Source organism: Oncorhynchus tshawytscha, linkage group LG09 (assembly GCF_018296145.1).
Source record: "Oncorhynchus tshawytscha isolate Ot180627B linkage group LG09, Otsh_v2.0, whole genome shotgun sequence".
In the NCBI taxonomy this organism is placed as follows: Eukaryota; Metazoa; Chordata; class Actinopteri; order Salmoniformes; family Salmonidae; genus Oncorhynchus; species Oncorhynchus tshawytscha.
Window position 1 is genome coordinate 62,184,464 of NC_056437.1, and position 129,914 is coordinate 62,314,377.

The 129,914-nt window shown below is 41.9% G+C and overlaps 3 protein-coding genes and 1 long non-coding RNA gene across 5 annotated transcripts; 3 read left to right on the plus strand and 1 right to left on the minus strand.

Annotated features, from left to right (window-relative positions):
* Positions 1-7,499: 7,499 nt before the first annotated feature.
* Positions 7,500-13,432, minus strand: LOC112246463 (protein shisa-3 homolog). The gene is made up of 2 exons (XM_024414779.2): positions 12,656-13,432; positions 7,500-10,497 (listed from the first exon to the last, which is right to left on the minus strand). The coding sequence occupies exons 1-2, from the start codon at positions 12,924-12,926 to the stop codon at positions 9,911-9,913; spliced, it is 858 nt and encodes a 285-aa protein (XP_024270547.1). The 5' UTR covers positions 12,927-13,432; the 3' UTR covers positions 7,500-9,910.
* Positions 13,433-24,171: 10,739 nt separating this feature from the next.
* On the plus strand, positions 24,172-56,611 carry LOC112246396 (BEN domain-containing protein 4-like). The gene is given in 6 exon segments (XM_042327862.1): positions 24,172-24,223; positions 33,497-34,084; positions 34,465-34,556; positions 52,889-53,129; positions 55,956-55,983; positions 55,985-56,611. Coding segments are annotated over 6 exon segments (1,119 nt in total). The 3' UTR covers positions 56,103-56,611.
* LOC112246452 lies at positions 43,627-49,770 on the plus strand. Its single transcript, XR_002952924.2, has 4 exons — positions 43,627-43,949; positions 44,468-44,539; positions 48,100-48,220; positions 49,306-49,770. It is a non-coding gene; the product is annotated as an uncharacterized LOC112246452 (long non-coding RNA).
* Positions 56,612-60,951: 4,340 nt separating the features above from the next.
* LOC112246434 (rab11 family-interacting protein 5) lies at positions 60,952-102,772 on the plus strand. 2 transcript variants are annotated; one of them, XM_042327184.1, is made up of 5 exons: positions 60,952-62,308; positions 85,039-85,574; positions 85,836-86,457; positions 87,407-90,083; positions 91,088-91,214. In XM_042327184.1, the coding sequence occupies exons 1-4, from the start codon at positions 61,929-61,931 to the stop codon at positions 90,039-90,041; spliced, it is 4,173 nt and encodes a 1,390-aa protein (XP_042183118.1). In that variant the 5' UTR covers positions 60,952-61,928; the 3' UTR covers positions 90,042-90,083; positions 91,088-91,214. The 2 variants fall into 2 exon arrangements, with proteins under 2 accessions (XP_042183118.1, XP_024270516.1); XM_024414748.2 differs by lacking the exon at positions 87,407-90,083 and adding an exon at positions 101,111-102,772 and having other exon boundaries at positions 60,970-62,308; positions 91,088-91,238.
* Positions 102,773-129,914: the final 27,142 nt, after the last annotated feature.

Below are 129,914 nucleotides of genomic sequence, written 5' to 3' on the forward strand. Positions count from 1 at the left end.
TTAGTAGCTACATTTTACAACATATACATGGTTTCCGGATACTCCCGTAAATCCCAGCTCATTGGCTATCTAGCTAGCTTTGTTTGACCCCGATTGGTGCTTATTTGACAAAGATACAGTCGTTCAAGTGATGGCCGCCCGCATCATCGGTGTGGCTTGAAGGTGTCGCTCTCTGACCAAATATGGTGTCCTATAGGATATTCTACACCCCTAATGAAATAGTGAAGTCTTATTACCTTCTAGGATCTATGAGGAATAGACACGAATTTGATTTGACTCGTTGAAACAATGTTTAGGGTGAGATTTTCACAGATTCCTTTCTTTGCAAATTGAACGAGTGGAAATACAAAATTGATCGTGCATGCTATATGGACCTTTTTAGGATATGAAAAATAATTTTATCTAACAAAACGACACTTCATGTCATCTCTGGGACCTTTTGGATGATAAATCAGGATTTCAGCAGGATTTCAGAAAGTAAGTACACATTTCACCTTCAGAGGTGAATTTATCAAACCTATCGCATTGAAAAAAAGTATTTTGTTGTTAGGAGCTCCCTTCAAACAACAGCATGACATTTTTTCACAGTAATAGCTACTGTAAATTGGACAGTGCAGTTATATTAACAAGAATTTAAGCTTTCAGTCTACAATAGACACTTATATGTTTCCTGAGATTTGTTGTTTCTCTAAAATCTGCGATTTTGACATAACGCGCTGCATGATTTACTGGTGGTAAATCGGAACGCCGATCCTTAATTAAGTATTCAAACCCTCATTTTATTTTATTTTTTTAGCAAATATTTTAGCAAATATTTCCAAATTTCAGTCCTGCCACAAAAAGACCAGCTGACATCATGTCAGGGATTCTCTCGTTAACACAGGTGTGAGTGTTGACGAGGACAAGACTGGATGGCCTGGTGTCAAGAAGGGCAGCAAAGAAGCCACTTCTCTCCAGGAAAAACATCAGGGACAGACTGATATTCTGCAAAAGGTACAGGGATTGGACTGCTGAGGACTGGGGTAAAAATCCCCTTTCCGATTATTTGGGGCATCCGGAAAAAAGCTTGTCCGGAGAAGACAAGGTGAGCGCTACCATCAGTCCTGTGTCATGCCAACAGTAAAGCATCCTGAGACCATTCATGTGTGGGGTTACTTCTCAGCCAAGGGAGTGGGCTCACTCACAATTTTGCCTTCAGTATTCCATAGTAACATCTGACAAAATTATCTAAAGACACTGAAGCGGCAAACTTTGTGGAAGTTAATAATTGTGTCATTCTCAAAACTTTTGGCCACGACTGTAGATTGATAAGGGGGGAAAACAATTTAATCCATTTTGGAATAGGCTGTAACTTAACAAAATTTTGAAAAAGTGAAGGGCTCTGAATACTTTACGATGGCACTGTATTGGCATCTACTTTACTTTGCCTCTGTATATAGTCTTATGCAGAACGTTTGAGAAAAGCCTCATGGATTTGGGATGTTGGGTACATAGACGTAATAATACTAATAATAATAATACTGTATAATAATATTAAATAGTGTTGTATTCAGTTGTGGTTGTGAATCAAATCAAATCAAATTTTATTTGTCACATACACATGGTTAGCAGATGTTAATGCGAGTGTAGCGAAATGCTTGTGCTTCTAGTTCCGACAATGCAGTAATAACGAACAAGTAATCTAACTAACAATTCCAAAAAAAACTACTGTCTTATACACAGTGTAAGGGGATAAAGAATATGTACATAAGGATATATGAATGAGTGATGGTACAGAGCAGCATAGGCAAGATACAGTAGATGATATCGAGTACAGTATATACATATGAGATGAGTATGTAAACCAAGTGGCATAGTTAAAGTGGCTAGTGATACATGTATTACATAAGGATGCAGTCGATGATATAGAGTACAGTATCTACGTATGCATATGAGATGAATAATGTAGGGTAAGTAACATTATATAAGGTAGCATTGTTTAAAGTGGCTAGTGATATATTTACATCATTTCCCATCAATTCCCATGATTAAAGTGGCTGGAGTAGAGTCAGTGTCATTGACAGTGTGTTGGCAGTAGCCACTCAATGTTAGTGGTGGCTGTTTAACAGTCTGATGGCCTTGAGATAGAAGCTGTTTTTCAGTCTCTCGGTCCCAGCTTTGATGCAGCTGTACTGACCTCGCCTTCTGGATGACAGCGGGGTGAACAGGCAGTGGCTCGGGTGGTTGATGTCCTTGATGATCTTTATGGCCTTCCTGTAGCATCGGGTGGTGTAGGTGTCCTGGAGGGCAGGTAGTTTGCCCCCGGTGATGCGTTGTGCAGACCTGCCTGTTGGTGACGTCTGCTCCTTTTGACCAACAGTCTGAAGAAGGTGTTCTTTAAGACCTTAAGACCCTGGTGGATGAGGTAAAGGAGCTGGAAGCCTTGTCCAAGGACCTCGGAGCCGTGGTGCACGGGACGAGGTACTGTACCATCTCAGACACTTTTCTCATCTTCCTTCTTTTCCTAGGTGTGTGTCCTAAATGGCACCCCTTTCCCTTATATAGTGCACTACTTTTGACCAGAGCCCTATTGGTCTTGGTCAAAAGTACTGCATTAAATAGGAAATATGGTGTTATTTAGGACTCATGCTATGTTTTATTCTTCACAATGCCTCATAACTCTAGGATATCTGAATTACTTTTCTTAATATCCTACAATCCTGAATACTCTTTGTATTTCCTCTTACACAGCAGGTACAACACATGATTTACAGTGTCATACAGTTTATAACTTCTAAACGTATACAGTGTATAGCTTATATTTGCTCCTTGAGGATTCACAAATATTTATCCTGGCTTCCCTATTGTTAGTATTTTGGCATAATTACTGTCTGCCTACTGTACACATACAGTACAGTTCACCCTGCACCGAAATGGCTGATTTTGGCGTACAGAGGCCCGTTTTCAGCAACCATCACTCCTGTGTTCCAATGGCACGTTGTGTTAGCTAATCCAAGTTTATCATTTTAAAAGGCTAGTTGATCATTAGAAAACCCTTTTGCAATTATGTTAGCACAGCTGACAACTGTTGTGCAGATTAAAGAAGCAATAAAACTGGCCTTCTTGGATTTCTATTTGCCATATATTATTTTGCTTGGAACATTATTCTTTCCCTCTGAAAGTGTGTGGCGAGAGGCTGTACTGTACTGTACCGTAGCACCTTCAGTATATTCAAGACATGCATCTTGAGCTGAGCTCCCGGAGATGGGGGTTGTCCCAAATGGCACCGTATTCCCTATATTGTGCACTACTTTTGACCAGGGCTCGTATCAGTAAGCTGGGGCCGGACCCCATCGAAGGCCCGTGGAGTTCATTAGCATGGATCAGATCAGTGTGAAATCTCCTGCCGGCTGAAAGTCTTCCCCCATTGGCCACAGTCCAGGGCCCAGCAGGCTTGGAACCCTGGAGCTGAAGACACATACACTCAGTTCCTTTCTCACATGAACACACAACTATATAAACACACATACATACATGCACGCAAACCACACATGCCATCTCTCTCTCTTTCTCCCTCGCTCTCTTTTTCTCACACACACACACACACACACATGTTTTACTATGCTTCTGGGGACCTAACATTTATTTCCATTCAAAATCATGTTTTTCCTAACCCCTAAACCTTACCTTAACCTTAACCCCTAATCTTAAAATAGCCTTTGTCCTCTGGGGGTGTGGGGAGAAGGGATCATTTTCCTTGTTTTACTATCCTTGTGGGGACTTTGGGGATTTCTGGTACCCACGAGGATGGTACTACAAGCACACACAAACAAACACAGAATCCTCCCCTTTCCTCCTCTCCCTTACATGGCCTCTCCTCTCCTCAGCAGGAAGGGCAGTCTCTCTTCTCTGGTCGATAGGGCTTGATGTATGGGTGGTTAAGTCTAACTGAAGGGCTCTGTGTGGCGATTACACCCTCTCTCTCTCTCTCTCTCTCTTTCTCTCTTGTGTGAGTGTGTCTCTTTGCAGTCTGACGGAGAGGGCACAGCTCCTGAAGAACGTCTTCAAGAAGAGCACCGTGAGTCTGTACCGATCAGACTCCATGCAGCAGAACCTACGTAAGTCACACACACTATTAATAGAACACACGCACATGCCTCACACACTGACCTGGAGGCAAGCCCTCATGTTGTTTTCTTAGAGAGAGAGAAACATTTTCTCTCAGCACTGGTCCACTGACCCAAGACAGGCATTTTGTATTGACTATAGTTCCTGTATCTTAAATGGCACCCTATTCCCTATATAGTACACTACTTTTGACCAGAGCCCTATGGGCCCTGTTCCAAAGTAGTGCACTGCATAGGGACATTGGGGATGTGCTAATACTCTGCTGATCCCAACGCTCTTTAGAATTCGATATGCATGTTCCACGTTAGCCAGATGCAGGAAATCCACATACATAATCCTGTCGTTAACCCCATTAAGTAACACAAAAGTGCCCCACTGTTCCCTGTTGGTGTTCCTCCGCCTGTTAGTACAACCCCCCTAACACTATGTGTGTCCCAAATAGCACCTTTTTCCTTTTATAGTGGACTACTTTTGAAAAGGGCCCATAGGGCTCTTGTCTATAAGGGCCCATAGGGCTCTTGTCTTGCACTATATATGGAATAGGGTACTATTGGGGATGCACCCTAATGGACAGTCTCGTCCCATCTAGTACAAATTTCGTATGCCTAGTGGTCGAGATAGAAGCTTTAAGACAATACAGATGGAATGGGTTTGTTGGATTTGATTTATTTCTGTTATTTTTGCTGACCTTTTTTTTTTTTTTGTCTCGTAGGTGGGGATGGGATCGGTTTTGTGTGATCCCTTTTATTTTTGCCTCCTTACCTGTAGAGAAACCATACCCTCGATCCCTATTAGAAACCCCACCTATGCCCTTTTCACAGTATCGCGCTGACCCGGAACACATTGTCCTTTACAGCAGGCTTTCAGCAACTATGATGGATGTGTAACCAGGCCATCTCGGTACAGCTTGGTTTGGTTCGGCTCAGCTCGGTTCGGCTCAATACTGTGAAAAGCCCTCTATGTACCCACCTCTCCTTCCCTGTGTGCTGTTCCCTGTGTGAGGGGTGGTTAGAGCGAAAACTATTCAATAAACGTGTGCGATATTATTCCCACAATGCACTCCTCTCACTGGGCCTTCTGAACTCATCTGCTGGCCTGCAGGTAGTGACAAAGTCATTTGAGACCTAAAGGTGAGCTAGGGGGTCAAAGGTTAAGGTTGCGATAGGAACTCCCATAGTTGAAGTTAGTGGCTGTAGAGCTAAGTAAAGATGGTAGGTGTCAGGTAACATGACCCTCCCTCGCTTAGCACTGGTCAAACTTCTTAGGGAGCATGTTATTATTTTTCAATAATATTGTTTTAATTCAATTGAAACTTATGTTGATTCTTGGTTTATTTTGAAAGTCATTCTTTAATTTATTTTTATTTAGTTAAAATCATTTTTACAAGTTTTTGTTTTGAAATGTTTTACTTTAAATTAAGTTAGTTTCTTTCTAATCATGGTTAGAATTTGAACGTGTCACAGCCATCGTTTCTCACTGTTCATCTGTCCTGCTTGCAGACGGATACGCCTTCTCTCAAGACGAGAACGGAGTGGTCTCCCAGTCTGAGGTCATCCGGGCGTACGACACCACCAAATAGCGGACCAGCGAATGGTGAAACCACGCCGCTCTCGGCCAGGACAGCCTATCACGATTCACAGTCGTTTTCCGACAGCGATTTGAATCTGAAGGGGGCAGCCTCTGGATAACCCTAGCCCGAGCCTCTCGGGAATTTGGACATGACAGAGGGATGTCTTGTACATCAAAAATGGAAAATAACTAGAAACAAAAAAGCATTCAAAAAGTATTCACTGTGCTGTAGTTGTGTGTCCAGCAGACATAAGCACTGTGCTTGCATTTTTAACAGTCTGTGGTTTGAAATTCCTTACTGTTCCTGCTCAGTTAAATGTGTTTAAGTATAACCAACTTAATGTCTCCTCCTTTCATATTAATAGAAAAAATATGAGCATTGAGCCAAAACAATCTATCATTTTGTCAAAAACTGTCAACATTTTTAGTAGGTATGTGTACTCCAATTGGTGACAGAATAATACAGATTCGTTTTTGATAAAATAAAAATGTAAATGTAGATTGTAAAAATATCCACCCAGCATATTAATAATTGACCACTTCAGAACAGACATTTTGTTGTTTTGTTGTTCTTTTGCGCTTTGTAAAGTAATGATCTACTGTATAATAAGGCCTTACATTTGTTCATGCCTTCAGCCATCCATGTTTCTTTTTGTCTTCAAAATTTGTATTTTTTATTTAAGAAGTATGTAGTTATCGTGCCTAAATTGCCTTGTCTTTTTAATGATAGAGTCCTGCAACTTAGTCCAATTTCCAAAAATGTTGTACAGCAGTTTGATTGCTTTTAAACAAGTAATTGCATTCCACACATTACTCAGCTGTAACAATCACTGTCGTCTGCATGTGCATCTTCTACTCTGGATAACTTCATACGTACGCATATGTCTGTGTCCTTAATGTGAGACTGGGAGCCCTTGGAACCTCAGGTCTTACTTTGCATTATTTGAGTGTGTGTTTGAGGATCTGTATGGGTGGGTGACTGACTGAATGACTGAGTGTGCAATACATGGTTGTCCGTGTGTGTGGATGGTGCTGCTTGCTCCTCTTGTCTGTCTGCACGACTCCAGGTATAATGATGGTGTACTGTCTACAGCTGCATGGCTCTCTGTGTGGCCAGACCTCAGCCGCGGTGGACCTGGGCCCTGACGCTAAGTCTCTCGCTTGACAGGAGATGTTGAACAATGCACAATGTTACCTTTCCAATAGTGGATATTTTGGTATTATCTGGTTATTGTAATTTCTCTGGGTGTACATGTTTGTAACTTTTTGTTTATCTGGTGCATTGTACCTCTTCTTTACAATAAGTTTTTTGTGTTTTTTCCTGGTTTTAGTGAGGGTATCAGTAAAAATGTATTTGTTATGCTATACTTTCGTGCTTCGATTGATTAGTTATGAACTGCTGTCATAATTCCAAAATGCTGAATGTGGTTCTTCTGATGTGAAATTTGTCGTGGAAAGCTTGGACTGTTGCTTTTTCCAAAACGGTTGTCTGTGATAGTTGTGGGCTGCATAAATGTAAAAAATAAAACGTTCTTTGGTTTATTGTACTACTTTGATTCTCCCTCAAGTGTTGGTCACTTACAGGGAAAAAAATGCACTTTTCAATTTGTTTGATTATTGTTTATTTTTACGTCTTTCATTTAATGATTGTTCTGCATGTTGGGACTGCAAACTTAAGTGTTATGTCTTGGATGTCGATTAAGGTTGGGGTTAAATGCAAAGACACATTTCAGTTGAATACATTCAGTTGGACAACTGATTAGGTCTCCCTCATTTCCCTTTCCCTGCCATGAAGGACTTCTACTAAAATAAACTTTACAAACAAGGAAACCAACCTTTGTCATCATCTCTGACCTACCGTCATAGAAATGGAATATTCCACCATCACATTATCTATGCTGCATCTCAAACGGCACCCTGTATACAGTGTACTACTATGGTCGGAAGTAGGGCACAAGGTGCCATCCCTCATTTCGGACTTTGTAAACGTCCAAAATTAGGGGAGGCAGCTAGTTGTTTTCCCCATCGAATAATATGCCTGTGTGTGTGGTAGCAAACAGGACCTGCAGAGCAATGAGAACCTAAACAGGAAAAGGCAGGGAAGACGGAAAACATAGTTCCCTTCCATGCGTGACAAACAAAGAAATGTCGTCATTATGGTGACGTTGTACTCCCTGGTGACTGGTGATCTGAGGTTTACTGTGGTAGAATATCCTTTTCGTTATAATTACAATAATTTGTCTCTGATTGACGCAATGTCACAAAACCAACCTAGATGGTTTCTCTTTAGTCGTTAGTTCATGAAATACATATTTTCCTGACTAGGTGTACCCTTGCTAGAGTATTCATACAAGAGTCCTTGGATTACTGTCAATATAACTTCAAAAACAATTCAATCTGTGAGGTATTTTCTTTGCGTTCTAAATAGATTTAGAGCAGTATTATACAGAACCATCTAGAAGACAGTATCTGAAAGACGATGACTTTTTCATGTGTTTTTAAAAACCAGAAGTGTCCAAGCATAACCAAATGTATAGAAAATCAATTGTGTTGACATCTGTGCAACTTTAGCACAAAGAGCTCCAAGGAGTAGTATGCATGTGCTACCAAAGGTTTCTATTGGAACAGGATGCTTGTCTGGGTAAACATTGTAGATTTTGAGCCTTCCAAAAAAGAAAAAAGGACAGCAATACCCAAAGATTGTCGTGGCAGTCATCTCTGGGAATTGCTGTAATTTTTCCTTTGTTCGGAAGACTCCGTCTAGCGCCAAACATGATCCACTATATGATCTATTGTATCTAATCTGCCATAATAGGTCAGTGATTGCCAAGTTTATTTCACACTTAAATGACTAGGGTACAGAGAAGTCTTTGGATTCTTGCCAGACCTGCTCATCCAACCCAAAACTTTTCCCTATTTCTGGGACCAGTTGTTTTGAACACTGTGGCCATGACAGGCTCATTGAGCATTGACAATGACTGATCTCGTTGCCACATTCCTCATGTGAAGATTGTTTGACAGGTAGCCTTTATGAACAGTTTCAGTTGCCTATATGTCTGAGGCTGGAGAAAAAGGGGGACTCCGCTATCTGTAAAGACAACATTTTGGCTTGTAGAGTCTCTGTCACATGTATTCAATGTGTCATCCATGTTTGTGAATATCTTTGCATCCCCTCTCTTCAGTATAATAAGTAGTACATTAATAAACCAAATATGGAGGCTAAAAGGTGAAACACAAACTCAGGATTGTGACTCTAACAGCATAAAGGAAACCGTTGCCATTTTCACAAGTTAGTACAAAATGTATCCGTAAGTGAGCAATTAAGCAATTCTCAACCATTCAATCTTGGATTATTAAAGAGTAGGTTTAATTTTCGAAAATACTGACCAACTATTGAGTGTTTTATATTTTTTAAATGTACTTCTAGTTGTAGCATTGCATGACAAGTACTCACAATCATAGAATTAGTCATTAGAATACTAATTAGATACTGGTGTTGACTAATATCATTAAATAAAAACAAACCAGCCAGTGAGCACTGTACACACAGTACATCCTTTGGCTTTGTTCACCCTACTGCACAACTTGGTGTCAGTCCTTCCCCTCTTTTAGGGATTTGCAATTGTCAAAATGATAATTTGATTAAATGTCCTGCAGCTCGCAACAAAATGTCAAGAACACTTCTTAATAATGTTGCTGCCACAAAAGTTAGTGACAATTTAACATCACCATTTAACCAAATTGTGTATAAAAGAAAGGGAAGACGGAGTAGTGTTTACAATAGAAATGTATATATAAAAAAAGTGCATAACATTGAAAACAATATTGACCAATAAACAGTCCTGTCTGTTCTGAGCAGAAGTCCATTCCTGTAATTTAGAGAGACAATACTCTCATGTACTCTGCTCGACTAGGAAGCTTTCTTGTGGTTTATCTTGAACACAGCCTCCTGTCTCCCAGTCTCCATTCAACAGGCCTACTGCAGTGCATGTCAGGGCAGTCCTCCCGGTAGCCGATGACTGTGTGTCTGTCCACAAAACACACCAAGGTCATGTTCAGTACAGTTCACTGATTTAAAACAAAGTCATACTGGGCAGGTTCAGGTAGTCCCTTCCTGTTGTTTCAGTCTGTTTTCTTCTGTTTAGTGCTTAATGAACATGACCCTACTCACGTCCCACAGTGTGTCCCACAGTGTGCTCCTGTAATCCACCTACTCGTTGCCAAGGAAGCCCCGTCAGCTCTGTCCAAAGTCTGCAAAGCCCTTAGCCCCGGAGAAGGGCTCCGGCTGTAGGGGGAAGAAGTACTGCTGGGGCAGCAGGAAGCCCGTGCCCTGGGCCAGGTGAGGCTGTTGGTGTGGGTGCATGGGCTGGTGCAGCTGCAGCTGGGCATGGGAGTGAGGGTGCTGGTGCCCGTCTGGCATGCAGGCTGCAGGGGAGGTGTAGGGGGGTGGAGGGAGTAGCGGCTGGGGTGTGGAGGGGGAGGTGAAGACACGGGTGCTTGGTGCAGACGCTGACACCAAGCACCCGTGCTGCTGCCCCTGACCTCCGAGGGAAAAGCGGCGCACCGAGCTGCTCCCGCCAGCTGAGCTGGAACTGGTGGCCGTGCTGGACTGGCGCGAGGGGGTGCGCAGGCTGGCTGGCGCAGTGGTCAGGATCATGGGGATGGTCTCGCCCTGGCAGTTGCGCAGTGTGAAGCGGAGAGCCTGCTGGGTAGGCTGTTTGGGCCGCAGGCAGGTGCAACAGTAGACGGCAACCAGGGAGCCCACCACCACGAAGGCCACAAAGATGGAGCCCACCATCAGGAAGGGCACGTAGATAGGCTCTGCAAGGAGGAACAGGTGTTTGAATACTTGTACACTTGATAACTTGAATACCTGTTTGAAAACTTGAAAAAGCATCCCTTTACCTTCCTTGAAGTAATCACATATCTGAATACTGGTTTTATTGGTTAAAGCAATAGGGTGGTAGCATTGCTTCCACCTAACAAATCATTTACATACCTGTGCTCACCTCAAGGAAACTAGGAAGGATGTATTCATAAAGTAACAGGGCCAATGAGAAGTGGAGTTTATACTCAACTCTATTTAGATTCAGTGAAAATATGTGTGCGTAATAAACTGTATTGCAAACATGCACAGACATATGGGAACATCTTGATTGAATAAGATATGCATCTGTGAAATAATTGATTTTTCTACAGAATTATACCTTTTTTTATGGAAAGGGATTCAGGAGAAAATACATATTTGAAGACAAAAGTCAAATGTTGCTCTTTACCTTCCTAAATCCCCTCAATTCAGCATGTATTCACATTAACTCACAAGACATAATTTTGTATTGTTGCAAAAATATTTTCAATAGCTCATTTTAATATCAGACTGGTAGTACAAGTTTCTGGATCACAATACAATATAAGAAGACTACTGGTGTGTAATTAGGCAAACAGTGCGGCAAAAAAAACTATTTTGCTACTATAAAAATAACCAACTACATTTAGGCTGTCTTAATACAATGTATTCAAAGTGTTAAAAGGCATTATATATTTTATTATTCCATATAACCCACATGCACCTACAAAACCAGGTGTTTTGTAGTTATTAATAGGCCTATCATTTAGCTACATTTTATTTATTGGTTCTTGGTTAGTCATTGTCTCTATATTTATTTGCGTAAGGCCTGAATTGGACTTTTTCAGCGTTTTTTCTGAAGACAATGTATTTTTCCAAAATGTAGATTAAACGTTCAGATTACACCTTAAATTAGCAATTGGCACCAGGGGAGGAAATTATTTTAAGTTGAATTATTATCAGAAAAAAATAGGGAAATTGTATTAGTTTAGCAACTTGGGAGACCATTAAATTGAGCGATTTGGTGAAATGAGTTTTTTAAATATATATTTTTTATATGTTTCAGTTTTATTCCATAAATGGTACACATTGGAACTAATGCTGATGAATAATTCCATGTGAATGAACACTCTTCTTTTTAAATTAGAAATTAATTCTGAGATAATAACCCCTGCAACACAGGCATATCGAATACACACCTGAAGGTGATTTGATGTCACCTTTGGATACAGTAAGGCATAGGCTATTCTGCCATTGGTGTGCAAAGTTATTATTTAGATTGCAGGATTATTACAAAGTTGCATGGTTTATATAGGGGTCAAAATCAATCCACTTCTTTTCACAGCCTACTACTTTCCAGTCCTGGTCTCTATAAAAATAAAAACCTATGATTGGATCTATGATTTCTAGATTCAGCCTTGATTGTGACACTCCAGGTGTATCGCATGGCCCACTTTTCCTTTCCTTGTTTTGGGGACCGATAGCAATATACCTAACCTGTTGTCACATGAAGCCCAAGCCCCCCCAAAACGGGTGCCCCACATATGCGTACAATCGGAGGTGCTTAGTGCTTACACCTCACAAAGTTCCTTTGTAAATCAAGATGGGCTGTCATTTCTGCATCTTGATAGAGCTATTACATTGTTATAACTAAATGAAAAGTTAGTTTTAGTGCTGATGTTAGGTTTCAAAATGACAACATACATTTTAAGGAGATTCTTAGGACAATGTACATATGAAAACAAAACATAGGCTGTGATAGATATAGATAATTGCATGATCCCCCTTGTATTATATGGATGTCATTTTTGGCATCTAAATCATTTAAAAATAGGCACCAAAAAAATGGATTTATAGGTTATATTTTATCTTAATAATATAGACTATAAGACTAATTGAAAACAAAAACACTTTTATAATGAAACATGTAGGCTATTGCATGCCTGACACGGACCTGAAAAGGCTGAATGGTGAAACAAAATTGACTCTCATTTGAGTGACATGCATGGTTCATTAAAAGCGTTGTTGAACTCTTTCACTATATTGAATCTTTGGAAATCCCACGTTTTGAAGTTTTGAAGTGCATTAACTTGTCCACTCCTGCCAGGCTCTGCATTGGTAGTCTAAACTTACGCGCTGCAAACTCCGTGTTATTCAGTTCTCGGTCGTTGGTACAGCTTCCCTGGTCCAGCCGTGCGTCCACAGCCGCGCAACAGTACCGCAGGGAGCAAGACCCGCAGCACACGGTCGCGTCCATGGAGTCAAAGTCCTCCGGACATTGAAAGCCTTCGTGGTAATTTCCATTACTGTCCAGCCACCCATGGCAGTACTCCCCTTGTGCGTCTGATATCCGTAGATTCCAGGTCAGGTAGCCCAGCAAGAGGTAGTTTAGCAGTCGCATCATCCCGACAAAACCCTTATTATAAGCCTAGTAGCCGATACAGTATTCCTTAACTCCTACCTTGTCTTTAAAATATTCGCATGATGAATTCGGTTTGAAACAGTTCCACGGTTTTAATTGTCATCGTTCGTTTGATTTTAATTATATCAATTTGGCATATACTCTCCTCATCCAAAATCGGACCAGTATCAGGTCACAGGTGTAAAATAAGCTTGAATTGAACTCAGGTTTGTCCAGGTGAATGATTGTTTCAGTCTCTTCTCAAAGTGTAATTATTGCGCAGGCAAAGACAATCATATATATAACCGAGTGTATCTGAACTTTACCCAGACATTTCTTCTCTTCAGAGCGTTCCCTTGGAAACAATTAAAATAAGCAATTCATCCATAGTTGTTCAGTTCCGTGAAGATGTGATACGGATGGCTACGGTCGTATGGTGTCCAACCTAATTTGAAATCTGTAGTTTTTTGTTACCGATTCTGTTTAGGCGCGCACGCATCCCTTTGACCATCCGGCGTGCGCATCCATGATGGCGCGGGGTTTTTGCGTCACCACGCGGACGGTAGATTGCAGTGATGCTGAGAGCTGCTCGGTTTCCTTAAACATAATAAGGATAAAGAAAAAAATACCTCATAAATCTAATTGTGCTAATGGAAAAATGTCATATTCATAAATGTAAATTCAGTAATAACAAAAAACTTCCGAATTCGAGCAGGACATTAAGACCTTTCTACATTCTTCTAATAAGAAAGCTGTTAAAATCAAATCAAACTGTATTTGCCACATGCGCCGAATACAACAAGTGTCGACTTTACCGTGAAATACTTACTTACAAGCCCTTAACCAACAGTGCAGTTCAAGAAAAATAAAATGTTTACCAAGTAGGCTAAAAAATAAAAAGTAGCACAAAAAGAATAACAATGACGAGGCTATATACAGGGGGCACCGGTACCAAGACAGTGTGCAGGGGTACAGGCTAGTTGAACAATCAATATGTGTGTTTCTTTTAAGTTATTTATATAATCTGTCATTTGTTATACCCCCTAGCATATGTTATCATTGTCTGCTTGTATACCTCTTGTATGCATACTGGTTTTTCTGCAACAAAAAATAATAAAAAATAAAAAGCATGCTGAGAGGTCATAGGCTACAGTAGTCATGCGTGCCCTTCACTTTCCGTATCAATATGACAAGGAATATTAATACAGAGCCAACCATTTCAATAGTCTTATTTCATATTTGCACAATTAGTCTATAATTTCCAATAGCCTATGCCTACTGACCCTTATTTTGCATCCTGTTTGAAAAACACACATATACACATTGTTTGCAGCGTATTTTCACCTCTCCCACTGGGCACGGACGTCAATTCAACGTCTACTGCACGTTGGTTCAACGTAATGTCATTGAAATAACAGCGAAACAGCCTCGATTCAACCAGTGGGCTGTATCTTTCTCTCAAATTGCCAAACTTATATTGTTGTGTCGCCCTCTGGTGGCCTTAACGTTGACTGTCACCGTATTTTTTTGCCATTGTACTTTATATGGGTTAGATTTATTACCTTATTCGATTAATGGAGTGTTTTTCCTTTCTAGATGCCAATTGATATTCTTCTATAGGCCAACATGAGCATGTGCCAGCTAAATGTAAGTTAGCTAAAGGAAATTGTAGTCTACTCAGATGGCGTCTGAGTGTATAGCCTACCTATACGGACTATTCCGTTTTTGTAAAGTAGAAAATCTAACAAAAAACAACAACAAATGACACCTTTATTTTGTATAATTTACCCCCTTTATTTGTTTTCTCTAATTCAATAACTTGGAATGTATGAGAAACTGTTGATTAGTGAATTCTTAAACATTTTATGGATTGGCATAATGAGCAAATGAATGTCATCAGTCAGTAGGCTAGATGTGACAATCATGCCATGTTTGGTCTCTTGTAGCATTATTTCAAACATTCCCCAAAAGCCAAATAACAAAATTATCCAATTCATTTTAGGTGTCATTTTGAGTGGCATGCTTATTTGAGGCCATTGTCAAGGGGTGGCATATTCTCTATTTACCTGGCTTGTCAGATGTAAAATTACCACTATAGTTTCATCGATTTAGCTTCCATACTTGAAGTTACGTTTCTTGGACCAGGTTAGAAATTACGCAGCATGTTAGGATAATTAAAATAGCAGGTTATGAAACAGTGATCCTGAGTGGCGCAGTGGTCTAAGATGCTACATTGCAGTGCTAAAGGTGTCACTAAATCAAATCAAATTTTATTTGTCACATACACATGGTTAGCAGATGTTAATGCGAGTGTAGCGAAGTGCTTGTGCTTCTAGTTCCGACAATGCAGTAATAACCAACAAGTAATCTAGCTAACAATTCCAAAACTACTACCTTATAGACACAAGTGTAAGGGGATAAAGAATATGTACATAAAGGTATATGAATGAGTGATGGTACAGAGCGGCATAGGCAAGATACAGTAGATGGTATCGAGTACAGTATATACATATGAGATGAGTATGTAAACAAAGTGGCATAGTTAAAGTGGCTAGTGATACATGTATTACATAAGGATGCAGTAGATGATATAAAGTACAGTATATACGTATACATATGAGATGAATAATGTAGGGTATGTAAACATTATATTAGGTAGCATTGTTTAAAGTGGCTAGTGATATATTTTACATCATTTCCCATCAATTCCCATTATTAAAGTGGCTGGAGTTGAGTCAGTGTCAGTGTGTTGGCAGCAGCCACTCAATGTTAGGGGTGGCTGTTTAACAGTCTGATGGCCTTGAGATAGAAGCTGTTTTTCAGTCTCTCGGTCCCAGCTTTGATGCACCTGTACTGACCTCGCCTTCTGGATGATAGCGGGGTGAACAGGCAGTGGCTCGGGTGGTTGTTGTCCTTGATGATCTTTATGGCCTTCCTGTGACATCGGGCGGTGTAGGTGTCCTGGAGGGCAGGTAGTTTGCCCCCGGTGATGCGTTGTGCAGACCTCACTACCCTCTGGAGAGCCTTACGGTTGTGGGCGGAGCAGTTGCCGTACCAGGCGGTGATACAGCCCGACAGGATGCTCTCGATTGTGCATCTGTAGAAGTTTGTGAGTGCTTTTGGTGACAAGCCAAATTTCTTCAGCCTCCTGAGGTTGAAGAGGCGCTGCTGCGCCTTCTTCACGATGCGGTCTGTGTGGGTGGACTAATTCAGTTTGTCTGGGATGTGTACGCCGAGGAACTTAAAACTTACCACCCTCTCCACTACTGTTCCATCGATGTGGATAGGTGGGTGTTCCATCTGCTGTTGAAGTCCACAATCATCTCCTTAGTTTTGTTGACGTTGAGTGTGAGGTTATTTTCCTGACACCACACTCCGAGGGCCCTCACCTCCTCCCTGTAGGCCGTGTCGTTGTTGGTAATCAAGCCTACCACTGTTGTGTCATCCGCAAACTTGATGATTGAGTTGGAGGCGTGCGTGGCCACGCAGTCGTGGGTGAACAGGGAGTACAGGAGAGGGCTCAGAACGCAACCTTGTGGGGCCCCAGTGTTGAGGATCAGCGGGGTGGAAATGTTGTTGCCTACCCTCACCACCTGGGGGCGGCCCGTCAGGAAGTCCAGTACCCAGTTGCACAGGGCGGGGTCGAGACCCAGGGTCTCGAGCTTGATGACGAGCTTGGAGGGCACTATGGTGTTAAATGCCGAGCTGTAGTCGATGAACAGCATTCTCACATAGGTATTCCTCTTGTCCAGATGGGTTAGGGCAGTGTGCAGTGTGGTTGAGATTGCATCGTCTGTGGACCTATTTGGGCGGTAAGCAAACTGGAGTGGGTCTAGGGTGTCAGGTAGGATGGAGGTGATATGGTCCTTGACTAGTCTCTCAAAGCACTTTATGATGACGGAAGTGAGTGCTACGGGGCGGTAGTCGTTTAGCTCAGTTACCTTAGCTTTCTTGGGAACAGGAACAATGGTGGCCCTCTTGAGGCATGTGGGAACAACAGACTGGGATAGGGATTGATTGAATATGTCCGTAAACACACCAGCCAGCTGGTCTGCGCATGCTCTGAGGGCACGGCTGGGGATGCCGTCTGGGCCTGCAGCCTTGCGAGGGTTGACACGTTTAAATGTTTTCCTCACGTCGGCTGCAGTGAAGGAGAGTCCGCATGTTTTAGTTGCGGGCCGTATCAGTGGCTCTGTATTGTCCTCAAAGCGGGCAAAAAAGCTATTTAGTCTGCCTGGGAGCAAGACATCCTGGTCCGTGACAGGGCTGGTTTTCTTTTTGTAATCCGTGATTGACTGTAGACCCTGCCACATACCTCTTGTGTCTGAGCCATTGAATTGAGATTCTACTTTGTCTCTATACTGACGCTTAGTTTGCTTGATTGCCTTGCGGAGGGAATAGCTGCACTGTTTGTATTTGGTCATGTTTCCGGTCACCTTGCCCTGATTAAAAGCAGTGGTTCGGGCTTTCAGTTTCACGCGAATGCTGCCATCAATCCACGGTTTCTGGTTTGGGAATGTTTTAATCGTTGCTATGGGAACGACATCTTCAACGCATGTTCTAATGAACTCGCTCACCGAATCAGCGTATTCGTCAATGTTGTCTGACGCAATACGAAACATATCCCAGTCCACGTGATGGAGGCAGTCTTGGAGTGTGGAATCAGATTGGTCGGACCAGCGTTGAACAGACCCAGGTTCGATCCCAGGCTGTATCACAAGCAGCCTGTGATCAAGAGTCCCACAGGGGGGGCGCACAATTGGCCCAGCGTTGTCCGGGTTAGGGGAGTGTTTGGCTGGGGTCATTGGAAATAAGAATTTGTTCTTAACGGACTACTCAAATATAACAAAAGCAGGAAAGAGTTAGGGTGAGCGAAAGAGTTAGGGTGAGCAAAAATTATCTCCTAACCTGCTAGAGACAGTGTACTGTCAGCAGGGTGTGCAGTTCCCGTCTGCGTTTCCCTCTTGGCACAACCACTTTTTTTATACGGCGGCACCATCTGGGGATTGGCGATGTGGCCTGTCAGTGAATTAGCCCACTCTAAATATTAAGCTAATGTAGCCTAGTATTCAGAGGGTGTTCTAATTTACTGACAAGCCAGTGCCAATCCCCAGACAGGGGCGATGCGTAAAAAAAGTGATTGTGCCAAGAGGGGAAAACTGAGCAAGACAACGAGACAGTGAGGAAGACCAGTCACTAGACTGTCACACAAGAACGCGCCAGGATCTGATCGAGGCAAACAGCGCCCCTGTGTCTAAGTATCTGTAGCCCATGTATCTGATGCTGTCTGCCCAGAAATAATATGACATGACACATATTAAGACAGAAGGGTGCTGTTTTGCTTGCTCGGATGCTTGCTTTGGTGAGGTTGATTAGTCTTGCTATCAGTGGGTGTCTTTGTCAAAATTATCAATATATGCCGAGACGACCCCTTTAAGGGGGGATATTTGTATTTGCTGCCAAGGCAGCATCTACTCTTTCTTGGGTCCAGCAAAATTAAGGCAGTTATGAATATATTGTAATGTTTTTAAAATTGTGTAACAGATTAATTGTGTGCCCTCAGGCCACTACTCCACTACCACATATCTACAACACAAAATCCGTGTGTATAGTGCGTATGTTATCGTGTGTCACGTCGGTATGAATGATACGGGAGACAGGTGCAGGAATGCGTAATCGTTTTTTTTTTATTAAGCCCCAAATTACGGCGTGCCTTGTAAAGGCGCAGGACGAAGACCAAACCAAAACTATACAAAAACACAGGGTTGAAACCCAAACAAAAGAGTGAGGAGTACCTCGAATAAATAACACACTCACAATGATTAACACACAGGAGACCCGTAATCATCTGCGCAATCCACAAGGGCAGGAAAGCCCAAAACACACAGCACAGGTACTCACACGCACCGTGTGGGAATGGGGGCCAGGTGTGCGTAATGAATGTTCTGGAGGGATCCGTGACATTGTGTGTGTGTATGCATGTTTCTGTGCCTGTGTTTGTGTCTCTTCACAGTCCCCGCTATTCCAGAAGGTGTGTTTTATAAATAAATAAAAATCTGATTCTACTTGCATCAGTTACTTGATGTGGAATGGAGTTCCATCAAATCAAATCAAATCAAATTTATTTATATAGCCCTTCGTACATCAGCTGATATCTCAAAGTGCTGTACAGAAACCCAGCCTAAAACCCCAAACAGCAAGCAATGCAGGTGTAGAAGCACGGTGGCTAGGAAAAACTCCCTAGAAAGGCCGAAACCTAGAGAGGAACCAGGCTATGTGGGGTGGCCAGTCCTCTTCTGGCTGTGCCGGGTGGAGATTATAACAGAACATGGCCAAGATGTTCAAATGTTCATAAATGACCAGCATGGTCGAATAATAATAAGGCAGAACAGTTGAAACTGGAGCAGCAGCACAGTCAGGTGGAAGTTGAAACTGGAGCAGCAGCATGGCCAGGTGGACTGGGGACAGCAAGGAGTCATCATGTCAGGTAGTCCTGGGGCATGGTCCTAGGGCTCAGGTCAGTTGAAACTGGAACAGCAGCATGGCCAGGAGTTCCATGTAGTCATGGCTCTATGTAGTACTGTGCTCCTCCCATAGTCTGTTCTGGACTTAGGGAATGTGAATTGACCTCTGGTGCCATTTCTTGTGGGGTATGCATGGGTGTCCGAGTTGTGTGCCATTAGTTCAAACAGACAGCTCGGTGCATTCAACATGTCAATACCTCTCATAAATACAAGTATTGATGAAGTCAATCTCTCCTCTGCTTTGAGGCAGGAGAGATTGACATGCATTGTTAGAGCTCTGTGTACATCCGGCTGGCCCTGTTCTGAGCCAATTGCATGTCCCGCTTTGTGGCACCTGACCATACGACTGAACAGTAGTCCAGGTGCTACAAAACTAGGCCTTGTAGGACCTACCTTGTTGATAGTGATGTGAAGGCAGAGCTGCACTTTATTATGGACAGACTTCTCCCCATCTTATAGCTACTGTTGTGTCTAGTGATGCTCCGATATGACATTTTGGGCCGATAGCGATATTTTCCTTGCAAAAAAAAGCGATACCGAAAACCGAAATTTAAGATTTAAGTTGCCTTTTAAACATTCAAATACAATTCAATTAGAGGCACTGAATTTCAGTGCAAAAGACGTCCCTACAGTCTCTGGATCAAATCCAGGCTGTATTTCATCTGGCCGTGTTTGGGAGTCCCATAGGGTGGCACACAATTGGCCCGGCGTGGTCCGGGTTTGGCCAGGATAGGCCGTCATTGTAAATAAGAATTTGTTCTTAACTGACTTGCCTGGTTAAATAAAGGTTAAACACACACACCAAAAAGTTATCTTGTTTGCATTCAGGTATTAGAGGTCAACCGATTATGATTTTTCAACGCCGATACCGATTTTTGGAGGATTAAAAAAAGAAGAAAAAAGCCGATGCCGATTAATCGGCCATTTTTAAAAATGTATTTGTAATAATGACAATTACAACAATACTGAATGAACACTTATTTTAACTTAATATAATACATCAATAAAATCAATTTAGCCTCAAATAAATAATGAAACATGTTCAATTTGGTTTAAATAATGCAAAAACAGTGTTGAAGAAGAAAGTAAAAGTGCAATATGTGCCATGTAAGAAAGCTAACGTTTAAGTTCCTTGCTCAGAACATGAGAACATATGAAAGCTGGTGGTTCCTTTCAACATGAGTCTTCAATATTCCCAGGTAAGAAGTTTTAGGTTGTAGTTATTATAGGAATTATAGGACTATTTCACTCTATACCATTTGTATTTCATTAACCTTTGACTATTGGATGTTCTTATAGGCACTTTAGTATTGCCAGTGTAACAGTATAGCTTCCGTTCCTCTCCTCGCTGCTCCCTGGGCTCGAACCAGGAACACAACGACAACAGCCACCCTCGAAGAAGCGTTACCCATGCAGAGCAAGGGAAACAACCATTCCAAGTCTCAGAGCGAGTGACGTTTGAAACGCTATTAACGCGCACCCCGCTAACTAGCTAGCCATTTCACATCGGTTACACCAGCCTCATCTTGGGAGTTGATAGGCTTGAAGTCATAAACAGCGCAATGCTTGACGCACAACGAAGAGCTGCTGGCAAAACGCACGAAAGTGCTGTTTGAATGAATGCTTACGAGCCTGCTGCTGCCTACCACCGCTCAGTCAGATACTTGTATGATTGAATGCTCAGTCAGATTATATGCAACGCAGGACACGCTAGATAAACTAGTAATATCAACCATGTGTAGTTAACTAGTGATTATGATTGATTGGTTTTTATAAGTTTAATGCTAGCTAGCAACTTACCTTGTCTTACTGCATTCGCATAACAGGCAGTCCTTGTGGAGTGCAACGAGAGGCAGGTAATTTATAGCGTTGGACTAGTTAACTGTAAGGTTGCAATATTGGATCCCCCGAGCTGACAAGGTGAGAATCTGTCGTTCTGTCCCTGAACGAGGCAGTCGTCATTGAAAATAAGAATGTGTTAACTGACTTGCCTAGTTAAATAAAGATTAAATAAAGGTGTACTTAAAAAAAAAATAATTAATCGGCCAAATCGGTGTCCAAAAATACAGATTTCCGATTGTTCTGAAAACTTGAAATCGGCCCTAATTAATCGGCCATTCCGATTAATCGGTCGACCTCTATTACGTATGTCCCCATTACCAGTAAAACATAATCATAACCTATTTCTTTCACTTACAGTTGAAGTCGGAAGTTTACATACACCTTAGCCAAATACATTTAAACACAGTTTCACAATTCCTGACATTTAATCCTATTAAAAATTCCCTGTCTTAGGTTAGTCAGGATCACCACTTCATTTTAAGAATGTGAAATGTCAGAATAATGGTAGAGAGAATGATTTATTTCAGCTTTTATTTCTTTCATCACATTCCCAGTGGGTCAGAAGTTTACATACACTCAATTAGTATTTGGTAGCATTGCCTTTAAATTCTTTAACTTGGGTCAAACGTTTTGGGTAGCCTTCCACAAGCTTCCCACAATTAGTTGGGTGAATTTTGGCCACTTCCTCCTGACAAAGCTGGTGTAACTGAGTCTGGTTTGTAGGCCTCCTTGCTCGCACACGCTTTTTCAGTTTTGCCCACACATTTTCAATAGGATTGAGGTCAGGGCTGGACTTTGTTGTCCTTAAACCATTTTGCTACAACTTTGGAAGTGTGCTTGGGGTCATTGTCCATTTGGAAGACCCGTTTGCGACCAAGCTTTAACGGATGTCTTAAGATGTTGCTTCAATATATCCACTTAATTTTCCTACCTCATGATGCCATCTATTTTGTGAAGTGCACCAGTCCTTCCTGCAGCAAAGCACCCCCACAACATCATGCTGCCACCCCCGTGCTTCACGGTCCCCCATTTTCCTCCAAACACAACAATGGTCATTACGACCAAACAGTTCTATTTTTTTTTTCATCAGACCAGAGGACATGTCTTCAGAAAGTGCGATCTTTGTACCCATGTGCAGTTGCAAACCGTAGTCTGGCTTTTTTATGGCGGTTTTGGAGCAGTGGCTTCTTCCTTGCTGAGTGGCCTTTCAGGTTATGTCGATGTAGGACTCATTTTACTGTGGATATAGATATTTTTGTACCTGTTTTATCCAGCATCTTCACAAGGTCCTTTGCTGTTGTTCTGGGATTGATTTGCACTTTTCGCACAAAAGTACATTCATCTCTAGGAGACAGAACACGTCTCCTTCCTGAGCGGCATGATGGCTGTGTGGTCCCATGGTGTTTATACTTGCGTACTATTGTTTGTACAGATGAACGTGGTACCTTCAGGCATTTGGAAATTGCTCCCAAGGATGAACCAGACTTGTGGAGGTCTACAATTATTTTTCTGAGGTCTTGGCTGATTTCTTTTGATTTTCCCATGATGTCATGCAAAGAGGAACTGAGTTTGAAGGTAGGCCTTGAAATACATCCACAGGTACACCTCGAATTTACTAAAATTGTGTAAATTGTGAAATATAATGAATTGAATTGTGATACAGTGAAATAAGTGACATAATCTGTCTGTAACAATTGTTGGAAAAATGACTTGTGTCATGCACAAAGTAGATGTCTTAACCAACTTGCCAAAACTATAGTTTGTTAACAAGAAATTGGTGGAGTAGTTGAAAATGAGTTTTAATGACTCCAACCTAAGTGTATGTAAACTTCCGACATCAACTGTACTTGCTGTGCTGTTTCGTTGTTCATTTGTTCAGTCGTTTCATTTTCAATCGGGACTTCTATAGAACGTTTGGGTCTTTGCTATGGAACGGCGTTTGGGTCTTTGTGTGTCAAAAAATATTTAACACTATTTGATGTATCAAATAACATTTGATGTGTCAATTAAGCTTGTTGACCAATTAGGACCTGAATATGACGGCACATCACGTAATAATTTTACGTGGTCATACATTTTTTACATAAATATGTCCTTTCTAACCAAAGAGCTGAAGGCGGTCTAGAAGTGTTGGACTTTGTTGACAAAGACTTTCAAGATAAACTGGTTGAAAAAATGTTTACTCAATACTGATTCAATATGGTATTTCATTCCAAATAATGTGTTTAATAAATTGGGAGGTCTTCAATTTTTACTGAAATGTAATTATATTCCTGAAAGATTACCTGCTAAATTGGCTAAGTTTCACCAACAAGCTTTACTGGCCTGGAAAATATGTTTCCTGCACAATTTTTCCCCTCATAAAGCTCTTTTGTGGAATAATTCAGACATAACTGTAAGGAATAAGTCATTGTTCTACCCCAGAGAGGATGAGAGCATGAGAGGAATATTGACTTTGTCCTTGATATTTTTCCTTGATATTTTCAACAAAACGGGTAATATTCTCACATATGAACAATTTATAACATTGAAAGAGTTTCCAATACCTTTCAGAGAGTTTATTTTTGTGATCAAAGCCGTTCCCAGTAGTCTAACTACACTTATGAAAAGTCATCTTAATTTTGGGAATGATCACAAAGTATCCAGAACTCAGATTGGAAGGCGTGGGCTTACTTGAGAAATCTTGTTGTAATAAATATATAAGACAAATTCTTCATTCACAAAACCAACTTACACCGAGAGGAAAGTTTTTCTGGAACATGCTTATTCCTGACATTGTCTGGAAAAATGCATGGTTAAGGCCTTACGAATACTGTATACCAAACAAAGTTAAGGAAGTGCACTTCAACATTTTGCATAAGATATATCCATGTCATTCTATGATGTCCAAATTTGTGGCTATTGATGATATCTGCGTTTTCTGTGAAAAAGAAGGTGAGAATCTGTCTCACTTGTTCTTTGAATGTAAATTTGTGTCCGAATTTAGGAAAACCTTGCAAAGTACTTAATTTACCATTATGAACACTGCCTATAACTTTAACATAAAAAATATAATATGTTACTATTGCAATGATAACAAAACCACTGAAATGATTGTTCATTTTTTTATTCTTGTTGCCAAATACTTTATACACAAACAAAAATTTCAAAATTCTATACCAAAATTACCAATTTTTCTGATTGAATTATTTTATTAAAACACTAACCCTAGTGAATAACAAAAAGAATAACATCTTCATGAATCATTATAATAAAATATTTTCAGAGTGAATATAATTGCACTTAAATTGTTTCTTTTTTGTATTTTATTTATATTTTTGTATGTTTGAGCATTGTTAATACCTGTGTTTGGTATGCTAGACTTGTTTGATGTAGCAATGTAAGTTGATTTTTGTATTATGAATAATAAAAAATAAAATTAAAATAAAACATTTTTTACGTAGTTATTACACATTGATTAACACTATCACTCGTATTTCATATGTCACAATGATTCATCGATACGTATGCTACGATGCTGGTAAAGTTGTCTCACGCACCTACAGTGCTGGTCATTTTTTTTAAAGCTAGCTAGCTCATGGATGCAAACAGTGTTCTTCCCCAAAAACATAGCAAAACGACATAATCTGTTTCAGTAGCTAAAGGTAGTTAGCTAACTACATAGCTATATATATAGGTGTCATCATCTAAAATAACCCTCATTTGTAAGACAGTTCTTATTTTGTTAATGGTGGTCGGACCCATCTATGTGAAGCTAGGCCACAATAAGGTTTAGCCACAACAGTGAACTTTGCAGTCAGCCTTCAAATTAAAAGTATGGCATAATTCTACTATTTGTATTCATTTGCATCAGTCAATGACATACTTTTATTTTGAAGGCAAACCGCAAATTCCACTATTGTGCCTAATCATTATTGTGGCTAGCTTCACAACACAGAACCTGATCCGGTTACGGCTCACTAGCCAGATGAAGCTAGCTGGCTGCTTATAACGTTAGCTTTGGGCAACAGGGTTAAGTAGCTGGTTAGCTATTTATTTTCATGAAATGATGTTCAATTTCAATAGGCGAGCAACAAGTGGCAACCCAGCTAATACTTACTCACAAGGATTCCTAAATCATTGCTAAGAATAATGAAAAGAACTGCAGTTTCTACTAGTCATTGTTTTCAGGCAGGTTGTATTGGTGCTAGCTAGGTACCAAGCTAAAGCTAGCTACCCAAGAAGTTGTGGTTGAACAAATTATGGTTTATTACCAACGCGGTATTGAAAACACATCGTTCATGGCCGGTGTTTGCAGACTTTTTTGTACATCTTTGACAGTGCTACTGTATCTTTTTAGACACGCAAAGACCCAAACGGCGTTCCAAAGTATGCATGTCGTGAATCTAACTGTAACTCCGGTAGGGCAACTGAAAAATAGCACACTTGGTAGTGTGTACCAGTGCTCGACCAGTCGGCGACAGCCAACATCACCCACGACAGAGAACGGTTGATTGTCAAGGGCAATGAATTCCATTATCTTGGCTTTAATGGATTTCGCTTTTGAGTTCTCTGAAATTCTTACTGTTTCAAATGACTGCTCGAATTGTTGACTGCTCGATCCACACAGCAGACATTGTGGGCAAGTTATTAATGCTGTGTGCACGTGTAGCGACAAATTTTACGTGGCGTCATTACATCATATACCTACGTTAAATAGGTATACACTTCAGCTTTGACATTGGTTTTGCAAATTGACCTATACCGATGTTGGCATTTTTAGCGAATATCGTCCAATTCATATATGTTCACCGATATATCGTGCATCCCTAGTTGTATCAATATGTTTGACCGTGACAGTTTCAATCCAGGGTTACTCCAAGCAGTTTAGTCACCTTAACTTGCTCAATTTCCACATTATTCATTACAAGATTTAGTTGACGAATGAATTGTCCCAAATACAATGCTTTTAGTTTTAGAAATATTTAGGACTAATTCCTTGCCACCCATTATTCTGAAAATCACTGCAGCTCATTGTTAAGTGTTGCAGTCATTTCAGTCGCTGTGGTAGTTGACGTGTATAGTGTTGAGTCATTGGCCATAGGCCATTGGCATGTCATTAGTAAAGATTGCCACTGCTTTTGAGCAAAAGCAGGCAGACTGGTTTCTCAAATAAAGAGTAGGCATAGAAAATACCAAATTATATATTTCTATAGGAACCAGGGTAAGGGTCATTTTCATTCCAGTCGATTCAGAAAGTAAACCTAATTCCAAAACAGTGAATTTCAGTGTACTTCCTGAACTGAATGCAATTAAAATGGAATTGACCCCAACCCTGATAGGAACCTTGATCTGCATCCCAAATGGCACCAAATCCCCTATAGTTAATTTTTTAAACTTTTATTTAACCAGGTAGGCCAGTTGAGAACAAGTTCTCATTTACAACTGCAACCTGGCCAAGATAAAGCAAAGCAGTGCGACCAAAACAATGCAGAGTTACACAAACAAATGTACAGTCAATAACACAATAGAAAAATGTACAGTGTGTGCAAATGTAGAATAGTAGGGATGTAAGACAATAGAGGTGAAATAATTACAATTTAGCATTAACACTGGAGTGATTGATGTGCAGATGATGATGTGCAAGTAGAGATAATGGGGTGCAAAAGAGCAAGTGGATAAGTAACAATATAGGGACGAGGTAGTTGGGTGTGATATTTACAGATTGGCTGTGTACAGGTACAGTAATTTGTAAGCTGCTCTGACAGCTGATGCTTAAATTTAGAGGGGGAAATAAGACTCCAGCTTCAGTGATTTTTGCAATTCATTCCAGTCATTGGCAGCAGAGAAGTGGAAGGAAAGGTGGACAAAGGAAGTGTTGGCTTTGGGGATGACCAGTGAAATATACCTGCTGGAGCGAGTGCTACGGGTGGGTGTTGCTATGGTGACCACTGAGCTGAGATGAGGCGGGGCTTTACCTAGCATAGACTTAGATGACCTGGAGCCAGTGGGTTTGGCGACGACGAGAGCATACAGTTCGCAGTGGTGGGTAGTATATAGGGCTATATAAAGATTTTAGAAAGGCAGGGCAGGATGGATATAGGTCTATAACAGTTTGGGTCTAGAGTGTCTCCCCCTTTGAAGAGGGGGATGACTGGCAGCTTTCCAATCTTTGGGGATCTCAGACAATACAAAAGAGAGGTTGAATAGGCTAGTAGGGTTTCACCAATTTCGGCAGATAATTTTAGAAAGAGAGGGTCCAGATTGTCTAGCCCAGCTGATTTGTAGGGATCCAGATTGCAGCTCTTTCAGAACATCAGCTGTCTAGATTTGGGTGTAGGAGAAGCGGGGGGCTTGGGCAAGTTGCTGCAGGGGGTGCTGAGGTGTTGGCCCGGGTAGGGGTAGCCAAGTGGAAGGCATGGCCAGCCATAGAAAATTGCTTATTGAAATGATTGATTATCTTAGATATATCGGTGGTTACAATGTTTCCTATCCTCGGTGCAGTAGGCAGCTGGGAGGAGGTGCTCTTATTCTCCATGGACTTTACAGTGTCCCAAAACCTTTTGGAATTAGTGCTACAGGATGCAAATTTCTGTTTGAAAAAGCTAACCTTAGCTTTCCTAACTGACTGAGTATATTGGTTCCTGACTTCCCTGAAAAGTTGCATATCGCAATGGCTATTCAATGCTTATTTATTTATTTAACTAGGCAAGTCAGTTAAAAAACATTCTTATTTTCAATGACAGCCTAGGAACAGTCCCTGTCCCTGCCTTGTTCAGGGACGGAACAACAGTTTTTTACCTCGTCATCTCAGGATTCGATCTTGCAAACTTTCGGTTACAAATCCAACTCTCTAACCACTAGGCTACCTGCCACTCTAATGCAGAACGCCACAGGGTGTTTCAGTGCTCTTCAAGGGCAGTCATGTCTGGGGTGAACCAAGGGCTATATCTGTTCTTAGTTCAACATTTTTTGAATGGGGCATGCTTATTTAAGATGGTGAGGAAATTTCTTTTAAAGAGCAACCAGGCATCCTCTACTGATGGGATGAGGTCAATATCCTTCCAGGGTACCCGTGCAGGTCGATTAGAAAGGCCTGCTTGCTGAAGTGTTTTATGGAGCATTTGAATGCGGACCCTTTACGCAGGCAATGAGGCAATGATCACTGAGATCCTGGTTGAAGACAGCAGAGGTGTATTTAGAGAGCAAGTTGGTCAGGATGATATCTAAGAGGGTGCCCAATGTTACGGATTTAGGGTTGTACATTGTAGATTCCTTGATAATATGTGTGAGATTGAGGGCATCTAGCTTAGATTGTAGGACGGCCGGGGTGTTAAGCATGTCCCAGTTTAGGTCACCTAACAGTACGAATTCTGAAGATTGATAGGGTGCAATCAATTCACATATGGTGTCTAGGGCACAGCTGGTGGCAACGGTGAGAGACTTGTTTCTGGTAAGGTGGATTTTTAAAAGTAGAAGCTCGAATTGTTTGGGCACAGATCTGAATAGTATGACAGGACTCTGCAGGCTAACTCCGGCCCATTTGGCAGTTCTATCTTGTCAGAAAATGTTATAGTTAATGGATGGAAATTTCAGGATTTTTGGTGGCCTTCCTAAGCCAGGATTCAGACACGGCTAGGACATCCGGGTTGGCGGAGTATGTTAAAAGCAGTGAATATAACAAATTTAGGGAGGAGGCTTCTAATGTTACCGTGCATGAAACCAAGACTTTTACGGTTACAGAAGTCAACAAATTAGAGCGCCTGGGGAATGGGAGTAGAGCTAGCAGCTGCAGGGCCTGGGTTAACCTCTACATCACCAGAGGAACAGAGGAGGAGTAGGATAAGGGTACGGCTAAAGGCTATAAGAACTGGTCGTCTAGTGCTTTCGGAACAGAGTTTCGTAAGAAGCATTTCAAGGTCCTGGAGTGGCCTAAGCCAGTCTCCAGATCTCAAGCCCATAGAAAATCTTTGGAGGGAGTGAAAGTCCGTGTTGCCCTGCAACAGCCCCGAAACATCACTGTTCTAGAGGAGATCTGCATGGAGGAATGGGCCAAAATACCAGCAACAGTGTGTGAAAACCTTGTGAAGACTTACATCTGTCGCTGCCAACAAAGGGTATCTAACAAAGTATTGAGATAAACTTTTGTTATTGACCACCATAATCCACCATAATTTGCAAATAAATTCATTAAAAATCCTACAATGTGATTTTCTGGATTTTTTTCTTCTCATTTTGTCTGTCATAGTTGAAGTGAACCTATGATGAAAATTACAGGCCTCTCTCATCTTTAAGTGGGAGAACGTGCACAATTGATGGCTGACTAAATAGTTTTTTGCCCCACTGTATGTGTTATTACTGTCACTGAAGGTTTGTCTTTACTACCTTTTATTCTCTAGAGATAATTTCTCATCCCATTTTCTTACTTCGGCTAAAACAGTTAAAGACACAGAGTCTTTGTCAAGGAATTAGACATTCTCTGTATTTTTCCCCAAGCTTTTTATACAAAAAGACAGACAGATTCCATATTCCATCTTTGTCAACAATGACAATATTTCTTTATTATCCCTTGCCTATACTTTGAAATGGTTCTTCATATCACTAGACAGTGAATTTAAAATATCTTTCATGCTCACAACCAGAGGAGCTGTTCCACCCTTTCCCAGAGTGGTTTTCCCACTTAACAATGGCATTATATTAACTAAAAAGTTGTATATTATATATCCATGTTTATATATTTATTTAACCCCAAAATATATCCCTTTTGAGGACTCAAACCTCTTCTAGAACACAATTGTTTATGTAGAGCCTGGTTACCAATAAAAATGTATGTTCACTTCAAAAAGCTTGTTGAAGGCATACATTAACCACACGTGTAAAGATTGCTACTCAATTAGCAACTCCCTTCTATGCAACAAGAAGGTTTCACAAAAAGAAAGGACTCTAACCTTTTAATAGAGGACTTAAATCCCTATAATAGAGAACAATGGACTTGAACCTTATACATCACAGATACATATCACTCATTGCATGCACAAATTTTACCCTGATTTGGTTCTTTTAAAATGATATTGGGTCTACACTCACCCAGCACTTCTGCCATCAATTAGGAGATTAAGAGTTGACTCCCAAAGTGGTTTGCGCTCAGCCTTCTCTCTTCCTTCTGGATCAACAGATTTGATTTGTTTTTTCTTGTTGTTGTTCAGACCAATTTACCCAGGTCACGGCACCAAATGTTAGCAGTTGATGTTATTCTTCAATAACACAGACCCCAAAGCAAATCAGGGGGAGGAAAATAGGTAAATTCAAAGATAACACATCATGCGGTGAGGTAGATGTTCATGCTCCCCTGTCCTCAGTGATTCTCTCCACAGAACAAAGGGACAGGATGTAGTTTTGTAACCCAGCCCTAGCCTGTGGATGACCAATTATAATTCCTTGCAATAAAACTGGACCAATAGCCAAATAACAAGTATCCTATTTCAGATTCAATGCATAAACAATTTGGTCCAATGAGAACTTGCCATGTAGCTATGAGTCCCGGACTGAAATTCCTCCCATGTCTCTGACCCATTGATATTACAGAAAAAACACTATTTCCATTGATCATTTATTCTAGTCCTCTCGTCCTCTGCATTGTGCTTATCTTTAAAATATTCTTACAAACCTCAGGAGGAGGAGGGGGAGGACATCAGCTTACATAAAATCAAATGCATTTGTCAAAAGTTCTCAACAGCAACCCAACACTAAAAAGGTCCAATGTAGCCGTTTTTATCTCAATATCAAATCATTTCTGGGTAACAATTAAGTGATTGCTTTCAATTAAAATGGTGAAAAAGAAATAAAAATAGCTTCTTAGCAAGAGCAATTTCTCTAGCAATAGTTTTGCGAGGACGGTCTGGGAGTGGGGAGGGGAAAATTGACATCTAGCTGTTGTTGGCAGAGAGGTTTGGAACGCTCTTTCTTATTGGTCTATTAAAGGCACAATGTAGCCATTTTATCTCTGTCAAATCACTTCTGGGTAACAAATATACCTTACAGAGACTTGGGTCATACTTACAAACATAAGCATGCATTTAAAGTGAAATGGGTTCTCACGCACAAAATGCGTATCAGCCAATGGAAAGCATCGATTTACTTGCATGTGACCGAACGCTAAATTGTAGCTCGTCCCATGGGATAACATGGCACAAGTTAGCCCTATTCTAACTTCAACAGTAAGCACTGATTATATCCTGGCACAAGTGCATCAGCCATTTAAAGTCGTTGAGGTAGTTGGGAGTGTTCCAAAACTTGTTCATCAAGGGAAGTGTCCTTAACATACAGAAGTCGAACAGCATGTTCTGATGATCATTTGACTGACTGGGCAAAATGATCTCTGTTTAAAGTGATTAGTACACGTAATGGTCACATATTGTGGAAGGGTTTGAATCCCCCCCTTTGAAATGTTGATTTACAGTTGAAGTCGGAAGTTTACCTTAGCCAAATACATTTAAACTCAGTTTTTCACAATTCCTGACATTTAATCCAAGTAAAAATTTGGGCTAATTGAGTTGGGCTAATTGAGGTAGTATGTACATGTAGGTATGGTTAAAGTGACTATGCATATATGTGCATATATGGGGGGGTCCGGGTAGCCAGGTAGACTTGAACCCACGTTTTATTTGTATTTATTTTTCACCTTTATTTAACCAGGTAGGCTAGTTGAGAACAAGTTCTCATTTACAATTGCGACCTGGCCAAGATAAAGCAAAGCAGTTCGACACATACAACATCACAGAATTACACATGGAGTAAAACAAACATACAGTCAATAATACAGTAGAAAAATAAGTCTATATACAATGTGAGCAAATGAGGTGAGATAAGGGAGGTAGGCAACCAAAAAAAAGAAGAAAAAAAAAGGTTAGTGTTAAAAGGTTAAAGTGCAGTATCAGCTGTGAGTCATCTGCTTTAGCAGGTTGACAATGATAGTCTACATGACTGCTATTTGCCAAATCTATAAGGTCCTCCTTTTCTTTTCTTTTTTTTTACAATATACAATAAACTTATTTTTCCCCATAAAAGCACATGGATGCGTGTGAAGCTAATAAACAAAAATCCTTGGGATTGACCTATTTTAAGAAATGCCATTGGTTGGCAGATATAAAGTCGAAGATCTTTTATAGGCCAATGAAGAAGTTGTGCCTGGATATAATCAGTACCATCTGTTGAGGTTAGCATAGGGCTCACGTGTGCCATGTTATCTGATGAGACCAGCTACAATTTAGCGTTCTCTCACATGAATTTTAATCTACGCTTTTCATTGGCATTTTGTGCATGAGAACCCATTGGACTTTCAATGCTTGCTTATGTTCTCAAGTATGGCCCGAGTATTTTCAAATAAAAAAGAAACAACAAATATCTTCTTAGCAAGACCAATTTTGTCAAGCAACAATTTCTCTAGGACTGTCAGGGAGTGGTCTGAGGGGAGAGGAGAAAATTGAAAACTAACTGTTATTGGCATAGAGGTTTGGAACTTTCTTATTGGTCTATCAACTAATTCCAACCGCATAGTGTGGAAATATATATAAAACACAGAAAAAAAGATATGTTTTTGACTGCACTAGGCCTTTAAGCCGCAAATAGGAACCAGAGGCAGCAATGGCAAGAAATAGACAAGTACAGGCCTAGACATTGAGGTCTGACTCATCTTCCTTTACAAGAGTGCAATTGAATAGAGGGACCCTGTACTTTTGTAAAATATGGTAGAACATTTGAAAGAGGAAAAGCCAGATAGAGAGTGGGAGAACGTGGGTGATGAGGAAGCCAGAGCAGCGATGCAGAAACCAGTGTAGCACAGCTCAAATGGTTGACAGAACCATTTAGTAATGATGCCCCCACGGCCGGAAACAGACAGGCTTCAACAGGATGTTGCACTGTGACACCTTTATACAGAATCTGAGAGTCAAGTAGAGGTGCCTGAGAAAGGGATAAAACTCAAGCAATCCTACAGTAGTATGACAAACAACCGATCTAGTCGATGCTGATCTTAGTTTTTTGATCCATCAATTCAATGCCAAGTTAAACAGGACAAGTAATTCAGGACAAGTAAAATCAGGACAAGTAATTCAGGACAGCGGAAATGTAGAAATGTGCTCAAAAAGTTGATGCCAAAATATACTAATTGACTTGAATGTCATATTGAATGCCTTGGGTATCATTGTGTCTTGACTCCTCTGCTTCTAGAAAACCGTCTCATCTTGGATGCTTTCGCACAGTAGTGTAGCCGTGTACTCACTCTCCTCAATGGTGGCCGGTTCGTGGAGCCCCAAGATCCTCTGCCCTCCTTCGTTACCTCCCACATCAAGCAGGAGGAAAGCTGCCTCTCTAGGCCTGGGGGGGAGTCAAAGCCAGACGCGGGTCAAGTGGGTCACTGCCCCAACCTGGGCAAGCCACAGCCCAGGGAGAGCTACACCGTTGATCCTGATGATGAAGCACAGCACAGTCACTGGAGCCAAAAACAAACATACGCATTCCTGCACATCTTCACAAAGTCCCTCCAGAGCTACCTGTTCACCGGGCCCCAGCAGCCCCACCCGGACCTGGGCCTCGAGGGAGAGCGAGTCCCATCGGCCGAGTTTAGGGTGTCACCCAGCAATAACCTTGGGGGCTGGAGCTCCCCAGCCCCTTCGGAGTCCTATGGCCACCCCTCGTCCACCCTGCCGGAGGAGGAAGAGGAGAGCTGCTGCCCTCGCTGTGGGGAGCTGGAGCAGGAGATGCTGTGTCTGCAGAAGGAGAATGAAGAGCTGCGCAACAAGCTGGACAACATACCAGGTACAGTCCAGGGCTTTCGGGATAATAGAGCACAGTAATGGCAATTTCTACAGTTTATGCAGATTCATGTGAGATGGTGACTTGGTATGTGGATACGAAATAAGCACCACGTCAGTCTTAACTTAAGTGAGACAATGTGCTCAATTTGCTGCCCAAGACAAAACACTCAATGGATTTGAGCTTTTACCCTGTGACTCAGCATACATGTGGCTAATAATTACACAATAATGACACAGCACCAACACAATGTGGTGTTGTACATTACTTTTCATGTCAAGATTAAGTAAATCACATTGTTGCTGTGACTTTTGTCAGACGCACAATTTACAATGAAATATTTTTGATGGGTTTTATAAATGAAGCCCTTGATCTCCTTCCAGCTCCCTGCCAGACTGTGCTGGACTTCTTCAAGACTGTTCTCCAGCACCATAACCAGTTTATACAGCCCATGTCACAGGAGCAACAAACCGAGGTAAGCAAGCAGTTTGTCAGAAAACACGCGTTTTTATAAAAATAAATACTCTTGGTCTGTTCCAGTTCTGTCAGATACTGTACTCTACTGTTTGATACTGTATGTTTCAGTGGTCATAATGTGTATAGATGTTACATAACAAATGCAAAATAAGACACCAGGGTGAACCTCTATATCTAAATAGCGCTCTCTCTCTCTCTCTACAGGAAGAAGAACAGACAACATATGAGGTTTGTGTTTTCAAGATGTGTTTTATGTAACTTAATGACCCCTCAATTATTTACTGTTCTGCGCTATAGTTTGAATCAGAGTTCAGTTATTTGTGACATTGTATATTTGTCATTTGGGCTAGTTGGTTTCACATTGCCAAATGTCAAACTAACTAAAATGCCTAAACAAAACCACGTGTCCTTTGTTTATTGGAGAAAAATGCTTAAATATCTATCTATGATTCTCAAGAAGCATATCTTGTCCCAAACTTCGTATTACTTTTTTTGGTCTTCCAACATGCGTGAGGAAACAGAGTAATAGCCGCTCTGAGACATGAATAAGCTATAGTCAGTAACCTGTATCTCCAGTATAGCTCCCTAATCTGCATCATATGCACTGCTACTCAATGTTTCAGAGAAAGTTATGGTACTGCGTGCATTTCATAAAATGCTGGCAGTCAAACCAGCAATACTGCCCATCTCTGGTTCTTTTCTTGTGTTTGGTCCAGACTGCGTTCAAACCTGCAGCGAACCGCACCATGGTCTGAATGGAATCAGACCAAACCCCCCCCCCCTTTTTTAGCAAACCACGGTTCATTGTTTAGTGCGCTCCCAAGTGCCGATAGTGTTCACACCAGTCTAAACTAAGGGGGAGTTCAGAAAATCCGCACAAAACCACTTTGGTGTGAAAGCCCCTTAGTTTTTGTCTTTAAGGAATTGGCCTTAATCAAATATCACCTAAACACCTGTGTTACTTTCTCAGCATGAGAATTATGAAAATATATTTTTTTATGGAGCTGATAGTTTTGCTTCTCATTGTAAACATAAGAGTACATTAACTAATAATTAGCATTTATGCAACATCAGAATAATGTTGTTTTTGACATTCCAGAAACCCGGTGACTGGTTTTGATTGGACTGCTCCCATACTGCCACAGGCTTTAGGGTTAGGGAGAAACAAAACCCTGCAGAGGAAAATGACAGAGTAATCTACGTTCAGGACTGTTGTTGCCACCATGGAGCATCAGTCAGAATGCAAATGAGGAGATTGCACAGGAATCCAGGTTTAGGAGTATCACACACACAGTGGGGAGGGTTTGGAATGGTGATTTTGTAGGGCTAGTAAGGCCGGTGGCAAGGTTACCAAGGATGTCTTAGGAGTTGTGGCTTGTAAGGCCTTGAAGATAGGATGTGGATAACAAGGCTGTGGTAGTCTGGTAGGGAGATACAAAAAAGGACACATTAGGAACATAACATTTAAATGTACAGACATTACAAAGTAGTGCCAGGTGACTATAGGGAATAGGCTTAACATACAGTGGTTGCTCCACTAAAAGTTTTGCGATTATGCTGTGCGACTTTGAGGTCATTTGTGGTTTAGTACGGTACCCTGCGTCACCACTTCATTGCTCCAGACCAGCGCAAGGGGGGAGTTAGAGGACTGATTTTGCTTTTGGGTCCTACTGTGTCTCTAACTAACAATGAATGGGCGACATAAACCTAAATAGGAACTGATAATTGTGCACGACTTCAGTATTACTTACTAAAACTGTTGTTACACTAAGATTTGTATTATTTTATTTTGTTAGGATTATTTTTCTCTTACTGTAGTACTGTAGCCCTCTCCCGACCACTCATGTTATACAGTGCCTGAGTGGCGCAATGGTTTAAGACACTGCATAGCAGTACAAGCTGTGTTGTTACAGATGCTGGTTCAATACCTGTGCTGGCCTTAACTGGGAGACCCATGAGATGACTGTAGGTTTTTGGTTTCTCTCCCTCTAAAAACAGAAAGAAATGATTCTAAATAACAAACTGGCTTTATTTACAAATTAGTAACAATGTCTCACCACATGTTCAAGAATGGCTTTTTTCACGCTCGTTTTACGTTATTTGAAAATATATATATATTTTTAAACAAAGCGATTATTATTATTATTATTATTAATTTAGAATTATATAAAAGCCCTTGGATATTCTCACAGATATATTATTCACAAAAAGTTTTGAGAATGACACAAATATTCACTTCTTGGTGACAGGGGGCAGTATTTTCACGTCCGTATGAAATGCATGCCCATATTCAACTGCCTGCTACTCATTCCCAGAAGATAAGATATACATATCATGAGTAGATTTGGATAGAAAACACTCTGAAGTTTCTAAAACTGTTTGAATCATGTCTGTGAGTATAACAGAACTTATGTAGCAGGCGAAACCCTGAGGAAAATGTAAAAAAAATTGAGGTCACTCTCTTTTCAATGAGTTTTCATTGGGAATCCAGAATTCTAAGGGACCTTTTTGCAGTTTCTACCGCTTCCAGTGCATGTCACCAGTCTTTAGAAATTGGTTGAAGTTTTTCCTTTGTGTAATGAAGAAGTAGCCCTGTTGAAAACGAGGGTCACTTCAAGTGTATTGTTTGTTAGAAGCGCATGACCAGAAAGGTAGCGTCAGTTTGTTTTCTTCCTGTATTGAACACAGATCATCCCGTCTTCAATTTGATCAATTATTTACTTTAAAACATACCTAAAGTTGTATTACAAAAGTAGTTTGAAATGTTTTGGCAAAGTTTACAGGTAACTTTTGAGATATTTTGTAGTCACAAGTTGGAACAGTGTTTTTCTGGATCAAACGCGCCAGATAAATGGACATTTTGGATATATATCGACAGAATTAATCGAACAAAAGGACCATTTGTAATGTTTATGGGACATATTGGAGTGCCAACAGAAGAAGCTTGTCAAAGGAAAGGCATGATTTATATTTTTATTTCTGCGTTTTGTGTCACGCCTGCAGGGTTGAAATATGTTTTCTCTCTTTGTTTACGGATGTGCTACTCTCAGATTATAGCATCGTTTGCTTTCGCCGAAAAGCCTTTTTGAAATCGGACATGTTGGCTGGATTCACAACATGTGTAGCTTTAATTTGGTATCTTACATGTGTGATTTCATGAAAGTCTTGAGTTTTATAGTAATTTATTTGAATTTGACGCTCTGCATTTTCACTGGCTTTTGGCCAGGTGGGACGCTTGCATCCCACATATCCCAGGTAATTTTCACAAAGTCTGCTGCCTCAGTTTGTATGATGGCAATTTGCATATACTCAAGAATGTTATGAAGAGTGATCAGATTAATTGAAAAGTCCTTCTTTGCCATGTAAATGAACTGAATCCCCCAAAAACATTTCCACTGCATTTCAGCCCTGCCACAAAAGGACCAGCTGACATCATGTCAGTGATTCTCTCTTAAGTGTTGACGAGGACAAGGCTGGAGATCACTCTGTCATGCTGAATGGGTTGGAATAACAGACTGGAAGCTTCAAAAGGAGGGTGTTTGTAATCATTGTTCTTCCTCTGTCAAATATGGTTACCTGCAAGGAAACATGTGCCGTCATCATTAATTTGCACAAAAGGGCTTCACAGGAAAATTGCTGCCAGTAAGATTGCACATAAATCAACCATTTATCGGATCATCAAGAACTTCAAGGAGAGCGGTTAAATTGTTGTGAAGAAGGCTTCTACCGTCTCCTAAAGTTGATTCAGCTGCGGGATCAGGGCACCACCAGTACAGAGCTTGCTCAGGAATGGCAGCAGGCAGGTGTGAGTGCATCTGCACACACAGTTGAGGCGAAGACTTTTGGAGGATGGCCTGGTGTCAAGAAGGGCAGCAAAGAAGCCACTTCTCTCTAGGAAAAACATCAGGGACAGACTGATATTCTGCAAAAGGTACAGGTATTGGACTGCTGAGGACTGGGATAAAGTCATTTTCTCTGATGAATCCCCTTTCCGATTGTTTGGGGCATCCGGAAAAAAGCTTGTCCGGAGAAGACAAGGTGAGCACTACCATCAATCCTGTGTCATGCCAACAGTAAAGCATCCTGAGATCATTCATGTGTGGGGTTGCTTCTCAGCCAAGGGAGTGGGCTCACTCACAATTTTGCCTAAGAACACAGCAATGAATAAAGAATGGTACCAACACATCCTCCGAGAGCATCTTCTCCCAACCATCCAGGAACAGTTTGATGACAAACAATGCCTTTTCCAGCATGATGGAGCACCTTGCCATGAGGCAAAAGTGATAACTAAGTGGCTCAGGGAACAAAACATTGATATTTTGGGTCCATGGCCAGGAAACTCCCCAGACCTTAATCCCATTGAGAACTTGTGGTCAATCTTCAAGATGCGGGTGGACAAACAAAAACCCACAAATTCTGACAAACTCCAAGCATTGATTATGCAAGAATGGGCTGCCATCAGTCAGGATGTGGCCCATAAGTTAATTGACAGCATGCCAGGGCGGATTGCAGAGGTCTTGAAAAAGAAGGGTACACACTGCAAATATTGACTCTTTGCATCAACTTTATGTAATTGTCAATAAAAGCCTTTGACACTTGTGAAATGCTTGTAATTATACTTCAGTATTCCATAGTAACATCTGACAAAAATATCTAAAGACACTGAGGCAGCAGACTTCATGGAAATGAATATTTCTGTCATTTTCAAAACTTTTGGCCACGACTGTACAGCGCCATTATGGCTTTTAGCAGGTAGCTGGATAATAGACTTGCCTGGAAGGAGGGTAGGGGGAGAATTCTATCGTCAAATGTATTTCTAAGTTAGGTTGGCTGTATCACAACCGGCCATGATTGTGGTTGCAATTTCAGTTTATCCCCTAGGGGAAAAAAGTAATAATTCCACATTAAGTATTATTATGTATCACATCAAATCAAATCATCAAATCAAATTTTATTTGTCACATACACATGGTTAGCAGATGTTAATGCGAGTGTAGCGAAATGCTTGTGCTTCTAGTTCCGACAATGCAGTAATAATCCAACAAGTAATCTAACTAACAATTTTAAAAAAAAACTACTGTCTTATACTCAGTGTAAGGGGATAAAGAATATGTACATAAAGATATATGAATGAGTGATGGTACAGAGCAGCTTAGGCAAGATACAGTAGATGGTATCGAGTACAGTATATACATATGAGATGAGTATGTAAACAAAGTGGCATAGTTAAAGTGGCTAGTGATACATGTATTACATAAGGATGCAGTAGATGATATAGAGTACAGTATATACGTATACATATGAGATGAATAATGTAGGGTATGTAAACATTATATTAGGTAGCATTGTTTAAAGTGGCTAGTGATATATTTTACATCATTTCCCATCAATTCCCATTATTAAAGTGGCTGGAGTTGAGTCAGTGTGTTGGCAGCAGCCACTCAATGTTAGTGGTGGCTGTTTAACAGTCTGATGGCCTTGAGATAGAAGCTGTTTTTCAGTCTCTCGGTCCCAGCTTTGATGCACCTGTACTGACCTCGCCTTCTGGATGATAGCGGGGTGAACAGGCAGTGGCTCGGGTGGTTGTTGTCCTTGATGAAAGCAAATCACATCCGATCGTGATTGGGAGTCCCATAGGGCGGCACACAATTTTCCCAGCGTTTCTCTCCCTTTAAAATCAGAAATAAATGTTTTGGCCTTTGAAAGTATTATTTTGGCCTTTATTCAGATTACAATCGCTCACTTTCGTTTAAAAAAAAACGAAATAACCTCCAAAATATCGTTATATATTATCAAGTTGTTGGCACGGTCATATAGCCCGGCACCTACATAAAGTTGAGTGACTCACTCATTCATGGCTTTGGATCACAATAAATAAGTACTAACATTCTTTCTGATAGTCTTTAATTAAGAAATGTTTTGGTTATCCTGACCTGGACACCATGTACAGTATTATAATATCCCATGATGGACAAAATACCTTTACCAACACCTTTCTGTATTCTGATACTTTGTGGATGGGGCTCCGGAGTGGATGGTGGCTCCTACAGTGCAAACAGATGCAGGTTCGATACCCGAGCTGGCCACCACTGGGAGGCCCATGAGGCGGCTTTTGGTTTTAATTTAGAATCCTCCAATCCTCTATATGTAATTGTTGGCGGAGAGTCACATCATATTTTTCAATATACTGTAGGTGACATGAGTCTCGCTAGTGTTGAGTAATGTGCTGTTAAAGTGGTGTAGGTCTTATTTATTTAAAGAGCATATTGCAGTTAGAAGCAATAGCCTACAACTATTTTAGCACTGTTTCACACTGCTCTGAGACAAGCATGGTCTTGATAAATCAATTAGATTTTTATTTTCACTGAATCTCTGTTTGGGTATTGGTTAGACTACAATTATACAATTAGGTGTAGAAATGTTATGCTCTTACTGCAACCTTTATTTAACTAGGCAAGTCAGTTAAGAATACATTCTTATTTACAAGGACAGCCTACTCCTTCCTCCCATCAGGGAATTGAACCCTGGTCTCTTTAGCTAAATAGCCAAATACTGTAGCCTACTCCCGACCGTCATGTTGTACAATGCCATATTTTCCATTCCATCCTAACGGAAATCCAGAGGGTTTTTTGTTTTTCTTGGAATAGAAGCACCACAATTGAAATCAAATTAATGAAGCAAATACCAGTCAAAAGTTTGGACACACCTACTCATTCCAGAGTTTTTCTTTAAAAAAAAAAACATTTTCTACGTTGTAGAATAATGGTGAAGACATCACAACTATGAAATAACACATATTTTTATTTATTTTATTTATTTTACCTTTATTTAACCAGGTAGGCAAGTTGAGAAAAAGTTCTATTTACAATTGCGACCTGGCCAAGATAAAGCAAAGCAGTTCGACAGATACAACGACACAGAGTTACACATAGAGTAAAACAAACATACAGTCAATAATACAGTATAAACAAGTCTATATACAATGTGAGCAAATGAGGTGAGAAGGGAGGTAAAGGCAAAAAAGGCCATGGTGGCAAAGTAAATACAATATAGCAAGTAAAACACTGGAATGGTAGTTTTGCAATGGAAGAATGTGCAAAGTAGAAATAAAAATAATGGGGTGAAAAGGAGCAAAATAAATAAATCAATTAAAATTAAATACAGTTGGGAAAGAGGTAGTTGTTTGGGCTAAATTATAGGTGGGCTATGTACAGGTGCAGTAATCTGTGAGCTGCTCTGACAGTTGGTGCTTAAAGCTAGTGAGGGAGATAAGTGTTTCCAGTTTCAGAGATTTTTGTAGTTCGTTCCAGTCATTGGCAGCAGAGAACTGGAAGGAGAGGCGGCCAAAGAAAGAATTGGTTTTGGTGGTGACTAGAGAGATAAACCTGCTGGAGCGTGTGCTACAGGTGGGAGATGCTATGGTGACCAGCGAGCTGAGATAAGGGGGGACTTTACCTAGCAGGGTCTTGTAGATGACATGGAGCCAGTGGGTTTGGCGACGAGTATGAAGCGAGGGCCAGCCAACGAGAGCGTACAGGTCGCAATGGTGGGTAGTATATGGGGCTTTGGTGACAAAACGGATTGCACTGTGATAGACTGCATCCAATTTGTTGAGTAGGGTATTGGAGGCTATTTTGTAAATTACATCGCCAAAGTCGAGGATTGGTAGGATGGTCAGTTTTACAAGGGTATGTTTGGCAGCATGAGTGAAGGATGCTTTGTTGCGAAATAGGAAGCCAATTCTAGATTTAACTTTGGATTGGAGATGTTTGATATGGGTCTGGAAGGAGAGTTTACAGTCTAACCAGACACCTAAGTATTTGTAGTTGTCCACGTATTCTAAGTCAGAGCCGTCCAGAGTAGTGATGTTGGACAGGCGGGTAGGTGCAGGTAGCGATCGGTTGAAGAGCATGTATTTAGTTTTACTTGTATTTAAGAGCAATTGGAGGCCACGGAAGGAGAGTTGTATGGCATTGAAGCTTGCCTGGAGGGTTGTTAACACAGTGTCCAAAGAAGGGCCGGAAGTATACAGAATGGTGTCGTCTGCGTAGAGGTGGATCAGAGACTCACCAGCAGCAAGAGCGACCTCATTGATGTATACAGAGAAGAGAGTCGGTCCAAGAATTGAACCCTGTGGCACCCCCATAGAGACTGCCAGAGGTCCGGACAGCAGACCCTCCGATTTGACGCACTGAACTCTATCAGAGAAGTAGTTGGTGAACCAGGCGAGGGAATCATTTGAGAAACCAAGGCTGTCGAGTCTGCCGATGAGGATGTGGTGATTGACAGAGTCGAAAGCCTTGGCCAGATCAATGAATACGGCTGCACAGTAATGTTTCTTATCGATGGCGGTTAAGATATCGTTTAGGACCTTGAGCGTGGCTGAGGTGCACCCATGACCAGCTCTGAAACCAGATTGCATAGCAGAGAAGGTATGGTGAGATTCGAAATGGTCGGTAATCTGTTTGTTGACTTGGCTTTCGAAGACCTTAGAAAGTCACGGTAGGATAGATATAGGTCTGTAGCAGTTTGGGTCAAGAGTGTCCCCCTTTGAAGAGGGGGATGACCGCAGCTGCTTTCCAATCTTTGGGAATCTCAGATGACACGAAAGAGAGGTTGAACAGGCTAGTAATAGGGGTGGCAACAATTTCGGCAGATAATTTTAGAAAGAAAGGGTCCAGATTGTCTAGCCCGGCTGATTTGTAGGGGTCCAGATTTTGCAGCTCTTTCAGAACATCAGCTGAATGGATTTGGGAGAAGGAGAAATGGGGAAGGCTTGGGCGAGTTGCTGTTGGGGGTGCAGTGCTGTTGACCGGGGTAGGAGTAGCCAGGTGGCCAGCCGTAGAAAAATGCTTATTGAAATTCTCAATGGAATCAGGTAAGAACAAATTCTTATTTACAAGGACAGCCTACTCCTTCCTCTTTCGTCAGGCGGTTCCCGCGTGCGGCAGCCGGGCATTATTTTGCTAAACCGTCCTGACAATGTGGTTTGTAAACCAACCGAATGTAATATAATTCTGGCCACATGTTGACTCAGTGGCGCTTCTCCATGCAGGATGTAGGACGTGGGAAGGGGGAGGGACGCACACTTTGTAAACAGGAATAGCTGCATCATCAGATTGTTGCTGGATAGATACTTTCATATCTAACATGCTGGCGATGCTATCTAATGTTAACGGGGCTAGCTACCCTTGTATCAGGATGCCTCGCTCCAGTCCGATTTGATTTATTTTACGACGTCAGCATGGCTTAACATGTGTTCTTTCGTTTTTGACCTCGACATTGTTGCTGGATAGATACTTTCATATCTAACATGCTAGCTAATGCTAACGACGCTAGCTCACCTCATATCTGGATGCCTCACTCGTGTTCCCGAGAGAGCAGCATACTGGTAAGTCAACGTTGCTTTCAAACTTTGTACTCATCTGTAAAGTTGTTTTACATGCAGTCAATACAAGCTAGATAGGTCGACATTTTGTTTAAAAGCCTGTTGTCATTCATTGGTTGTTTCTTTGGAGCTAGCTAAGCTATCACTAGCTAGCTATGTGGATAATAATGTGATGTATAACGTCAGTAGGCTACAGTAACATTACAGTATTACTGAATGACAACAATATAGCTTTGTTATTACTAGTTGGCAAGTTGGTTGATTGTGGGGTGCAGTAGGCTAGCGTCGTTGTTATTCGTCCCTTGACAAAATTATGTTATTTTTGACTTGGTAAAATAAGTTAATGGTTGTGTGCACTCTCACTATAAATAATTGTGTGGTTTGGTGGCAGATTTTCAAAGGAAAATAGACATACAGTATATCATCAGCAATTCTCAATCATGTGAGATACACAGCTAACCCATATTGAATTTCATTCATAAATGTAGACACTAATTATTGTTAATATTCCAATTTTCTAGGCCCTCCGTTCCCAAACCTGAAGCCCCCATGTTCCCGAGCAGGAAAGACCAGAAAAAAAGTGTTGGCTTAAGGTACAACTTCCTATTGAGGAAATGTAAGACAACTCAATGTCACATTTAGCATGGCTCAACATAGTTTGTTTTGTTTTTGACCTCGACATTGTGGCTGGATACTTTAATAGCTAACATGCTGCTAGCTAGCTAACCTCAAATTTGGAAGCCTCGTCAAATCAAACTGTATTTGCCACATGCGCCGAATACAACAAGTGTCGACTTTACCGTGAAATGCTTACTTACACGCCCTTAACCAACAGTGCAGTTCAAGAAGAAGAAAATATTTACCAAGTAGGCTAAAATGAACACAGTAAGAATAACGAGGCTATATACAGGGGGCACCAGTACTGAGTCAGTGTGCAGGGGTACAAGCTTGTTGAGGTAATCTGTACATCAAATCAAATTTTATTTGTCACATACACATGGTTAACAGATGTTAATGCGAGTGTAGCGAAATGCTTGTGCTTCTAGTTCCGACAATGCAGTAATAACCAACAAGTAATCTAGCTAACAATTCCAAAACTACTACCTTATAAACACAAGTGTAAGGGGATAAAGAAGATAGGTCAGTGGGGGTGAGGTGACAGCATAGGGAACAAACAAACAACAAGTAGCAGCAGTGTACAAGGGGGGGAAGGGGGGCATGACCGGTGATGATTTTTATGAATTGTTCAGCGGTCTAATGGCTTGGGGGTAGAAGCTGTTGAGGAGCCTTTTGGTCCTAGACGGCGCTCCGGTACCGCCTTGCCGTGCGGTAGCAGAGAGAACAGTCTATAACTTGGGTGACTGGAGTCTCTGACAATTTTATGGGCTTTCCTCAGACACTGCCTATTATATAGGTCCTGTATGGCAGGAAGCTTGGCCCCAGTGATGTACTGGGCCATTCGCACTACCTTCTGTAGTGCCTTACGGTCAGATACCGAGTAGTTGCCATAACAAGCGGTGATGCAACAGGTCAGGATGCTCTCGATGGTGCAGCTGTAGAACCTTTTGAGCCCCCTGTCCCCAGCGGGAAAGTCCAGGAAACAGTGTTGGCTTAAGGTACAACTTCCTATTGAGGAAATGTAAGACAACTCAATATATCATATTTAGACATGAATAGAAGCATATACAAGCAACCTATCAAATGTATAAAGCCCCTTTTTACATCAGCAGTTGTCACAAAGTGCTTAGACAGATACCCAGCCTAAAACCCCAAAGAGCAAGCAACGCAGACGTAGAATCACAGTGTCTAGGAAAAACTCCCCAGAAAGGCAGGAACCTAGGAAGAAACCTGGAGAGGAACCAGCCTCTGAGGGGTGGCCAGTCCTCTTCTGGCTGTGCTGGTGGAGATGATAAAAGAGTACAGCCATTTAGGCCAGATTATTCTTCAAGATGTTTAAATGTTCATAGATGACCAGCAGTGTCAAATAATAGAGGGTGCAATAGTTCAGCACCTCAGGAGTAAATTACAGTTGGCTCTTCATAGCTGAGCATTTAGAGCTTGAGACAGTAGGTCCGGTAGAGAGAGACAGGATCAAACAGCGGGTCTGGGACAAGGTAGTACCTCCGGTGAGCCTTGGGCAGGTCAGGGTTCCATAGCTGCAGACAGAAACAGCAGAGACTGGATCAGCAGCACGACCAGGTGGACTGGAGACAGGGAAAGCCAGGAGTTGTCAGGCCAGGTAGTCCTGGGGCATGGTCCTTGAGCTCATGTCCTGCATCCTTTATTGAACTTGAGTGTAGACTAAGCCCTAGAGGTGTGTAACTTCACATGATTTAGCCTACTTGTCATTCCAGATCTGAATATTTGATATCCTTTTTACTGTACACTGTTGATAGTATTTTTTTCCAAAGCTAATCACTGACTGTCCTACTACAAGGATGTGGTCAGGTTGATACTTCTAAGTCATAATAACACATCAGATTCCAAGGGCAAGTACAATGAGCAGTTGGGAAAATGAAGTCTGCTGCATGGGTTGTCAGATACACACACACACACACACACACACACACACACACACACAAACAAAGTTACTCTTCGGGTCCAGCGAAATTAAGGCAGTTATGCAATTTTAAAAACATTACAATACATTCACAACACATTAAATGTGTGCCCTCATGCCACTACTCTAATACCACATACAGTTGAAGTCGGAAGTTTACATACACCTCAGCCAAATACATTTAAACTCAGTTTTTCACAATTCCTGATATTTAATCCTAGTAAAAATTCCCTGTCTTAGGTCAGTTAGGATCACCACTTTATTTTAAGAATGTGAAATGTCAGAATAATAGTAGAGAGAATTATTTATTTCAGCTTTTATTTCTTTGATCACATTCCCAGTGGGTCAGAGGTTTACATACACTCAATTAGTATTTGGTATCATTGCTTTTAAGCATTGCCTTTAAATTGTTTAACGTGGGTCAAATGTATCGGGTAGCCTTCCACAAGCTTCCCACAATAAGTTAGCTGAATTTTGGCCCATTCCTCCTGACAGAGCAGGTGTAACGGAGTCAGGTTTGTAGGCCTCCTGGCTCGCACACGCTTTTTCAGTTCTGCCCACAAATTTTCTACAGTGTTGAGGTCAGGGCATTGTGGTGGCCACTCCAATACCTTGGCTTTGTTGTCCTTAAGCCATCTTCCCACAACTTTTGAAGTATGCTTGGGGTGTCTAATTGGAAGACCCATTTGGTCATTATGGACAAACAGTTCTATTTTTGTTTCATCAGACCAGAGGACATTTCTCCAAAAAGTATCATCTTTGTCCCCATGTGCAGTTGCAAACCGTAGTCTGGCTTTTTTATGCCAGTTTTGGAGCAGTGGCTTTTTCCTTGAGCGACCTTTTAGGTTATGTCGATTATAGGACTCGCTTTACTGTGGATATAGAGACTTTTGTACCTGTTTCCTCCAGCATCTTCACAAGGTCCTTTGCTGTTCTGGGATTGATTTGTACTTTTCGCACCAAAGTACGTTCATCTCTAGGAGACAGAACGCGTCTCCTTCTGGATCGGTATGACGGCTGCGTGGTCCCATGGTGTTTATACTTGCGTACTATTGTTTGTACAGATGAACGTGGTACCTTCAGGCATTTGGAGATTGCTCCCAAGGACGAACCAGACTTGTGGAGGTCTAAACTTGTTTTTCTGAGGACTTGGCTGATTTCTTTTGATTTTCCCATGATGTCAAGCAAAGAGGCACTGAGTTTGAAGGTAGGCCTTGAAACACGTCCACAGGTACACCTCCAATTGACTCAAATGAAGTCAATTAGCCTATCAGAAGCTTCTAAAGCCATGACATAATTTTTGGGAATTTTCCAAGCTGTTTAAAGGCACAGTTAACTTAGTGTATGTAAACTTCTGACCCACTGGAATTGTGATACAGTGAATTATAAGTGAAATAATCTGTCTGCAAACAATTGTTGGAAAAATGACCTGTGTCATGCATTAAGTAGATGTCCAAACCAGCTTGCCAAAACTATAGTTTGTTAACAAGAAATTTGTGGAGTGGTTGAAAAACGAGTTTTAATGACTCCAACCGAAGTGTTAGTGTGTAGTCAAGGCGTTGTCATAAAAATCATCTTGTGCCTATTTTTCAGATCTGCCAACCTGCTCGGTGGGTGACAGGTAACTGTCTTTCCACCAAGCTATTCCAGGCCTGGAGTGGCACGCTGGAACTTCCAGAGGCTTGTAGACCTGAAGCAGTGTGATGTGGTCCAGGTAATTATCAAACACACGTATACTCACTCAGTCACTCAATTTGTTTTGTTGTATAATTATTTTATCATGTCCACATAGCGGTTGTTTTGGTGGTGTCTGAGGTGGAATTGTGTTAGAGCTGTCAAATTCACAAGCGGCTCCTGGCATTATACCTAAAGCGGATATTGCCACAGAGTCGCATTAACATTAATCTCATGCAACCCTGTTTACAAGTTAGAACACTGGAATATGAGATGTAATCTACACCTCGATTAGGCTGATAGAAATCCCAATTATTGCTGCTTACCGATTTGACAGATCCAATGCAGTTACACCTCAGACATCACCAAAACTACAGCTATGTGGGTATCGGCTATCGACGGTTAACACTTGATCTGGTTGAATCTAGGCCTTACACTCATTCAGGCTATTTTACAGTGCCTTGCAAAACTATCCAATTGAGAATTTGTGATATGACTTAAAGATTGCTGTACATCAGCGGAACCCATCCAACTTGAAGGGTGGGGAAAAATAATGCCTCGAAGAATGGGCAAAATCCCAGTAGCTAGATGTGCCAAGCTTACAGAGACATACCCCAAGAGACTTGCAACTGTAATTGATGCAAAAGGTGGCTCTACAAAGTATTGACTTTGGGGGGGTGAATAGGTATGCACGCTTTCTGAGTTTTATGTTGTTTTTTAAAACTTATTTCTTGTTTGTTTCACACACAAAAATATTTTGCATCTTCAAAGTGGTAGGCATGTTGTGTAAATCAAATGACACAAACCCCCCAAAAATCAATTTTAATTCCAGGTTGTAAGGCAACAAAATAGGAAAAATGCCAAGAGGGGGTGAAAACTTTCGCAAGCCACTGTAGTTGTATGATTATTGTTAGTTAAGAAAATGGTGCCTCTCTCGTTTAGATCTGCCACCTCCAGCAGTTCAGCTGCAGTCCTCTGCTTTGGTATTTAATTTATCGGCTGCACCAGTTCCTATTACACAGGCCGTGGGGGGAGAAACTTTTAAGGATTCCCACCAACCAGATGTACACACAGACATGTTGTTGAGCAATATACTTACTGTCACTTTGTGCATTTCTCTTTCAGATCTGCCATGCACTCCTCCACTGCCTGACAGCCTCACCCAGAAGTGCATACATTGGGCCTATCAAGACTGACAAAGCAGAGATGGGTGGCTGACAAGGAAAAATAAAACATATACACACACACTCATTATCCACAAGGTAAATAAGTTGTAATTACTTGTTTATTTTATGTATGATCCATTTTATTTGAGGATTGAAGATATCTACTCCTATATATCCATGATCAATATCTGCATAATTACTCTAAATATCTATCAAATCAACGTGTGATTGATAATATTGTAAAATACTTGCTTATTAATGTGTACAGTTTTAGGAAATGTTGTGTGCTTCGTTGAAAAACATGCCTCGCTCTCTCACACACACATTAGACCCAATGTAAATAAATTGTAATAACTTGTTTATTTTGTCTATGCTCCATTTTATTTGAGGAAAATATCTGCAATAAAGTAGATTCACAGTTAAAGCAATGTCTTTGCTTTATTGGATATTTCTCAGAATACAATGTGTGACCAGAAGGAAGTTGGCAGACCTGAAACCATCTAGAGCTGAAAAATGGAGAGATGGGGGGGAGTGACCAGTAGTTACTGTGTTGTGATTGTTTAGTGTTTTATTTACTCTTTGAGTAAACCGTTTTTGATTGAACCGTGTCTCAAAAGTATCAGAAAAGGTCACCAAAATTTCAGGTACAGCTATACATGACTGGCCTGCCCACACGACACGGGGATTCTTTAGCTAAATTGACCAGTACTCTAGCCTCCCATCATACAGCGCCATATTTTCTGTTCCATCCAACAGAAACCCAGAGGGTTTTTTGTTTTTCTTGGAATAGAAACACCATAATATTAATAAAATTAATTAAGCAAAATTTCTTAAAATCATTCCCATATGGGTAGGTTGAACTTCTTACAATAAAATGTTTTAAATTCTGAAATACAGCCACTATTGAAGGCTATCAAATGCTTCTAAAAGATGCCCTCTGGTAGTCAAACTAGCACTAATGATACCAGTGGTTGACACTTAAATAACGTGCCATAGAATTCTGCGGCACCATGCAAGCTGCGCCGCAGTATGCTGCAACTTTTAAAGGACGAACCACTGTACACTGAACAAAAATATAAACACAACATGCAGTGTTTGTCCCATGTTTCATGAGCTGAAATAAAAGATCCCAGGCATTTTCCATACAAAATGCTTTCTCTTTTTTGTGCACCAAATGTGTTTATATGCCTTTTAGTGAGCATTTATCCTTTGCCAAGATAATCCATCCACCTAACAGGCGTGGCATATCAAGAAGCTGATTAAACAGCATTATCACTACATAGGTACACCTTGTGCTGGGGACAATAAAAGGCCACTCTAAAATGTGCAGATGTGTCACACAATACAATGACACAGATGTCTCAAATTGAGGGAGCGTGCAATTGGCATGCTGACTGCAGGAATGTCCACCAGTGCTGTTGCCAGACAATTTTATGTTAATTTCTCTACCGCTTCAGAGAATATGGCAGAACATCCAACCGGCCTCACAACCACAGACCATGTGTAACCCACTCCAGCCCTGGACCTCCACATCTGGCTTCTTCACCTGCAACCACCCACCCGGACAGCTGATGGAACTGGGTTTGCAAAACCGAAGAATTTCTGCACAAACTGTCAGAAACCATCTCAGGGAAGCTCATCTGTGTGCTCGTCGTCCTCACCAGGTTCTTGACCTGACTGCAGTTCGGCGTCGTAACCAACTTCAGCCGCAAATGCTCACCTTTGATGACCACTGGAAAAGTGTGCTCTTCTCCAGTTTCAACTGTCCTGGCAGATGGCAGACAGCGTGTATGGCGTCATGTGAGCGAGTAGTTTGCTGATGTCAATGTTGTGAACTTAGTGGTAGTGGGGCTATGGTATGGGCAGGCATAAACTACAGAAAAATAAGCATTTTATCGATGGAAATTTGAATGCAGGGACAATGTGACAATATCCTGAGACCCATTGTTGTGTCATTCATCTGCCGCCATCACCCTCATGCACAGCCCCAAGGATCTCTACACAATTCCTCGAAGCTGAAAATGGCCCTGTTCTTCCATGGCCTGCATACTCACCAGATGTCACCCATTAAGCCTGTTTGGGATGCTCTGGATCAACATGTATGACAGCGTGTTCCAGTTCCCGCCAATATCCAGCAACTTTGCACAGCCATTGAAGAGCAGTGGGACAACATTCCACAATCAACATCCTGATCAACAACTCTATGCAAAGGAGATGTGTCACGTTGCGTGAGGCAAATGGTAGTCACACCAGATACTGACTGGTTTTCTGATCCACGCCCCCTACCTTTTTTCCAATGTATCTGTGACCAACAGATGCATATCTGTATTCCCAGTCATGTGAAATTCATAGATTAGGGCCTAATGAATTTATTTAAATTGACTGATTTCCTTATATAAACTGTAACTCAGTAAAATATTTGAAATTGTTGCATGTTGCATTTATATTTTTGTTCATTGAGGGTTTGAGCATAGTTTGAAGGTAGGGAGGGGCACTTCCCCTTGCTGTTCCGTAGGCAAGCACCATGGTCTTGTAGTGGATGCGAGCTTCGACTGGAAGCCAGTGGAGTGTACGGAGGAACAGGGTAACATGGGAGAACTTGGTAAGGTTGAACACCAAATGGGCTGTAGCGTTTTGGATAAATTACAAGCAGGGAGACCAGTCAACGGAGAGTTGCAGTAGACCAGATGAGATATGACGAGTGTCTGGATTAGGACCTGCACCGCTTCTTGTGTGAGGAAAAAAAACTATTTAAATCATTTTAGAATAAGGCTGTAACATACCAAATGTGGAAAAAGTCAAGGGGTCTGAATTCTTTCGAATGCACTGTACTGTATATAGTATCAACCTAAAACTAGTGGCACAAGATGTGAATGTGCCATTCAAATCAGCTTCTCTAAACACCGCCTTTTCCTGGGAATTACTTAATGTTCTATTGGGCAATGGCTTTACAAATATTGGAATGTGTTATTGTTAGCTATATATCAGATGTGTAACACAAATAATGCTTTTGATTTAATTGAGAAATTGAAAAATATCATAGTTCTCCATTACACATTGAGCATGAAGTTAACGACCTTGTTCTAACGCGTGAATGACTGCACTTCTGAATGCTTTGAAAGCATGAATGCACTTTTCATTACCCTGCTAGGGTATTAGGGTTGGGGTCAATTTCATTTAAATGTAGTCAATTCAGGAAGTCAACTGTAATCCAATTCTAATTTTCCTTTTCCTTTCATTGCCTTTCAACGAGGAAAAAAATGGATAATAAATTTCAGTTGACTTCCTCAATTAGCTGAACTGAAATGGAATTGAACCCTAACCTGATGGCTCTATGGCAGCGTACTCAGAGCTCATAACTAAGTTGTACCATTCTCACCAGTACTGGATGGTGGCACTTTAAATGGGATAAGAAATGGAATGGAATCAAACACATGGTTTGATACCATTCCGTTCAACCCATTCGAGACATTATGCACCGTCCTCCCTTTACTAGCCTCCTGTCATCCTCACCCTCTTCCGTTCTTCGTACCCCTCCTCAGGGCAGTAAACAGCTCCTGGGGAACTACCCCCTCTTCTTCACCAACAAGCAGTGGGACGAGGCTGTCAACTCGTCCAAGAAGGACGGCCTGCGGCTGCTGCGCTACCTGATCCGCGTCGTCTTCACCGCGGATGAGCTCAAGTACTCGTGCGGCTTGGGAAAAAGGAAGCGCTCGGTTCACTCAGGAGAGCCTGGACCGGAGAGACAGCCCCTCAACCCTGTCAAAGTCACCTGCCTCAGAGGTACTGGTGTTATTTCTACTAAAGAGATGTGTACTAAAGCAACAGGTATGGTACAGGATCTTAATTTGAGCCAGTTTGCTACAGCAGGAAAATAATCCTGAACCAACAGGAAATGTGAATTATTATGTGGATTATGGACATTTTTGTAGGGGTTCATACAATTTTCATAAGGGAAAATCGAAGTGGAAATTACTTACTACTTATTACTACTTCAAAAGCCTTTTTAAACCTCAAATACAGTACAAGTTTAAAATGTCATGCACTGCAGGAAAGTTCTACTGCAACAGGTGAACAGATTAAGGTCCTACATCTGTATTAACCCTAAAAGCGCCAACAGGTTGTTGTTGTTTTTTTACCCCAAATTAGTAATAATTGCAGAGACAATGTCTGTTAAGCAGTGACACTTTTTATTTTATTAACCTTTTATTACACAATTAAATGGTTTAAATTAGCCAAAATAAGCATAATATTTATTTACGTGTGTCACACACATAAATAAAATCACACAATTCTAGTGAAATTTGATGTTGTATTTTTCATGTTTTGAACAGATTTCTTAAAATCAATTTCATCCATAGCCACTTGTTATGAACATTTGTCTGTTATTCATTTAAAAAATTGTGTTTCTGTGATAGTCAGAGGCGGAGAAACTGCCAATTGAGCTAATCTGACATACCGATACGACCTAAGAAGGCCACCATTATGGGCGATATAGGCAGAGATTGTGGATATAATGACGAAATGCTCATGTCTCCGCCCTAACAATGGCAGTCGTTGTCCACAAAGCCAGAAGGCAGGCAGGAGTAGGCAAGATCAGGTGGGAACATTGTAGCCAAAGAGAGGGCAAATACAGTTGAAGTCGGAAGTTTAAATACACTTAGGTTGGAGTCATTAAAACAACATTTTCAACAATAGTTTTGCAAATCAGTTAGGACATCTAGTTTGTGCATGACACAAGTCATTTTTCCAACAATTGTTTACAGACAGATTATTTCACTTATAATCACTGTATCACAATTCCAGTGGGTCAGAAGTTTAAATACACTAAGTTGCTGTGCCTTGAAACAGCTTGGAAAATTCCAGAAAATGATGTTATGGCTTTAGAAACATCTGACAGGCTAATTGTCATAATTTGAGTCAATTGGAGGTGTACCTGTGGATGTGTTTCAAGGCCTACCTTCAAACTCACTCAGTGCATCTTTGCTTGACATGGGAAAATCAAAAGAAATCAGTCAAGACCTCAGGAAAAAATTGTAGACCTCAACAAAGTCTGGCTTATCCTTGGGAGCAATTTCCAAACGCCTGAAGGTACCACGTTCATCTGTACAAACAATAGTACGGAAGTATAAACACCATGGGACCACGCAGCCGTCATAACGCTTAGGAAGGAGACACGTTCTGTCTCTTAGAGATAAACGTACTTTGGTGCGAAAAGTGCAAATCAATCCCAGAACAAAAGCAAAGGACCTTGTGGAGATGCTGGAGGAAACAGGTACAAAAGTCTCTATATCCACAGTAAAACGAGTACTATATCGACATAACCTGAAAGGCCGCTCAACAAGGAAGAAGCCACAGCTCCAAAACCGCATAAAAAAGCCAGACTACGGTTTGCAACTGCACATGGGGACAAAGATCGTACATTTTGGAGAAATGTCCTCTGGTCTGATGAAACAAAAATAGAACTGTTTGGCCATAATGACCATCGTTATGTTTAGACGAAAAAGGGGGAGGCTTGCAAGCCGAAGAACACCATCCCGACCGTGAAGCACGGGGGTGGCAGCATCATTTTGTGGGGGTGCTTTGCTGCAGAAGGGACTGGTGCACTTCACAAAATAGATGGCATCATGAGGTAGGAAACTTATGTGGATATATTGAAGCAACATCTCAAGACATCAGTCAGGAAGTTAAAGCTTGGTCATAAATGGGTCTTCCAAATGGACAATGACCGCAAGCGTACTTCCAAAGTTGTGGCAAAATGGCTTAAGGACAACAAATTCAAGGTATTGGAGTGGCCATCACAAAGCCCTGACCTCAATCCTATAGAAAGTTTGTGGGCAAAACTGAAAAAGCGTGTGCAAGGAGGCCTACAAACCTGACTCAGTTACACCAGCTCTGTCAGGAGGAATGGGCCAAAATTCAGCTAACTTATTGTGGGAAGCTTGTGGAAGGCTACCCGAAACGTTTGACCCACGTTAAACAATTTAAAGGCAATGCTACCAAATACTAATTGAGTGTATGTAAATTCCTGACCCACTGGGATTGTGATGAAAGGAATGAAAGCTCTCTACTAACATTGTGACATTTCACATTTTTAAAATAAAGTGGTGATCCTAACTGACTTAAGACAGGGAATTTTTACTAGGATTAAATGTCAGGAATTGTGAAAAACTGAGTTTAAATTAGTTGGCTAAGGTGTATGTAAACTTCCCACTTCAACTGTATGTGTGTGAACATCAGACACAACTCTAATATAAAATATATAACGACTATTATCCAAAGATAGATTCCTCCATATCAAAACAGAAATTATGGTAAATGTTTTTAGTTTGTTGGCAATAAGTTTATTGACAAAGTCCTAACATTTAAAAAGGATAAAAAAGGGTTTTGAATTTCTGACATTTTTGACCCCTTGGGACGCTTTTAGGGTTAAAGGGCAACTTGGTATGCTAATAAAGGTACAGTATGTTTACTACAGCAACATGTACACTCCCAAAGAGATGTGTGAACAGATGTTTGCAAAATCTCATTGTTTTCATTGTTGATTATTCATAAAACAAAAAAAACTAATCTTAACCAATATTTACTTGTCTCTGTTTTACTCCTCAGAGTTTATCCGAATGCACTGTGCCTCCAACTGACTGGTGGTTGCCTTCCGAGGAACAGATCAACAAAGTATTCAGTGATGCGGTGGGTCATGCGCTCCAGGGTCGGTCCGTGGGGGAATGTGAGAGAAATTACAAGATTATGTTATAATTCTTTTATTGCATCAAATGGTTGTTTTATGCAACAGAATATAGGGTTCTTATAACTCTATTGTGTCAGTGTGAACTGAAAGTGGGCCTCTGGGAGATTTAACACTGACAGGAGATTTTTGATGTCTGTTGGGTGATAAAACCTAAAGAGACTGCATTCCATAGCATGAGTTAATGTTTCTGTTCTATGAGGTACCAAGGAGAGATGACTCCAGGGCCAGACCCTGGTCTCTACACAATGATACTCTTTTTACAGAAGATACTGTCTGCTGTGAATTATAAGTATCTTTCATACACATCTTAACCTTGTGACCCATTCCATACATCTGTTGTTTGGCATGTAGACTGAAGGGGGTGTATCTTGGCTATAAAATACCTTTGTATCTTTGTCTTGGGGCTCTCAACGTTGACCAGCTATCATTAACATAGAGCACTCAATAGATTCACTTTATATGTGTGTGTTGTATTGACCTGCTCCCTTATTAATAAGTGAATAAAGATTTAGTTTAAGTATAACTCTGACTTGTGTGATAAGTTTGTCTCTCCTCATTTGATAGTAAATAAATTAACCACCACACTGTCTGTGATTTATTTAGATTTCAAGGCACACTTAATCAGCATGGCTACTACAGCATTCTGCATCAATATGCCGTCCCATCTGGTTTGTGCTTAGTGGGACTATCATTTGTTTTTCAACAGGACAATGACCCAAAACACCCTTCCAGGCTGTGTAAGGTCTATTTGACCAAGGAGAGTGATGGAGTGCTGCATCAGATGATCTGGCCTCCACAATAGGTTAGGTCACAAATAGAAAGGTTAGTGTGGTTAGTATGAGTATTCGGATACCGCTCTAGGGTTACTAGCCACATAAAGCCTACAATTAATTAGACTAGGTCAGCACCGGTCCTCCCATAAAACCATGATTAATATAGGGTAGCCAGGCTATTTGCATCCCCTTCCATTAACACTTACTTAGTGTTTTAGTTTTTTCAATTTCAGAGGGATCAATCTACATCTGAAGACGTTCAATGTGAGAGAGTGGTGGAACAGAGTCGTACAGAGGCCTGTCACACAGGGGGACAGGACCGCCCTTCAGAACAGGCCCTGGTGAAGTGTATCACGCTGCGTTGTATGAAGAACAGTCGTGTGTGTGGGCGGCCTCTGCCGGAGTGGAGCGTCAGTATATAAGAGGTGGAGCTGACACAGAAAGGGAGGAATATGAGCTGGCACGCACAGAGGGACACACCACAATCAGAAGGTACGTTGCAGAGGGGACCGTCCTCAGGAACTACGCGGATGTTCTAGCTATGCTGGTCAGGCTGAGACAGTTCTGCTGCCACCCTGACCTACTGCCACCCTGACCTACTGCAGCTATGTGGGTGTTACATTTATTGAACATTTTTTAAACCTTCTGGAAACAAAGCTCGTGGATTGGATCCACCCAAATCATTTGGGTTTCGGTATCCTTTCACAGCATTATAAAGCCTTATAATGCTGTGAAAGGATATTTCGAAACAAGTTTTTTTTTTTTTTTTTTTTTTTTTTTTTTTTTTGAAACAAGTTATTTTTGTTCATTTCACGTCACCAATTTGGACTATTTTGTGTACGTCCATTACATGAAATCCAAATAAAAATCCATTTAAATTACAGGTTGTAATGCAACAAAATAGCAAAAATGTCAAGGGGGATGAATACTTTTGCAAGGCACTGTAAAATAGCCTGAATGAGTGTAAGGCCTAGATTCAATCAGATCAAGTGTTAACCGTTGATAGCCGACACCCGAATAAAAACGCCAAGGGGGATGAATACTTTTGCAAGACACTGTATGATATAAAGAATGATAGTAAATAGCTTTGGAACACAATGAAATTTTGGGAAAAAAGGCAAACTCAGCTCCGCCATTTGTTGAATCAGATGGCTCATTCATCACAAAACCCACTGGTATTGACAATTACTTCAATTATTTTTTCATTGGCAAGATTAGCAAAACCTTGGCATGAGATGCCAGCAACAAACTCTGACACTACACAAGTATAACGTATTAAATTATAGAAGACAAGCATTGTAATTTTGAATTACATAAAGTGAGTGTGGAAGCAATGAAAAAATGACTGTTGTCTATCAACAATGACAAGCCACCAGTGTCTGACAACTTGGATGGACATTTTCGGAGGTTAATAGCGGATGATAATTCTACTCATATTTGCCATATCTTCAAGCAAAGCCTCATAGAAAGTGTGCACCACCATCAGGCCTGGAGGGAAGCAAAAGTAATTTCGCTACCCAAGAATAGTAAAGCCCCCTTTACTGGCTCAAATAGCTGACCAATCAGCCTGCTACCAACCAACTTTTGGAAAAAATGTGTTTGACCAGATACAATGCAATTTTACTGTAAACAAATTGACAACAGACTTTCAGCACACTTATAGGGAAGGACATTCAACAAGCACAGCACTTACACAAATGACTGATGATTGTCTGAGAGAAATTGATGATAAAACGAGAGCTGTTTTGTTAGACTTACGTGTGGCTTTTGACATTATGGTATTATGGCTTTACATCCCCTGCTTTGATAATAGTGCTGGAGGAGATGGCTGCTGTTTTACAGTCCCCAAACCAATTGTGCTATTGTGTGTTTTTTCACGTTATTTGTAACTTATTTTGTACATACTGTTTCAGCCACAAGTCTCTTATGACCGAAAAGAGCTTCTAGATATCAGGACAGCGATTACACACCCCATACTGTCAAACGGTCTGTGTCTTTGTCCAATCTTTTTCTCTCATAATGTAAGTGTTATTTCTTCCTCTAGGTCTGACAGAGGTCCAGGGTGATGGGGAACCTGGTGTTGAAGAACAAAAAGGCCCGGTTTGTCATCGCCCATAAACTGCTGCTGCTCCAATACAAGAATGAGGTGAGACTGTGAACTGACGTTGAACTGGGCAGTCATTCATTCTGTACTATGCGTCGATTCAATCTATCATTGTTGGAATTGAATAAGCCTCTGTTATAGCTGAAGGGTTTAACTTCACTCCCAGACTGGTGTTTTGAGGATTCTTCTAGGGTACCTGGCTCAGGACAGGGAGAGACCACTACGATACAGGTGAGTGTACAACAACATATTTAGTGTTGTGATGATATATGTTGTTGATTGTGTGTGTGACTGTGTGTGTGTGTGTGCGTGTCCAGGCGCTGCGAGCAACCCCTTCTGGAGCAGCAGCATAGTGTGGGACTACTGAGTGATGCAGAGGTACAGGAGCTACGCTCAGGAACATCCCCAATTGTAGAACCTTTTGAGGATCTGAGGACCCATGCCAAATCTTTTCAGTCTCCTGAGGGGGAATAGGTTTTGTCGTGCCCTCTTCACGACTGTCTTGGTGTGCTTGGACCATGTTAGTTTGTATTGTGTCACACGACCAGAGCTGTTCACTATTTTCTGACCTGTCCACCTCCGGGTTGTATTCATTTGAGAAATGAAAATAAAATAAAATATGAAAACAACTGAGCTTGGAATTGTAGGCTACATGGGGCGACAGGTAGAGCGTTGGGCCAGTGTCCGAAAGGTTGCTGGATCAAATCCCCGAGCTGATGAGGTTAAAAATCTGTTGTTCTGCCCCTGAACAAGGCAGTTCCCCGGTAGGCCGTCATTGTAAATAAGAATTTGTTCTTAAATGACTTGCCTAATTAAATAAAGGTTCAATAAAAAAAATGTAGTCCCATCTTGTTGAAGAATTCTGTAAATATTAAATATCAAAACAGAATAGAAACCCCTTTGTTAATACTGTATGTATTTGCAATAATTAGCTTAATGTTGAGGCATGGCATAAAAATAAATGTATATTTTGTCACGCTGGTTATTTAAAATATGAGTCATGCTTCAGTAGTGGAATAATGACAATTAGCACTTGAATTTTGTAAATAAATGCTGTGTAAATGTTGGGGTAATGTATGATTGTTAAGTTTGGGTCAGTCACAGTGGTCAGGTATTCTGCCACTGTGTACTCTCTATTTAGGGCCAAATAACATTCTAGTTTGCTGTTTTTTTTGTTCATTCTTTCCAATGTGTCAAGTAATTATCTTTTTGTTTTCTCATGATTTGGTTAGGTCTAATCGTGTTGCTGTCCTGGGGCTCTGTGGGGTCTGTTTGTGTTTGTGAACAGAGTCCCAGGACCAGCTTAGTGTAATTGTTCATAGACAAATATTTGATATTGTGTCTGTAACACATTGAGGGATTTGTGAATCTGAAAGTAGAGTGGACGTGGGGCATATTCGTCTTTTCAACAACATTCTGCTAGGTGGGCTTTAGCATTTTCGCTGAATAGCAATGTTTAAGTACTTACTACTTTTAACTACTTTTTAGCATGTTAGCTAACTAACTCCTAAACCTTAACCTTAATTCCTAACACCTATCCAAACTAATGTTAGCCAACTAGCTAACATGAACATTAGCCACTTAGCTAACGTTAGCCACAACAAATTGTAATTAAAAACATATAAGAAATGGCCGATGGACATCCACAAATTAATACTTTTAAGTTTTTAAGTTTACTTTTTAATTTTTTACTTTTAAGCTTTTAAGATATCATAATAAATGGAGAGTATCGGGTTTATATTCAGAATAATACGAAATGCTCTGAGCTTCATATTATTATTTCTATTTCTATGGCGGATTCGCTGCCACCATTTATGGAAAATTCCAAAACGTTGGAGATAACAATAGATGGATGGCAATGTCAAAGATACAAGTTTCCCTTATCCATCTGTGGCTACGTTTTCCCTGCGCTATGTAGCAACAACAGATAACATCAGTTAGCTAAATAAGGTTAGCATGCTAGCAACCTAGCAACAGCTACTGACAGCGGTTATTTCGCCACTACACATGGAAATCACCCACAATGTTCACATCCTCAATTCGTGAATATGTATTAGCAGCCAGCATCATCCTTCAGAGGTGGAACCTGAAGGACAATTTATGCTATAGGCCAGGAGTTACGTCGAATTAGGGTGGCATTGCCCTCTGGTGGGGGCCTTTAATCTATAAACTCTAATCCTCCAGATATTTATGTACATGATTGCACATGTGTCATCTTGATGTTGCAAAACAGTCAAAACCCAATTTTTAAGCACTTGTTTTCAGGTTATAACAGTTTCTGTATGGGACGTTATAATATCTAGTCTACATTGCGCAGTCGCCCAGAGTTGCTTTACCGCAAGACTAGGACAACATGATTGTGTGGGATCTTTTTTATCCAACTTTTCCGATATCGACAATGCAAAACTCATATTGTAATTGCATGGATGATTGTAAAATAGTAGTCTCACAGTCACAATAATGCCACAATAATGATTTTGATAGTTCTAGTTTAGCTATCTCATTCCACCATGTAGGTAGGAAGGGGCGTGTTTCTCTTTCATTTTGCGGTATTCGTACTGTATGCGGGGCTCTTTTGTTAGGGAGGGCGGGCCGCAGGAGCACAATGACTTTTCAGATAGTAAACTAGTAATGCGATGAGGACTGACCAAAGCAGAACAATGACATGCGAGTGCCTCAAGCGCGGCATATCCAGCATTTCCACAAACTGACGTCGGTGACCTGCTTGAGCATTTTGGAGAAATTCTGCAGAGGTCCTGCATCTGTTTGAGCAGTCAAACATAGTAGCCCAAGTAACGGGCGATCCAGGCGCAAGGGCGAGGCGAAGACATTTGGATAGCATCGTCATCAGATGCGCAAACCAGTGGGACAGGTTCCAAAAAAAGCAGTGGCAAAGGATGTCTATTTAGGACTTTTTACGCATTCACGCTTCCCCACTCCAGGCAACGGAATTTAAAATGATGTCACTTATAGAGTTGAACGATGACCAGAGATGGGTGCCTACACATGTGAATGTCACTGTCCTTCGTGCAAGGGGTTTGCGGACGAAGGGCAAGCACGGGAGCCGTTATGTTTACACCATCATTCAGGTTGGGAAGGAGAAATACACCACCGGTTTGGTCGAAAAGGCGACTGTGCCAGAGTGGAATGAGGAATGTTGTTTCGAACTTCTCCCTGGAATACTGGAGGCTGGGAGTCGCAGTGCATTTCCTTCAGGGAGCGGCGACTTGGTCCTCACCGTCATGCACCGGGTGCTTATCGGACTTGACGTGTTTCTTGGTCAAGCAATCGTCCCCCTGGATAAAATATTTCAAGATGGAATGTGTCCTAGAGATGAGTAGGTTATTTTCACTTACTAATTTAATATGCTAGTGATTAGGAATATATTTCCACTGATTAGGCTACATGCAGGCCTAGGCTAAATGATCATATCCCACGAATTATAGCCTTTTATTGCCATTAATTTGACGTGATTGACAGTAACATTTGTAGGCCAAACTATGGTATGTTGGTAGGGTGGGGAATTCAGACAAGTATGAGAAGAACTGGGCGTTTATTTACGGTGAAGATCAGTGGGCCGGGCCACCCCTGGATTACTGGTGCATAGTTGAACTACACTGAACAAAAATATAAATGCAACATGTAAAGTGTTGGTTCCATCTTTCATAAAACATATTTTATTCAAGTAATTTTGTGTGCACAAATTTGTTTACATTCCTATTAATGAGCATTTCTCATTTGCCAAGATAATGCATCCACCTGACAGGTGTGGCATATCAAGAAGCAGATTAAACAGTGCGATCATTACACAGGTGCACCTTGTGCTGGGGACAATAAAAGGCCACTTTAAAATGTGCAGTTTTGTCACACAACACAATGCCACAGATGTGTCAAGTTTTGAGGGAGCATGCAATTGGCATGTGGGACTGCATGAATGGCTACCAGAGCTGTTGCCAGATAATTGAATGTTAATTTCTCTACCATAAGCAGTTTCCAATGTTGTTTTAGAGAATTCGACAGCATGTCCAACCGGCCTCACAACTGGGGGGGATTTCTGTCTGTTATGAAGCCCTTTTGTGGGGGAAAAAATGTATTCTGCTTGGCTGGGCCTGGCTCCCCAGTGGGTGGACCTGGCTGCGAAGTCCTTTCCTTATATGAACTGTAACTCAGTAAAGTCTTTGAAATTGTTGCATGTTGCATTTATATTTTTGTTCAGTATATTTTCATAACATCTCAGAAGTTATATTTTTTAATTTATTTAATCAGGGAGTCACCATTGAGATCATTTTCTCTTTTACAAGTGAGCCCTGCATATACAATTTCATAACATCCATATGAAATCCAATATACCATATGATAAACAATATAAAACAAATCAAATACAGCACAACACATTTTGCACAGACAAACATAAATATACACAATATACACAAAACCCCTTACAATTAGAAAGAGTGGTTACATAATAATCACATTTAGCCTTTTTGATCAGTCTTACCCATTGATTCCTCAGTTGGCTAAAATATTGACAATTCAGGCCTACGTCTGTGTTACTGGTGACCTTGTATAATTCAGGAATGAACCAGACATATGTTCTACCTTTAACTTTCAGAGTTTTGAAGGGGGGCATGACTGTCTTCAATAGTATTCAATAGTATTGAAGACACTAAAATAAAGATCATGAAAAAAAGTGTGCTTGTTCACCAAAAAAATGTAAAGTCCCTCTTAGTGATGACACGAGGCATAGATGTATGCCTTTTCACTTCTCTGACACAGACAACTGGTCACTACAATCCAGGGGTGAAAACCCCACTAGAAACATACACTACATGACCTAAAGTATGTGGACACCAGCTCGTCAAAGATCTCATTCCAAAATCATAGAGATGGTCCCCCCTTTGCATCTGCAACAGCCTCCACTCTTCTGGGAAGGCTTTCCACAAGATGTTTGAACAATCCTGCGTGACTTGCATCCATTCAGCCACAAGAGCATTAGTGAGTTTGGGCACTGATGTTGGGTGATTAGGCCTGGCTCACAGTCAGCATTCCAATTCAAGGTGTTCAATGGGGTTGAGGTCAGGGCCCTGTGCAGACCAGTCAAATCAAATCAATCAAATTTATTTATAAAGCCCTTCTTACATCAGCTGATATCTTTAAGTGCTGTACAGAAACCCAGCCTAGAAGAAACCTAGAGACGAACCAGGCTATGAGGGGTGGCCAGTCCTCTTCTGGCTGTGCTGGGTGGCTACGGTGCGTAATTACCCACCCGATATCTGCACGAAAACTAGGGTTAAGTTACTGTAGGATTTGGGGAAGCTCCATATATTATCTCATCTCTCTTCCATGGTGCCCAGTGTGATTGTCTTTTTTCTTGTGGTCTGGTGTGTTCAGCAGAGGGGAAGAGAAAGATATATATATATATCTTTTAAAACTTTTGACTATGGCGTCTAATGTAGATGAGTTCATTCTCTTTCCATCAGAGGAATTGTTAGAATTATGTACTAAAGAACAGCTGCTGTTGATTGCTGAACACTACAAGGTTTAAAGTAGTGATAAACGTAAAAAAATGTATATTAGGTTAATATTGAAGGCCAATCTGATGGAGAGTGGTATTCTGGAAGTTACCACTGGGGCAGCCTCTCCTGAGGACTCGCCGTCTCCCCGTAACATTACAATGGCCGCTCCATCTGTTAGTCCTAGTAGTCTTCTTTTTGAACAGCAGAAAAAACTGCTTCTGTTACAGCTAGAGCATGACCGTGTAAAGTATGAAAAGGAATTTGAATTTAAACAGGATTCGGAGCGTGCTAAAATCAAGCTGCAGCAAGAGGCTAGAGCTGGTTAGGGAAGGAAAGCTCTCAGGGGAGAGTTTACTCTGGGAAGGTCACCCAGATTTACCTAGGGGTCGTTCCTCTTTTGGTTGTGCCCCGGACACATTTGATATTGTTGGGAACTTACGGTTGTTGCCTAAATTTAATGAGCAGGACCCTGAGACATTTTTTTCGTTGTTTGAGCGTGTTGCTGGCGCTAGGAGTTGGCCTGATTCTGACCTCACTTTAATGTTGCAGTGTGTGTTGACTGGTAAAGAGCAGGAAGCATATTCAGCTCTTAGTGTAGGTTAAAATGGCTATGTTACAGATTTACAAATTGGTCCCTGAGGCTTACCGCCAATGATTTAGAACTTTAAAAAGGGATAATAAACAGACTCATGTTTAGTTTCCACGAGAGTTATCTTCACAGTTTAATCGCTGGTGTTCTGCCTCTGCAGTTATAACTTTCCAAGGGCTGTGTGATCTGATTATGCTAGAGCAATTTAAGGACACAATCCCTGATCATATAGCCACGTACATTAACGAACGAAAAGTAAAGACTGTTGCTGAAGCTGCGGTTTTGTCGGACGAGTATGTTTTGACTCACAAAAGTGTCTTTGTAGAGCCCTGCATTCGGAGTGAGTGGGGGCGTTTGGAGAGATTTGGGCCTCGCTCACCGAGATACTTTGGTTGACGGGCAGGGTTTCATTCAACTAGGGTTGAGCCTGACAACCGTGGTAAAGTTGATTTTGGTCAAGAGTGTCAGTTCTGTCAAGGTTCGGGTCTTTGGAAAAACTAATGTCTGGTTCTCAGGGCTAGGGGTAAATTCAGTGCTTACGTCAAATCTAAGCCTATGGCGTACACTGTGTCAGTTCACTCCTGACACAGTGTCTCATGCCCAGGGGCATGTGAAAGTCCATGTTGACGCAGACTATTTACCTTTCATTACGTAGAGTTTTGTATCTGTTAGGAAGTAAGGACCTAGTGCCAGTGAAGATCCTGAGAGACACAGGTGCCTCTGAATCGTTTGTGTTGGAGTCTGTGTTACCCTTCTCTGCTGAGACTGATTCGGGGAATAGTGTTCTAATTAGGGGAATAGGTTTTAACACTCTGTCAGTTCCATTGCATAAACTTACGTTGGATTGTGGACTGGTGAAAGGTGAGGTTGTTGTGGGGGTGCGTCCTTCGTTGCCTATTTGAGGGTATCAACGTTACCCTTGGGAATAACTTGGCTGGTGAGCGTGTATGGCCTGTCGTGTTTCCATCTCTTGTGATTTCCGCTAAGCCGTCATTTGTAGGGATTCCTGATGAGAGTGCGCAGAGTTTCCCAGAGGTGTTCTCTGCGTGTGCAGTGACGTGTTCTATGAGCCATGGCGACCTGGTCACTGCACCGGCTAACAAGAATACCACAAAGAAATCTGTCACTACTTTCCCTGTTATCCCGTTATCTGTACCCCGCTCCGATCTAATCTAATCAATGTGGCTGACCCCACATTAGAAGAGTTGCATGACCAAATTGTGCCTGTAGAACAGTTGGGAAATGTCGCCCATGGCTATTTTCTCCAAGAGGATGTCCTGATGAGAAAGTGGGTGTCTTATGGTAGTTGTTTTCTGGGGGAGGCAATTAGTCAGGTTGTACCAGTTAAGCTTTGTGAGATGGTGTTGACAACTTCCCACAACAATGTTGCTGGACATATGGGTGTGAGGAAAACCTACAACTGCATATTAAGACATTTATTTTGGCCTAGGTTAAAGAGGGATGTTTCTGAGTTCATCAACTTGTCACACCTGTCAATTAACTGGTAACCCTAATCAAGCTATTAAGCCGGTACCACTGTTTCCTATTCCTGTACTCAGCCAACCTTTTGAGTATCTGATTATTGACTGTGTTGGTCCTCTGCCTCGTTCTAAAAAAGGTAGTCGTTACCTGTTCACTGATGTGTCAGACCACTAGGTTTCCTGCTGCCTATCCTCTCCGGTCTATCATGACTAAGTCTGTGCTAAAAGCTTTGACTAAGTTTATCTCACTGTTTGGAATCCCTAAGGTCATTCAGAGTGATCAAGGATCTAATTTCACCTCTAATCTGTTTGCTCAGGTTCTCCAACAGCTCCATATTAACCTCTCTGGGATATGTGGGATGCTAGCGTAAATCCAGCCAACATGTCAGATTTCAAAAAGGCTTTTCGGCGAATGCACACGATGCTATTCTCTGAGGATAGCACCTCCGTAAACAAAGAGAGAAAACATATTTCAACCCTGCAGGCGCGACACAAAACGCAGAAATAAAAATATAATTCATGCCTTACCTTTGACGAGTTTCTTTTGTTGGCACTCCAATATGTCCCATAAACATCACAAATGGTCCTTTTGTTCTATTAATTCCGTCGATATATATCCAAAATGTCCATTTATTTGGCGCGTTTGATCCAGGAAAACACAGATTCCAACTTAAGCAACGTGACTACAAAATATCTCAAAAGTTACCTGTAAACTTTGCCAAAACATTTCAAACTACTTTTGTAATACAACTTTAGGTATTTTAACGTAAATAATCAATCAAATTGAAGACGATCTGTGATCGTGTATTGATCTGTGTTCAATACAGGAGGAAAACAAACTGGTCATGCATATCTAACAGTACAATTGGAGTGACCCTCGTTCTGAACAGGGCTACTTCTGCATTACACAAAGGAAAAACCTCAACCAATTTCTAAAGACTGATGACATCCAGTGGAAGCGGTAATAACTGCAAGAAGGTCCCTTAGAAATCTGGATTCCCAAATGAAAACCCATTGAAAAGAGAGTGACCTCAAAATACCCTGTCACCAAGAAGTTAAACACAATTTGTCTAGCACCTATCATGTGCAAAGTCAAGGAGTGCTGGATTGTTTCCGTCAAACACTTAAGTCTTTGTTGAGAGTTTATTGTACTGAGATGGATAAGGATTGGGAGGAGGGATTGCCTTGGTTACTGTTAGCCGCTAGGGAGGTTTCACAGGAGAGCACAGGTTTCAGTCCAAATGACCTTGGGTTTGGACATAGAACTCCACGCACCTTATCTGTTCTCCAGGATGACTGGTAGTCTCCCGAGCCCCCTCAGTCCCTGTTATCTTATGTGTGTGATTTCCGGCGACAACCGGTACGCCGCCGGTGAAATGGTTAAAGAGAAGCTATCATCTTCACAGGAGAGGACGAAGGACATATTTGGCAAACTGATCGGCAAACTGAGCCTCGTCACTTTAGTCCAGGTGATCAGGTTCCTACTCTGCTGCCAATCTGCTGCCAATTGTTGGTTCTCCTTTTCAAGCCAAGATTCAAGGTCCATATACGGTTGTGCGCCAGTGGACTGAGCAAAACTATGTAGTTGCCACTCCAGAACAGAGAAAAGCACACCAACTGTGCCACGTAAATTTGTTAAAACCCTGTTAAAACCCTATTATGCACGTTCCTCTGAGGCTGAACAGTGGGAGTCTACAGAGGACCTGTTCTTTTGGCCGATACCGATATTTCGCAAGTTTCTTGTCATGCTAGGTACATGAGGAGGAAGATGTTCCTGGTCCCGACGATTGCATACTGCAGGGTAGATTGAAAAATTCAGAGTCACTGGATATTTTAGACAACCTTCTCGCTCATCTACCTGTTGATTGGCGGGAAGAGATGGTCGGTCTGATTCAGAGATTTCCAGGTTTGTTTTCTGATACACCTACACACTTAATAGAACACGATATTGATGAGTAGGGCACGTGAAATCTCTGCCATTATTACACCCTCTGGTCTATACTCATATTTGGTTATGAGTTTCGGCCTGCATTATGCACCTGCCACTTTTCAGCGACTTATGAACAGGGTTGTCTCCGGTCTGGCCGGGTGCGCTGTTTATCTGGATGATGTAGTGATGTATCCAGATACATCTGTCCCATATTCAAGCCTTGTTTGACCGCCTAGCTGCGGGTCGCCTTACGATCAATCTGCCTAAATGTGAGTTTGCTCAGGTGACCGTTACAAACCTTGGAAAGGTGGTTGGGCAGGATGAAGTGCGTCCTGTTCGGGCTAAGCTATTGATGCTTTTCCACCACCAACTACTAAAAAGGAACTGATGCGTTTCTTGGGAATGATTGGTTATTACTGTAGTTTTTGTAGGAACACTCCATTGACCGACATTAACATACTTTTGAAGATGCAAAGAGGTTGCTTACCTCAACTCAGCTCCTCGTGTGGATTTGTCAACGACCTTGCAGGTGGATGCTAGTCATGTGGGGGCAGGTGCAGTTTTGCTGCAAGCAGATGTGTCTGGTGTTGAAAGGTCTGTTAGTTTCTTTTCCAAAAAGTTTAACCATTATCAGTTGAATTACTCGGTCATTGAAAAAGAAGAGCTAGCACTCATATGGGCGCTACAACACTTTGAGGTTTATGTCGGGTCGGGAGTAGTACCTATTGTTGTCTACACCAACCATAACCCTCTCACCTTTTTGAGGTCCATGATGTGTCCTAACCAGAGGATAATGAGATGGTGTTTATTTTTACAAACATTCCATCTTGATGTGCGGCACATCCGGGGGACTGATGTGCTCTCTCGTGCGCCCTGTTCCTGAATGTCCACGTGATTTTATTTTGTGTTTGGTATTGTTCTATTTCTCCTGTCTGTTCCCTTCTGGTCTCATTTTCTTATTTCCTCTTAGATGTTGCTTCCTGTGTGCAAAGGTTGCTGAGGTCTGGGGAGGACGAGGTTGGCTAGGGCAAGTGGAAGTGTGAACACGTGACCCCGTCATCAATTTGGGACGCAGAGGCTGGGTCAATTTGTTTGTGTGACCGGTATGGTGTTCCGGGATCCTTGTGGCCGACAGACTCTCCCACTCTGTCGGCCATATTCTCTCTTTGTTCTTGTTTTCCGTAATAGGATGTCAGTGGGTGGAGCCGGGAGGGTCGTCAGCGAAATGGGACACACCTGGGCTTGGGTGTGTCCCGGAATAAATACACCTCTTCCCCATTCATTGAGGAGACTCTCTCCATGCAGATACTGATAGATTTCGGGTGTGGCAATTTTGTGGCCTGTTTGTTTGCGTTGGCACCTTTCTACACCCCTCATTATCACATTTATGCACGCAAACACTCACTTACACTACTGACTACATACACACCATTGTTAATTGTATTTAGTTTACTTTAATTAATAAATATATTTTGATATTCCTCATCTCCACGTTGTCCCCCTTTTTGTTACGAACATTGAGCCGGTTCGTGACAATATATAGTGTATTTATCTGGATTATTGTCAAAATAAGATCACTCGGTATATTTCGATGGATCTTTAGGATTTGGCCGTGTAGGCTCAGTTATCAGCTGAGATGGGTTTAGCTCAGAGCAAATCTGACACTGGCGCAATTAATATTTAAAAAATCAACCATAATTAATAGTTCAGATTTACCATACTTAGATAGAAATTCAGATAAAGCTTTAAGGTCAGATGGAGTCTCTAGTACAAGCATGCTATGATCAGTAGGTAACCCCTTATTTGAAAATACCATAGAATTGGTATAGATACAAGATTGTCTAGAACTGAACCATAGGGCCTATGCCTCAAGCGAGGACATGGTTTTTCTAGGCTGCATGCCCATAATCCCAATAATCATAGCACATAGCCTACTGTACAATAGTATTGTGTACCATAACCTAGTTTAGATCACAAATGAGTGATTCTTGTTGCAAGATGCAGGCGTCGTTGGCTTGCCCTTTCATTTCATTTCATTTCATTTCAAGGGCTTTATTGGCATGGGAAACATATGTTAACATTGCCAAAGCAAGTGAGGTAGATAATATATTAAGTGAATATATAAAGTGAAATAAACAATAAAAATGAACAGTAAACATTACACATAGAGAAGTTTCAAAACAATAAAGACATTACAAATGTCATATTATATATATACAGTGTTTTAACAATGTACAAATGGTTAAAGGACACAATATAAAATAAATAAGCATAAATTTGGGTTGTATTTACAATGGTGTTTGTTCTTCACTGGTTGCCCTTTTCTCGTGGCAACAGGTCACAAATCTTGCTGCTGTGATGGCCCACTGTGGAATTTCACCCAGTAGATATGGGAGTTTATCAAAATTGGATTTGTTTTCGAATTCTTTGTGGATCTGTGTAATCTGAGGGAAATATGTCTCTCTAATATGGTCATACATTGGGCAGGAGGTTAGGAAGTGCAGCTCAGTTTCCACCTCATTTTGTGGGCAGTGAGCACATAGCCTGTCTTCTCTTGAGAGCCATGTCTGCCTACGGCGGCCTTTCTCAATAGCAAGGCTATGCTCACTGAGTCTGTACATAGTCAAAGCTTTCCTTAATTTTGGGTCAGTCACAGTGGTCAGGTATTCTTCCGCTGTGTCCTCTCTGTGTAGGGCCAAATAGCATTCTAGTTTGCTATGTTTTTTGTTAATTCTTTCCAATGTGTTAAGTAATTACCTTTTTGTTTTCTCATGATTTGGTTGGGTCTAATTGTACTGTTGTCCTGGGGCTCTGTAGGGTGTGTTTGTGTTTGTGAACAGAGCCCCAGGACCAGCTTGCTTAGGGGACTCTTCTCCAGGTTCATCTCTCTGTAGGTGATGGCTTTGTTATGGAAGGTTTGGGAATCGCTTCTTTTTAGGTGGTTATAGAATTTAACGGCTCTTTTCTGGATTTTGATAATTAGCGGGTATCGGCCTAATTCTGCTCTGCATGCATTATTTGGTGTTCTACGTTGTACACGGAGGATATTTTTGCAGAATTCTGCGTGCAGAGTCTCAATTTGGTGTTTGTCCCATTTTGTGAAGTCTTGGTTGGTGAGCGGACCCCAGACCTCACAACCATAAAGGGCAATGGGCTCTATGACTGATTCAAGTATTTTTAGCCAAATCCTAATTGGTATGTTGAAATTTGTTATTTTTGATGGCATAGAATGCCCTTCTTGCCTTGTCTCTCAGATCGTTCACAGCTTTGTGGAAGTTACCTGTGGCGCTGATGTTTAGGCCAAGGTATGTATAGTTTTTTGTGTGCTCTAGGGCAACAGTGTCTAGATGGAATTTATATTTGTGGTCCTGGTGACTGGACCTTTTTTGGAACACCATTATTTTGGTCTTACTGAGATTTACTGTCAGGGCCCAGGTCTGACAGAATCTGTGCATAAGATCTAGGTGCTGCTGTTGGCCCTCCTTGGTTGGTGACAGAAGCACCAGATCATCAGCAAACAGCAGACATTTGACTTTGGATTCTAGCAGGGTGAGGCCGGGTGCTGCAGACTTTTCTAGTGCCCGCGCCAATTCGTTGATATATATGTTGAAGAGGGTGGGGCTTAAGCTGCATCCCTGTCTAACCCCATGACCCTGTGTGAAGAAATGTGTGTGTTTTTTGCCAATTTTAACCGCACACTTGTTTGTGTACATGGATTTTATAATGTCGTATGTTTTACCCCCAACACCACTTTCCATCAGTTTGTATAGCAGACCCTCATGCCAAATTGAGTCGAAGGCTTTTTTGAAATCAACAAAGCATGAGAAGACTTTGCCTTTGTTTTGGTTTGTTTGGTTGTCAATTAGGGTGTGCAGGGTGAATACATGGTCTGTTGTACGGTAATTTGGTAAAAAGCCAATTTGACATTTGCTCAGTACATTGTTTTCATTGAGGAAATGTACGAGTCTGCTGTTAATGATAATGCAGAGGATTTTCCCAAGGTTACTGTTGACGCATATTCCACGGTAGTTATTGGGGTCAAATTTGTCTCCACTTTTGTGGATTGGGGTGATCAGTCCTTGGTTCCAAATATTGGGGAAGATGCCAGAGCTAAGGATGATGTTAAAGAGTTTTAGTATAGCCAATTGGAATTTGTTGTCTGTATATTGATCATTTCATTGAGGATACCATCAACACCACAGGCCTTTTTGGGTTGGAGGGTTTTTATTTTGTCCTGTAACTCATTCAATGTAATTGGAGAATCCAGTGGGTTCTGGTAGTCTTTAATAGTTGATTCTAAGATCTGTATTTGATCATGTATATGTTTTTGCTCTTTATTCATTGTTATAGAGCCAAAAATATTGGAGAAGAGGTTTACCCATACATAGATAATAGATAGATAATTCTTCATGTTGTTGTTTGTTTAGTGTTTTCCAATTTTCCCAGAAGTGGTTAGAGTCTATGGATTCTTCAATTGCATTGAGCTGATTTCTGACATGCTGTTCCTTCTTTTTCAGTAGTGTATTTCTGTATTGTTTTAGTGATTCACAATAGTGAAGGCGTAGACTCAGGTTTTCCGGGTCTCTATGTTTTTGGTTGGACAGGTTTCTCAATTTCTTTCTTAGATTTTTGCATTCATCATCAAACCATTTGTCATTATTGTTAATTTTCTTCGGTTTTCTATTTGAGATTTTTAGATTTGATAGGGAAGCTGAGAGGTCAAATATACTGTTAAGATTTTCTACTGCCAAGTTTACACCTTCACTATTACAGTGGAACATTTTACCCAGGAAATTGTCTAAAAGGGATTGAATTTGTTGTTGCCTAATTGTTTTTTGGTAGGATTCCAAACTGCATTCCTTCCATCTATAGCATTTCTTAATGTTACTCAGTTCCTTTGGCTTTGATGCCTCATGATTGAGTATTGCTCTGTTTAAGTAGACTGTGATTTTGCTGTGGTCTGATAGGGGTGTCAGTGGGCTGACTGTGAACGCTCTGAGAGACTCTGGGTTGAGGTCAGTGATAAAGTAGTCTACAGTACTACTGCCAAGAGATGAGCTATAGGTGTACCTACCATAGGAGTCCCCTCAAAGCCTACCATTGACTATGTACATACCCAGCGTGCGACAGAGCTGCAGGAGTTGTGACCCGTTTTTGTTGGTTGTGTTGTCATAGTTGTGCCTAGGGGGGCATATGTGGGAGGGAATGCTGTCACCTCCAGGCAGGTGTTTGTCCCCCTGTGTGCTGAGGATGTCAGGTTCTTGTCCGGTTCTGGCATTTAGGTCGCCACAGTCTAGTACATGTCCCTGGGCCTGGAAATGATTGATTTCCCCCTCCAGGATGGAGAAGCTGTCTTCATTAAAGTATGGGGATTCTAGTGGGGGGATATAGGTAGCAAACAGGAGGACATTTTTCTCTGTTAGGATAATTTCCTTTTGAATTTCTAGCCAAATGTAGAATGTTCCTGTTTTGATTAATTTAATGGAGTGAGTTAGGTCTGCTCTATACCAAATTAGCATACCCCCTGAGTCCCTTCCCTGTTTCACACCTGGTAGTTTGGTGGATGGGACTACCAGCTCTCTGTAACCTAGAGGGCAACCAGTGGGTCCGTCTCCTCTATACCAGGTTTCTTGCAGGATGACAATGTCTGTGTTACCGATTTCTTTGGTGAAGTCCGGGTTCCTGCTCTTTAGGCCAAAGGCAGATGACCTCAGGCCTTGGATATTCCAGGATGATATAGTGAAGACTTTTTGTTCCATAGAGTGTCCAATGTTGTTGGTCGTGGTTTGGCCTCAGGCCTGTAAGTGTGAGCAGAGCCTGCTGAGCATCTGGTACATGCCATTGGCTTGGGCGAGTGTGAGAGTGGGGGTTGGGACTGTTTGCCCGCTCACTACCTGGGCGTATGTGTGGCTTCCATGTTGAGGCCCTCTTTGTGGGGGTAGGGTGCATGGGGTGGGCAGGAGTGGCATAGGTCTGATCTGAGGGGGCCTAAATGGGGTCTGGGCATGGTTGACGTGGGGGGGTGTTGATTGGTTGGGGTGGGGGTGTGGATGTGTCTGGGTGTGCTGTGGTCTGGATGTAATTCCTCTTGGCGTGGGTCCTCTATGTGTAGATCCAGGGGGGGTCCTGCAGGTCTGGGAGGGTGTCTCGCTGGTCTGGGTGGGGTGTCTATTGATCTGTTGCTCCTGTGTGAAGTGTTGGGGATACGTTTGAGAGCGATGTCCTTTAGATTTTGGGCAAAGGTGGGCACTGCTGCCTTGTAGAGGTGGACCTGGTCATAGAGGCTGTTCAAGTCCAGGGTGGAGTGGTGGGCCAGGAAAACATTTGGTTTTGAGGCACAGTCACGGGAAATACTTGCGTTTACCCGCTGTATTGTGGCAGGGTGGAAGTCTTTTCGTGGTAGCAGGGTGGAGATAACCACTTGTGCGCCGGGGAAAGTAGAAGAAGCCTTTTCAATCACTCCCCTCAGTGCTGTGGCCACCCTTTCCTGCTGTGCTCTCAGGTCGTTTGTGCCTGTGTGTATTATTATGTGGCTGGGTGAGCCTAGTTGGTCCTCAGACAGAAGGTTGAGGGTACGCTGAGTGTTTGGACACCAGAGTTTAGACACACTGTGTTTGGGAAAAAGTTTTTTTTTCTTCTATATATTTCCCATTTGAGTCCATTAAGTAGTACAATCTGTGTCTTGTGTTTGTCCTCAGTGGGTGTGGGGGGGTTGTCAGAAGGGCTATCAGGGTGGCTGACAGGGGAGGTGCTCAGAGGGGGTGAGAGCCGCTGGGCTTGGGGTTCTTCATTTGTCTGTTCTGCTGTGATGTCGACTCTATGGACAGGGTCTGGTGTGGACTGTTCTGCTGTGGTGTCGAGACTTTTGTCCGGTGCTGAGGTGGGCTGTTCTGCTGGCCACCTCTCTAGTGGGTTGTTCTCTGTCACACCCCGTCCCCCTCAACCTCTCCTCTGTCCCCCTCACGCTCTCCTCCATCCCCCTCAACCTCTCCTCCACCAGCAGTCTGATCCTCTCCTCTAGTGCTCTGTTCTTCTCCTGATCCTGCTCTTTCTCCTGTTGAAGTTGTCTCACCACTGTCCAGAGTGCAGATATGTCTCTCTCCATCTCCAGCATTCCGGGTCTGGTTAAGGGGGTGTTATTGTGCTGGACTGTTGTCTGGGTCTGTGCTGACTGAAGTGTAATCACCTGCTGTTCCAGCTCCACCTGCCTTACCTCCAGCTGGGTGAATTTATCCTTCATTTCAATGAGGGAGTAGTAATCTGTGCTGGGAGGTTGACTCTCTGCTGGGGGTTGCTCGTCTGTGGGGTTACATAATGAAAAGGACTGGTCTGACCCGCTCGGGGTGGGGGTATCTTTATCAAGGGAGAGCTTCTCCTGCTGGGCTGATTCTTTAATTTGGTGAAAGTCCAGCTGAAACTGTTTGGGGTTACCCTGTACAAGTACTGTTCCGGACTTATAGAGGTTTATATTAGCTGACTCAGAGTCCTCGTTGTCAAGTATTCTGAGTTTCCACCCCTCGTTCACCCCCCCTCTCTTAACAAAGGGGTAGTGTGCTAATATAGCACTGTGCCATGCCAGGAGATGGTTTGTGTGGAAGATAAGGTTGCTGATGTTCCCATTTTTGTAATAGTCGGCAAAAAGTGTCTCTTGATTTTCCATAAGGAGCTTCATTTTGTAATCTTTTCTTGCCTTATCATTCTTTACATGCACAGGGTACTGTATTTGAATGACCTCTGAACAGCGGGAGGGAGCTTCTAAGGCCTCTCCATTTGGTTGGGGTAGACTGTGTGACTCTCCTGCCATTGTTGGGCTAATGGGCTTTGACACTTCTTTCTTGACACGTCAGTGCTAGTTGAAGCTGTATCAAGCTTGGCAGAATTATGTTAGAATTCTTTATTTATTTTTCTTCTTGGCTTTTGGAAATAAAATATAGTTTCAGACTAAACATTACTCACTCAGTTCCAGGTTGGATGGTGTTTTCAGGTTTCTGTTGTTTTCCAGAGAATTTGCTGTATAAGGTAATAAATCCTTGGTAGTTGTGAACCTTCCAGGTGATTCCGTAATTCCGTCCAAAATCAGGTTGTCGGTTTTAAGTTTTGATTTGAAGTAGGGGTTATGTTGTAGAGGGTAGAATCCAGTATGTGTTCCTGACAAAAAATCCAAGTTTATCTAACTCCTAATATATCTTTTTTTAAGAAAATGCTGAAAAATGCAGGAGCTCATCTGATCCTGACCTCTGCTCTGCTCTCTCTCTCTTTCTCCTACACAGTCATCTGCCATTCAGCATAAATAGCGATGATGGTGCAGCACTGCCATAAACCATATCTGGCCATCACAGAGAGCCTGGTCTCATAGACTAAACGTAACATATTTAAAAGTACATCTGGAACACTGTAATTAGTATGATATGTTGTGTTTGGTATGGTTACATAAAACAGATTACTTAAGGCAAAAACAAAAGGAGGGTGGTTGGTCGGAGTGGATGGGTGGGCATATAACTCGAACGTCTAGCCACCCAAAGGTTGCATGTTTGAATCGCACCAACTTGAACATTTTAGCTAATTAATAACCTGCAACTAATTACTACTTTTTAGCTACTTTGCAACTACATAGCATTTTAGCTAACCTAAAATGCTGTAGCTAACACTAACCCCAAACTCAAACATTTAACCTAACTCCTAAACTTAACCCTAGCTTAGCTAACGTTAACCATCTAGCTAACATTAGCATTAGCCACCTATCTAACTTTAGCCACAACAAATTGGAATTCATAACATATGTTTGGCTAGTTCGTAACATATTATACGTTTTACAAATTAGGAACATATCATACAAATTTGAATTCGGAACATATCATATGAAATGGATGATGGACATCCAGAAATTAATACATACCATATGAACATAACATATCATACTAAATGGGGTGTCGTGGATTTATGTACAGAATAATATAAAATGTTCTGCGTCCAGGTTGTCACAGAAGAAACAGGTTGGCTGTAAAGCAAGAACAGACCAGTATGCATATCAGCCTGAACTCAGGTGTAGACGCAACATAGTAAATCTAAATCAGGGACACTCCAATTAGTGTGATATGTTACATTTCTTATGGTATGTATTAATTTGTGGATGTCCATCCATTTTGTATATGTTACGAATTGCAATTCGTAAGATATGTTACAAACTGCAATATATACAATATATTAAGAATTTCCAAAATGTATGATATGTTTCGAATTCCAATTTGTTGTGCCTAACATAATTAGGTAGCTAGGTGGCTAACATTTGCTAGGTGTTAGGGTTCAGGTTAGGATTTAGGTTAGCTAACATGCTAAGTAGTTGATAGAGTTATAGAGTATAGAGTTGATCAGGCTGTTGATTGTGACCTGTGAAATATTGTCCCACTCCTCTTCAATGGCTGTGCGAAGTTGCTGGATATTGGCGGGAACTGGAACACACTATCGTACACGTTGATCCAGAGCATCCCAAACCTGCTCAATGGGTGACATGTCTGGCGAGTATGCAGGCCATGGAAGAACTGGGACATTTTCTTCTTCCAGGAATTCTGCTTCCAGGAATTCTCCCTTGCAACATGGGGCTGTGCATTTTCATGCTGACATATGAGGTGATGATTGCGGATGAATGGCACGACAATGGACCTTAGGATCTCATCACGGCCTCTCTATGCATTCAAATTGCCATTGATAAAATACAATTGTGTTCGTTGTCCGCATCTTATGCCTGCCCATACTATAACCCCACCACCACCATGGGGCACTCTGTTCACAATGTTGACATCAGCAAACCTCTTGCTCACACAATGCCATGCACATGGTTGTGAGGCCGGTTGGACGCACTGCCAAGTTATCTAAAAGGAATTTGGAGGCAGCTTATGGTAGAGAAATGTACATTCAATTATCTGGCAACAGCTCTGCAGTCAGCATTCCAATTTCACTCTCCTTCAAAACTTGAGACATTGGTGGCATTGTGTTGTATGACAAAACTGCACATTTTAGAGTGGCCTTTTAGTGTCCCCAGTACAAGGTGCACCTGTGTAATGAGCATGTCGTTTAATTAGCTTCTTGATATTCCACACCTGTCAGGTGGATGGATTATCTTGGCAAATGAGAAATGCTCACTAACATGGATGTAAAGAAATTTGTGCACACAATTTAAGAGAAATAAGCTTTTTAACTTAACCAGCATGGATAGCCATGCTGGTTAAATGTATCATGAATTCTAATTAATTCACCGACAGTGTCACCAGCAAAACACCCCCATACCATCATGCTGGTTATGTGTAACTTGAATTCGAATTAAGTCACCAGCAAAACACCCCCACACCATCACACCTTCTCCTCCATGCTTCACGGTGGGAACCACACATGCGGCGTTCATCTGTTCACATACGTTTTTGGATGGAACCAAAAATCTCAAATTTGGACCAAAAGACAGATTTCCACCGGTCTAATGGCCCACTTAAATCGCTTCTTCTTATTGGTGTCTTTTAGTAGTGGTTTCTTTGCAGCAATTCAACCATGAAGGCCTGATTCCTGCAGTCTCCTCTGAACAGTTGATGTTGAGATGTGCCTGTTTACTTGAACTCTGTGAAGCATTTATTTGGGCTGCAATTTCTGAGGCTGGTAACTCTAAGGAACTTATTCTCTGCAGCAGAGGTAACTCTGGGTCTTCCTTTCCTGTGGCGGTCCTCATGAGAGCCAGTTTCATCCTAGCGCTTGATGGTTTTTGCGACTGCACTTGAAGAAACTTTCAAAGTTCTTGACATTTTCCAGATTGACTGACCTTCATGTCTTAAAGTAATGATGGACTGTCGTTTCTCTTTTGCTTATTTGAGCTGTTCTTGCCATAATATGGACTTGGTCTTTTACCAAATAGGGCTATCTTCTGTATACCACCCTGTAGTGTCTTTAGTATCATTAAAGGTGAAGACTGTTATTTTATCAAATCAATTCTCTGTAATTATTATTACGTGATTAAACTATTCATGTAAATGTAATTAACTAGGAAGTTGGGGCACCACGGAAAATTTTCAGATTACAAAGTTAGAATTTTCAGAATATAACTCTTCAGATATTTTAATATCTTCTATTAGTGAATTATTCTTTACCTTGTGTCAGTCTCATTTCAAACGTCGTAGAATTCTTGGTTATCTGCACGAACCCAGCCCACCATGAATCATCCATACACCATTTGGCTTAATAATTTATTTACTAACTAACTAAATAATCACAGAAATGCATAACAAACAACAATAGATATTGGTTACTAACAATAATAGGGAAGATCACCAAGTGGGCTGAATCGATATGACAGCTTGGTATACAAAGGAAAGGGGGTGTGGACTGATAAAGGTGCGGGAAAGACGAATGGATTCATTACACACAGTCTATAATTATATACATTGAAGAGCTAATCCTTTGCACATGAACGGCTGTTCATTCGAGTATGTTGGAATTACGCCCATATGTCATTGTTGTCTTCTCTGTTGGAATCCGGTCTGTCTGCTGGAAAGTTCATCAGAGTCTCTCTGGTTGCATTTCCCCAAAGATCAAAGTATTTTGTGGTTAGAATAGATACTTCAGAGTACCATTCAGAACTTTTCTCATAGATAGATGTTTCGGCGGTTGTCGGTAGTCGCATCCTAGGTTTACATCATTTCTAGCTGCAGTCTAGTAATTAGTATCTAAGATTTTCTCTTATTCTGTAGGGATCTATAGTCTCAGAGTTTAACAATTTCCAATCATGTAGCTAATGCTCCACGTGGTATGGTTAGGAATTCAACAACCATTGCAGCTTTGCATGGTCTGATGTGAATTTCCTCAGGAGTGGGATTTATTCCTAACAATAGAAAAGGGTGGTTCCATGATGCCTGATCCTGTCTGTGCTCAAAGGGGGCATAGCCACTGACTAGTTAAACTTTACAGGGAATACAATTCTCTTAAATGAAAGGTTAACCTCACATTACATCATTTCAGAAATATTTTCATCTTTACTCATTCATTTTATACAAGAATTAGATTCAAACCTCATAATTGCGGCACCTGTATAAACAGAGTTAGGGTAATGTGGCTGTAGTGTCTTTCATGAGGTGACAAACATGAAACAAAACGGACCGGGTCGTAGCTGGCTTCTCAACCGACCGTTTACACATTCTCCAAAATGGACGTATTGTTTAATTCTTCCATTTTGGGGATTTAGGAGTTCGGCCAAGTGAAATCCTTTGTTCACTGTGTGGTCTCTCTCTCTGCATGACCAGGTGGAGAGAGTCTCCGCCAGGAATTTATGGCCGGAGATAACAGAACCTGGGTGTAGGAGAGAGTGAGAGAGAGGGGAAGCCACGATCTACACCCAGAAAGGGCCACGTCATGACAACCCCTACCTTGTCACAACACAACTGATTGGCTCAAACACATTAAGAAGGAAAGCAATTCCACAAATGAACTTTTAACAAGGCACATCTGTTAATTGAAATGGATTCCAGGTGAAGCTGGTTTGAGAGAATGCCAAGCGTGTGCAAAGCTGTCATCATGGCAAAGGGTGGCTACGTTGAAGAATAAAATATTTTAAAATATATTTTGATTTGTTTAACACTTTTTTGGTTACTACATGATTCCATATGTGTTATTTCATAGTTATGTCTTCACTATTATTCTACAATGTAGAAAATAGTAAAAATAAAGACAAACCCTTGAATGAGAAGGTGTGTCCAAACTTTTGACTGTTACTGTATTTCACAGCGGTTTAGATGGTACAATGATTCTCTACACTATGCATTGCTTGTTTTGTCACATAAACTGAAATTAGGCAAACAATTAGAATTTTAGCAACCAGGAAATGGCAAGTGTTTTCTGGATATTGCACCTGGATATTGCGGCAGTGAGCAAATTTCAGGTCTGCTAAGCGCAAACTTGAACTTTGTGAAATTTCGGGGGAGCATCTTCCAGCACGCGTTGACTGTGAACACTGAGGGTGTATCACAGAGGGTGTACCTAGAGTTTTAAAAGTGGCCAAGTAGGCTACTCTGTCTATTTGATCATAATGTAGGCCTACCAGAGTGGACTACCATCAAAAACCTTTGGAGAAAAAGCATCCCTTGACATTTTAACATGGAAATAGCTGTTCTATCATTCAGCCTACATTAGCAGCCAATGTGTGGTGTTTAATGTAGGCCTACATTCCACGAGACTTGAAAAAACATGCAGGGCTCGACATTAACCTGTTTATTCACTTGTCCTTCAGACAAGGTGACTGAAAATGTTGTGTTGTTTGATGCAAATAAAATGCATTATTATTCCCATGCCATTTATTACAGAGAATTAGACAAATTATGCTACTCTCTACTTATTAGCTAATTAGCTTATTCAAGCCTGCTCAAAATACAACACTGCCCCTTAAAGACAAATAAATGCTTTTTAGCTGACTCACTTTTCAAAGATGTCTAGAAATATACACATTTTGTGCTCTTGTAGGAAGCAATCACTCCCCTATTGCTGACTACAAATTGTCTATAACTGAGCTAATAACACACTAACTAGCAAAGGATATGAGCAAAATATGCACACGTGGCTACATGCAGCTCTTAACTTTGATCTCAAAACAAGCGCATCTACTCACAAACACTCATGCTGTAAACCCAGTCCAGTTCCAAGTAAATGCCACAGATCCATATATGGCAATGGTCTATTTGCATATAGGCCTACTGCAGCTCTGATTGTTTATTCTGCACAGGTATATGTAGAGTATGTGTAGAGTATGCTGCATTGAAAGTGGCCAATATTGCGTTGATTCAATCACAATTGCCACATTAAAGGGACATTTTGATGGTGTTAACAGGGAAAACTCTATGACAGTGGACACTTACTTTCTGAGTCAAATTGCAAGCCGAGATCTACCGCTCAGATTTTTTTTAACGTGACTTAAAAAACTTAAGCATATGCAAGATTAACCTATTAAAAGCAGTACTGTAGCAGTGAGGTTTTTGCAGTAAGTTATAGGCCCAATACATTATCACCGCAAATTGGATTTGCTTGAATTGCCCTGCCGATGCATTGTTGTTCTGGCCATTTATATTTAAACATTTGAGGTAGGCTATATGATCACACCGGTAATAGATCCATTGTTGTATTACTTGTGAGGCACAGCTGAGTGAGCATACATTTAAATAATTAGCTTTTTACTTTTATGTTACTGGGCTGATGTTGAATGCATCTGATGGTCAGTCTCAGTGGAGAGAGAGAGCATCAATCTGAGGATCCGCCTCTCAACATCCCCCTTTCTTCCACTGACACTGACCAAAAGGCCACAGGAGGTTGGTGGCACCTTAATTGGTAATGGCTGGAGCGTAATTAGTGGAATGGTATCAAATACATCAAACACATGGTTTCCATGGTTTCGAAGCCATTCTATTTGCTCCGTACCAGCCATTATTATGAGTCATCCTCCCCTCAGCAGCCTCTACTGATCTGAGCCATCCGATTGGCCAGCAGTAGGCCTATAGTGCACTTGATTTGCTCTCTGGGCCCGTCGGGAAGGCAGAGTTTGTACCTTCAGACGTGAAATGGTTCAAAAGGGCAACAGTTCGCCTACTCGGTGCTCATCGGGTGCACCTACCGCCAACAGCCCGAGACAAATTTTAAAAAGTAGGAACACAAGGCTTTATCGTTGGGTTTTTTACAGAAATGTTTGGCGATCAACTAGGAATGCTTTGGAGATCGACCGGTTGGTGACCACTGCTCTTGAAAGTTGAGTGAAATTCAATCTCGTGCTTCTGTGGGTTGATATTTCTTCTGTGCTGAGTCTCGGGGCTACTGCGCACCCATGCACAGCTTAGAGGGAATATTGCCCACCATACCATGAGACATCCATGTCTTTATCACTGGAAAAGATAAACGGTTGAGTTTGATATCACTTACAAACAGGATTGTCAAACTATTTTATGATTTCTTGAAAAATATGTTTTGATTATTAAATTGTTGACATTTTCTTAAACCTTTTAATGTCAATTATATATGTTTTTTTTCTTCATATTCGGGCATATGTTATAGCTTAGACCCTACTACACACTGAGTGTACAACACATTAAGAATACCTTCCTACAATTGAATTACACCCCCCCACAGGAATACCGGCCCATGTTGAGTCCAATGATTCCCACAGTTGTGTCAAGTTGGCTGGATGTCCTTTGGGTGGTGGACATCCAGCCAACCTAGCGTACTACCATACCCCCTTCAAAAGGCACTTAAATATTTTGTCTTGCCCACTCACCCTCTGAATGGCACACATACACAATACACGTCGCAATTGTCTCAAGACTTTAAAATCCTTCTTTAACCAGTCTCCTTCCCTTCATCTACACTGATTAACGTGGATTTAACAAGTGACATCAATAAGGGATCATAGCTTTCGCCTGGTCAGTGCATGTCATGGAAAGGTGTTCTTAATGTTTTGTACACTGGGGTTTTTGTCTTGTGCCCGCCATCGGTTGTGATGCAACATGAATACAGGGTGGGTCAATGGGTAGGAGCCCGAAGGAGGCAAATACAACAGTGTCGGTGCTGTCAGTCCTGGAAAAAAGAATAAGGAGACACAAAACACCTGAGAAGAGGGCAGGGTTTTAGCCACTGTCAGTCCCATACGATATCCAGTATGTTATAATAGGGTTTCAATGTTTATAATTTCTCTTGCACTTGTACCTGAAACATCTCTTGCACCTGAAACATCTGCCCTTCAGACTGCTATGCATTGCTCCCAACATCTGCCACATTCTGAGACATGTAGCGGAAGTTACAGTAGAGGTAACAGGTGGAGATATTCAAAGGGGAATTTCGGTAGTATGCAAACAATGTCCATAGTCAACAGCTCTGAGTATAGTAGTAGAGAAAAGCAACACCACACATCTGTCTTTAATTGTGTGCCCACTGTTCTTCCGGCTCTCTCTATGCAGTGAAACTCTAATTGAGTAGCAGCTTTGTTTTGGCTCCAGAATACATGGTTTCAAGTCTTCTCAGAAGGGGCCTGGGAAGGGTCGCAGTGAAAGGATTTCCTAGGTGTACCCTTCAGCACGTCACAGACAACAGGAGTGGTGGGTGGGAGGAACCCCAGGAATGTGGAATTAGTTCCCGGATGCTAAAGAAACAGTTTGTTATCAAACTTGGAGAAACACAATGGTCAAATAAAAAATGTAACACCCTCCCCTCTTTGAATTGGCTACTGCCACATTACGCAATATGCTACTACTGGCTGTCAGGCAAAAAAGTGAATGTTTTGTTATTTTCTTTCAGTGGTGTTTTTTGTTTTGTTTGTCTCCAATGTGGTCAGTTAAATCATGTCACTTTCGGTCTGTACTTTGTGTTTAAATGTATCCCTTAACAGTGAAAGTATGCGTTGAATGGTGTTTACGCTGCATGAAACAAATGGGAGGCCATATGCTCTCTTTTATAGACCTTTATATAAAATAATGTTGGTCACACGCATGTGTGGACCACTGGGGATGTTTGACCCCTGACAGTCTTCTCTTTCTGTGGCTCCAGATGGCTCAAACTCAACTCCAAGGCCAGCCGGAAGGAGAAGGAGCGTGGCGAGATACAGGTAACGGTCCAGTTCACACGCAACAACATGACAGCCAGCATGTTCGACCTTACCATGAAGGACAAGCCGCGCTCTACCTTCGGCAAACTCAAGGACCGCGTGACGGGGAGGAAGAGGGGCGACATGGAGTCCTCCTCGGCTATTGTGCCGGGACGCTTCGCTGCCCTGTCGAGTTCCCTGGGGCAACCATTCGGGGAGGGGAGCGGAGGGGGAGAGGACCCCGGGGAGGTAGAGGTAGCCGAGGAGAAGCGGAGCAAGGTGAAGGATTTTTTCCTGGGTAAGGGAAAGCTGCGGAGGTCTTCTGACACGAGGTCGTGTTCGTCGCTGGCCTCAGAAAGCAGCGTGTCGTCCACGACCAGTGAAAGCCACTGTCCCCCTTCTCTGGGTCTAGGCCTCCTGGTGGACCCCCCCAGCTCTCCCATCTACAGCAGCAAGGTCAAAGACACCCACCACGGAGATACAGTCCTAGCTAAAAAAGGTAAGCCTGCAGATTTCCTCTGTGTTTTAGATAAAAGATTTGCTCTATTTTTGTCCACGGGTTTCATTTTCTTTCGAAATTGCCCTAAATGTCTGTAATATGCACAGTAATTCATGAACTGTATTTAAATTATATGCTGACAGAATGTTTAACAAACATGGAAAAAGCATTTACTATATCTCAAGGATATGGCATGCTTATGCATTTTAAGGAATTGTTTTGGAATAGAGGTTATTATTATACTTTTCCCCCTCCAAACAGTGCTTACCACCACACAGTCTTCCCCAAAGATACTGACCCACAAGCGAGCCTTCAGCGACGAGGCGAGTAGGATCACCACGACTGCCATTCCCCGGCCCTGTCCTGCTGTGGAGTCCCTCAAGGGTCAAGGTATGACTCTCTCCCAATCCTCTCTGTGCATCAACGGAAGCCACGTCTATGGATCTGAACCGGTGGGTCCCAAGGGCTCAAGCACCCTTCCATCCAAGCTGGTCCTGCTCGAGAAGTGCTCCCCTCTCTCTCGTTCGCTGCAGAACCTCACAAAGCGGAGCGAGGACAAGGGTTCCGCCGGCGAGGGCCGGCGCTGGTCCTTCGACAAGGTAAAGAAAGATGAGAAGGTTGAGGAGAAGGAGGCCGAAACTCCAGTCTCCCAGTTTCAAAGTGCTCGGGTGGGGGGTCGGCCGGTGCAGGCAGCAGCCCCGATGCTGTCTTCTACTACCACGGTGGACTCAGCAGACAAAGGGAAGAAGCTCAGAAAAACTTTATTCTCCGGAGGGAGGAGTGATTCTCTACCTGCCAAGTCCGAGCTGAGCCAGGCTTCTCCTCCCCCTGAGGGGAGACTGCGAGGCTGGTTTGGCTCCAGTGACTCCCAGAACAAGCCAAGGTGAGTGGAGGGTCATTTCAGCTCTGTGGCTCCATTCTCCAGGGCTTCATACAGTTTTGCCTTCCATCGAAAGCACACAATAGACATCTACATCATGGAAGGTTTTGATTTCCTTGTTTTCAGTGTCTATGCTGCCCCCTGTTCCTTTAAAACGGAAATGTGGCAAGTTCATCCACCATTTTACAGCAATCTCATATAGGCCATAATTTAATGGTCATACTGTCCTCATAACACAGCATAATAGTTGACATCTAGGCCATTTGTATAAAAATGTACTGTACTTCCAATCAAAAGAAAATCAAAGACTCAAAGAGTCTATGTGACTGGAGTTGGAAAGGCATATACATTTTGGCATATGTATATTTCACTCTTAAAATCGCTTGGGGTTCTCAAGTACTAATGCCACAGGATCTACCTGAACTTAGGTTTGGTATGTTGTGGAACATTGATCTAGATGTGCACTAATCATCTGGGCCAGTATTCATAATGTCTTGGAATAGCAGTGCTGACCCCCACCCCATGTAACCTCATTCATTATGATCTAAAAGGCTAAACTGGTCCTAGATCAGCACTCCTAATCTCAGATTCTTTATGAATACTGGATCAGTACACTAATCACCTGTTCTTGCTATTAGATCATCCTGCAGTATTACTGTCTATAATCTGACAGTAATTCCTGAAATACCAAACTCAGTACATCTTGCTCTTCACCTTGCTTCAGTAATTTGCTAAATGCAGTTTTGCTTTTTGTAGTAAACTCCTGTTGCTGTTTTCCATAACCCATTATTGTTTAAATTTTGTTGGCATATTCACAAGATAGTCCTCAAATAGACAGTAGTTGGCTTGGTTGCCTTTTTCTCTCTGTGTTAGACAAATGGAACCCATATTTTAAAATGGGCCAGCTGGCACAGAATTAACAAAGAGGACTGCTTGTGCCTTCCCTCCACAGGCTGGAAGTTTCTCCTAAGGTAGAAAGCGAATCAGACACCCCTCCTCCACCTCCCCCTCGCTCCCCCATTCCCCTCCAGTGCTCGTCTCCCTCTGCTTCTTTCACTGGCCATTCCTCGCCCGACAGTGCCCATCCAACTAACCCCTTCACTCCCTCTCCCTCTCTGACCCCTGACCCCATCTCTCCCTTCAACCCCTTCCTCCCGCGTATGCAGTGTAACCCCTTTTTTGAGGACCTCATTGCAGAAGAGGGCCAGAGGTCCCCCCCTTTTGCTACCTGCTCCCCCGTCACACCCCTCTGTCATTCCACAGCTTTGCCTAGCGTCCCCAGTCCCACCCACGATCCCGCCGTGCAAATTGAAATGGCCGCCATATGGCGAGACCGGCCCAGGCCTGTAGCCAGGCAGACGTCCCTTCCTGCCTTACTTCCGACACCAGCGACGGCTAGCCCCCCCAATCCGTTTACGTCTCGCTCCATATCAGAGAGTGGGGGAGGAGAATGGGATGAGTCCTTTGATGCCTTTGCCTCCAGCAGACTGAATTCGCCAAAGGGCTCTCCTACCAATCACCCTTCAATAGCAACCTCAAGGCAAGCCCAAGTAAGAAGCACTCCTCCATATGAGAGTTACACTATTCCACCCATTGAGGAGATGAGGATGAGTGAAGAAGAAGAGCCTCCACCATTGCCTCCACGGAGGCCCATAATACGGACTCTGGTGAACGAGAGACCTTCTGACAGCTGGTTGCACAGGGGTCAGGAACTGGCGGTGCAGAAAGAGGCCTGTCTCCTGTCACAAACAGGCGCAGCTTCCCTACAGCACACAAGAGAATGGGGGCACAAGAGACACACACCAAGTCCACACCTGTACCCAAGCCCAGGCAAAGACCTTGTCAGTAGTGACCTGTTGGACTTTCATACCGTACACTCACAACATTATGCCAACATGTCTCCAGAGTCTCCATCTCCATTCAAGTCTGAAGATGAGTTCAAGAAGTTTGACTATGAACCATTACGAGATGAAAATGATAAAATTATATTTACTGAGCAGGACCTATGGCCAGATGCAACAGATTCAATAATATCGTTGGCTTCAGAGGATACGACGGACGCCAGTCCCACTGTAAGAAAATATGCTATTGTAAAGAACACTTCACATTCTGAACTCAAAGACTTATCTCTGCCAGTAATGCTTCTTAATAGTGAAAGGACTGTTGCCGATCTACTGACTAAGTCTTCCCCAAAACACTCTAAATCAGGTCTTAGGACTCTAGACATTGCTTCAACTCCACCAGACCCAACAACGGACTCGTTCTCAATTCACCCAGATAAGCCCACCAAGTCCAGAAACAACAATTATGAATCACCTCTGCTTACCTTAGAAGACCTTAATAAAAACAAAAGTAACTCAGATTTTTGTTTTATTGACTCTGCTTCTGATGCTTCCCCATCTCCATCTGACATGATGACAGTGCATACCCTCAAAGGTTTAGGTGGCATTTGTCCTCAACCTCCACAAGATACTCCCATAGCATTATCTCATGAGCAGATGATGCTATATGCAGAAGATATGTTATTTTTTCAGAAGACTAGTACTATAGACGTCAACTCTGCTGTAAAAGTGAAATTACCAGAAGTCTCCTCGCTTTGTCAAGACAATTGTCAAGATGGAGGATGTGAATTGAATACATCACGCAGAGATTCTGCAAGCAATATGAAGAGCATTAGCATTTTTACACCTGACAGTCTTAACATAGAGAGAGAGACTGTAGAATTAAAAGACACTCAATCTCCAATGGATAGAAATGGCAACATTACAAAATCAAAGATGGACAGTTCAAAACTAGACCCTTTATGTCATGTTAGATCTTTTCCAGTTTTGTCCCAGATGGAAATGCAACAGGAAGTTGTACGCAATAAACAGGAAGTGAGTCAGCCTCTGGCCAAACGAACCAATCCTGTCAATGAGTCTTCACCAAGGGGCACTAGTTCTCACAGAAGTCTCAAGGGAATGATACGAGAGCTCCACGGCAACAGTGGTGCAAATAGCCCTGGCAAAGGATTAGGTGAGAGCCCTCTTCACCAATCACGGTCTCCTGGGCAAATAATCTCAGAGAGCATTGAAGGACCGTTCTCATATCAACCCACCAAATCTCCTTTTTCCTCCCCTTTGTCACCGAATAGAGAGACAACGCTCAAGGCAGCTACATTATTTGTGTCCTCGCAAAAAATACACACAAATAGTTCCACTCAGTCAATTCCAAAAGAAAACTGCTTAACGGAACATTCCTCATCCAAATATGCTGGGGCGATCAGTTTTGAAGACCTCCACGCCAAAGTAGCCCCAAACGTGAGAAGCCCCATGAGTGCCAGGTTAAGGCCTGGCACCACAGTGCATGCTTCCAACCCCTGTGTTTCCAACCCCTCCTCTGCTACCCCCTCCCTGGCAACTGAAACTAATGGCCAGGCTAAGCTGCCCCCCACCCCTGTCCCCCTCCATACATCACCCCCCGACCGTGAGGCCCAGTACCGGAGCCAGTACCACCTTGGCTGTGGCCCCCTACACCTCTTCCTCCTTCTCTTCCTCCTACACCACTGCCCAGCCCTTGGTCGATGCACGGCACACACTTTTGCCTGAGGAGACACAGCCAGCTAGCAGCCTGCCCCGACAGGAGAGCAGGTGAGACTTCTCCTCACACTTAAGCGCTGCAGAGTGTACCCACTCAAACTCCTCTTGAGAAAATACAAATACCAGGTTTTGTTGCCAGTTTGAGTTACCAAATTGGGTTGCCAGGTTGTAGTCAACAATGGGATGAAATAGTTAGACATAGCTCAACTGCTGGCATAACTTGAAAATCTATATATTGTTAGACTGTATTCTCATTTTTCCAAACAAAATACATTGATTTGGTTCCTTTGATTTAATCTATTCAAGTAGCTTCCTTAAGAGGGGTTCTCTAAATTAATCAGTACATCTCCCTGCCAGTACCACCTGCCCATGCAAACCCATTGTTTGCGACAGTGCATTGTTTTGTGAATTGCTTAATCTTTTATGTTGCTCATCTCACTTCTGTGTTGTTAATTTATGTGTCAAACATTTGTGTTGCTGACTGTCCCATCACATCAAGGAGTCCACAATCACAATCAAAGTCATCATAATGAGAATCTCAGCCTAACCTTGATTAAACAACTGCTTTAGCTCTCTGTGCTGTCATTCTGACCATCTGTAAATTAAAGCCAAATGGAAGTACCTTCCTTCACTCTCTCATTAGGTGTAGGATGAAGTTGCCTTTATACGCTGATTTCCCCCACTAATGGTCAAGGTTAGGATTGGGGAGGGGAAGCTGTTCCTAGATCTGTACCTAGGGGAAACTTCACTCTGGAGCCTGTCATTACCTGATACGTCATACCTGCTCTGTGATATACACAAATCAGACAACATGAGCTCTTTTTACACTCTCTTGCTGAAACCTGATGCTAAACACATTTTGTTATCATGTAGAGGACTGATTTGAGGTCTGCATTATATACTGAAAATTCTAAACCCAAGCCAGAGCATTGTTATGAATATTCCCACATACAATGCCAGTGCCTCATATTGTACTGTACTGATTTTCATGTGAAAATGTATATGTACACATAATCCAATGCAGTGAACCTTTGATGGTGATGTTTCCTCTGCAGCCCCCACCCAGTGAAGCCCTTGACCACCACAGCCAGTCAGGGGGAGAAGAAAGAGGGCCGGTCAGTTCTGGAGAAGCTCAAGTCTTCCATCCACCCAGGCCGCTCTGCCCAGCAGACACTGGCCGTGGCTGAGACTGAGAAGAAGATTGAGGTATAAAAAGGCCACAAACTCTGCGTTTAGATGGGCAGCCCAATTCAAATATTTTTCCACTAATGGGTCTTTTGACCAATCACATCAGATCTTTTCACGTCAACTCTTTTTCAGAGCGTATCTGATTGGTCAAAATACCAATTAGTGAAAAAAATAGCAGAATTGGGCTGTCTGTCTAAACGCAGCCAAACTATCACTGCAGGAAAAAACAGAATAGACTAGCATACATTTAAAGCTGGTCTATGCTGGTTTATGCTGGTTCATGATGGTCAGTGCTGGTATGATGCTAGTCAAGCTGGTCTGACCAGCATGCTCTAACTGGTTCTTCTGGCAGACCAGCATGGTCTAGCTGGTCAAGTTGGTCTGACCAGAATGGTCTGGCTGGTTATGCTGGCATACCAGCCTAAAAGTTGTGTTTTTTATGGTGATTGGCATTTGCTGTATTGCTGGGGACTAGCCTTCACTGTGCTTTTGCTGGTGACCAGCCTTTGCTATGTTTTGGATACTGGTGACCAGCATAAGCTAAAGCAAAACCAGCATCAAGTCCCATTATGAGGACTTGCAAACTGATGTTTAAATCCTATTGGAATTCAGCCAGAGTGGATTCCCACAATCTGTATTCAGAATGACTTGCAGGGTTAGAAAAATGAATGAATTAGACTACCTAAACCATTTAAACTGGAACAACCATTTCAGTAACGGGTGCAATAAATCCAACTAGATTGGATTAGTTTATAAAAATGTATGTTATTTATCAACACTGGAGTACCACATACCCTGCAGGCCGGGGGACCCATGGGGGTCTTTTCTCTCATATACAGTGCCTTGCGAAAGTATTCGGCCCCCTTGAACTTTGCGACCTTTTGCCACATTTCAGGCTTCAAACATAAAGATATAAAACTGTATTTTTTTTGTGAAGAATCAACAACAAGTGGGACACAATCATGAAGTGGAACGACATTTATTGGATATTTCAAACTTTTTTAACAAATCAAAAACTGAAAAATTGGGTGTGCAAAATGATTCAGCCCCCTTAAGTTAATACTTTGTAGCGCCACCTTTTGCTGCGATTACAGCTGTAAGTCGCTTGGGGTATGTCTCTATCAGTTTTGCACATCGAGAGACTGACATTTTTTTCCCATTCTTCCTTGCAAAACAGCTCGAGCTCAGTGAGGTTGGATGGAGAGCATTTGTGAACAGCAGTTTTCAGTTCTTTCCACAGATTCTCGATTGGATTCAGGTCTGGACTTTGACTTGGCCATTCTAACACCTGGATATGTTTATTTTTGAACCATTCCATTGTAGATTTTGCTTTATGTTTTGGTTCCTTGTCTTGTTGGAAGACAAATCTCCATCCCAGTCTCAGGTCTTTTACAGACTCCATCCGGTTTTCTTCCAGAATGGTCCTGTATTTGGCTCCATCCATCTTCCCATCAATTTTAACCATCTTCCCTGTCCCTGCTGAAGAAAAGCAGGCCCAAACCATGATGCTGCCACCACCATGTTTGACAGTGGGGATGGTGTGTTCAGGGTGATGAGCTGTGTTGCTTTTATGCCAAACATAACGTTTTGCATTGTTGCCAAAAAGTTCAATTTTGGTTTCATATGACCAGAGCACCTTCTTCCACATGTTTGGTGTGTCTCCCAGGTGGCTTGTGGCAAACTTGAAACAACACTTTTTATGGATATCTTTAAGAAATGGCTTTCTTCTTGCCACTCTTCCATAAAGGCCTGATTTGTGCAATATACGACTGATTGTTGTCCTATGGACAGAGTCTCCCACCTCAGCTGTAGATCTCTGCAGTTCATCCAGAGTGATCATGGGCCTCTTGGCTGCGTCTCTGATCAGTCTTCTCCTTGTATGAGCTGAAAGTTTAGAGGGACGGCCAGGTCTTGGTAGATTTGCAGTGGTCTGATACTCCTTCCATTTAAATATTATCGCTTGCACAGTGCTCCTTGGGATGTTTAAATCTTGGGAAATCTTTTTGTATCCAAATCCGGCTTTAAACTTCTTCACAACAGTATCTCGGACCTGCCTGGTGTGTTCCTTGTTCTTCATGATCATCCTCATCATCCTCATCATCCTCTCTGCGCTTTTAACGGACCTCTGAGACTATCACAGTGCAGGTGCATTTATACGGAGACTTGATTAAACACAGGTGGATTGTATTTATCATCATTAGTCATTTAGGTCAACATTGGATCATTCAGAGATCCTCACTGAACTTCTGGAGAGAGTTTGCTGCACTGAAAGTAAAGGGGCTGAATAATTTTGCATGCCCAATTTTTCCGTTTTTGATTTGTTAAAAAAGTTTGAAATATCCAATAAATGTCGTTCCACTTCATGATTGTGTCCCACTTGTTGTTGATTCTTCACAACAAAATACAGTTTTATATCTTTATGTTTGAAGCCTGAAATGTGGCAAAAGGTCGCAAAGTTCAAGGGGGCCGAATACTTTCGCAAGGCACTGTATATTTTATATATAAAAAATAAATAAAAATCGTCCGATTAATCGGTATCGGCTCTTTTTGGTTCTCAAATCATCGGTATTTGTATTGGCGCTGAAAGATCTAAATCGTGTATATATATATATGTAATAATGACAATTACAGCAATACTGAATGAACAATGAACACTTTTATTTACATTTTATATAATACATAAACAAAATAAATTTAGTCTCAAATAAATAATGAAACATGTTCAATTTGGTTTAAATAATGCAAAAACACAGTGTTGGAGAAGAAAGAAAAAGTGCAATATGTGCCATGTAAAAAAGCTAACGTTTAAGTTCCTTGCTCAGAACATGAGAACATATGAAAGCTGGTGGGTACTTTTAACATGAGTCATCAATATTCCCAGGTAAGATGTTTTAGGTTGGAGTTATTATAGGACTATTTCTCTCTATACCATTTGTATTTCATAGACCTTTGACTATTGGCTCTTCTTATAGGCACTACAGTATTGCCAGCCTAATCTCGGGAGTTGATAAGCTTGAAGTCATAAACAGAGCTGTGCTTCAAGCATTGCGAAAAGCTGCTGGCAAATAGAGGAAAGTGCGGTTTGAATTAATGCTTACGAAGCCTGCTTCTGCCTACCACTGCTCAGTCAGACTGCTCTATCAAATATCAAATCATAGACTTAATTATAATATAATAAACAGAAATACGAAACTCCAAATACGGTTGTGCCAAGCTTGTAGCATCATATCCAAAATAAGACTCAAAGCTGTAATCGCTGCCAAAGGTGCTTCAACAAAGTACTGAGTAAAGGGTCTGAATACTTATGTAAATGTGTTATTTCAGTTTTTTATAAACCTGTTTTTTACAAACCTGTTTTTGCTTTGTCATTATGGGGTATTGTGTGTAGACTGATGAGGGGAAAAAGCTATTTCATCCATTTGAGAATAAGGCTGTAACGTAACAAAATGTGAAAAAAAGTTTAGAGGTCTGAATACTTTCTGAATGCACTGTATAACATTCTGACCTTGTTTAGCATTATGTAGTCCAGATATTGCATGAATCCAATATTTGTATCCATTTTAATCACTTATTATTTTGAAAGGCAAAATGCCAGTCAATATGCTTAGCGGTTCATGTTTTTTACTGTTAGCTGTGGCTAGGCTAGTGGGGGTCATTGTGGTCGATTGTATAGCATTCAGTTACATTTCTGATTATAGTCGTTCATCTGTTGGGATGTGTTGGACAAACATACAATTGGATGGTTTTACATGCTAGATAGCATACCTTTTGCACTATTTTGGTACAGATACTAATTCATTGAATAGCAGTAGCAACATAAACTCAGCAAAAAAAGAAACATCCCTTTTTCAGGACCCTGTCTTTCAAAGATAATTAATACAAATCCAAATAACTTCACAGATCTTCATTGTAAAGAGTTTAAACACTGTTTCACATGCTTATTCAATGAAGCATAAGCAATTAATGAACATGCACCCGTGGAACGGTCACAGTTATGAAAACTTAGGACACTAAAGAGGCCTTTCTACTGACTCTGAAAAACACCAAAAGAAAGATGCCCAGGGTCCTTGCTCATCTGCGTGAATGTGCCTTAGGCATGCTGCAAGGAGGCATGAGGACTGCAGATGTGGCCAGGGCAATAAATTGCAATGTTCGTACTGTGAGACGCCTAAGACAGCGCTACAGTCGAGACAGGATGGACAGCTGATCGTCCCCGCAGTGGCAGACCACTTGTAACAACATCTGCACAGGATCAGTACATCCCGAACATCACACCTGCGGGACAGGTACTCTCAGTTAAATCATTTCATAATTTCCCAGTCAAATGAGATGGCTTTGGCATTACAACAGCAATCATTTCAATGAGTTTGGCTATAAATGAAGTCTTGGTACAACGGTGGTAACAACAACTGCCCGAGTTACACCAGGAATGCAGGCAATATCAACACTGTGCATTACAGAGAAGACATCCTCCTCCCTCATGTGGTACCCTTCCTTGCAGGCTCATCCTGACATGACCCTGCAGCATGACAATACCACCAGCCATACTGCTCGTTCTGTGCGTGATTTCTTGCAAGACAGGAATGTTCTGCCAAAGTCAGCGAAGAGCCTGGATCTCAATCCAATTGAGCACGTCTGGGACCTGTTGGATCGGAGGGTGAGGGCTAGGGCCATTCCCCCCAGAAATGTCCGGGACCTTGCAGGTGCCTTGGTGGAAGAGTGGGGTAACATCTCCCAGCAAGAACTGGAAAATTTTGTGCAGTCCATGAGGAGGAGATGGACTGCAGTACTTAATGCAGCTGGTGGCCACACCAGATACTGACTGTTACTTTTGATTTTGACCCCCCCTTTGTTCAGGAACACATTATTACATTTCTGTTTGTCACTTGTCTGTGGAACTTGTTCAGTTTTATGTCTCAGTTGTTGAATCTTATGTTCATACAAATATTTACACATGTTAAGTTTGCTGAAAATAAATGCAGTTGACAGTGAGACGTTTCTTTTTTTGCTGAGTTTATGTACTGTTAATGTAATTGAACATAGGATATGAAGTACAGTTGAAGTAGGAAGTTTACATACACTTAGGTTGGAGTCATTAAAACTCGTTTTTCAACCACTCCACAAATTTCTTTCAAAACTATAGTTTTGGCAAGTCGGTTAGAACATCTATTTTGTGCATGACACAAGTCATTTTTCCAACAATTCTTACCAGACCGATTATTTCACTTAATATTAGCTGTATCACAATTCCAGTGGGTTAGAAGTTTACATACACTAAGTTGACAGTGCCTTTAAACAGCTTGGAAAAATTATGTCATGGCTTTAGAAGCTTCTGATAGGCTAATTGACATCATTTGATTCAATTGGAGGTGTACCTTCAAACTCAGTGCCTCTTTGCTTGACATCATGAGAAAATCAAAATAAATCAGCTAAGACCTCAGGAAAAAATTGTAGAGCTCCACAAGTCTGGTTCATCCTTGGGAGCAATTTCTAAATGCCTGAAGGTACCACGTTCATCTGTACAAACAATAGTACGCAAGTATAAACACCATGGTACTGCACAGCTGTCATACCGCTCAGGAAGGAGACGCGTTCTGTCGCCTAGAGATGAACGTACTTTGGTGCGAAAAGTGCAAATCAATCCCAGAACAACAGCAAAGGACCTTGTGAAGATGCTGGAGAAAACAGGTACAAAAGTATCTATATCCACAATAAAACGAGTCCTATATTGACATAACCTGAAAGGCCGCTAAGCAAGGAAGAAGTCCCTGCTCCAAAACCACCATAAAAAAACAGACTACGGTTTGCAATTGCACATGGGGACAAATATCATACTTTTTGGAAAAATGTCCTCTGATCCGATGAAACAAAAATAGAACTGTTTGGCCATAATGACCATCATCATGTTTGCAAGCTGAAGAACACCATCCATAATTGAGTGTATGTAAACCTCTTACCCACTGGGATTGTGATGAAAGAAAGAAAAGCTGAAATAAATCACTCTCCACTATTATTCTGATATTTCACATTCTTAAAATAAAGTGGCGATCCTAACTGACCTAAAACAGATCATTTGTACTCGAATTAAATGTCAGGAATTGTGAAAAACTGAGTTTAAATGTAATTGGCTAAGTTGTATGTAAACTTACGACTTCAACTGTATCTTAATGCATTTTTAAAATATATTTTTTTCTATTGATAATGACAACTGTGAATTTATATTATTCTTCAAAGCAATTGTAATAAACCAGATAATTGACCCTTGACACGAATGAGAGCTTTTCCAGAAACCAGCCAACTTTCTCTTGTCTCATATTTTCTCCTGTTTTTACAGGAAACATATGATCTGTTTTCCTGGTCTCAATCCTGGGACTTTTAACAAATACATAATTAACATGATATTTATTTTTTATTACAGGAAATTTTCTTTAAAACTTTTCTCTCAGCCTCATGGCAAAATGTGTAAATAGCATAAGATTAGCTATAAAACTGCACTTTTTTCTCTCTGTCCTATAACATGTTGTTGTTATAATAATGTTATCTGGTTTAGGGCTGGCTGACGCTACCACACTTTCATAGACGTTACCCTGCACTTATTGTGTAGACATGTGCTGGATTTATAAAATTTTATGAGCTTTTTAAATATTTTTTTCTATTTTACTGATGATTTTGAAACCCTGCTCAGATGAAACCTGGTTGAAGCAATTGATTAGTCACTCTCCCCCATCCTCACCTACAGATATTCCTGGCTGGCTGTATAGCATATTTGAGCCAATGCAAACACAACACTATTCATGATATTTAGTTTATTCGGTATACTGATTCGCTTTTGAAAGAAATTCTGAACATGCTGCAAAGCAATTGTGGTCCCACAAGGGAACCTGTTTATGTACTGAACAAAAATATAAATGCAGCATGCAACAATTCTTTTTTTTTTTTTTACTGAGTTACAGTTCATATAAGGAAACCAGTCAATTGAAATACATTCATTAGGTCCTTATCTATGGATTTCACGACAGGGAATACAGATACAGTGGTTTGTCCTTTAAAAGTTGCTGTGTACTGCGGCACAGCTTGCATTGTGCCGCAGAATTGTATGGCATGTTATTTAAGTGTCAACCACTGTTACCGTTAATGCTAGTTCGTGCTAGTTTGACCACCAGAGGGCATCTTTGAGAAGCATTTGATAGCCTTCAGTAAGTGGCTGTACTAGAGAATTTCAAACCATTTTTTGTAAGAACATAGTATATGGGACTGATATTAGGACATTTTGCTAAATTAATTTGATTGATATTATGGTTTCTTTTCCAAGGGTTTCAATTCCCTGACAGGGAGGAAGGAGTAGGCTGTCCTTGTAAATAAGAATTTGTTCTTAACTGACTTGCCTAGTTAAATAAAGGTTACACTAAGAGCATAACAGTTCTACACCATAAGTGTTGGCTAATCAATACCAAAATGGAGATTCAGTGAAAATAAAAATGTCATTGATTTTTCAAGACCAGTCCCCATGCTTGTCTCAGAGCAGTGCGAAACGGTGCTAAAATAGTTGTAGCCTAATGCTTCAAATCCTATTGCTTCTAACTTCAATATGCTCTTCAAATAAATAAGACCTACACCACTTTAACAGCACATTACTCAACACTAGTGAGACTCATGTCGCCTATGGTAGGCCAACAGTACATCGAAAAATATGACGTGACTCTCCGCCAATAATTACATATAGAGGATTGGAGGATATTTCTGTAGTAATTCGTTATGGACCCATAACTAAATAAACATTGGGATTTTGAAAAATTATTTTTTATCATTATTTTATTAACGAAAGCATAAAAATGCCATTATTAGTTACATTGTTTTAGTTTGAACGTGCAGACTGGTATTAAGAACAGCAGGAATGTTTCCTTAGTCAGCGCCATTATTAGTGCAATTCCCCTTAAAGTGTTGCCAGCGTGGCGGGGTGGGTGTCGACCCCCCTTCCTCCTCCTCCCCTCCCCATGGGCTAGGTCGGTCTTCTGTGCGCGGCTCTGCGGCCCATCCTGTGCCCCCTGCCCTCGTAGCTTCAACCTTGCGCACTTTCAGTGGATACAGCTGGAGAACTGCAAGGCAATCCTATTATGCACCACTCGGGAACCATGACCAATTGTCCTGCTAATAACAGGGTTAATAATATATCTGTGAGAATATCCAAGGGGCTTTTATGTAATTCAAAATTAATAATAATAATTGCTTTGTTTAAACAATAATATTTTGGAGATGATTTAATTTTCAAATAACATAAAATGAGCGAGAAAAGGCCATTCTTGAACACGGGGGTGAGACATTGTTGCTAATTTGTAAATAAAGCCAGTTTGTTATTTAGAATGATTTATTTCTGTTTTTAGAGGAAGAGAAACCAAAAACCTGCAGTCGTCACAGCACGGTCGAGGGCAGCACGGGTATTGAACCAGCATCTGTAGCAACACAGTTTGCAGTGTCTTCGACCATTGCGCCACTCAGGCACTGTACAATGTGACTGGTCGGGACTGGGCTACAGTACTACAGTAAGAGCAAAATAATCCTAACAAAATAAAATAAAAACCTTAGTGTAACAATCAGTTATAGGTTTTAGTAAGTAATACTGAAGTCGTGCACAATTATCAGTTCCTATTTAGGTTTTGTCACCCATTCATTGACAGTTAGAGACACAGTAGGACCCAAAAGCATAATCAGTGCTCTAACTCCCCCCTGCGCTGGTCTGGAGCAATGAAGTGGTGACACAGGGTACCGTACTAAACCACAAATGACCTCAAAGTCGCACAACATAATCGCAAAACTTTTAGTGGAGCAACCACTGTATGCATCTGTTGGTCACAGATCCCTTTAAAAAACAGGGTAGGGGCGTGGATCAGAAAACCAGTCAGTATCTGGTGTGGCCACCATTTGCCTCATGCAGCGCGACGCATCTCCTTTGCATAGAGTTGTTCAGGATGTTGATTGCAGCCTGTGGAATGTTGTGCGAAGTTTCTGGATATTGACGGGAACTGAAACACGCTGTCGTACACGTCGATCCAGAGCATCCCAATGGGTGACATGCCTGGTGACTATGCAGGCCATGGAAAAATACATTTTCTGCTTCCAGGAATTGTTTACAGATCCTTGTGATATGGGGCCGTGCATTATCATGCTGAAACATGAGGTGATGGCTGCAGATGTATGGCACGATCTCTGTGCATTCAAATTGCCATTGATATAATGCAATTGTGTTCGTTGTCCGTAGTTTATGCCTGCCCATACCATAACCCATTATTGACTGTACGTTTCGTCCCATGTGTAACTCTGTTGTTGTTTTTGTCGCACTGCTTTGCTTTATCTTGGTCAGGTTGCAGTTGTAAATGAGACCTTGTTCTCAACTGGCTTACCTGGTTAAATTAAGGTGAAATAAATAACAAATATATTTAAAAAAACACGGCCACCATGGGGCACTTTGTTCACAACAAATTTGTGCACAACATTTGAGCTTTTTGTGCGTATAGAACATTTTATGTCAGCTCATTAAATATGCAACCAACACTTTACATGCTGCGTTTATATTTGTCCAGTATAGAAACAGTATCCACACATTACAAATGAATCATTGAATATAGTAAAGGATAAAAAGTCCATGAATTTACATAATGATACATTATCTACTTTGGGAAAACTGGGCAGTTCAATTCTATGGAAAAGGATTTGGTCATGTTCTATTACCTGACAGCAATATATTTTATTAATTGGGTCACTCCTCTTGTTAATCTGTGTTTCCACATTCTATGTCACAGATCCAGTCAGATCCAGAACAGTGATTACTTGAAGATATGAATGAATGACGAATTCTCAAAGTATTCATACAGGGCCTGTGTTTGTCTTCTCAGGAATCGTTAGCAGACAGCTCTGCCCAGTATGAGCAGCTGACAAACATGGAGCTGATTTCCCTTCTGCTGCAGCAGGAGATGGATATGGAGAAGCAGCAGGTGGCCTCTGACCAGCAGGCGGTGATGCTGGAGAAACACGAGGCGGAGCTGAAGAAGATCAAGGCACAGGTGCGCGACCTAGAGGACTACATCGACAAGCTGCTGGTGCAGATCATGGAGCAGACACCCACACTCCTCCAAGTGCGCTCCCGGCACAAGTGACCACTAGTGCTAGTGTGTGCACATATAATCAGTATAATATAGGGCCATGGTCACCATCAAACCCTGGTCCTAGAGAGCTCCTAGGATGAGCAGACAATTGTTCCAGCTCAGTCCCTATAATAGTGCATTTAACTAGATTTGGTGGTCAGTTGTTTAGCCAATCAGGTGTTATATTGCAGGGCATGAAACAAAAGCCTGCACATCCAAGTAGTTCTTGCGGACCAGGGTTGGTTACCAATGTTCCAGGGTCAGGTGTAGTCCAACACATCCCTAAGCAAATACTAAATCTCACAACCATCCAGGTTTCACTGCTGATACCCTGCCCTGTTGATATAGACACAATATTACCCATGTGCATGCTTGCTATTGCTTTACACTCACTACTTAGGATAAGGAGAGTGACAGCTTTTATCAAATGTACTGCAAGAATTCTTATAAATGTGCATTGATGAAGAATATAGAAAATGTCTTCCTATTCATAGTGTACAGTAAATGTAATATTCAGTGGTATAAATTGTTCTTACGTGATATGACATTGCATAAAGTTCAGAAAACATTGAAGTATTTGAATTAGTATAATAATGACCCAAATTGTCTTCATCGTGGTAAATACTGTCATTATTTGGCATAAGACTCAAAAACAGACTGACCCGAGGAGAATTCCACTGAACTTAAATTTGTTTACATGGAGAAATGTGAGCTTCAGCTAGTGTCATATTGTGTAAATTATTATAAAAAAATATATAAAAATGAAAATGCATGAAGACAGATGTCTTAAATAGACTGCTTTGAAGGAAATTCCGCTGAACTCAAATTTGTTAAAGTGGAGAAAGATTAACTTGAGCTAGTGTCATATTTTGTAAATGATTATAAATATATATATATATATGTGAAAAGAATATATAGGAAAACCATGTGAAAAATAGATAAACATTTGGTAAGAGAACAATGATTTCTTATACGATGCTGCTGTATGAAAAGCCAAAACTAACAAGCGCAAATGATTTTTTTCCCTCCTATTTAAGAAAAATAATAACTTTCTCTCAACATGAATTTGAGAATGTATGCAAGTTGAATCCTCGGCTTTGATATAATTTACTATTCATTGATGAAGTGTGTGCAAAGAATAAAGTGACAAATGTTCATGTGATAAAGGTAGGTACTCCAAAATGAATTCAAAGGCATTGATTTATGCTAAGTTAGGTATATTTTCACATTTTGGTTTAATTTGAAAAGAGAATGAATACAATTACAGATATTTTTGGGGGCTAATCATTTTTTATATGACATTGTATTATGGTATTATTTAGTGCAGTACGTCAATACAGTACTATAATTTAAATGCTATTCATGACCTAAGCACTGTAACATGTCAAATAAAGAAAATTGGTTATCAAATGATTCAGATTTTTTTTATCCTCAAACTTGTTTACATTATACTTGTACTAGTCCTTATGCATGAGTAGTCTAAATATTGTGAAAGTCCAAGTTGCCCTTGTTTTCACAGCCCATATATAATGAAAGGAATGCTGATTGCTGACAGTATAATATTATGCTGACAATTAAGTATTGCAGACATCTTCTTTCTAATGGCAGTGCAGGGCACTGCTATGTCTGCTTAGTATTGATTTCCACTCCCCTTGTTCCATTTTGGTTTGAGCACATTATCAGAATGAACGTACAGTAGGAATCTGCATGCTGTTTTACCCCATGCCCTTTGACTTCCATTTTTGTTTCCATCACTTCCATCCAAACTCGGCAGGGAAAGCTCTATGGGATATAATGTTATTCATCCCCCAGTAATTACATTGCCAAAATAATGGGCTAAACAGTCGAGAAAAACCCAATCAATGACCCAAATGGTTGCCCAATCAGGCAGGCTTTTGGGAGGTTATTCAAATGGCATAGGCTATTCACTGCAATGTACAACCTAGAATATAGTTTTGAACTAACTTGAAAACAATAATTCTAAACAAAATGATACATTTTTTGTCCCTAAAAAACTGAAACAATATCACAAGCTTTTTGAGCTGAGTACCCAGGGACTGGGAGGGAGCGCACACAGCACAGCCTTATGAGCACAGTGTAGGCTACCTATAGTTGCAGCCTGGTCTCATAGACAACATAACATACTAAATGTAAATTCAGAACAACAAAATGTGTATAATGTTACATTTGGTATGGTTACATAAGACAGATGGTTATTTAGGGGGGTGGATGCATGGGTGTTTGTATAGTATGAACCCAAAAGTTGTGAGTTCAAATCTCATGTTTAGCATTTTCGCTAAATAGCAACTTAGCATCAGTTGCTGGGACCTCTACTATCTGTCCAGTTATCCTGCCGACCAAGGCCGGGTCTGAGGAGCTGCTTGGCGTAGCAATCATTGAGAGAGGATATCAGTTCTGTATGTGAATCCATGATAACAATGACAGAGAAATCAGATTATCTCGAGGGACAATCAAGGCGGAACATGGTTGTGGACAGAATTGCAGAATCTCCACGAGGCCTGGACAGAGTCTGAGGACAAAGTGAGGGAAATAATCTTGGAGAAACTGAAAATGGACCACAGGAAGATTGAGGTGGAGCACGCCCACAAGACTGGAAAACCTAACACCGGCCCAGGTGACAGGCCCAGGCCGATAATGGTCAAGTTCCTGAGGTCCAAGGACAAGGTAGCTGTTCTGGAAAGAGCCAAAAGAGGAACGTAATTCATCTATCCTGAAGCTGTGCGCCAGAAGAAAGAACGTATCCCAGCCATTAAAGCTGCCAGAGCGTGTGAAGACATTGATTACATCTGCTATGACAGGCTCATTGTTCACCATCCCTCCCAAAAGCCTGGAAGGGATAAGTGAGTGTCAACCCCGCAGCGCGCACACACACACACACACACACACACACACACACACACACACACACACACACACACACACACACACACACACACACACACACACACACACACACACACACACACACACACACACACACACACACACCAACTGATTAATGCACTGCTGAATGTATATGTTTTCTCTTGCTTTGTTTGCTCTTTGCCATATTATGATAATCTCTGATAAAGTACACAGGAAAGGGCTGAAAATAGCCCATATTAATATATGTAGCCTTAGAAATAAGGTTAATGAAATCAATTACTTGCTAACATCAGATAACATTCATATATTAGCCATTTCTGAGACTCACTTAGATAATTCATGATACAGCAGTAGCAATACAAGTATATAACATTTATAGAAGAGACAGGAGATCCTTTGACTGACGGCGCCGGAGAAGATGACTGACGTTTTACTTGCTCCTAACCAATTGTGTTTTTATGTTTGTTTTTTTGCGTGGTTTGTAACTTATTTTTGAACTTATTTTGTAAATAATGTTGCTGCTACCGTCTCTTACGACCAAAAATAACTTCTGGACATCAGAACAGCAATTACTCACCACGAACTGGCAGAAGCTTTTTTTTCCTTTAACGAGTCCGATGATCCCGATGTGAACGACATACTGCTTTCCCGGGAACAGGCCCAAATCCCTGTCATATGCATGAAGAGACGATGGAGAAAGAGAGGACGGAGGTTGAGCTTCCGTCTGAGAATTTGTAGGCAATCGAATAAACCCCCCTACCTTCCATTCTACTAGCTAACGAAAAATAATTGGAAAATAAAAAGGACGACCTACGAGGAAAATTAAACCGCCAATGGAATATTAAAAACTGTAATATCTTATGCTTCATGGAGTCATGGCTGAACGATGACGTTGCCTAGTTAAATAAAGGTTCAATAAAAACATATAAATAAATTATCAACATACAGCTGGTTATACGCTGTATCGGTAGGATAGAACAGCGGCATCTGGTAAGACAAGGGGTGGCGGACTATGCATATATGTAAACAAGAGCTGGTGCACGATATCTAAGGAAGTCTCAAGGTTTTGCTCGCCTGAGGTAGAGTATCCGTGATGAGCTGTAGACCAAACTATCTACCTAGAAAATTTTCATTTGTATTTTTCGTAGCTGTCTACATCACAACACAGACCGATGCTGGCACTACGACTGCACTCAATGAGCTGTATTCTGCCGTAAGCAAACAGGAAAACGCTCATCCAGAGGCGCCACGCCTATTGGCCACCTTTACTCCACACACAGAGACGCGTACAAGCCTCTCCCTCCATTTGGCTAATTTACCATAATTCAGTGGCTTCATCAGTAAGTGCATCGATGATGTTGTCCACACAGTGACCGTACGAACATGCCCCAACCAGAAGCCATGGATTACAGGCAACGTCCGCACTGAGCTAAAGGCTAGAGCTGCCGCTTTGAAGGAGCGGGACTCTAACCCGGAAGCTTCTAAGAAATCCCGCTGTAACAAAGTGTCAATACAGGACTGTGGCAGGGCTTGAAAACCATTACAGACTACAAAAGGGAAGCACAGCCAAGAGCTGTCAAGTGACACGAGCGTACCAGACGAGTTAAACTACTTCTAAGCTCGCTGAGAGGCAAATAACACTGAAACATGTAAATGTAATTAACTAGAAAGTATGGGCACCACGAAATAATATTTATAGAGCTGTTATCTTTCGAATAAACTCTTAAAGGCCTAGTAATATTTACATCAATAGCAGTCAATATTAATTGTCACCTTATTTCAATCTCATCTGAAAGTTGTAAATTCTTGGTTATCTTCACGAACCCTGGCTAACAAGTTGAATCAGCAATGCAAAATTGGGTTTAATTATTTATTTACTAAATACCTAACTACACACAGAATTACATATACACAGAATTAATCATACCTTGATTACAAATGATGTCATAAAGGAAAACGTCCCTAGCGGACGGAACAGATATGACAGCTCTACAGTGAAAGAGCGGGAAGACTGAAGAACAAAGGGAGAAGCAATGTCTCTATCGGGCCGTAGGCAGCTACTCTATCGTAAATACAGAATCTTATGCAATCTAAATTACCGGCCATTTGGAAAAGGAAAATGCAATAAATATTTACTCTGAGCTGCGCTTCAATAGGTTGGTGGTAGATGGAAGGCCGTGTTGCCCAACAGAGTCCTTTGAAGAGTGGTGAAGGGAAACGTTGTAGTGTCGTCGTTGTGTGGTAGACGGGATACTCTTGTCGGTTCTCTCCTAGCCCACGTTTACAGCGGCCTCTGCTAACTCAACGGCTAGAAGGTATCACTTCTTTTTTTTTTTTTACCCCTTTTTTCTCCCCAATTTCGTGGTATCCAATTGTTGTAGTAGCTACTATCTTGTCTCATCGCTACAACTCCCATATGGGCTTGGGAGAGACGAAGGTTGAAAGTCATGCGTCCTCCGATACACAACCTTGGTTAGCGCGCACTGCGCCCAGGCCCGCCACAGGAGTCGCTGGTGCGCGATGAGACAAGGACATCCCTACCGACCAAGCTCTCCCTAACCCGGATGACGCTAGGCCAATTGTGCGTCGCCCCACGGACCTCACGGCCGGTTACGACAGAGCCTGGGCACGAACCCAGGGACTCCGATGGCACAGCTGACGCTGCAGTACAGCGCCCTTAACCACTGCGCCACACAGGCGGCCCTAGGTATCACTTCTGTAGTAAATAAGAGTTCAAAGTTCATACCATTCGCAACCAAAGCTCACGCTGATGTTGGCTTCGTTCTGTAGTTATTATCTGAATCCTTTTGACATCGGAACGTCATCCTAATGTACCTGGAACAGTTATTATCTGAACCCTTCTGACATTGGACCGTCATCCTAATGTACCCGGAACAGGAGGTTACATTTTCGTCAAGGACTTTTATATAGTGGAGCGAGAAGGGTGTGTTTCATAGTTTATAGCCCATGTCTCTTCACAGGGGTGGCCAATGATTGAGCAGAGCCCTAACCTTATGAAAACCCAAATCTCTCATTTGGAAGCTAAAATTACATTTAATCTTTTCACCAATAATTTTATATTTATACATTTGAATTGCACAACAATTCCATGTGAATCTGATAACTATAATGTGTAGACTTTCCCAGATACAGTTTAGGTTGTCCTGTCATCAGTCATAATGTCTCAGATGACAACCGAACATACATCATATTCATTAAGTACCAACGCATATTATCAACTGGTTCTATTACCGAAATATGGTTCCTTTCCCTCCACTTGTTTGATGTCCCAGACTCTCTGTTTAACAAAGGCTATTCAAGAGTCCCTCTGTAGAGTCAAGAGAGAGGGACGGGAGAAAGGTATTTATGGGGGGGGGTCATAAACCTTACCCACGAACGTCATGACAAGGACAAATAAAATCATAAAAGCAATGACAACTGTATATGTTTGAGTGCCTGTATTACATGTATGTGTGTGTTCTTCTATGTGTTTATTTGAATGAGTGTGTGTGTATATGCATGTGTACAAACACCTGCACGGCATCAGCCTCAGGCAAACCGGCATTAGTTGTAAAAACACTGCCACTTAGTGTCATTCAAATGTACTTTTGATTATGATTTATTTAGACTTTAAATTATTATTATTTTTATCTTTTATCTTTGACAATCATTCTCTCTCTTACACTTGTCTCCAATTCTACATACCAACCCCTCAGCTTCCCTCATCCCATCCCATCTATCTCTGCTGGCCACCCACTTCGGGTTTCTACACAACACATATCTTTCAACTATACTGTGATGTTTAATGTACAATTTCAATCTATCGGATCGAATAGAATCCACAGATTGCGAGTTGAAGATAAATACTTTTACTAAGAGTATTAGTATATTAGTAATTGACTGACCAGGTCTCTCCAGATCTCCTAACAGTACTATTTCTAGGGTCAATTTTAGATCAATGCTATGTATTTTCAGCCATGGCTGAACCTGAGACCAGAAACAGGCTACCTGAGGGCAATACCAAAATAAATGGTGTATTGATTCTGTATCCTCACAACAAAATCTGCAGAGCTTCGATGATTTCATGCCCCAAATATTCAACATTTTGTTGGTGGCAAGATTTCTATATAATAATTTTAGCTGAAAAGCACGAAGTCTTGCGTTGTTTTATACACTGCTCAAAAAAATAAAGGGAACACTAAAATAACACATCCTAGATCTGAATGAATGAAATATTCTTATTAAATACTTTTTTCTTTACATAGTTGAATGTGCTGACAACAAAATCACACAAAAATTATCAATGGAAATCAAATTTATCAACCCATGGAGGTCTGGATTTGGAGTCATACTCAAAATTAAAGTGGAAAACCACACTACAGGCTGATCCAACTTTGATGTAATGTCCTTAAAACAAGGCTCAGTAGTGTGTGTGGCCTCCACGTGCCTGTATGACCTCCCTACAATGCCTGGGCATGCTCCAGATGAGGTGGCGGATGGTCTCCTGAGGGATCTCCTCCCAGACCTGGACTAAAGCATCCGCCAACTCCTGGACAGTCTGTGGTGCAACGTGGCGTTGGTGGATGGAGCGAGACATGATGTCCCAGATGTGCTCAATTGGATTAAGGTCTGGGGAACGGGCGGGCCAGTCCATAGCATCAATGCCTTCCTCTTGCAGGAACTGCTGACACACTCCAGCCACATGAGGTCTAGCATTGTCTTGCATTAGGAGGAACCCAGGGCCAACCCCACCAGCATATGGTCTCACAAGGAGTCTGAGGATCTCATCTCGGTACCTAATGGCAGTCAGGCTACCTCTGGCGAGCACATGGAGGGCTGTGCTGCCCCCCAAAGAAATGCCACCCCACACCATGACTGACCCACCGCCAAACCGGTCATGCTGGAGGATGTTGCAGGCAGCAGAACGTTCTCCACTGCGTCTCTAGACTCTGTCACGTCTGTCACATGTGCTCAGTGTGAACCTGCTTTCATCTGTGAAGCGCACAGATTTGCCAATCTTGGCGTTCTCTGGCAAATGCCAAACGTCCTGCACGGTGTTGGGCTGTAAGCACAACCCCCACCTGTGGACGTCGGGCCCTCATACCACCCTCATGGAGTCTGTTTCTGACCGTTTGAGCAGACACATGCACATTTGTGGCCTGCTGGAGGTCATTTTGCAGGGCTCTGGCAGTGCTCCTCCTGCTCCTCCTTGCACAAAGGTGGAGGTAGCGGTCCTGCTGCTGGGTTGTTGCCCTCCTACGGCCTCTTCTACGTCTCCTGATGTACTGGCCTGTCTCCTGGTAGCACCTTCATGCTCTGGACACTACGCTGACAGACACAGCAAACCATGTGCCATCCTGGATGAGCTGCACTACCTGAGCCACTTGTGTGGGTTGTAGACTCTGTCTCATGCTACCACTAGAGTGAAAGCACCGCCAGCATTCAAAAGTGACCAAAACATCAGCCAGGAAGCATAGGAACTGAGAAGTGGTCTGTGGTCACCACCTGCAGAACCACTCCTTTATTGGGGGTGTCTTGCTAATTGCCTATAATTTCCACCTGTTGTCTATTCCATTTGCACAACAACATGTGAAATGTATTGTCAATCAGTGTTGCTTCCTAAGTGGACAGTTTGATTTCACAGAAGTGTGATTGACTTTGAGTTACATTGTGTTATTTAAGTGTTCCCTTTATTTTTTGGAGCAGTGTATAAACGTGCAGACAAATACATAAAAAAAGATAGACAAACAATAAACACATTAAATTACAAAACAGTTCTCGACAATAGAGAGGGAGAAGAGAAAAGAGAGAAAAAGAGAGTGCAAGAGGAGAGCGAGATCAGGTGTGTGTGTGTGTACAGTGGGGCAAAAAAGTGTTTAGTCAGCCACCAATTGTGCAAGTTCTCCCACTTAAAAAGATGAGAGAGGCCTGTAATTTTCATCATAGGTACACTTCAACTATAACAGACAAAATGTGGAAAAAAAATCCCAAAAATCACATTGTAGGATTTTTAATGAATTTATTTGCAAATTATGGTGGAAAATAAGTATTTGATCACCTACAAACAAGCAAGATTTCTGGCTCTCACAGACCTGTAACTTCTTCTTTAAGAGGCTCTGTCCTCCACTTGTTACCTGTATTAATGGGTCCTGTTTGAACTTGTTATCAGTATAAAAGACACCTGTCCACAACCTCAAACAGTCACACTCCAAACTCCACTATGGCCCAGACCAAAGAGCTGTCAAAGGACACCAGAAACAAAATTATAGACCTGCACCAGGCTGGGAAGACTGAATCTGCAATAGGTAAGCAGCTTGGTTTGAAGAAATCAACTGTGGGAGCAATTATTAGGAAATGGAAGACATACAAGACCACTGATAATCTCCCTCGATCTGGGGCTCCACGCAAGATCTCACCCCGTGGGGTCAAAATGATCACAAGAACGGTGAGCAAAAATCTCAGAACCACACGGGGGGACCTAGTGAATGACCTGCAGAGAGCTGGGACCAAAGTAACAAAGCCTACCATCAGTAACACACTATGCCGCCAGGGACTCATATCCTGCAGTGCCAGACGTGTCCCCCTGCTTAAGACAGTACATGTCCAGGCCAGTCTGAAGTTTGCTAGAGAGCATTTGGATGATCCAGAAGAAGATTGGGAAATAGTCAAATGAAACCAAAATATAACTTTTTGGTAAAAACTCAACTCATCGTGTTTGGAGGACAAAGAATGTTGAGTTGCATCCAAAGAACACCATACCTACTGTGAAGCATGGGGGTGGAAACATCATGCTTTGGAGCTGTTTTTCTGCAAAGGGACCAGGACGACTGATCCGTGTAAAGGAAAGAATGAATGGGGCCATGTATCGTGAGATTTTGAGTGAAAACCTCCTTCCATCAGCAAGGGCATTGAAGATGAAACGTGGCTGGGTCTTTCAGCATGACAATGATCACACCCGCCCGGGCAACACACCCACACACCGCCCGGGCAACGAAGGAGTGGCTTTGTAAAAAGCATTTCAAGGTCCTGGAGTGGCCTAGCCAGTCTCCAGATCTCAACCCCATAGAAAATCTTTGGAGGGAGTTGAAAGTCTGTGTTGCCCAGCAACAGCCCCAAAACATCACTGCTCTAGAGGAGATCTGCATGGAGGAATGGGCCAAAATATCAGCAACAGTGTGTGAAAACCTTGTGAAGACTTACAGAAAATGTTTGACCTCTGTCATTATAACAAAGTATTGAGATAAACTTTTGTTTATTGACCAAATACTTATTTTCCACCATAATTTGCAAATAAATTCATAAAAAATCCTACAATGTGATTTTCTGGATTTTTCTTCTCATTTTGTCTGTCATAGTTGAAGTGTACCTATGATGAAAATTACAGGCCTCTCTCATCTTTTTAAGTGGGAGAACTTGCACAATTGATGGCTGACTAAATACTTTTTTGCCACACTGTATGTATAAGTCCGTATGTGTAAGCAAGCATGTAATTGAGTATGTGTGTGTTCATATCCACTTCATAATGTTCAGACCATTTTACAGTTCCCATACCTTCTTTTTTCCCCGTAAACTGAAGTGCCTGTAGAATTTAGTACAGCCACAGTGTTATGGAGCTGTCTCGGAATAGCTGTCCATCTATAAAGAGTTTGTCCACAATGATAAAGGCACGCCTACCATCCTTCCTTTGTTGTCTTTGTACCGGATACATTCTCTTACAAAGTTTCTTTTATCTCCCTTGGAAATTTGTCATTGAGACCAAATTTGGTCCCTTTAAGCTCCATTCCTCTGCTTTTGATCAGCTCCTTTTGTTGGTAGTCTTCAAATTTTGCGATGATCAGTTGGGGACCCTTGGTCTTGTTGCTCTGAGCTCCAAGTCTGTGTACTCGGTGGAAAGCCACCTTGTTTACAGTCTCTATAGGAAGTTTCAAGGCGAATTGCATGAATTCTCTGACCACGCCCACTGGATTATTGGATGCGTCTTCAGAAATCCCAGAAAAAATATATTTTCATGCATGCTACGATTTTGTATGTCTAGTAGCGACTCCTTCATCACCCTGTATTCCCTGAGTAGACAGTCCATGTTGGAATCGTGATTTTTTTACCTTGGATGTGATTGTCTTGTTTTCTCTTTGGAGCGTGAGAATTTCACTCTGGCTGAACTCCAAACTCCCCTGTAGCCTTGCTACCTCCTCACACAACCTTTCCAGTGTTGCATGGATTCCAGCCAGAGCACTAGCCTCTACCTCAATGGTAAGTAAATCGTCCGTGCCTGTGGATGAATCTTTTTTTTTTTGTCGGGTAAAAGTTATTTTGTGAGGTGGTCGGATCTTTCCATGAAGGAGTATGTTGTTCCTCCATTGCGTAAAGCTGTTGGTACTTGTCGATTTCCCTCAGGATCTCCTTCGTATCCAGATTGGCTGGATATTGTTATATAAATAATCTAATATAAAGTGTTACTAGCAGACCAAAGCTCTGGTTAAACCGGAAGCCCACAGACAACTCTGGGCCCAGTGTCCTCAGTCAAGTTTAGAGCCTAGGTGCAATAACATGATTATCCGAAGGACACACAGCTGCCATCACGCAAATATACTCCCCTGTAAAACTACAAAGAGTAGCCTGCAACACTAACGAGCTTAGAAGTGCCAAGCTATCTCACTGACATTGAACTCTACATGCACTCCTGCATAAACAGGAAACACCTGAGCCTAAAGCAGACATTACCAGTCCCTAAAATCCACGTTTCCTTGACACACATACATTTCATGAAGCACTGTACACTCACACTCTACCCCCTACTGGTCGGGTGCCAAGAGCAAAGGACTTTGCTGTGCACCAATGGGGCCGCTCTGGCTAGAGCAAGGCCCGCCTCCAACTCTTCAGGACCAGTCAGAAGATCAACACGAGGAGACTCCACCTACATTATTCTGTGTATACATTCTGTTGTAAACTCTGGCTGAGCAGCCTAATTTTTCTGACTCCTCACAGAGTCATATTGCTTAGGTTCGTGCACGATGTAGAACAAGATAACTTTGACCAATAAACTGCCTTTTTCATACACCTGATTCCACTCTGTCCAGCGTCGTTGTTTTGCATTCCCTCTCCAGTATGAAACACCAACAAAATGGTAGCAAGAGGATGGTTATTCCGGAATTCGATCTATGATAAATTGGTGTGAGAAGACGAAACTGATGACGGCTCAAAATCAGACGGAAGTGTGACCTGTCCAAGAGACAATCAGCCATTCGTCTTGCCTCAGGAAATCTGATCGGAGCGCTCTACTTAAAAGGTGAGCAGAGCCTGTTAAATCGAAATCTGCATATTGTATTATAGTCTAAACCAAATTTTGATCAGAAAGTACTGATGTGAGTATGAATCGTTGCCAAATTTTTTTTACATAAGAACCTAAGGCAATGATCAGGGAGATCTTGTTTTGCTCGTTTTTTTATTTATTTATTTTTTATTATTTTTATTTTTTATTAATTGGCCTATTTGTGAGATCGACTGAATCTGCATGTAAAATATCCTATTAAATAAGTGTATACTGTTTAATTGGTTGTGTTAGAGTGTAGTTAATGCATGTAAAAGATCCTATTAAATAAGTGCTATACTGCTTAATTGGTTGTGTTTAGAGGTGTAGTTAATACATGTAAAAGATCCTGTTAAATAGTGGTATACTGTTTAATTGGTTGTGTTAGGGTGTAGTTAATGCATGTAAACGATCCTATTAAATAAGTGCTATACTGTTTAATTGGTTGTGTTTAGAGGTGTAGTTAATACATGTAAAAGATCCTGTTAAATAGTGGTATACTGTTTAATTGGTTGTGTTAGAGTGTAGTTAATGCATGTAAAAGATCCTATTAAATAAGTGCTATACTGTTTAATTGGTTGTGTTTAGAGGTGTAGTTAATGCATGTAAAAGATCCTATTAAATAGTGGTATACTGTTTAATTGGTTGTGTTAGAGGTATAGTTAATGCATGTAAAATATCCTATTAAATAGTGGTATACTGTTTAATTGGTTGTGTTAGAGGTGTAGTTAATACATGTAAAAGATCCTATTAAAATAAGTGGTATACTGTTTAATTGGTTATGTTAGTGGTGTAGTCGAATAGACATAGTATATGTAAGTTTAGCGTTCCACAAGACAGAGATCGGGAATGATGTGACCATTGCACATCACACTATAACATAATATAACCAGTTTTGATGTTCCGCGATTTTGTTGTGCCCAATTCAGAGAAAACATTTGTTGAGGAATGATTGCCATACTCTGAATACATAAACGGTGTAAGATTAACGGTCGGTGAGCCAAAATACTGATCAGTCGCCGAGCTGTGAATTAACCCAGCCGCCGTGCTAAAATATTGACAGTTTCTTTTTTCTCTCTTTCCGCTGTTGGTATTCCCCAGGAGATAAAATTATTCTGACAATTGTTATAGAACCGCTTAAATTTACTGATATATTGTTCCAAAAGGTGATTGCTGAATTATTTTCAGAAACTATTTAAATAAATCACTGAACAAATCCGAATAAAAAATACAGGTTCCCAAACGTATAAAATTATTCTGACAATTGTTATAGAATCGCTCAAATTTACTGATATAAGTTCATAAAGGAAGTTACTGAATTATTTACAGAAAGTATTTAAATAATTCACTGAACAATTTTTATTTTTAATTTTTATTATTTGTCTATTTTTTTATATTTCCTAACGTACTAGAATTATTCTGACAATTGCTATGGAATCGCTGGAATTTACTGATATAAGTTCATAAAGGAAGTTACTGAATTATTTACAGAAAGTATTTAAATAATTCGCAGAACATTTTTTTTTGAGTTCTTCTATTTTTCGATATTTCCTAAAGAGATAGAATTATTCTGACAAATGTTATAGAACCGCTTGAATTTGCTAACATATTGTCTTGCTCAATCAATATTGGATTGCTCAATCATTTCTAGAAAATACCTAAATAAATCGCTGAACAATTTCAAATTACTACCGGAGAAACACACACGTAGCTGTCACCACACACTGATAAATCTTTTGTGTGCGAGGGTGGGGGCGCATGCGAGGAGTCTGAGCTAACACCACAGTATGGGCTGGGTATACAAAGATAGAAATAAATACCACACAAAGGACTGACTAAAACTTAGATAAACGCATTATACACATTATCAGACGACTTAGATAAAATGTCTGCAGCCACCACGCCCAAACAAATGATTGCAGTAGAAACTCAAGACCAAGGGGAGCAGCCAGATAACACTCAGATCGTAGCACAGACTGTCTCTCAGATGATCCAACAGCAGGCAGCCCCACCACCCCAATACCCTCCCCCTCAGCGGTATATCCTGCAACAGCAACGGGCTCAACGAGGCCCCTACACTGGACCATACAGAGGGGGAAACTACCAGTGTTATAACTGCGGAATTCCCGGTCACTTTGCCAAAGAATGCAGGAAACCACTCTCCCCGCAGCAACAGCAATGGAAAGAGGAGGAGGAGGAGCACCAGGAAGTGACAGAGGAAGAGGAGGACCCTCTCCTAATCACATGCAGCAGCAACAGCAAGATTACAACCAACCACAGTTCCAAAGTATGGCAGGGAACACCATGCCCTGGCCATAAAAATGCCCACCACCCACGGCAGGAGAAGAGAGACAACACTTTCAACAGCACACTGAACCAACAATGATGTGCGAAGTTGAGGGTGTCCCCCATCAGTTCCTGGTAGACACAGGATGCACCTATTCTGCTATCAAGTTCCCCCAAATGCTGTCATCTGTTTCCATATACTTGACGATCTACTACTAGGCGCTCCTACATCTGACCTCTGCCTACAAATAACAAAAACACTGCCAGACTTCCTAGCCACCAAGGGCTACAAGGTCAAACTGAGACCAGACCTGAAGAATGAACCACTGACCAATCCCGACCAATGGCTGTACACTGATGGCTGCTGCTACAAAGGAGAAGGAGGAAACATAGCAGCCTATGCGATGGTGGAACAACTCCCAGACGGCTCACACGTTACCCTTGAATCAGCCATCATCCCTCAACCAGCACCTGCCCAATTAGCTGAAATCATCGGATTGACGCAGGCCCTCATCAGAGGAAAAGGAAAGACTGTGAATATCTATACAGACTCAGCCTATGCCCATGGAGCAGTCCACACTGATGGACCCAGAACTTTTACGAGAAACACATGGCCCCACACACGAAGGAAAACTAAAGACCCTTCAAAAGGTCTCGCACATCTAGTGGCACCCTCACATGAAAATATGACTGATTTTTTAAATATTTTTTTATTTTTAAATTTTTATTTTATTTTTTATGACGATGACTTATTTTATGATGAATGCAATGTTTGTGACAGACCAAATAAACCATATCAAACACCAATGGGCTCATACTTAGTACCTAATGCATGTTTTCAGGACATTAGTATAGACTACACCGACATGGGCCCCCAAAATGTATCTAAAGGCAAACGCTATCTCCTAGTTATGGTAGATAGGTTCTCCAAATGGGTAGAAGCAATACCAACAGCAAAAGAGGGATGCTAGGTCAGTCGTTAAGTGGCTAACAAACCAAACTAATACCCAGGTATGGCATCCAAAGAAAAATCTAATTTGACAAATGGCTCACATTTCAATAACAAACACCTGAGACAGGTGGAAGAAAGATTTGGCATAACACACAGATTTGGTTCTGTGTACCACCCCCCGGTCCCAAGGTCTGGTGGAACGCTAAATCCGATTTTGAAAGCTTAGATAGCAAAAGTGACTGGTAAGAGTCATGCCTGGTCCACCAAGGGAGGGAGGTCATATGCCCGCTCTTGATTAACAACAAATTAAATGTCTAATTATGTGAAAAAACTGACGGTTCTCTCTGCAGCACTCTCTACCCAGGTTCACAACGTCCAGGACGGGGAGCTGCCGGGGGACACGCCACTACTGAAGGTAAAGGTTGGTGACTGGGTGAGGGTTAAAGTCCACAAGAGAAAGTGGCTGGAACCCAGGTGGACTGGACCGTACGAAGTGAAGGAGGTTACTTCACACTCAGTCCAGGTCAAAGGTAAATCAGGCGCACCTTGGCACCACCTTACACATTGCACTCCAGCCCCAACTCCTTCCAGAACACTGACAGAGGTCAGAGCTGATTTGAACAGCCTAAATTTGATTCCAAAATGAAGATATTCCTGACTCAGGTAATAGGGCATCAAACCCCTCTAACCCTGATAAAGGAACCTCGCCCAGTTAGAGGGACATTTCTCCCTCCCTGGGTGAGGCTAGGAATATCTGAACCACTGTTTGTGATATTCCTACTGATATTTGGGGTGTCCCTGGGCACTTTCACATGGTTAATAGAACAACAAACACATACTAAAGCATCAACCCCTCTCACCCCAACCCCCATCCCTGATAACATTCCTAGCACCACTCCCTTCAATCTCACACACACCAAACATAGCACTGCACCTACAGACCCACCATGCACACCAGACAAGGTTAGAAGCACCACCTTATGTATGTCCTTGCTTATTTGCCTAGTTTCGCTGCATACTAGAGGTTTTTTGTTTTGTTTTTCGTTATCTCCTCCTCTCGTTTCTTCTATAGTTTTCACGTCTTAAAAGACGTGAAGAGGGGGACTCAAAAATTTGGTTCCTACCAAATTGTTTAGTTGCTTCATATTTTATTTCTATTGTTCACGTCTAATAAGATGTGAAGAGGGGGATTTGTTATATAAATAATCTAATATAAAGCGTTACTAGCAGACCAAAGCTCTGGTTAAACCGGATGCCCTCAGACAACTCTGGGCCCAGTGTCCTCAATCAAGTTTAGAGCCTACGTGCAATAACATGATTATCCGAAGGACACACAGCTGCCATCACGTAAATATACTCCCCTGTAAAACTACAAAGAGCAGCCTGCAACACTAACGAGCTTAGAAGTGCCAAGCTATCTCACTGACATTGAACTCTACATGCACTCCTGCATAAACAGGAAACACCTGAGCCTAAAGCAGACATTACCAGTCCCTAAAATCCACATTTCCTTGACACACATACATTTCATGAAGCACTGTACACTCACACTCTACCCCCCCTACTGGTCGGGTGCCAAGAGCAAAGGACTTTGCTGTGCACCAATGGGGCCCGCTCTGGCTAGAGCAAGGCCCGCCTCCAACTCTTCAGGACCAGTCAGAAGATCAACACGAGGAGACTCCACCTACATTATTCTGTGTATACATTCTGTTGTAAACTCTGGCTGAGCAGCCTAATTTTTCTGACTCCTCACAGAGTCATATTGCTTAGGTTTGTGCACGATGTAGAACAAGATAACTTTGACCAATAAACGGCCTTTTTGATACACCTGATTCCACTCTGTCCAGCGTCGTTGTTTTGCATTCCCTCTCCAGTATGAAACACCAACAATATCATTGCAACCAGTTGTTTTACGAAAATATAACAATGAGTCTTTCCCACGATGACGACAGGTGTCTGTAGTACAGCCAGCTAGCACTCGCGGAATCCACACAAAAAAAAGGAACACAAACTTGCAGTCCCAGCCGTAAAGGCCAACCGTGTCATGGAATCCTTAGCAACAAAACTTTAGTTTGGATTTAATGAAAATGTTTTAATGATGACGTATTGACGCTGATGATGTATTGACGTATGGCCCTCCAGGGGTTTGCCTCTTCATTAACTCCAACTGGTGTGCTAATTTCAGGGCGGTGGAAGTATCAAGCCACTGTTCCCCTGTCTTGGAATATCTGATGGTCAAATGAGGACCCTTCTACCTCCTGAGGAAGTTTTCAGCTGTTATTGTGTCTGCTGTATACATTCCACCTCAGGATGATAAAAATAAACTGCCTCTTAACAAACTGTACCAGGCTATAAACAAGCAGGAAACCCTATACCCAGAGGCTGCCTTTATGGTTGCCGACGATTTTAATTTCACGTCACAAAGACACATGATTCCCAGCTTCCATCAACATGTCTCCAATGCCGCTAGGTGCAATAAAGTTCCAGACCACTGCTATTCTACTTATAAGCAAGCATACAAGGCCCTACCTCATCTGCCATTCAGCAAATCAGATCATGACTCCCTACTATTGTTTCCTATTTACAAGCAGAAGCTGAAACAATAAGCACCCGTGATTCGCTCCATTGAGAAATGGTCACCAGAATCAGAGGGTATTCTACAGGACTGCTTTGCTAGCGCTGATTGGAATATTGTTTTGAGACTCCGCCGATAATGTCAACGAGCTAACCACCTCTGTCACCGGCTTCATTAGAACATTGTACCCACAGTGAGGGTTCGCTGCTTCCCAAGTCAAAAGCCCCAGAATAACACTGAGGTTGGTGCTAAACTAAAGAGCAGGGCTACCGCACACAGAGTTACAGAAGACAACCCTGATACTATGGCCAAAGACAGGAATAAGTACCAGGCCCGCTATAACCTCTACAGAGTAATCAAATGAGCAAAAGGACACTATGGGAATAAGGTGGAATCATAAACTCAGCAAAAAAAGAAACTTCCTCACACTGTCAACTGCGTTTATTTTTGGCAAATTTAACAAGTGTAAATATGTGTATGAACATAAGATTAAACAACGGAGACATAAACTGAACAAGTTCCACAGACATGTGACTAACAGAAATGGAATAATGTGTCCCTGAACAAAGAGGGGTTCAAATTCAAAAGTAACAGTCAGTATCTGGTGTGGCCACCAGCTGCATTAAGTACTGCAGTGCATCTCCTCAAAGACTGCACCAGATGTTCCAGTTCTTGCTGTGAGATGTTACCCCACTCTTCCACCAAGCCACCTGCAAGTTCCCAGACATTTCTGGGGAAATGGCCCTAGCCCTCACCCTCTGATCCAACAGGTCCCAGACATGCTCAATGGGATTGATATCAAATCAAATCAAATCAAATCAAATCAAATCAAATTTTATTTGTCACATACACATGGTTAGCAGATGTTAATGCGAGTGTAGCGAAATGCTTGTGCTTCTAGTTCCGACAATGCAGTAATAACGAACAAGTAATCTAACTAACAATTCCAAAAAAACTACTGTCTTATACACAGTGTAAGGGGATAAAGAATATGTACATAAGGATATATGAATGAGTGATGGTACAGAGCAGCATAGGCAAGATACAGTAGATGATATCGAGTACAGTATATACATATGAGATAAGTATGTAAACCAAGTGGCATAGTTAAAGTGGCTAGTGATACATGTATTACATAAGGATGCAGTCGATGATATAGAGTACAGTATCAACGTATGCATATGAGATGAATAATGTAGGGTAAGTAACATTATATAAGGTAGCATTGTTTAAAGTGGCTAGTGATATATTTACATCATTTCCCGTCAATTCCCATGATTAAAGTGGCTGGAGTAGAGTCAGTGTCATTGACAGTGTGTTGGCAGTAGCCACTCAATGTTAGTGGTGGCTGTTTAACAGTCTGATGGCCTTGAGATAGAAGCTGTTTTTCAGTCTCTCGGTCCCAGCTTTGATGCACCTGTACTGACCTCGCCTTCTGGATGACAGCGGGGTGAACAGGCAGTGGCTCGGGTGGTTGATGTCCTTGATGATCTTTATGGCCTTCCTGTAGCATCGGGTGGTGTAGATGTCCTGGAGGGCAGGTAGTTTGCCCCCGGTGATGCGTTGTGCAGACCTCACTACCCTCTGGAGAGCCTTACGGTTGAGGGCGGTGCAGTTGCCATACCAGGCGGTGATACAGCCTGCCAGGATGCTCTCGATTGTGCATCTGTAGAAGTTTGTGAGTGCTTTTGGTGACAAGCCGAATTTCTTCAGCCTCCTGAGGTTGAAGAGGCGCTGCTGCGCCTTCCTCACGATGCTGTCTGTGTGAGTGGACCAATTCAGTTTGTCTGTGATGTGTATGCCGAGGAACTTAAAACTTGCTACCCTCTCCACTACTGTTCCATCGATGTGGATGGGGGTGTTCCCTCTGCTGTTTCCTGAAGTCCACAATCATCTCCTTAGTTTTGTTGACGTTGAGTGTGAGGTTATTTTCCTGACACCACACTCCGAGGGCCCTCACCTCCTCCCTGTAGGCCGTCTCGTCGTTGTTGGTAATCAAGCCTACCACTGTTGTGTCGTCCGCAAACTTGATGATTGAGTTGGAGGCGTGCATGGCCACGCAGTCGTGGGTGAACAGGGAGTACAGGAGAGGGCTCAGAACGCACCCTTGTGGGGCCCCAGTGTTGAGGATCAGCGGGGAGGAGATGTTGTTGCCTACCCTCACCACCTGGGGGCGGCCCGTCAGGAAGTCCAGTACCCAGTTGCACAGGGCGGGGTCGAGACCCAGGGTCTCGAGCTTGATGACGAGCTTGGAGGGTACTATGGTGTTGAATGCCGAGCTGTAGTCGATGAACAGCATTCTCACATAGGTATTCCTCTTGTCCAGATGGGTTAGGGCAGTGTGCAGTGTGGTTGAGATTGCATCGTCTGTGGACCTATTTGGGCGGTAAGCAAATTGGAGTGGGTCAAGGGTGTCAGGTAGGGTGGAGGTGATGTGGTCCTTGACTAGTCTCTCAAAGCACTTCATGATGACGGATGTGAGTGCTACGGGGCGGTAGTCGTTTAGCTCAGTTACCTTAGCTTTCTTGGGAACAGGAACAATGGTGGCCCTCTTGAAGCATGTGGGAACAGCAGACTGGTATAGGGATTGATTGAATATGTCCGTAAACACACCGGCCAGCTGGTCTGCGCATGCTCTGAGGGCGCGGCTGGGGATGCCGTCTGGGCCTGCAGCCTTGCGAGGGTTAACACGTTTAAATGTCTTACTCACTTCGGCTGCAGTGAAGGAGAGACCGCATGTTTCCGTTGCAGGCCGTGTCAGTGGCACTGTATTGTCCTCAAAGCGGGCAAAAAGTTATTTAGTCTGCCTGGGAGCAAGACATCCTGGTCCGTGACTGGGCTGGGTTTCTTCCTGTAGTCCGTGATTGACTGTAGACCCTGCCACATGCCTCTTGTGTCTGAGCCGTTGAATTGAGATTCTACTTTGTCTCTGTACTGGCGCTTAGCTTGTTTGATAGCCTTGCGGAGGGAATAGCTGCACTGTTTGTATTCAGTCATGTTACCAGACACCTTGCCCTGATTAAAAGCAGTGGTTCGTGCCTTCAGTTCCACACGAATGCTGCCATCAATCCACGGTTTCTGGTTAGGGAATGTTTTAATCGTTGCTATGGGAACGACATCTTCAACGCACGTTCTAATGAACTCGCACACCGTATCAGCGTATTCGTCAATGTTGTTGTCTGACGCAATACGAAACATCTCCCAGTCCACGTGATGGAAGCAGTCTTGGAGTGTGGAGTCAGCTTGGTCGGACCAGCGTTGGACAGACCTCAGCGTGGGAGCTTCTTGTTTTAGTTTCTGTCTGTAGGCAGGGATCAACAAAATGGAGTCGTGGTCAGCTTTTCTGAAAGGGGGCGGGGCAGGGCCTTATATGCGTCGCGGAAGTTAGAGTAACAATGATCCAAGGTCTTTCCACCCCTGGTTGCGCAATCGATATGCTGATAAAATTTAGGGAGTCTTGTTTTCAGATTAGCCTTGTTAAAATCCCCAGCTACAATGAATGCAGCCTCCGGATAAATCGTTTCCAGTTTGCAGAGAGTTAAATAAAGTTTGTTCAGAGCCATCGATGTGTCTGCTTGGGGGGGGATATATACGGCTGTGATTATAATCGAAGAGAATTCTCTTGGTAGATAACGCAGTCTACATTTGATTGTGAGGAATTCTAAATCAGGTGAACAGAAGGATTTGAGTTCCTGTATGTTTCTTTCATCACACCATGTCACGTTGGCCATAAGGCATACGCCCCCGCCCGTCTTCTTACCAGAAAGATGTTTGTTTCTGTCGGCGCGATGCGTGGAGAAACCCGCTGGCTGCACCGCTTCGGATTGCGTCTCTCCAGTTAGCCATGTTTCCGTGAAGCAGAGAACGTTACAGTCTCTGATGTCCCTCTGGAATGCTACCCATGCTCGGATTTCATCAACCTTGTTGTCAAGAGACTGGACATTGGCAAGAAGAATGCTAGGGAGTGGTGCACGATGTGCCCGTCTCCGGAGTCTGACCAGAAGACCGCTTCGTTTCCCTCTTTTTCTGAGTCGTTTTTTTTTTTGGTCGCTGCATGTGATCCACTCGGTTACACTGTTTGTAAGGCAGAACACAGGATCCGCATCGCGAAAAACATATTCTTGGTCGTACTGATGGTGAGTTGACGCTGATCTTATATTCAGTAGTTCTTCTCGGCTGTATGTAATGAAACCTAAGATGACCTGGGGTACTAGTGTAAGAAATAACACGTAAAAAAACAAAAAACTGCATAGTTTCCTAGGAACGCGAAGCGAGGCGGCCATCTCTGTCGGCGCCGGAAGACATGTGTAAATTATAAGATCCGGGCTCTTCTCTGGCCATGGCAGAACACTCACATTCCTGCCTTGCAGGAAATCACGCACAGAACGAGCAGTATGGCTGGTGGCATTGTCATGCTGGAGGGTCATGTCAGGATGAGCCTGAAGGAAGGGTACCACATGATGGAGGAGGATGTCTTCCCTGTAACGCACAGCGTTGAGATTGCCTGCAATGACAAGCTCAGTTCGATGATGCTGTGACACACCGCCCCAGACCATGGACCCTCCACCTCCAAATCGATCCCGCTCCAGAGTACAGGCCTTGGTGTAACGCTCATTCCTTCGACGATAAACGCGAATCCAACCATCACCCCTGGTGAGACAAAACCGTGACTAGTCAGTGAAGAGCACTTTTTGCCAGTCCTGTCTGGTCCAGCAACGATAGGTTTGTGCCCATAGGCGACGTTGTTGCCGGTGGTGTCTGGTGAGGACCTACCTTACAACAGGCCTACAAGCCCTCAGTCCATCCTCTCTCAGCCTATTGCAGAGAGTCTAAGCACTGATGGAGGGATTGTGCATTCCTGGTGTAACTCGGGCAGTTGTTGTTGCCATCCTGTACCTATCCCGCAGGTGTGATGTTCGGATGTACCGATCCTGTGCAGGTGTTGTTACACGTGGTCTGCCACTGCGAGGACAATCAGCTGTCCATCCTGTCTCCCTGTAGCTCTGTCTTAGGCGTCTCACAGTACTGACATTGCAATTTATTGCCCTGACCACATCTGCAGTCCTCATGTCTCCTTGCAGCATGCCTAAGGCACATTCACGCAGATGAGCAAGGATCCTGGGCATATTTCTTTTGGTGTTTTTCAGAGTCTGTAGAAAGGCCTCTTTAGTGTCCTAGGTTTTCATAATTGTGACCTTAATTGCCTACCGTCTGTAAGCTGTTAGTGTCTTAATGACCGTTCCACAGGTGCATGTTCATTAATTGTTTATGGTTCATTGACCAAGCATGGGAAACAGTGTTAACCCCTTTACAATGATGATCTGTGAAGGTATTTGGATTTTTACACATTATCTTTGAAAGACAGGGTCCTGAAAAAGGGACTTTTCTTTTTTTGCTGAATTTATTAGACAGGCTCCGACGCCCGCCACAGGTGCTACAGTCCATTACTGATTACAAAGGAAGACCCAACTCTGATCTGCCTAATGATGCCTCTATAACAGATGCATTTTATGCACACCTTGACATCAACAACATTGAACCAGGTGTGAGGGCCATCACCGTCCTAGAGGACTAGGTGAGCTCGCTGTCCAAGGCTGATGTGAGAACGATCTTTAATCAGGTCATGGGGCCCGACAGTATTCCAGGGCACGTTCTCAGAGCATGAACAGAACAGCTGGCCTGGCATAATCGCAGTAATTTTAAACCTCTCTTTGTCCCAGTCTGTTTCAAAATGACCACAATCATCCCTGTTTGTAAGAACTCTGGCTTCATGCCACAATGATTACCGCCCTGTAGCACTCACTTCTGTAATCATTAAGTGCGTTGAGAGGTTGGTTATGGCACACATTAACTCCACCATCCCAGCCAGCCTAGACCCACTCCAATTTGCATACCGCCCCAACAGAGCCATAGATGAAGCAATTTCAATTGCCCTCCTCACTGCCCTCACCCACCTAGATAGGAGGAATACCTATGTGAGAATGCTGTTCATTGACTACAGCTCAGCATTCAACACCATTATCCCCTCCAAGCTTGTCACCAAGCTTAGGACTCTGGGTCTGAACACCTCCCTCTGCAACTGCATCCACATCGGCAGTAGAGCAGATAACCAGCTTGAAGTTCTTGGTGTCCAAATCACTAGATTTAAAATGGTCCATACACACCCACAGTCGTGAAGCGCAACAGTGCCTATTCCCTCTCAGGAGGTTGAAAAAGTTTGGCATGCTGTACCATTGAGAGCATATTGACTGGTTTCATCACTGCTTGGTATGGCAATAACACCGCCCTCAATTGCATGGCGATACGGAGGGTTGTGCGGACAGCCCAGTACATCACTGGGGCCGAGCTTCCTGCAACCTCTATATTAGGCGGTGTGAAAAGAAGGCCCAGAAAATCCTCAAAGACCCCAACCACTCAATCCACCGACTATTTTCTCTTCTGCCGCACAGCAAGAGGTACCGGTGCGTCAAGTCTAACACCAACAGGCTCATGAACAGCTTCTCCCCCCAAGCAATACGACTGATAAATAGCTAACAAGTTTACCTTGTATATTTATTGACCTTTTATTTCAATATTTGCACTGTCACTATGCACACTCACAGGGCCCACAGACACTGACACATAAAATGCATATACATTTATGCTGATTCCACACACACACACACACACACACACACACACACACACACACACACACACACACACACACACTGCTGCTACTCAACACCTCTCCGAATTTGTCAGAAGAAGAAAAAACACTCTCCACCAGAGCTTGTGTAGCTTTTTTTTTTCTTTTTTTCAAACTACAACATTTTTGGCTGAGGTAAGTCACCAAATTTTGGCCAAAACTGAGCGCACAGATTTGACATCTGCGAATATAGTTTTGATTCACCCGTCGCAAGTTTAGTACATTTTGTTGTAAGCTTGCAAACATAATTACATTTTTTCACTGGCAGGAAGAGCAGTGTGTGCCAAACTACAACAACAAAAAAGGTCAAGTTTCAGATTCTTTTACTTTTAGTGTCTCTGGCGTTCTAGTCCACAAGCCATTCAGGAAAGAGAGTGGTTAAAGATGACAGCCACCAGTAGTCTCTTGCGTCGGCGTGTCCATTACTCTCCTTCTGAGGAGTCTGTGGGAGACGAGGCACGAGGCTGTGTCTTCCTAACTGCTCCACTTGAATGTGCTCCAGCCAGCACTCTGTGCTAGTCCGTTGATAAAGGAATGCCTTGGTGTCCCGATTAGCAATCCTGCACAGGTGTGTTGGGTGAGCAGCGCTGTGGCACTGTCGTCAGCTGGCTTGGTTCTGAAAGTAGTGCAGCCTTCCACAGTGCAGCTGTCCGTGGTGCTGAAGTGAGCACACCTGTTTCCTGTGCTGAGGAGGGTGGCTCTGTCCATGACACTGCACTGGGAGTCCTTCAGCCACACCTATGCCCATGCCTCTCACGGTGCCACATACACACATCGCAAAAGCACAGCCCCCACACCACTGTGCTTTGGAAAAATGGGTGGGGTTATATAGTGCCTTGTTGGCCATGTCCGGGGGTATCGTCAGACAGAGCCACAGAGTCCCCCGACTCACCCCGTCTTTATAAATTGAGTCTTTCAAATAATTGACTCTGGCAAGTTTCCCACCAGCGCGTTGCAGTAGGGAAGTAAAAGCGGAAGTCGAATCCATCACGTGGGAGTAGATTTTAGCATGCAATGAGAGGCTTTGAAGCCTTATTGGTACTGCTCAGAAAAGCAGTCCTCCATAGGAATGAATGGAATTCTACAGCATTTCATTTAAATGTTTCAAGGACAACACTACATGTATTTAAATATTTTGGTTGTTATAGTGAGGACAGTAACATTAGTACTTGCTACTTTAAGGATTTTTTTATTTGAAATGTTTATGTTTAGCTCACACAATATAATAAAAAAGTATGCATTAAGTGTCTGTAATAGAATAAATGTGACAAAAGAAAGGTAGACATTTATGAATGCATTTCTGTAGCTTCCAAAATATTTTTAACAATGTGGGGGAGTGCCAAGATGGAGGCATTGGTGCAGTGTAGAACAGGGGTAGGCAACTAGATTCAGCTGCTGACACTTTTTGGCCAAGCCGAAGTTCAGCGGGCCAGAACATGATCATAACAATCATTTTCTTACCTTGATTACATTGAGGAACAATCACAAATCTCTCTTTTTTAAATTCTTGGGAATACTTGGGAACAGATTTCCAAAATGAAACTCGTTTTTAGCTGAATTTCTGGGGATTTTACAGACTTTCTTTTACCAAAAACAATAATCACAAAATTATATTTTTTTCACAAAAATGTTTTGGGGGGCCCCAAAAAAATCCCTTGGGTTACCGACATCAGTAAGATGAAGTAAACAAAGATTAAGTAAACAAATGTCATCTTTTAATTCACGTTCTGTTTGCTATTTCATGCAGCAACAGAATAGAAAGAAGCTAAACAAATGATTTTGTATTGGAATTTCTTATTGTTTAAATTTGAGAGATACTGTATCATTCATGCAAAGTAATATAAAGCATATTAAGCATAATCATTGATCATACTGACCTGAAGGATTGGTTAGCATTTTTTATAGTTTAGAGTACATCACAGTCACTCTAAAGCTAGCGGGAAAGGGTAGCTCTGATCTTGTTCATCTAAACACAAATACACTATATATAGAAAAGTATGTGGACACTCCGTTAAATGAGTGGATTTGGCTATTTCAGCCACACCCGTTGCTGACAGGTGTATAAAATGGAGCACTCAGCCTTGCAACTGCCATAGACAAAAATTGACAGTAGGATGGCAGATAGCCTAGTGGTTAGAGCATTGGGCCAGTAACCAAAAGATTGCTGGCTCGAATCCCCGAGCTGACAAGGTAAAAATCTGTCATTCTGTCCCTGAACAAGGCAGTTAACCCATTGTTCTCTGGTAGGCTTTCAATTGAAAATATGAATTTGTTCTTAACTGACTTGCCTAGTTAACTAAAAATACAATAAAAATGACCTTACTGAAGAGCTCAGTGACTTTCAATGTGGCACTGTCATAGGATACCACCTTTCCAACAAGTCAGTTATTCAAATTTCTGCTCTTATAGAGCTGCCTCGGTCAACTGTAAGCGGCGTTATTATTAAGTGGAAACATCTAGGAACAACAATGGCTCGAAGTGGTAGTCCACACAAGCTCACAGAACGGGACCACCAAGTGCTGAGGCTCGTAGCGTGTAAAAATCGTCTGTCCTCAGTTGCAACACTCACTACCAAGTTCAAAACTGTCTCTGGAAGCCACGTCAGCACAAGAACAGAAACTGTTCGTCGGGAGTTTCATGAAATAGGTTTCCATGCCAAGCGTAGACTGGAGTGGTGTAATGCTTGCCGCCATTGGACTCTGGAGCAGTGGAAACACTTCTCTGGAGTGATGAATCACGCTTCACTATCTGGCAGTCCGACGGATGAATCTGGGTTTGCCGTATGCCAGGAGAACGCTACCTGCCAGAATGCATAGTGCCAAATGTAAAGTTTGATGGAGGAGGAATAATGATCTGGGGCTGTTTTTCAGGACTAAGCCCCTTAGTTCCAGTGAAGTTCTTAAAGCTACAGCATACAATGACATTCTAGATGATTCTGTGCTTCCAATTTTGTGGCAAAAGTTTGGGGAAGGCCCTTCCCTGTTTCAGCATGACAACGCCCCCGTGCACAAAGCTAGGTCCATACAGAAATGGTTTGTCGAGATCGGTGTGTGAGAACTTGACTGACCTGTACAGAGTCCTGACCTCAACCCCATTGAACACATTTGGGATGAATTGGAACACAGACTGCAAGCCAGGCCTAATCGCCCAACCTCACTAATGCTCGTGGCTGAATGGAAGCAAGTCCCCGTAGCAATATTCCAACATCTAGTGGAAAGCCTTCACAGAAGAGGCTGTTATAGCAGCAAAGGGGAGACCAACTCTATATTAATGCCCATGATTTTGGAATGAGATATTCGTCGAGCAGATGTCCACATACTTTTGGACATTTAGTGTAATTAATCTCAGTCAGTGATTGACAGTAGCCTATAGGTATTATTGCATGTTAAATGAGATTCAATCTAGTTTAATCAGTTTAATTTAGGCCTATTTCATTCAGGTAAACTAGTATATTGGCTTGATAGCGGAATTGGTCTTTTTGGTTTGCTAGACATTAATGTAAACTCACCCCATTCCGTACAAATGTGCGCAACCGCAACATTCAAACGAGGCTACAAAGAAAACTAATGGGACTGTAGTGACTGTGTTGATGTCAAAATCGGGGTGTGAACTAGGTTTCTATTCAAGCGTTGATCAACATGGTAATGGCTCTATAGTATTGGAGAAAAGTTGAAAAAACTGACCCTCCGTTACATCTTGACGTGTCATGTCGTAACGTACAGCACGCATAAAGCATATTTCTGTCTTACAGTCTCTATCCTCCAGGTGTAGCACTTCTATCATCCTTTAAAAACAAAAAAATGGACAGTGACGGGGGTAAGGGGGGATACCTAGTCATTTTTTGCGTCATCATTGCATGAG

Bases quoted from the DNA above. Each gene is read 5' to 3' on its own strand.
- LOC112246434 (XM_042327184.1), top strand. From the start codon at position 61,929: ATGATGTCACTTATAGAGTTGAACGATGACCAGAGATGGGTGCCTACA. The intron at 62,309-85,038 runs GTAGGTTATTTT...CTGTGGCTCCAG, and splicing joins GGAATGTGTCCTAGAGATGA to ATGGCTCAAACTCAACTCCA. The intron at 86,458-87,406 runs GTGAGTGGAGGG...TTCCCTCCACAG, and splicing joins GACTCCCAGAACAAGCCAAG to GCTGGAAGTTTCTCCTAAGG.
- LOC112246463 (XM_024414779.2), bottom strand. From the start codon at position 12,926: ATGATGCGACTGCTAAACTACCTCTTGCTGGGCTACCTGACCTGGAAT. The intron at 10,498-12,655 runs GTAAGTTTAGAC...TCCTCCTTGCAG, and splicing joins TAACACGGAGTTTGCAGCGC to AGCCTATCTACGTGCCCTTC.